Source organism: Pinus tabuliformis, chromosome 2_1, assembly GCF_031772625.1.
Source record: "Pinus tabuliformis cultivar Carrire ecotype Pingquan chromosome 2_1, CPIR1, whole genome shotgun sequence".
NCBI classification, from domain to species: Eukaryota; Viridiplantae; Streptophyta; class Pinopsida; order Pinales; family Pinaceae; genus Pinus; species Pinus tabuliformis.
Window position 1 is genome coordinate 456421684 of NC_142299.1, and position 144179 is coordinate 456565862.

General features: G+C 37.3%; 1 long non-coding RNA gene and 1 pseudogene across 1 annotated transcript; both read right to left on the reverse strand.

The window, feature by feature from the left end:
• Nucleotides 1-59812: 59812 nt before the first annotated feature.
• LOC149200886 (uncharacterized) lies at nt 59813-104164 on the reverse strand. The gene is made up of 2 exons (XR_016253853.1): nt 103697-104164; nt 59813-59943 (listed from the first exon to the last, which is right to left on the reverse strand). It is a non-coding gene; the product is annotated as an uncharacterized LOC149200886 (long non-coding RNA).
• A 21106-nt stretch (nt 104165-125270) lies between these two features.
• LOC149200887 (putative RNA-dependent RNA polymerase 1 pseudogene) lies at nt 125271-125693 on the reverse strand (annotated as a pseudogene).
• Nucleotides 125694-144179: the final 18486 nt, after the last annotated feature.

Here is a 144179-nt window from a genome sequence, read left to right on the forward strand (position 1 = left end):
ATTTTTTTTATTACCACAGTCAAAAACACAAGAACATTTTTAGTTGTATAAACTTACATTTTCTTTTAAGTAAATAGAAATATAATGACAAGGAGGTCATGTTTTATAATGTTAGATTTGGTTATGTCATGGATATGATAAAAAAAAGAAAATGGTTGCTAACCCTAATTGTCCTTTCTTTACCCAACCGTGGAGTGTTCTCCAGGAAAAGGGGGGTGGGGCGCTATGTTGTAGGGACAGACAGCAAGAGAAGGATGGAAAAAAAAATTACCAAGTCTGGTGAGGACTAGATGGTAAGGGTGTAACAAGCCTGTAAACGAAGACGAGGGTCTTCGAGCCAGCTAGGGGGAGACTGGTCTTGTAAGACGATCTCACAGACAGGTTGTTGACTAGTTGTGAAAGGCAGTGGTAACAGTATTCTTCATCAGGGAGCAAGAAAGGTTCAACAGAAGACGTAACAGGGCTCTACAGAAGCAAGCCAGGTATGCAAACTCTGATCTGTATTTGCAAATAAAAAAAGAAATATATAATAAGGTAATGTTCCTGTAAATTTACAGTTTAATATTTAATATTTAACAGGAAGGCGGTAGGCTGGATTCTCTGCTTATCCCAGAAAGACAAAGTAGTTTCTGTAGGCTAGACTACTGAAGAATGTAATGACAAGAAGCTCGGTGTATTTATAAAGTTCCACTGTTTGCTGTCAATACTATTATATAGGGCTATAGTCTAGAAAAAGTTATAGTCTGTGGGTCAGCTGGTTAAAAAAAATGATCAGGGGAAAAGAGGGAAATCAAATAACCCTGTGGTTAGATTTAAAATTCTATTGAGATACTTGTTCTTTTTAAACAAAAAAAAACTGGTAAGCGGATAACGGCCTGAAGAGAGGTCTATTGATAGTTTTTTTTTTTTTTTAAATGGTGAAAATCATGCATGTTATTTAAAAAAAAAAAAAAAACTGAAGACTGTTCCAGCCCTCGTATGCATGGAGAGGGTGGGTAGACACCCGCAGGCCGCACGTAGATAGAACTGACTATATAAAAAAAAAAAAAAAAAAAAACTTAAACCCCAGAAAGATCAGAGCCTATCAGAAAACTTAACAACCCCAAACTACAGAGACTTATTCTGGAGCGTATATATATGGAGTTCTGAGATGGGAGTTAACGATAAAAATGAGCAAAGACATAAAAATTGAAAAAAAAAGTGGGTAAACCCTTGGATGCTGGAGGATTCGATTGACCTTTTTTTAGCAGAGGCCCAGCGACCATGACTCCCTCACCATGCCGGAAGGGAAACCCTTCTAGCCGAGGGAATCCTGAAGCAGGGTACAGGAGCACAAGTTTCTGGGCAACTGGGAAGAGGGTAAGTCCGGAAAACGAGTGAATCTGTAATAAAACGAATGGAGCGGAGAGGGATAGAGACAAGCTGGAGAATTAAATCAACATACGCAACCTAGAAAACCTGAAAAAGGCGGCAAGTTTGCAAAATTCAATTATAGATTCTCTACCTTACATAGCGTAAACTCTTCTCTATAAGTTTGGAAACAAGAAATCTCACAGCATACACATAGGTGAGCAGAAGCTGAATTATATATATATATATATATATATATATATATATATATATATATATATATATATATATATATATATATATATATATATATATATATATATATATATATATATATGTATATATATATATATATATATATATATATATATATGTGTGTATATATATATATATATATATATGTATATATATATATATATATATATATGTCACCATAGAAAAGATTTCTGAACAAAGTTGTGAAACTCAGAGACCAAGTATGGGAATTTCAACTGTATGACAGGGATGAAATAATGAACTATAGCCCGAAACTGTTGTTTTTCGATATCCATATCTCATAACAGAACTAAAATATACCCATTTAGGGGATTCATCCTTGACAGAGAGTTAGTCTATATTTTTTTACATCAATAAACTTTAACTTGGGGAATGCCTGAAAATCGAGAGGCTCCCAGTGTTTTCTAGAAAAAACAAAATAAATTAGCATAAGTTCCATCGAGGCTTCGAACCCGCTAAATAATGCCATTCCTCGTGCAGTCGAAGGATAGACATAAAACTTGGCACAGTCATAACCCTATCTCGACACCTTTCTCGGAACAGAAGCTTACCCGTGGCTGAAAGCAAGCTATTGTGGAGTCGCCGTCTAACCGGGGTTCGAACCAGCTCCAAGAACTCTAGCAACCCTTGATGCAATGTAAAGAAATACAGAACGAAAAACTGATTAGCAAAAATTCTAGATAGGTTAGCATACAATTTCAACAAATAGAAAGAAAAGAAAAAAAAATCCAAAGGATCGAGAGCCTCAGGAAACTATAATTTTACTTGTAAACGTATTGAAATCCCTCTGCCAGAACAATGCAGCTGGTCCCAAGCTGTGCCATCAACCACCACGCTGCATCGCCAGTGTAACAGGTTGCTACAATTCAACTCTGCATAGGGAAAAGTGAAACAACTGAGGTCCTTCCCTATGCATTTGGGGTTTGTGAAAACTCTCGTGAAGTCTCCACTGTCAAATAGCCTTGGAGGGTGCATCACCATGGATCTAGGTGAGGATTCCAAGCCAAGCTGGTGAGACCGGACGGTCCACCAGGTCACACACATGACAGCACAGAGATAGTAATTAATTCACCTTATCTGGTTGGCTCGCCTCGTGGTGGAGGCAACCTCATATCCATAACCTTAGTATAAAGAAAAACTGAGCAGATGTTATAAATCAAATCACTTCCCAGAAAACTTAACTGCGCTTTTAATTATCACCATAATCCGTAGACATAATAAAATCTGGGTGGTACTGTAGTCGGCAAGGTAATGTATAGGTGAATTATAGCAATAAAAAAATTATTATGACGGAGACATTACAGGGTAATATTTTAATTATGATATTAATTTCTTAAATAATAAAATTTAAGGTAATAATTTTTATTATATAAATATATTTATATTTGTTTAGTTAATAATTGGAATTTTATAATTTTGTCATAATTTCATGATAAAATTGCATGGTTTTGTAGGTGGTTATTATATAACGTGATTTTATGATAATGTAATAATGTAAATGTTGATTGAGTTGGATGTTTTGGTTCACGGGGAGGGATTTTGAAACCTCGTTGTTTTTTAGTTTTGTTAAATAATATTTTAACATTTTTTGGTTAAATATAACTTTTTGTATTCTTACATTAAAATAAAGGGAACAGTGTTGATGCAACATAGTTGTTATTGTTTTTTTTTCCTTAAAATTTTTGGCAAACCTGTTATTTAATTGTTTCTTTTTGTTTAAAATTATTTTCGTATATTGATGATATTTTAAGTGTAAATTATGCTTATTTTCATGTTTTTGAATATCTTTTTGTATTTCCATATATGTTCCAAATTAGGCATATGTGCAGAAGTGTGGAAGAACTCTATTGTGCAGAGATCAACATTTTGTCTTACTTGTTCCACAATGCTTGCTCCACACAAAGATGTGTGCACAACTTTTTTTCATTCACGCTATATATGGACATGCAACTCTATTGTGCAAAGAGGTCTGCATTTCGTGCACATTTCTATGTCAACACATTTTTGGTCTTCATAATGATGTCTCCACAACTTCTTCTGTACACGTTATATATGGAGAAAAGCATGCAATTATTATACGAAGTCGTTGCTAATACTTTAATTGTAAATATGTTTTGGATATCTATTTGTTTATGCTCTTATACAAAATTTCTTTTTATGTGGATGTATGCACTTTGGACTAAACACTTTTATTGCTAATATTATTGCTAATACTTTAGTTATATATAATGCATATTAGTACTCAAGTGAGTAAAAAATGTGTGAAATACACATAAAGTTGTGTACAAAACCACATTTCATTAAGTGGAAGCTTTGTTTATAGGACATGCAGAAGTGCAAAAAATGTTCATTGCACGGAAGAAGCTTTCAAGTTTCCACTGTGAGGATAATAGCATTGTTTATATATATATATATATGATAATATTTTAATCATAAATAATGTATACTACTGCTATTAAAGTAAACGCCATCTCATTGAACAAAAACATTGTTTATGGGATGTGTGGAGGAAGCTTCGAGGCTTTCATTGTGTGGATCTTTGCATTTGGCACTGAAGGCTTTCATTGCTAGTATTTTAATATCAAAACAGAATCATATTTGCTATATTAATTATAATATTTTAGTTGTAAATAATGTGCATTATTTCTTTTTAGTTGAGCCTTCGTTGCTAATATTTTAGTATCAAAACATAATCATATTTTCTATATTAATTCTAATGTTTTAGTCGTAAATAATGTGCACTATTTAATTTTAATTGATTCATTGTATAGAGAAAGCATTGAAGCCTTCATTGTGTGGTTGTGCGCACTTCATATTGCATTATTATGCTTCTAATATTGATAATATTTTAATTGTAAATAATGCATATGTTCTTATTTTCAAATATGTTTCAAATTAGCATATATACAGATAATCAAATAAATTCCATTGTGCAGAGGAAGATTTCAATGTGTGAATCATCACACTTCATACTAAAGGCTTTTATAGCTAATATTCTAGTATTAAATAATGCATATTTTTTGTTCCCGCATTTTTTTTCACAATAAAGTTGAAGTAAGCACTTGAATTATACGATTTATCTAATACTTTAGTCATAAATAATGTCTATATCTCTACCTCTATATTTTTGTTTGTAGGATATGCAAAAGTGTGGAAATTGTTCATTTTTTGGAAGAAGCTTCCAAGTTTCCATTGTGCGGATAATAGCATTATTTATGAGCATATTTCTAATGATATATTAATTGTAAAAATGTATACTGTTGTTATTTAAGTAAACGTCATCTCATTGAACAAAAGCATTATTTATGGGATGTGCAGAGGAAGCTTTCAGGCTTTCATTGTGCAGATATTTGCATTTGGCATTGAATGCTTTCATTGCTAATATTTTAGTATAAAAAAATAATCCATATTTTATGTATTAATGATAATATTTTAGTTATAAAAAATGCAGACTATTGCTATTTAATTGATTCATTGTACGAATAAACCGTTGAAGCCTTCATTGCATGGATGTGTGCACTTTGCATTGTAGGCTTATGCTTATGTTATTGAGAATCTTTTAATTGTAAATAATGCATAAGTTCATATTTTTGAATACGTCTCAAATTAGAATATGTGCGGAAGAGGAGAGAAAGACCATTTTACAGAGGAATCTTTCAATCTGTGAATTCTCACACTTGGTACTAAAGGCTTTATTGCTAATATTTTAGCATTAAATAATACATATTTTTTATTCACAATAACACTGAAGAAAGCCCTGGATTTATATGATTGTTGCTAATACTTTAGTCATAAATAATGTTATCTCCCTACATCTATAGAAAATTAAGTGGGGTTTGCACTTCTCCTACATTTCTGCCTCATGTCTGCGCAACTTCCTTCATACATGCTTCCTCCACAGGCGCTCTAAGCTAGACTCCATGAGCATGAGTAACTATGATACATCCTATCCTTTTATTCAGATAGGCTAAAGTGCAAGTGCTCTTATTGTAGGTATTGAAACTGTTTTACAATGACCCCGATTACACAAATTCATTCAATCCATTTCTTTTGCCAAATACATAGTCTATTAATATTATAACAAAATAATATAGTTAATTATTATAGTTAATATAGTTAATATGTATTAATTCTTAATCATTACAAGCAATAAAACCATACATTCATTTATGATTTTCCCTGTAATTATATAATAAAGCATAATGTGATATCTAAAACATTATAAAAATTGAATCATTGTACAGAATATTGATATGCAAAGTTTGACACAAAGAGTTGCATACAATAAACTTCTGCACAATGTCAGTTTGAATATTCAGGACTATGTTTTGTAGGGACCACTAATCAGGATCGAGCTTGGAAATATCGAGTTAAAGTCAAGTTCCTAAATATTTTAATATTTAAGAGATTAAATAAATGATATTGAATAATCCATATTCATTTTTCGCAATATTTTAGTTATAAATTATGAAAACTTCTGTATTTCCAAAGATCACTACCCAATTTAGCAAAGGTCAGATCATTATGGAATGAAAAGAACTTGTAACAAGATGAATGATTAGACATTGGGTAGAAGCTTTGTTTATGGCTATTTTGCTGAAATTTGGCACATGTGTGGAAGAAATCTATTGTAATGAGGAGGCTTTCAAGCTTTCATTGTGCGGATACAAGTATCTCTGGATTTCGCATTGAAAGATTTCATTATTAATATTTTAGTATTAAACAATCCATATTTTCTATTCATAGTAACATCGAGACAATCGATGGAAAAATATGATATTATTGCTAATATTTTAATTATAAGTAATGATTCTTGTTGCTAATATTTTAGTATTAAATATTAAATATTTAGCTTTGCAATATTTTAATTATAAATAATACACATCTTTGTATTGTTAAATATTAATAGTCAATTGAGTAAAGGCTATGCATAGTCCAAATGAAATTGAATCATTGAACACAGGCTTTTATTTAAGGTTAAGTCACTAAAATGAAGTAGATGTGTGGAAGTGTGAAGGTAGTCTATTGTGTGGAGGAAGCTTTCAAGCTTTGGTTTCGCGAAACCACATATTTGGCTTTAAAGGATTTTGTATATTTTTTCTCGGCACTAATGTGTACGTGTTGAGTTTGGCTGTGGAAAAGTTCAAAGCCAATGTGAAGTATTTATTTTCATTTATCAATTTTGATATCACATATTATAGTCATTATTTGTGTAGTGTTTATAACATATTTTATTAGGTGATTACCCTAGATTTTTTATGGGTAGTTGAAAGCGGTAGTGAAACATAAATGTGACACAAACATTGAAATCTGATGTCAAGCTACCTAATTTACTTATTTCGAGAACAAAGTTCATTTAATATTTGCATAATGCAACAAAGGAAAAATTCATTCAAGGGACAAATTGACATTTTTTTGGACATTAGATAAAGCAACGCTCCACGAGTGTTTCACGACATGGACTAACCGCCTCTCCAGGATCCTTATCTTCGGCAATGCGACCATTGACTAACACTTGTGGGTTTTGGTCCAACGACAATCATGATTCCCAACAGGTGGTATGAGAGCATAGGTCATGAGTTCGATACACACACAACTCACGTTGGGGGGGATATTGTTGGACATTCGATAAACCAATGCTCCTCATTTGTTTTGCGACATGGACTACCTACCTCTCGTGGATCCTTATCTCTAGCGATGCGACCGTTGTCTAACACATGGAGATTTTGGTCTAACGACAATTGTGACTCCCAACACATCTAGGTTTTCAAATTACTTTTTCAATGTAAAAGTTGACGGATAACAACGGAAGCCTACATAATAGTTCTATTTCATATGCATTAGTACGATGAATAATGACATATATATATATATATATATATATATGTATATATGTATATATGTATATATATATATATATATATATATATATATATATATATGTATATATATATATATATATATATATATATATATATATATATATATATATATGTATATATATATATATATATATATATATATATATATATATATATATAGATATATATATATACATATATATATAGATAAATATACATATACATATATATATATATATATATATATATATATTATTGAAAAAAGAGCTTTAGTTAATGAAAATAGATTGTGGTTTATGATTTTAATAAAATAGTATTTTGACACTAATTTCTAAAGTGTTTATGTTATGCTCTTAACCTGCAAAGTAATACCCAAACATAGAATTTGCGAAGAAAAGATACCGAGAACACAGAATATGCGAAGAAAATATACCCAGAGCACAGAATAGCAATGATTTTATTATTCAGAGAGAAATGTTCACAGGCCTCTTCGAGGGGGCAACCTCCAATAGAGCAGAGCTCGATTACAAAACAAGACACGATACTCCTCGCAGGGAGTCTCTATCCTTTATATATGACTCATACATGCAATACCACGGGCCAATATCGTGGGTTTTATTAATACCATCTATCTAATACTACCGCCCATTTACCATCTATCTAATACTACCGCCCATTTGCAACTAACTGTGGTTCCGTCATTAATTGCGGGTTAACCACTTACAAATATTAATATGGGCTTTATTGACTCTTGACTATGACGTGATCCCATGACATAAATAAGGGGGTTAGGGTGGGACCCTAACATGCCCTCCCCCTTAAGACTAGCCTTGTCCTCAAGGCTGAAGCTGCGGAAACTGCTGAAGAATAGTGGCTGGTTCCCAAGTTGCATCTTCCGGAGAGGTGTCTTTCCATTTGACGAGGACCTCCTTAATCATGCGGCCGCGCAGGTGCTTGTCTCGTGTGTCTAGAACCTGTTCAGGTTGAAGCCAGATTGACCCTTCTTCGTCCAATTCAGGTAGACTGGTTTGAACTCGGCAATTGTTCCCAATCACTTTCTTGAGGCACGATACATGGAAAACTGGGTGGATTTTTGTTGTAGGTGGCAAAGCCAACTTGTAAGCCACTTCTCCAATGCGCTGAAGTACTTGGTATGGTCCGTAGAATTTTGGAGAGAGCTTTTGACAACCCTTGTCTTTGAGTGATGTTTGCTTATATGGTTGCAGCCTCAAAAAGACCTGATCCCCTTCTTGAAATTGGCGCTCTGAGCGATGTTGGTCAGCCTGTTGCTTCATACGGTTCTGAGCTTGATGAAGATTCTCGCGCAGATGGGCAAGCATGGTTGCGCGGTGTTGTAGGAGTTGATCCACGGCTTGTACTTTGGAGCACCCCGTGAGATAAGAAGTAGGGGAAGGTGGAAGTTGTCCATAGACTGCTTCATAGGGAGTCATTTTGGTGGTGGCATGATAGTTGGTGTTATACCACCACTCCGCCAGAGGTAACCACTGTACCCAAAGGTGTTGCTTTTCTGAAGTGAAACACCTAAGGTAGGTTTCTAGACATTTGTTGACGGCTTCTGTTTGACCATCTGTTTGCGGATGATATGAAGTACTGAGTTTGAGTTGAGTGCCTTGTATTCTGAAGAGCTCCTGCCAAAAATTACTGGTGAAGATTGGGTCGCGGTCGGACACAATAGAAGTGGGCATGCCATGCAATTTGAAGATCTGATCCATGAAAGTTTGAGCAACCAAAGTTGGTGTAAATGGTTGGGGTAGGGCGCAGAAATGAGCATACTTCGACAGTCGGTCCACAACCACCATGATGACTGACTTGTTCCCAGACTTTGGAAGACCTGTAATGAAATCCATGGAGACCTCCGTCCAAATTGACGCCGGAATGGGCAATGGTTGTAATGTGCCTGGTGTGTTGACGGTTTCCCCTTTGTGGCGTTGACAGACGTCACATTCTGCTACGAAAGTAAGGATGTCCTGTTTCATGCCGGCCCAAAAAAATGATCTTCTGGTGCGAGCGTACGTCTTCTGAAAGCCCGAATGTCCTGCAATGGGAGATGAGTGCAATTCTGCCAAAATGCGACTTTTGAGGGTGGATGTTGGCGATATTATGACTCTGTCCTTGTAGCGAAGAATATCATTCTGCCACGAGTAGCCCTTGCTGGAATTAGGATCTACCTGCAATTGAGAAATGAGTTGGGAGAGCCTGGGATGTGAAAACCATTCCCTACGAGCCTCTTCAATCCAGTCGGGAATGGGGAGGGAAATTGCGAGCAGAGTACTTTCCTCCTCAAATTGGCGCAACAATGCATCTGCTACCCTATTGTCTTTCCCTTTCTTGTAAATGATCTCATAATCATATCCCAGCATTTTGGCTAACCATTTATTTTGTTGTGGGGAAGATAGGCGTTGCTCCAAAAAATATTTAAGACTGTGATGATCTGTGCGGATTTGGAAACGTCGCCCCAACAAGTAAGGTCGCCAGGTCTCGACTGCATGTAAGATGGCCATCATTTCCTTCTCGTAGGTAGATTGGCCCAGATTCCTCCCACTTAGTTGTTGGCTGGTGAAGGCCAATGGTCGCCCTTCCTGCATTAAGACCGCTCCAATACCTGTTCCCGAAGCATCACATTCAATGACAAATGATTTGGTGAAGTCTGGTAGTGCTAAGACAGGAGTGGAACACATGGCGGTTTTGAGAGCGGTAAATGCCTGTTGTGCTTCCTCGTTCCAGAAGAAGGAATTTTTCTTTAGGAGTTGCGTTAGGGGCTTCGCTATGCGGCCATAGTTGCGGACAAATTTACGATAATAGCTTGTGAGACCCAAAAATCCTCTCAAGCTTTTCAAGGTCTTAGGTTGAGGCCATTCTTGCATTGCCTGGATCTTTTTGGGGTCCACCTTGACACCTTCACGCCCCACAATGTGGCCCAAATACTCAACTTCTTCCATGCCAAACGAACACTTAGACATCTTGACAAATAATTTATGTGTGCGGAGCAGTTGCAAGAGTAGATCTACATGCTGAAGATGTGTCGCCCAAGTGCCACTATAGATGAGGATGTCATCGAAGAAGACAAGGACAAATTTTCTGAGATATGGTTTGAGGAGGTGATTCATAAGGCTCTGAAAAGTAGAGGGGGCATTACAGAGACCAAATGGCATGACCAGGAACTCATAATGGCCTTCATGAGTTCTGAAAGCTGTCTTGGGAATGTCGACTTCCTTCATGCGAATTTGGTGGTAGCCTGAGCGAAGATCCAACTTAGTGAAGAATTGAGCCCCATTGAGTTCGTCCAGCAAATCGTCAACCACTGGGATGGGAAATTTATCTTTGACTGTTAACTTATTGAGGGCCCTGAAGTCGGGACACATCCGCCACTCCCCATCTTTCTTGAGGACCATGACCACTGGGGATGAATAAGGACTAATGCTGGGACGAATGACACCTGCTTCCAACAATTCCTTGATGATTTTTTCTATTTCATTCTTTTGGGTGAATGGATATCTGTATGGCCGCACATTTGGGGGTTGGGCCCCTGGAACCAATGTGATGCTATGATCATGTTCCCCTCGCGAGGGTGGAAGCTCATGAGGCTTGTCAAAGACTGTCCGATGTTTATTTAAAATCTGTTGCATCTCAGGATGAATTGGCGGAGACATGGTGTCTACTACCTGGATGGCATTGAATTGAGCTACCACTCCATGATGGCCCTTTTTTAACAATTTTTCCATCCTATGCGAGCTGATGATAGAGGGGGCTCCCGCCTGTAGTCCACAGAGGGTATGTGTGGAGTTGTTCTGCTTAAAAATCATATATAACTCCTGGAAATCCATTGTGATTGGCCCAAGAGTGCGGAGCCATTCCGCGCCTAGGACAATGTCGCAACCCCCCATGTGTATTGCAAACATGTGGGTTTTCAATTGATAATCCCCCATTTGAATTTTGACATTTTCACAGCGACCTTCACATTTCATTGTGCCCCCATCTGCAATCTGGACTTGGAAGTTAGAAACTGCCCAGACGAAACAATGTGTTGCTTCAGCGATCTTTTGATGGATGAAATTATGGGTACTTCCACTATCAATCAAGACTACTACTGGGCGATGTTTAAGAAAACCCCTGATTTTGAGAGTTTGAGGGGAAGAAATTCCTGCCAATGCATTTAGCGAAATAATTGGTTCATCAGATACAATTTCCTTTTGGTTATCTTCTTCGATCTCCTCCGGTTCCTCAAGTGGTGGATCTTCCTCGGTGGAGCTGTAGTCAGTGGCATCTATTTGAAAAAACTTGTGCTCTTTGCATTTATGACCCGGGGAATATTTTTCATCACAGTAGTAACATAGTCCTTGCTTCCTTCTTTCGGCCATTTCCGCAGGTGACACCTTTTGAATCTTAAGTGTCTGAGTCGTATTGGGAGCCTGTGAGGGACGACCTTTAGCGGGGAAGTTGGGGCGGCTGGATTGGGCTGTTAATGCACGTTCCACCTTACGGGCTACCTGGCAAGCCTCTGTCCATGTGGGAGGGTGGTGGAGTAGAACCTGAGCTTTGATGGCTTCTTTAAGACCGCTGATAAAGCATTCCATGTAGAACTCATCTGTGAGACCCCTAGTGCGGAAGGCTAAGGCTTCAAAAGCAGTAATATATTCCTCCACTGTACCCGTCTGTCGGAGCTTAGTGAGACGCCCGAAAAAAGATTCTTCCTGTTCAAAGCGACTGCGAAGAGTTTTGGCAAATTGGGCCCAATTCTGTAAATGTCCATTGCAACGCTGATGCCATTCCTTCCATTGCCATCGTTCATTGTCCAAGTACATGGTTCCCACCATAAGCTTAGTCCCCTCATCTATGATATGATTCAATTGGAAATACTGCTCCATTTGTGCTAGCCATGCGGACGTGTGAGAACCGTCAAATTTATGCATATCCAACTTGGGAGGTCGCTGACTAGGTGGTGGATGGGTGTGCCAGACGTGCTGAGAGTGGCTAGACTCACCCTCATGGTATTCATGGCCATTATACGCCTCCTCGTGGGCTGGCTCCTTGCCCTTTGGGGGTGCATCATGTATCTGGTTACTTATTCCTTTAAGCTCAAGTTCGATATTCTTCACCGCAGTTTGGAGGGAGTTCAGATGGTCTTCAATTTTGTCGATCCTTTCATTGGCCATCGCTTGAGCGCGAGTTTCTACCATACACCAACCTGATGAAAAATTGGGACTGCCTAAAAAAATTTTACTAAGAAATTGAATGGTACCACCTTGCTCAGCTCGTCGTCCTGATTCTGATGGGCTAGGTCACCAATAAGTGTCCCGGAAGATCTCAGACTTTTTTTTTTTTTTTTTGGAAAACTCCTAACGGAGTTTTACTCCTTCCTGATCAATGCTGCAGTCGCCAAATCCTCAGAATGTCAATGCCGCCAAAAGTCCTGCGAAAATTATATCCAGGGACAGGAACCCTTCACAACTACTCCGATCTAGTGGATCTGAGAGATCTGAATGGTGGAACAACCGCTGTTGCTGATCTGATGGAGCTGCGGGACTGATGTCGGCTGTTGTTGCACTTGCTGATCTAGAATAGGTGATGTGTGATCCCCCGATAGAAAGGGAACTATGGTCTTGAGGAGTTTCAGGTGCTACAGATCGCAATATACATAAGGGTCTAACAGTAGTACTCGGCCCAATGTTTCAGGGCTCTAACTAAGGAGGATCGACCGTACCCTTAGTCGTACAACCCGACTACCCTATCGTACGGGCGAGTAATCTCTCCGAGTGTTGTTCTCGGTGTACTGTAGCCACAAGATGGCCGAAGGTTTATCTATGGCGAGGTTTCAAGGGAGCTAGGGGGCTTCCTATATACCCAGAGGGTACGTGGAAGACAGTCCGTGCGCGGTTCTGTCTAATGCGCCACTACTCGAAGGGGTACCCACAGGGGTTACAAGGGAGTCCAACAAACGTGACCACCTCTTGTATTTCCTGCGTGCATGCCTCCCCAAATCCGCAGGTTTATGCGCTTAACGACAGATCTCGTGGTTTAAAGACGCCGGAACACGTCTCTAGCCAAAAAAAATTGCTAAAATTTGGAGATCCCACTGAGCCCTGGAAAGTGCTCTGATACCACTTGTTATGCTCTTAACCTGCAAAGTAATACCCAAACATAGAATTTGCGAAGAAAAGATACCGAGAACACAGAATATGCGAAGAAAATATACCCAGAGCACAGAATAGCAATGATTTTATTATTCAGAGAGAAATATTCACAGGCCTCTTCGAGGGGGCAACCTCCAATAGAGCAGAGCTCGATTACAAAACAAGACACGATACTCCTCATAGGGAGTCTCTATCCTTTATATATGACTCATACATGCAATACCACGGGCCAATATCGTGGGTTTTATTAATACCATCTATCTAATACTACCGCCCATTTACCATCTATCTAATACTACCACCCATTTGCAACTAACTGTGGTCCCGTCATTAATTGCGGGTTAACCACTTACAAATATTAATATGGGCTTTATTGACTCTTGACTATGACGTGATCCCATGACATAAATAAGGGGGTTAGGGTGGGACCCTAACAGTTTAAGGTCAACTAATCATGAAACACAATTGTGTCAGTTGCATTATGTCAAATTGGAATTTAAGTAAAATGTAAATGATTTAAAGTAACATATTTTGTGGGAATCTTTTATTATTAAAGATCAGGCAAATTAGTATTATCCACATTGATAACGATTTTTGGTTAGTGGATACCATTGAAATTGATAGTAGCTAAATTCCATTTTAGAACCTAAATGCCGATTTGTGATTTAGATGAATTATTGTCTATTGCGCATTATCTATATATATATATATATATATATATATAGTAAAAGCAATTTGTCAATATTCATTTTGTTCTATACTAGTTAGTAGGTTATAGGAAACTGACTGGCTTCATTTTTCTGAAACGGTTAAGTGTTTTAACGTATTGATTTATAATTTGTCTATTATTTTTTTACATTTGTTACTATTAGTGAAGAAATGGGTCAATGAAAAAATGACAAGGGAACAAAGGAATATGTACAAGCAATGAGAGAAGAGATTTTAATGCTTGGACAAGATATATTAATGCTTAGCGAAGATATTTGAATGCTAATGCATATCATACTCGAACTCCAGCAATTGCCTACACGTATCAAAGATGAAATAGATATTGTAAGAACATTGTGAGAAGATCTATTGTGAATCATGAATAAATGAATCATTTATTAATTTCGATAGCATAATCAGTACAAGAGTTAATTTCTAGAAACAATGATTAATTAGTAGAGAACACACTACCAATTTTTTTTGTTTGCTAAATATATTTTTGTAATTTAGTATATGCTAAAGGTTATGTCTTTTAATTTTCTCAACAAAGTTAATGAAAAGAAACATATCAGAATATTCTGGTTTACAGATTTGTGTATAAATAAAATATGTTTTATAAGTTATATTGGTTTAGAAATTCGTTTCAACTTTGTATGGCACGGAATTATTTAGATAATTGTTTAAATATTATATGGAATATTTGTTTAAATAGAAAAAATATTGAATTTGTAAAGAAAGAAAACTAATACTTTAAAGTAATGTCTTTGAAAATTGCAATGTAACGAAATTAAATTTCCTAAGTAGTTATAGAATTTGGAAATTTTATAAATCAAGAAGGTAATGGAAGAAACACTAAAAACATTAGGAAATAACATAAAACAGGGCAGACTCTTGGAAAAAGAATTATTCATTGGATTAAATTTATGTACAATGTCATAGTAGCATTTGCATTGGTAGAAAAAAATCATCTTGTTGCTTTGATGAGTAGATTGCTAATCTTGTTTACATGAGTGTAGTATATTGATTGATAATGTGAGATCATATTACAAATGTCTAGTAAAATGAAAGAGATATTAGGGTGCCTAGAAATGAAATGAGCAAACACTGTATCATTATCAGATTGCTTCACAATGTAAACAAAGAAACCTGTCATTGTTAATGTACAACTATGTTTTGATGGTCTATCATAAATGTGCCATGTATTTTGAAGTTGCTCAAGATTTCAATAACATTTATTTTGTTGACAGATTATTGGTCGTAGGATATTTTTTGTAGTACAGGTAAAACATTTTCTAGTTCAACACTTCTCTAAATACATTGTTTTTTAGTCTTATCACTTACATGTATAATGAAATTTAGTCGATGAAAATAAAGAAAGAGAGATTCCTACATGTAGTTGCTACAATAAAGCACAATGTCGTTGATGGTTCTAGTAGTTGTAATTTGCGTGTTGTATCTTACACATAAAGTTTTGAGTGGGTTCGTTTATATGCTAGCTTCCAGATATCCTTGAAAATGTTGTAAAGTTAATTGTAAATTCTACGTTGGAATAAGTAAGAATAATAGTGTAGATAATATTATTAGCTCAATTTTGAGTTGTAACGAACCTAGTTCGGGAATCATGAGCCTTCTTGGATAGTCACATCATTCATCTCTAATGTATTTTATTGATTGAGGTAAGGTGTCTAGGGGATCCAATAATAAATCCCTGAGCGGGTCTTTTAGGGGGATAAAGAGACCTAAACTATCCATCTTAATGAGATCAGAAAATAGACGCTTAGTAACATGAAATAAAATGTCTTTCTTAACTTTTCTCTTTATCCATGTCTATTTAAAGACTATGATCTAGCTTATCATGCATATTCTGCATAGTGAGGAAAGCAAGTTTCTTAGACTGTCAACTTTCTTTCCTGTGTTTAATGCACATATGAATGTTGATTGTGGATTGCAATAAACTCTTTCTTATTTTTTTAACTATATTTTTTAGCAAGATCAATGGAAAAACATTTTGTTGCAAATCTCTTTGAATTGAAACACGTGCCAAAATAAATTTATCCTGTACTTGAACTTGTTACATATGTAAAATTTATAGAATGATACATGAAATATGTATAATAGTTGATGAATAAATTTTCCCCCGTGCATTGGGATATAAAAACATACATATACGTAAGTTGTTTTTTATTTCAGTGAAAAATGGGGTTTTTGGTTTAGAGGGGTAGGAAATAAGAAAGTGGACAATAACTTCATAACAATAAAAAATTTCAGATAAAATAAAGCTTATTGTAGACATGCCCTGTTCTCCATTATTGTCTTTGATTTCCAAAACATATTGAATTGTTGTTTGGTTTACCGAAATTGCAATAGCTACAAATGTGCCTACTAGAAAGGCATCATCAATGTGTGACAAATTTGAAATTTTCATGTTTGGAAAAGTTCAGTACTCCACACAAATAAGGCAAATATTTTTATGGCGCTAAAACTATTTAGAAAAATAGTTTTCTCACAATCACCATTAATGTATTTATGCTTTGGAATAATTTTAAATTATTTAATAGAAACATGGACATTTTCAATAAGCTTTGACTTATGTTGTTCAATTAACAATGTTGGCACAAACAATGTTGTTGTTGTCATTTCCACTTTCTTACATGTTATGTTTGCACAAAACATTGCTTTTGACTTATTTGTTTTGTTCAAAATTTTCAATATGTAACCAAGACAACACCATGAAAAATATTTCAAGATATATTGTTACTGATATCTTCCATCAATAATGCCGTAGACTCAGCCTCTTTTTCCATAGTCATGAGCATTGAATTGATTTGTTTTTTTAAGAAATGAGAATAAAGAATAGTAAGATGAAGAAGGGTAAAAAGAAGGGAAAAAATGGAAACTCTGCTACAAAGTCACTACAACATTAATTAACATGTGTAGAAGTGCCTATTTGAATTTATTTATCTTCTAGTTTCTGTTGGTTTTGTTTTGTCTATTGCAATATCTATATTTGTGGTACTCCTCATTCCTGTCTCCATACTGTCATCCATGTATACTATGACATCATTCAAATTTGATAGCTTTTTCTTGTTCATAAATATTGCACAGATAATCACTGCTTAAAAGGACACTATAATAGAAACTAAGTAAGAATTGTTTAATGAAAATAGAATAAGATAAAGAAAGCTAATTATTAGCATACAAAAATGTCTAGATAAATTTTAGTTTTAACAAATATGAAAGTTTTATAGAAATGTTCAAAATACTTTTTTTTTTTATTTCTAATTGTTGTCCTGAATATGAATCTCTACGTGTCATATGTTTCTTGGGAATTAAAAAAATAAAATCTTTTAGTTATAGTATATTAAAAAAATCGACCAAAAGCAATGGGGACAAAAAAAAAAAGTTAGTTGTGTTGTGTAATGAAAATATACAAAGAGTACAATAAATAAAACATAAATGTGTCTCTTAGAAGAACTTAATGGAATTTTTTATGATGATATGAGTTAGATCAAATATATAGAAAGAAGAAAAATACGAGTTTCTAATTCGATGGCATGAAAGTAATTCAAAAATAAGAACTCAATGACAAGAACATATGTTGCACAAACATGTTTAGTATTGTGATGTCATATAGTATTTGAAATTTTGACATCATTGCCAAAAGGACTGCATTGTATATTGTATAAGCAGTGTTAGTACTCGCATATAGAACTAGTATTGCACTATTAATCTATCACTAATGTTGTATTTTTTGCAATTTCATTATAAATGATAGTCCCTCACGATGTGAAACTATCAGAACAACATTGTACAACTGAAATTAGGATTCTATTTGTAACTATGTCCTTCGAAAACTAGTTTGACATGCATTCTTAATGTGTATGCTAAAAATATTGCATGATGAACACTTGGAAAATGTTTCTACAGATGGCATGATCGAAATTAGTAAGTAGTATTATGATGCTAGCATATAAATATTAAACATATTTATTTGACACTTAATATGGTTGGACTGATAGATAATAGAAAAACTAATGGTTGAATTTCAATGTTTACATTTAATGGATTCCTTTAAAAAGAAAAGAAAATAATTAATGCCTGTAGAAATTACGTTGTAGATTTGAAACTGCTCATGAATTTTACTAAATCATAGGACTTGAAGCTATTCTATTGATATGCGGAAGTTAATTCACCATATAGAACACAAATCATAGACATGCAAAAGGAAACATCACACATGCACAAAGATTTATCTAGGGGAAATCAACTCCCCAAAACACCTTCCTATTTGTATTGCATTAATAAGAGAATGGAGATGAAATACATATGTTTTCTCAAGCTTGAGCACAATCATCAAGTGTATAGTCTATCCCCCTACCTGACTAACTAACTCTATCTAACACTTAGCCAATTTTCAAGCCCTACAAGCTCTTATTTCCTTACCTTATGTTGCAAATAATACTAAGAGGGGGTGGGAGGTGGCGGGGGGTTGGGGGGGGGGGGGGGGTGGTGTGAATCATTATTAGCAAGTCAATAATTTTTCATTTCCATACTCAGATTTATATATGCTACTTCGGTTAGTGGAACTCGTGTGTATACACAACTGTGATTGAGGAAACTAGTGTATATACTGGAAACTTAAGATTCAGTTAATTCATCATATTCTGATCTTTAATCAGTGCATCAGAACCATATAAACAGTAACTAGGTGAAGTAAAACAGAGCAGACAGTCACACACATGAACACAAGATATAAGGTGGAAACCAATGTGGGTGAAAACCACCTCAGGTAATCATCTTTATTTTCTTTTTAATAATAAGAAACTTCTTTTTACAATTTTTTTACTGGTGCAGACTTATATCAGTATGCAGGCTTCTACTTGCAGAAGGCTACAACCTTCTCTCGTTCTCCAGCTTCTCCTAGAATGGAGCTACAACCCCCCTAGCTCTTGTACTAACTGATATGTTTACTAGTACATAGGTGCCGGCCTACAGAAATCTACAACCTTCTCTTTTTTTCCACAAACCACGTTTCGTAAATTTTTAGACTAGATCCATCATTCAATCATCAAATATATTTGCATCAACCAATCTCCTTTTCACAACTAAACCAATCAACCACTAAAACAACCCTTCAATCTGATCTTTCATAATGTTGTAACCAGAACCCAAGCCTGAACCCAGAATACTACAACAGCAAATAGAAGTAGCTAAAACATATTTTACAAGGTATGCACAACTTCCTTATGTTGAACCTGCATGCATACACACTTTTCTCAAGGCTAACCTACGTACAGATCTACAAATCAAATTTAAGATGTATACGACGTTTTGATATGCAGAACTAGCGTGTATACGCGCCTTTTCTAAAGTGAACCTGCGTACAGATCTGTAAATGATGATTTAAAACATTACAATAATTCCAGGCTTCAGTTATACCCAGATCATCATATTTACAGACCACAACATGCGTGAGTTATTCAGATAAATGATCAAAACACATAAAGATAATTCACTTCAAGAATTAAGGTCTTGACCCATCATTAGATCTTATCCTTCATCAGGTGCTAAGGTTCATCCTTGGTTCAGATCCAGCTATGCACGATAACCCAACAACCTGTACGCTAGATCTTGCTCATCATCAGATATTCAATGCTTGAGTACATTTGCCTAATGATCTTCTTCCCTTTATATAGTGTTAGGCATTCCTCAATACCATGGTCCAAAACCACTTAGGATAAATACCTTGGACCAAATACCTGGGATCAATACATCGGACCAGATACTTTGGACCAATATCATGTATCAAAATACCATGGGCCAAATACCACGAACCAAAACTTAGATTTCCAACATGTAGGTGACTTTCCTTCCGTGAAACTACGTGTGTACGTTATACACACTTTTTGGTCTATTAACCCACATGTATATGCTACTTTACTGAGGTGAACTTGTGTATACTTCTCTTTCCTCATTCTGTGAAGTCTGATCTGTAACTCTGAGTTGTTAACTTGCTAAACTGTGATCTGTCATCTGAGTGAGTTTCCATCAAGGACAATACCTATGCTAAATCTAAGTCATAATGTCAACAATCTCCCCCTTTGACTTGATGGCAACCCCAAGTCACTCTCCCCCTTTGTCATCAAGGGAAAACGGTCGTGCTTGCCCTGAGTACATGCAGAATTCTCTGATATGCTGAAGTGTGCTGATTGAGCTTCACGAATGAGTCCATGCTCCCCTTGAATATAAGCAAGGTTTCCAAAAAGATGTTCTAAAAGAAGAACATGACTCTATACATAAATCATAAATGACCTTCCTATCATAAATGACTCATACATACATCCATCTCCAAATCAAGTGGGGATATACCATTTGTTTATACATGTCAAAAAAAAAACATTACAACATCCATCCCATGCATATTGGGGTAAAAAAATAGGTCGTTTCAAGAAATTTTCATAAAAAGATACACATGACATATATAACAGAGACCAAGACCATGATAGTCATCAAAAACTATCATCAACAGTATTTATGAATCAGTTTCCAGTCCAGCAACCATGTTCTCCCCCTGAACCTGTTCCACCTGAAACAAAAACAACTGGGTTATTTTGTACCAAGATCTTCTAAGATAGTGTAGACAATGAATTATTAGAAGAATATGATCCCCTTAAACCATATCAGGGTCCTTTCTTCCTGAGTCTGGCCACTTCTTTTCTTCAAACCAAATCCACAGAAATCAGCATATGTATGTGACTACGCTTCATGAAACTCGTGTATAACATTAGGATGATGCATCAACAACTCCCAACTTCTATCTGAGATATTCAAAAGTCTCTCTGGGAAATGTTTTGGTGAATATATCAACAACTTGTTCTTTGGAGGGAACATATTCCAATTTGAACTTTTGTTCAAGCACTTGTTCATGTAGAAAGTGATAATTTATGGGTGTGTGCTTGGTCTTGGAATGCACGATTGGATTCTTTGAAATAATGATGGCACTTGTATTATCACATAGAATGGAGATGGGTGGAGTACATGTGATCTGAATGTCTTGCAATCTTTCCATCATCCAAAGGAGTTGTGTGCAGTAAGATGCAGCAACCACATATTCTGCTTCAGCGGTAGATAATGCAATTGAACTTTGTTTCTTAGTGAAACAAGACACTAATCTGGAACCCATACAGAATGCACCACCACTAGTGCCTTTTTTGTCATCAACACTTCCTACCAAACCTACATTTGTATATGCATGAAGTGTAAGATCTATATCTCTTTGATACCATAAACCAAAATTATGTGTCCCTTGAATATATTTGAAAATCCTTTTGACTGCCTGAAGGTGTGATTCCTTTGGATTTGCTTGGAATCTTCCAACTATTCCTACTGCATGCATGGTGTCTGGTCAGGTACCTGTTAGATAGAGTAGACTGCCAATCATGGATCTGTAAGTTGGTTGATGTACTGCTGCTGAATCCTCATTTGAGCTGAGACTGCATCCTGTTACCATTTGGGTACATACTGGTTTATAATCTTCCATGCCGTATTTTTTCAAGATCTGTTTAAGATATTTGGTTTGTGACAGAAAAATACCATCTTTATTTTGTTGAACTTGTAGACAAAGAAAATATGTAAGCTCACCATGCAGTGACATTTCAAATTCTTGCTGCATTATCAAAGCAAAATTCCAACTCATAGCTTCTTCATTGCTTCCAAAAATGATATCATTAACATACACAAAAGGTATTAGAAATCTATTATTGTCAATCTTTATATATATATTGCTATTAGCTTATCCCTTTGAAAAATCGTGTTGATGGAGATATTTGTCAGGATGGTAATACCAGGCCCTTGGAGCTTGTTTTAGACCATAGAGACCCTTTTTGAGTCTGCACACAAGTTTTGCATCATTTCCCAAAATGAATCCATCTAGTTGCTCAATATAGACTTCCTCTTCTAAGTCTGCATTAAGAAAGGCAGATTTTACATCTAATTGATAAACTTTGAATTTCTCAAAACTAGAAAGAGCAAGGAACATTCTTATGGCTTCAAGTCTAGCAACATGTGCAAAAGTTTCTTCAAAATCTATACCTTCTTGTTGAGCATATCCTTTACAAACAAGTTCGGCCTTATTTCTAATAACTTCTCCATTTTCATTCAGCCTGTTTTTGAATATCCATTTAGTTCCTATGGTATTCTTATTAAGAGGTCTAGGAACTAATTCCCAAGTATTATTCTTTTCAATTTGCTCAAGTTCTTCATTCATGGCCTTTACCCAACATTCATCTTTGCATGCTTCATTTACATTTTGAGGTTCGGTGGAGGATAGCAATGCTAGATAAATTGAAGCTTCTGTAATAGTTCTTCTTGTCTGCACACCTGCCTCTTTCTGTCCCAAAATTTGCATCTCTGGATGATTTTTCTGAACATACCTGGAAAAAGTTTTTTCTTCTACCATTATCTCATCTTCTGGTGCAGCTTCATTGGTTTCTTATTCAGAATTAGTGGGATTTGATGTGGAAGGATAATCCTCATCTTCTTCATAATCTTCGGTTTTTATTTGTTTTTTATTTTAGCATGCTTCATCAACCCCAACATTAATACTTTCAATAATTTTCCCAAATATTTTGTTATAACATTTATATCATTTACTTCGGGAAGAGTAACCAAGGAGAATACCTTCATCTGATGTGGGTTCAAACTTACCAAGTTTTTCATCAGTCCTTTTGATGTAACATTTGGTTCCAAAAACTTTGAAGTATTTTACAGTAGGCGTCTTACCATACCATAGTTCATGAGGAGTTTGAGTGTTATTTACCCGAACATTTTCTTGGTTGAGACTAGTGACGGCAGCGATTGCAACTTCACCTAGAAGGTGGCAGGAGTTCCAAACTCATATAGGATAGCACAAGCAATTTGTTGAATAGATCTGTTCATCCTTTCCACCACTCTATTTTTCTGAGGAGTCCTTGCGGTGGAGAATTTCCTTTTTATTCCATGTTCTTCGCAAAAGTCAAAGAATTCATCTGAAGTAAATTCCCCTCCTCGATCAAATCTGAGGCATTTGATTTTGTGATCTGATTCATTTTCAACCAAAACTTTGAAGGCTTTGAACTTTTCGAATGCTTCATCTTTATGCTTTAGAAGTCCTATCCAACACATTCTGGAAAAATCATCAATGAACAATATAAAGTATTCTTCTCGACGAGGTGAATTTTTCCTTGATGGTCCACATAAATCAGTATGAACAAGTTCAAGAGGCTTACTAATTGATCCTTCCATTTCAGGGAAGTGTGATATGGTTTACTTACCAAATTGACATGATTTGCGTATTGTATTTTCTGGAATGATGATATCAGGAAGATAGTGAATCGCTTGGAATCTACATACTTTTCTTCTTTGAGAAAAACTTAGATGCCCCAATCTTATGTGCCATAGCCAGTGTTCATCGTTTTTTCTTAGATATCATTGGATTTGTGCTCCCTTGAGTATGTATAGGTTGTTTAGAGTTCTTGTCCCTTTAATCATGGTTTCTCCTGTATCAAGCTCGGGAACAACACATCCATTTGATCAAAACACCACTTCATTTCCTTGATCACACATTTGACTCACACTAAACAGATTGTGCTTTAAGTCATCAACATACATAACATTCCTAGCTTTAACTTTTTCTTTCAAGAAAATAGAGCCTTTACCTTTTATGACAGCGGGAGTGTCGTTTCCAAATGACACACTCTTTTCCTTCTCTAAGACATTATATGAGTGTAGTTTTTCTCCATCACCTGTCATGTGTTTTGAGCATCCACTGTCGATGTACCATTGTTTTTCTTGTCCTTCTGCATATAGGGCTATACCACATCTTTCTGTTTGCGATTCTTTCTTTCTCCATATTTTGGGATTTAATGGAGTTTGCTCCTTTTGAGCTATTTGCCGAAATTTACTCCTGCATTCAGATTCTTCATGGCCAAAGTTGTTACAGATTGAGCATTCCATTTCATTTTCAATTATAGGAACTTTTCTTGATCCCTGTCACATTTCTTTGATTTCGTGCTTCTCTAGTCATGATAGTTTTGTAAGCAACACAATGAGCAGCTTTGTGTCCAAAATTATGACATGAGAAACATTGACCATTAAAGAAGTTCCTGCTATTATTGAATCTACTGACCTGATGATTGTAGTTGAAGTTCCTTCTACTGACCTGTTGATTGTTATTCCTTGAAGAAAATTGAGTGTGGTTTACCTGAGGTTGATTGTGGCCTCTGTTCATTCTTGAATTAAATTGAGCCTGATTCACCCCTGGTGATCTGCTTTATGCCTTTGCTGATGATTGCCGAATTGTTCGTTTCTCTTTGCTGCATCATGATAGCTTTCAGTGGAGGTTGACAGCTTCTGTGATTGAGATGTTTCTAGGGTATCCAAGACCTATCTTTATCAGAGGAGAGCACTTCACTTTGATAATTTCATTTAAGGTACCTGTTCCTTTAGCAAATATAAGATTGAGAACTTTTGTTTTCTCAAGATCCTTTCTTAGACCCACAATTTCACGTTCTAGCTTTTCATTGTGTTTTTCCCTTTCAGCAAGTTGGAATGTCAAGGTATCTATAATCATACTCTTTTATTCTAAACAGATTTTTAGTTTAGAGATTTCTTCATAAAGGTCATCTTCATGTAAAGCATCTAAAAAATCATCATCTTCATAAGCCATCAGAAGTCTATAATCATTTCTATTTTCATCTTCATCACTATTTGATAAACCATCACTATCTTCATGAGTATAGTAGCTCTTTTTACTTACATTTTGTTTTATGTTCCATTTTGCATGATTTTTTACCTTTGTCAACCTTATCTTTCTGAGGAAATTTGGCAGCATAATTACTGACTCTTCCACAAGAAAAACATTTGAAAGGTAGTTTACCTCTGAATCTTCCGGAACCCCGTTGAAGGTTCTTGACAAAGTTTGCTTCTTCTTCTCCTTCTGAAATATGTCTTGATTGATTAAGTTCTTCTTTTCCTAAAGCTTTAAATGTGACTTCTCTCATATTTGATGGACCTCCTTTTCTCATCTTGTAAGCAGTTAAGATCCCATGTAGTTGTGTCATAGTAATAGTCTGAAGATGCTACTTTTCTTCTATGTAGATACTTTTGATTCAAACATAGCACACAAGGATCTTAAAATATTTTCAACTAAAGTAATTTCTTTTATCTCTTTACCAAAATTCTTCATGCAATTAACAATCTCATCTATACGTAAGAAGTAACTAGCTATACTTTCATCATTGTGCATTTTGAGAGTTTCATATTGAATTCTGAGAGTTTGTAGTTTTTCACGTTTTACCTGAGTGTCTCCTTCATATCTATAATGATTTTGTCCCATATTTATTTGGCGGATTTGAGCTGCATAACTTTGAGAAATTCTAATTATGACAGACTTCCAAATAATGTATTGACAACCTTGGCATTGGTTTCATATTGCTTTTTACCTGCAGCATCTGTAGGAATTGCTGATGGAAATGTATATCCTCCTTCCACAATTTCCCATACATGTGTTCCAAGAGATTGAAGATAGGTTGTGGTTCTTACCCTCCAATAAACAAAGTTGCTTCCATCAAAGATTGGAGGTCTGATGGATCCCTCTCTTTCTTGTTTACTCATGATGATGGATCTTCCTTCAAGTGATCAAGCTTCTTCTGAAGGCCCTGCTCTAACACCAATTGTTAGAAATAATACTGAGAGGGGGGTGAATCGGTATTAGCAAGTCAATAATTTTTCATTTCCATAATCAGATTTATATACGCTACTTCAATTAGTGGAACTTGTGTGTATACACAATTGTGATTAAGGCAACTAGTGTATATACTGCAAACTTAAGATTCAGTTAATTCATCATATGTTGATCTTTAATCAGTGCATCAGAACCATATAAACAGTAACTAGGTTCAGTAAAACAAAACAGACAATCACACACATGAACATAAGATATAAGGTGGAAACCCACTTTTGGTGAAAACCACTTGTTGCAATCGGCTCTATCTTCTTTTTAATAATAAGAAACTTCTTTTTACAATTTTTGTACTGGTGCAGACTTATAGTAGCACGCAAGCTTCTACCTATAGAAGGCTACAACCTTCTCTCGTTCTCTATCTTCTCTTGGAAGGGAGCTACAACACCCCTAGCTCTTGTACTAGCCGATATGTTTACTAGTACATAGGTGCTAGCCTACAAAAGGCTACAACCTTCTATTTTCTTCCAGGGACCACGTTTCATAAATTTTCAAACTGGATCCATCATTCAATCATTAAATATATCTGCATCAACCAATCTCCTGTTCACAACTGAACCAATCAACCACTTTGACAACCCTTCAATTTGATCTTTTAGAATGTTGTAACCAGAATACAGTAACCAGAACACAAGCTAGAACCTAGAATACTGCAATAGCAAACATAAGTAGCTAAAATATATTTTACAAGCTATACGCTACTTTCTTGTGTCGATCCTGCGTGCATACGCACTTTTCTCAATGCTAACCTGCTTACAGATCTGCAAATCAAATTTAAGATGTATACGTTGTTTTGACATGCAGAACCAACATGTATATGTGCCTTTTCTAAAGTGAACCTGTGTACATATCTATAAATGATGATTTAAAACTTTACAATAATTCCAGACTTTAGTTATACCCAGATCATCATATTTATAGACTACGGCATGCACCAGTTATTCAGATAAATGATCAAACCACATAAAGATACTTCACTTCAAGCCTCAAGGTCTTGACCCATCATTAGATCTTATCCTTCATTAAGCGCTAAGGTTCATCCTTTGTTTATATCCAGCTATGCACCATAACCCAATGACCTATACACTAGATCTTGCTCATCATCATATCTTCAATGCTTGAGTACATTGGCCTAATGATATTCTTCCCTTTATATCGTGTTAGGCCTTTCTCAATACCATGGTCCAAAACCACTTAGGATCAATACCTTGGACCAAATACCTAAGATCAATACTTCAGACCACATACTTTGGACCAATACCATGGATCAAAATACCATGGGCCAAATACCACGGACCAAAACTTAGATTTCCAACATGTACTCACCTTTCCTTCTGTGAAACTACGTGTGTACATTATACACACCTTTTGGTCTATTAACCCTGTGTATACGCTACTTTGTCAAGGTGAACCTACGTATACTTCTCTTTCCTCATCCTGTGAAGTCTGATCTATAACTCTGAGTTGTTAACCTACGGAACTATGATCTGTCATCTGAGTGAGTTTCCATCAAGGACAATACCTGTGCCAAATCTGAGTCATAATGCTAAAACCTTGTTCCTTGAGGAATTAGGCCCCTATTAAATAGGAAATATCTCTAATTCATTGTGCAATTCCCAATTATGGTCTACTGACCTCATGCAACACCTGTACAATCAACTACTTTATAATTGTTGGTTAACTGCCTTATAAACTCCACCACAACTAAGAAACCTGAATTATTTTCATGCATGAGCTAATTATTAGCTGATTGATCAGTTAACTAGATGATCTCTAAGTTAAAATGATGTCCCACTACTTAACTGACCACCAACTAGTTATATTAACAATTATAACTCGTTTAACTGATAACAACTGAAATTAACACAACCTAGGCTCCTAAAATTTAATAATCACTACATACAAGTGAACTTCATGCCCTTAGCTCAAATTAACTGAGCTAGACTCCTATAAAATAGGGATCAACACATGAAAAATGAAATTCAACTCATTATCTTGAATGGGTGTTCTTAACTGAGTGACAAGATCCATGTCAGCTCAGTTAACTCCTCCAAGTTGTCTGCTGATGTGGAATTTCAAATTTCCTTAATTTAGTCAAGGAAAAATCAAATTGAGAATTTATTGTTGCATTTTTCAACACTCCCTCTCATCAAGAAATGGATTATCAACCACCCCTATCCTACACCTATGGAATTTATTTCATGTAACACCTCTCACTGTTGTTGCTACTACTACAATACCTGCAACTTAGAAGAAAAATAAATAAACAAAAAACAATGAATCAATTGTGTCTCCAACTATCTACTAGGGAAAATTGTGTTGTTGTTGACTCTGCTACTGAGCCTCCTTCTCTTCTGTCAACACTCCTTAGTATATGATTAACACTGATCCTCGTGCTACTGAATACTGTAGGCCCCGATAGCAAGGTAATGATCCATGAGGAGGACACCTCATTGGATCCTACCCAAAACAATGCAACTCTTGGACTAATGATCTACATTGCCCCACCTCAATCCTCGAGGTATCGCTGCATGCATAATGAAATCTGATCTACTCATACTTTTATTGCTACTGCTCTATTGTTTTTCCATATTGGTGCTACAACTACTGCAATAATGAGTGTGATATCCCGAGATCCTGAAGTACTATCTTTCATAGGGTTGCACCCTTTGAAGCTAGACTCCCTTTGAGTATCAGTCTACCTATGGGAAATATTGTTGCTCCTTAATCTACCAATATTAATGATCGCAACTCTTTTTTGTGTCACTAAACATTGGCTCACTAATCTACCCACTAGCAGTCTTCTAGCTCTATTAAGAAGTCTGCTCGGTGGGTTCTATGGATATGCCTTGTACTTGGGCTCCATAACTATGCCTCCTAGTAGCTCATTAGTTCTTTAATGATAATTGTACATGAAGACTTTAAGTACTGTTTCTAATGTGAATCTTGCTTTGATGCCATGTATAAATTATGTTGTAGATTTGAAATTGCTCATGGAATTTACTCAATTACAAGAATTGAATCTACTCTACTGATATGCAGAAGTTAATTCACCATATAGAAAATGAATCATAGACATGCAAAAGGAAACATCACACATTCATAAAGATTTATCTAGGAGAAAGAAATTTCTCAAAACCACTTCCTATCTATATTATGTTAATAAGAGAACATAGATGAAATACATATGTTTTCTCAAGCCTGAGCGCACCCTACAAGTGTATAGTCTATCACTCTTCGTCAGTGACTTACTTTGGCCAACACTTAGAAAATTTTCAAGCCCTCCAAGCTCTTATTTCCTTGCATTATTCCTTGATGAATTATGCCCCTATTAAATAGGAAATTCCTCTAATTCATTATGTAATTCCCAAGTATGATCCACTTGACCTCATGCAACACTTGTACACTCAACTATTTTACAACTGCTAGTTAATTGCCTTGGAAACTCCACCAAAACTGGGAAACCAAAATTATTTGCATGCATGAGGTAATTATTACTTGATTGATTAGTTAACTAGATGATCTCTGAGTTAGACTGATGTCCAACTACTTAAATGGCCACAGACTAGTTCTATTAATAATTAGAACTAGTTTAACTGATTAAAACTAAAATTTACTCAACCTAGGCTCCTAAAATTTAGAAATCACAACATAAAACTAAACTTCATGCCCTTAACTCAGATTAATTCAGCTAGAATCCTTTAAAATAGGAATCAACACACTCAAATTGAACTTCAACTCACTATCTCGAATTGAGTGTTCTTAACTAAGTGACAAGAGTCATGTCACCTCAATTAACACTTGCAAGTTATCTGTAGATGTGGAATTTCAAATTTATTCAATTTAATCAAGGAAAAATCAAATTGAGAATTTCTTGCTGCATTTTTCAACAATGTCGTGTGTTCCTAGGTGTTTACTTTTTTCACATGTTTTAAAATAAATGATATTGAGGATATGTAGTAATTTACATAGCTATTTTATTTTGTCTTTTTTCTTCTTTTCCACGTTAAGAAAACATATCATTTTAGAATAGCTTCTATAGCCCAATTGTCAACAATGTTAATGGTGTTTTTAAATTTTGAACATTAGAAGTAGAAATTTTTGCTCAATTGAAATATAAGAATTAATTTCCATGCATGACATGTATCTGTATTACTATATTTAATTCATTTCCTATACTGTATGTCAAAGTAAATAATTAGTGATTTTCCTTTGTGATAAATGTAAACATTTATTTAACAAATTGACATACATACTTCATCTTCTACATAGTCAAAACTTGGCACAATGAAAAAAAATAACAAATTAACATTGATAATTTAACATTAATTTCCGTGTACACCTCACGTTTTTCTGAAAATATGGTGTCCTAATTTCATCCCTATGAAATAAAGTTTCCAATATAAAATATCAAGATAGTAAAATCTCTGGACAATGAAATGTCCAACACATATGCTATTAAGAGGAATAACACACTCTCAAAGTAGTCATGAAAACACCTGTTATCCCACACATAACTGATTTTCTACATTTTTTATCATCAAAAGAAAACAAATATGCTTCGAATATAACACAAAAGCATATGTACCTCAGTTCCAAATCATAGGGGATTCACTGGGGGAGCAATATTATACCACGTGCGTTCATATTGGGGGATATTTATTGAGGAAAAAATGACATAATATATTGGGGGATATATAGGGGGTAAAGGGTTTTTATATTGGAAAATATAAAAAATGGAGCTTAAAATTAATGAAAAAATATAAAGGGGTATAAAAAATGTTAATGAAAAATGGATACCTAAAATACCTAGTGAAAGTAGGGGTTTTATAAATTGGGAAGTTGTAATGGGTTCATATTGGTAGGGGGTTAAATAATGTAATTTTTAGATGGATTTTGCAATATGTAGTCAAATTAAGGGTATTGTTTAATATGCCACGAACACACGTGATATGTCAGAGGCTCACTAAGTCAATCCCTTGTGCTCCAAATATCTTTTCATATTTTCAAATATGTTTCAAATTAGGCATATGCGCAGAAGTGTTGAAGAACTTTATTATGTGGAGGAAGATTTGAATGTGAAAATTTCCGCACTTAGCACAAAAGGATTTTATTGCTAACATTTTAGTACTAAATAATGCATATTTTTTCAACAACATTGTCTATGGTTAGATTATTGAAAATATTTTAGTTTCAAATAATGCACAAGATTGTTATTTAATTGATTATATATTTTAGTATTAAAAATGCATACTTTATGTTTATATTGTTAATAATATTTTAATTGTAAATAATGCAATTTTTTGTATTTTTGAATGTGTTTCAAATCAAGAATATGTGTGGAAGTGCAGAGAATCTTTCAATGTGTGGTTCAACACACTTGGAACTAAAGGAATTTATTGCCAATATTTCAATATTAAATAATGCATATTTGTTGTTCGCAATAATACCAACATTAGTGGGGTCTGTATCTTATCCACATGTTTGTTTGAGAACATGCTTGTTTTGCACTGCTTAATCTGCACAACGATGTCTACATAGCTTCTTCCACATACACTATATCAGGGCATGCTTTCTCAACTACTCGCCCACACATAGTCTGTACTCTACACAATAAAATATTTGTACAACAAAACATAACAATATTTCTCATTCTCTAGCACATGCCCCATAGTCCATAAACATTCATATAATATATGATCTAGAAATTTGCAAAAGTATCTTTGCACAACGAAATATTAAGTGGAGATGTGTTTAGGAAATCGACAAACAAACACCATCTTTCGCACAGTCAAGGCTCTCAAGAATGAAAACAATAATAATACCAGATTAACATTAATTTCCCTATACACCCCTCGTTCTTCAAAAAATACCTTGTCCTAATCTTATCCCCGTTGAATAAATTTTCCAATATAAAAGCTCAACAAAGTAAAAACTATGCTCCACTCCACACAATGGAAATTAACAATGTTAATCATTATTTTCTCCCACACATACCTAGTCTTCCACAAAGATTCATATATTTAAAATACAATCTCTACACAATTAATTTTTTCACACATACTAATTACTCCACACAACAAAAGCTCCACTCAATGAAAAATGACAATATTCCTCGTTTTCTTGTACATACCTGGTTTTCCATAACCATTCATATGATATAGAATATATGATATGAAAATTTTTAAAATTATCTCTACACAATGGCTTGTGTATCACCCCTCCCACCAATGCATTTTTTCTCTACATAGTTTGTGGACACGTACAACCACCTTTGCACAATTACTTCCATACTCAATAATGATCTTTGATCATTAATTGTCTATTAATATACGTGTCCTAACTACACACTTGATTTATTAATCACTTACTAAGGATGTATGTAATGCTACATTTCTACTTCCATACATCCATCACTATCACATGATGCTTGCTCATTGTCATTTCACAGAACAAATGCTCTATAATCTTCTTTTACCCCTTAAGAAAACTTGAAAATTACAATAAAGGTACTTAAATTATATTTTTTTATTCTAAAACGGGAAATTACATTTACACTTTCAATAATGTTTCAATGGTAACTTATTCAATATAACAAAAAAGTGGTTATCACTGTGGGGCTACGCAAGTCATTGTGTAGAGATACTTTTACAAATTTTCAGGTCATATATCATATGAATGTTTATGGAGGAAAGGGTAAGTGTGGGAGAATGAGAAATAATATTATGTTTCATTGTGTGGAGATTTTACTGTGTGGAGTACGAAGTACATGCCGGAGAGAAGTTGCGTAGATATTTTGATTTTAGAGCTATGATTCTTTGCGAAATGATTAATATTTTTAATTTCAATTATGTAGAGTGGGTCATAGGTCATTCTTAAATATTAATTTTAGTATGTGATATTTTACACGAAGTGGATGTGTTGTGAAATTGTGTGATATTGAGAGCATATATGTTTTCTATTGACGTAAAAAAATCTAGAAAACAGGGTAAGTGTGGGAGAATGGAGGTTTTCACGAGTGCTATGATAGTGTGTTATTTCTCTAAGCATTAGTGTTAGAATTAAATCTTTATCCAGGAGGGGGTATGTGCAAGAGATTTTATTATAAGGAGCTTTTATTAGGACGTAGTATTTTCGAGAGAATAGGGGTGCATGTGGAAATTAATGTTAAACTATTAATGTTAATATGTTGTTATTAGTGTTATTATTATGTTTCATTGTGCAGAGATTTGATTGTGCAAAATATGGGGTATTTTTGTCGATTTGTTGAACAAATCTAATACTTTTATGCATTTCCTGATCATATATCGTATATATGTTTACGGAGGATGGGGTATGTGCAGGAAGGTGTAGAATATTATTATGTTTCACTGTGCTTATATTTTACTATGCGTAGTATGAAATATATGCGTGGGAGAAATTTCGTAGAGCTTTGATTTTAGAACTATGAGTGTTTGCAAAAGATGGGGTATGTGTGGGAGAACATAATAATTAAAATTATTAATTTTATTTGCGCAGGGTTTTTACTATGGGTTTGTGTGGGAGGATAGTTGGTGCATTGAAATATTAATATTAACATGTATTCTAAAGATTAATACAAAATATAAATATTTGAAGTGTTTGTTACAATTTTCAAAGCATTAAAATATTAATATTAACATATACATTGTTACTAGTTGACTTAATTGACAGAATGAGAAGTTTGATTCAATTTTGGAACTGCAACACATCTAATTTTCATATTTTTTTGCTAATAGCCTATTGTAAATTGATTCTAGTACAGGGTGCAGAGGTACAATCCAAAGTTTTATTGTATGAAGCACTCTTGTGGATTTTCTTATTCCACATATCGCTTTTATGTGAAAATGCAGAGGCTTATATATCTTGCAACTAAACAACCCTTGAGCATAAGCACAAATTCTAGTGAACACCTTTCACATACTGATTATGGTTTTTGCACTTCAGCAAATCACCTTCTTTTTCATAGAAACACTTTGCTAATAAACTAATTAAAGGTTGTGATTTTCACAGAGTCAAAACCTTGTTTATAGTTATGTTTTTGTAAACATGCATATGTGTGGAACTACAGATTAAGTCCACTATATCAAGGAAGATTTAAATCTTTCATTGTTCAAACCTCTATATTCCGCACAATGAAATCTTCCAGTACAAGGAAAGTTTCCTGTAAAAAGCTCCACCCCTAATTAATTCGTTAAAGGTTACATAGTGCAACACAAGACTAATCAAAATTAGAAACGTGTAAAATTGATATATCACTTTCATTTCAAAGTACAACAAAAAAATTTTGTTATGCACAATAGAAAGATATGAGAAAATGCAATAAAATCCATTTTCTCAAGTACCATGCCTAGGAAAAATTTAAAAATTTGATGACAATGAACATTATTTATGTTTCATAGAAAAACAAATTATTCTCATGTTTTATGTTATTGGAATTCAGGGGAAATTTTAACCCCCGTAAATTTATATGTAAAACAATTAGGTGAATCCCCATGATACATACAAAAATCTGAAGGAAATTTATCAATAATATAATGTGTATATATTTTTTTTGGTCAATCTCTCATGAGATTATATTATCTTATAAAATCATGGCGAATATTTCACCGAATAGTACAAAATTTATAAAGGGCTAAAAAAGTTCATAATGAGTGTTTATTGTAATGACTATGAACCTTCCTGTCTAATAAATCCCTTGGGGACTAAAATATGTATATTCCTCATATGGAATATAAATATTTTTCTCATTTATTAAAAAAGTTAGGGTATCAAATGAATGATATAATTACAAAGCCATGTGATGGTGTACTTAGCATTGAATAGTCACAATGGTTGAGCGGTTAGTCATGTACTTTAGTTAGGATGTGTCAATTCATTTATTTTTTTAATTGCTATATTATAATTATTGTGTGTTTATTACAAATTAGTACCAACACACATAATTTTTTTAAGACAATGTGTGGGATAGTCCAAGTTAGAGTGTTTGTCATGATGATGACCTAGGCTCAAATCTTCGTGGGTAGCCTCTAGTAAAAATAACTCCAACAAAGAAAAATGTAATTTCCTTAGGTATCATGAAACATCTAAAATGTGGATTTAAAAGATGTGCTTTTATGGACCTTATTACAAGCTTTCTTAATGATTGATATACTAAGACTGCCATATTAATAAAATAGAAGTTTTTTCATAACTAGGAATGCGATTCACAAATACAAATATATTTCATTAATAGAAAGCTAGATGAGGTATAAAACTAAACAAAAAAATAATATTCAAGAGGACCTTAGTGGTGAACTTCCAAATCCTAATCTATTTCATGTGCTGATTATTTTTCTTGTATTTATTGTCCCAAAAATTTTGGATTGGTTAACAATCACAAGTTAAGCTACACAAGAGATAAGACAATAATTTGTAAAGTTAATCATCCCATCATATATTTGACTTCCAAGGAAAAGGAAATTCTAGTACAATTTCTTTTTTTATTATTTGAGGAATTCACCCCATCAAATGCCACACTTAGAATCACAGTCTAATGTATAAATTTGAGAAAGTTATGTTGTACCATAATTAAAATGAGAATATAATATCTCTATATGTCCTAGATAAGTCAACAATTTTAATAATCTTGAAACATAAGAAATAGATCAAAACACATTGTCTTCAATTGAATCACTCAATTGAAGTCTGAATACAAATGTAATATGGTATAGTGCACATTGAACGCTTTTTTTTTTCCTTTCCAATATAAAATCTCAACTCATATATCACTAAAAAATAACCTTGATCTCTTGGGCATACATCTGAGTGTGTGTGTTTTTGTATATACATATATGCACATGTCCATATACAAAAAATGTTCCATATGATACACGTCCATATACAAAATATAGTATAGCGGTACATTTCTTTCCATTAGACTTAGTAGAGAAAGAAGTTATAAGCTCATAATGAAGCTTGCAATAGGTGTACAAGTTCTTTACATTGGCTTAATTTCTAATTCTCAATTTTCAAATTACTCAAACAATTATCTTGAATGGGATTTAAAGAAGTCTACCATGGAATCATACAAATCTAATTTCCTTGTACACTAAGAATAAATTCAAGGTGAGCATAAGAGTCCAAATATACCAACACTCGCTTACTATTCAACTAGGAGAGTGTGTGCTTTACATCCACCAAATCTCCCAAAGCATATTTCCCTCTATATGTCATCCATAAAAGAAGTTATTATGGGACCTGAGAGAGATCATAATCCATCGGATTTAAGCTTCCATACTACTTCAAATCCCCCCACAGTCCAAATTTAAACTTTGCAAATGTTGCCTTTCAAATCACAACGAAGTTACACCAAACAAAAAAAATCAGGGGTCATCTAAAATGTGCTCTGGAGACTAAAATTCAAACTATATAATGCGAACCTACAATTATTATGTAACTAAGCAAGCTCGAGTATTAAAAATAATAGAGTGCCGCACTCTTTAGATCTCTCACTCTCTATACAAGTTGCAATATATTAAATCTTATTAAAAAGCACTAGAAATAAACATGTGCATAAGCCACAAAACATAACTTTTTAAACATATTTATTATATTATACAGAAAAATAAAGATACAAAGAGAAACTCAATTACCTCACCACAAATGTGCCAAAAAACCATATAAATCCATAGCCTTGACATACTACTAGAGACCAATATAATGGCTCAAAATTAATGTCCTACACTCTGAGAAGGTCAACTTTCGAATGGATAATTCCTTATTTCAGCTGACTAAATATTTCATTGATACTCTTTCCATGAAATTTAATTAAAGAGCACTCTAACACTCCCAAATTAGATGCTTAACTACCTCTAGTATCCTATACTAAGGGAACATACCCTATGTAAGTCCTGATTTTGCTAATTTGAGCTCGGTGCATCAACCTTGATAAATTACCAACCATGTGAAAAGTATGTGAAATCTGTGATTAAGAAAAACTTGGAATTTCACCCAAAAACTTCAAATTGCCAAATATATTTAAAAATGTAATTAGGACAAAATGGGTATTTAAAAACAAATTGAATGAAAATGGAGAAGTAATCAAGAATAAAGAAAGACTTATATGTAAAGGTTATGCTGAATAGGAAGGAATAAACTTTGAAGGGACATTTTCTCATGTCACTAGACTTGAAGCCATAAGAATGTTCCTTGCATTTGCCAGCTTTCATAACTTCAAAGTATATCAAATGGATGTTAAATTTGCATTTCTAAATGGGGATCTAGAAGAAAAAAATTATATTGAATAACCTGAAAGATTCATACTTGGCAATGATAAAAATCTTGTTTACAAACTTAAGAAGGCATAATATGAGTTAAAACAGGGTCCTCGTGCATGGTATTATCGTCTTGACATGTATCTTCAATAACAGGGATTCAAGAAAGGATTACAAATAACAATCTATATATCAAATTTGACAAGACAAACTTTTAGTAGTAGTGGTTTATGCTGATGACATCATATTTGGAAGCAATGTTGAATTTATAAGTCAAGAATTTGCTTCAGCCATGCAACATGAATTTGAAATTTCTTTACTTGGTGACTTAAACATTTTTTTTGGTCCTCGGGTTCATCAAACTAAGGATGGTATCTTACTTTCCCAAACTAAATATCTCAAGCAAATCTTGAAGAAATATGGATTAGAATACCACAAACCGGCATGCACACCCATGGTAACAGATGCAATCTCAGCCAAGATGATGACTCTCCTACAACTAATCAACCTGAATACAGATCTATGATTGGCAACTTGCTTTATCTTACCAGTACAAAACTAGACATTATGCATGTAGTTGGCATAGTTGGGCAATTCCAAGCAAATCCTAAGGAAACACATCTCAAAGTAGTCGAGGATATTCAAGTGTCTGCAAGGCACTCAAGATCTTGGACTATGGTATCCCAAAAACGCAAATTTTGCACTTCATGCTTACACATATGTAGACTGGGTTGGTAGTGTTGATGATCACAAAAATACTATCGGAGGAGCATTTCTCTTTGGGACCATGCTTAGTCTCTTGGTTTAGTAAGAAACAAAGCTCTATTGATTTATCAATTGTTGAAGCAAACGTAGAATAGGTTGTTGTTGTTATTTGTTGTACTCAACTTCTATGGATGACTCAAACAGTACAAGACACTCAAGTATCTTGCCGTCAACCTATACCTGTTCTTTGTCGCAATACAAGTTCCATAAGTAGTTCTAAAATATTGTCATGCACTCAAAAACCAAACACATCCCAATCAAATACCATTTTCTTAGAGAACAAGCTTTTGAACAAAAAATCAAGTTGGAATATATTTCTTCAAAGGAACAAGTTGCAGATCTATTCTCCAAACCTCTCCCACATGATCCCTTTGAGCATTTATGACACAAGTTAGGAATGATTATTGCTTCTTCAGCCTCCTAATTGTTCAAACATAACAGGATATATGAACTCAGAGGAAGCAGTGGTTAAGAAAAATATGTATTTTACATTTTGTACGTGTTTTTCATGAAGTAGTGTATGAGCGTGGTTCTTGACTTAGACAGTCGCGTATGGTTTTTCTGTGATGATAAAGGAGTGGAATAAATTCAAGGGGAGCTCCTCATATATTTCCATCAGTTCATTATTGGCATTCTAGCTCTAAAATTGGTTTGTTGCAATATACGAATATTACCTTTATGCAAGCTTCAGAATATATGAAAGAGTATTGGTACTTGATGAGTGATGCATTGTTACAAAGTCATTTGTCTCTTTGCTATTGGTAAGGAGGACATAATATAATCAAATTTGACGATGAAGAGTTGGCATAAGTTCAAGGGGAGCATCTTCTATGCTTCTAATAGTTCATTGTTGGCATTATGGACAGTTCATTGTTGGCGATCTGGATATATGGTTATTGTTGTCACTACTGAGAAAATAAAAATGTGGTGTTGTCACTTTGTTATAAGTTATTTGTTGCTTATTTGGCCACATGATATTGCTACATTGTCTTATCTACTTGATTGCTTCTCGAGGATGAGGATGTTCTTGTTGCTATTATGTCATTTTTGTTGTTGTTGTCAATGATTATGTTGCAATTGTCTATATGGCGCATTGTGTTTGTTGTTGATTATCACAGTTTTGCTACAAAGATATTTCATTGTTGAGATGACATGTATATCTCTTGATGTAAAGGTTATGAAAATACTAATTTTGTAATCATTGTAAAATTCAATCACATATGGGTTATCGAAATCAAGCCATGTCCAATATGTAACCCCTTAATGTTGGGTGATTGATCATAGAGTCATTGATTATAGGAGAAGTTATGTGCTTTTGGATAGCCATGTACTTGAGTCATAAAGTATTATATTTTTTTGCATATGTTTAAAAGGTTCAACATATGCTCAAGGGAAGCATGGTCATTATGTTGTCTTCATAGTTCATATTTGCAGATCAATCTTACGATAATGAGTGCTACAAGGGAAAGTATTTCATTCAACCTAGTTCAACCCTTTGCCCTTATTGTCAAAGGGGGAGAGAAGACTTGGTGTTTGCAGGTGGTTTCTAAACACCAACGTGGTTGTCATCAAGTCTAAAGGGGGGGATTGTTAACATTATGGCTAATGTGTTGTCCTTGACAGCAACCTGCATTTCAAATAAGTCTGTGATGTCAACCTAGTTAAAATATGATGATTATGGAACTAATGCAAATGGCAGGAATATTGGTACAGGTATTGCAGAAATGAGATAGTGCATTGGCAACCTTGTTACAGGTTTCACTTGAAGAAAAGATGAAAGTGTGAATTTTGAAAAGTATATGCAATTTCTGTGAAGAATAATCGCGTACATACACAGGTTCTGTGAACAAAAGTCGCATACATAATCTGAACCATGGAAAACAAGAAACCAAGAGCTATTACCATGGTAATTGCCCATACTATTGTGCCAACAATGTCTATTTCATCATGTCAAATGAATACCAACAACGTTACCCAGGGATTTGCCTATTTGCAAGGAAAAAAAACTATACAAGGAGGAGGAGATCAAGGAACTCTGAGTGCAATGTAATGAATTATTCATGTGTGATCTAATTTGGAACAAGTGTGCACTAGGGAACAAGGATTAAGATCAAATCTGAAAGATCTAAAGATATGTTGAAATATATGCTTGATTGATTTGCTTATTGCAAATTGTTTAAGTGGCTAACAATGCAGGATTTGTGATTATGGTGGAACTATGATCTGAATGTATGTTTACAGTATGTGCACAGAAATATGGGTTTGACATGTGTTGTGATTTGCAACGAAGTTTTGATTCAGTGATTTAAGATCCATACACAGGATTGCTTCTGGAATGTCGCGTACATACATGAATTTGCTTCAATATAGTCTCATATACTTACCGGTTAATACGTTTTTTATTACTGTCCGATCTGGATTTTTTTAACAAATGTTTGGATGTCGATTGATTTGATGAAGTCTGTATTATTTGTTGTTGTTGGTCAATGATGTCCTGAAAAAATGATTTGTATTTGACAGTGTGGAATAGATGGATTTGGTTGTGGCTTGATATATTGATCAGTGATGATGATGCAGAATTGTGATTGTGTATTCAATGATTCTGTAATGATATATTTGTGATTAGTTATTGTTGTGATTCAATATTTCAGTGGTTCAGTGGTCGATTTAATGATTCATTTAATAGTATTTCAGTATTCAGTGAATTGAGATAGTACGTAGGTTTTAAGCACAGGGAGCGCCCATATACACGGATATTCTTCAAAACAATCGTGTATATATTCTAAGGTTAATTTGATCAACGTTTGTAATGACTGCATATTAGTTTTGTATTGATGACAATGTGCTTGGTTGATAGTATCATTGGTTGGTAGATTGGTACCTTGGATTGAGCATAATATCGGGTGTGGTCCAGTTTGAAAATATGATAAAAGGTAGCCTGCGTGTTTTAAAGTGTATTTGAGACAGGTGGATCCAGTATAAAATATTGTGAAATGCGGTGCACAAAGTGTTGAGAGTTGTAGCATTCACCAAGGGGGTAGGATCTCCCTTTCGGTAGGAGCCGGTAAACGAGATTTGGGGGTTGTAACTCCCTTCTAGTTAGTGTTGGAGAATGAATGGAGGTTGTAGCCTCGTGCAAGTGAGTGCTTGCATGCTAGTAAGAGTTTGCACCAAATACAAGGTCATGATGTAATGAATGATTTTTATTATAATAAGATATGAAAATAAAGACGACAACAATAGTGGTTTTCTCCCACATTGGGTTTCCACCTAAAATCTTGGTGTCCATATGTGTTGATATGTGCATTATGATTTATTTTCTCTTTACTGCTTTGCATAATGCATGTCTAATGAAATAATGATGCAATGATTAAGTTTAACAACTGATGGTAATTGTAAAATATTGATAATTTTCATATATGTGGTTTGTATTCATTGAAGGTGCGTACACACGCAATTTGCCTAAATAACAATTGCGTACAAAATTATGGATTTGAAAATAAAGATTAAATGTATTAAAACATTGATTTGCCACCCACGCCAATCCGCACCTTTGCCCGCCCCCAATATTTTTGTTAACACATATTATAAACCCGCCCCCCCCCTTCCCACCTCCCAATATTTTTCTTAACACATATTATAAAGTTAGTTCCCTTAACTCTCCACTAATCATCATAGAAGATGCTTGTTTCTCTGATATAGAGTTGCCCATGAACCAAATCACAAAAAGTTATGGCTTCTCAATTCAATGGCCAACCTTCAAAGTCATTCAATACTAAAGGTGAGTTCAACAATTTCATGGAGCAACATGGTCTATATACTTAACAAACCATTCCCAAAGAGATGTTCTCATAATTGTGTGTCTAAAAAGTGAAATTTAGACTCTTATGTGACTCAAAAGTTTCATTATGTTTCCAATGATAGGAATTTAAACTCTTATGTGACACAAAAATTTCATTAAGAAAGAAATGAGGCACAAGCATATACTTATGTGACTCAAAAATTTCAATACGTTTCCAATGAGAGGAATGTAACTCAAAAATTTCAATGTTTCCAATGAGAGGAACTTAGACTCTTATGGGACTCAAAAATTTCATTAAAAAAGAAAAAAGACACATGCATATACCTAATTCAAACAAAAGGTGACAAGCCTTCTGCATCAATTATGTGCTACTATTACAATTGTAGAGGTTAGTGATTCATAGCAAAATGACAAAGGTTACAATTGTGTGAATGGGTGGTTCATAGCAAAATGACAACTTTCAAGTGGTGGGTTATCCATAAAATGGAGTATCTTGGGTGACGATGCTTTGTATCACCAACCATCATTAAAGAACTCATGATTACTTTACAAGAGAATCTTTCAAAAGTGGACCAACAACAATGCAATAGTTTATGACTCTAAATATCAATTTTGAATTTGTAGTAGTCATTAATATTTACCTTTACTTGAATAAATAAATATGTATAGGTTTTAAATGCCATATTGGCTACATTGACTTACTCGTTCAAAAAGTTGAAAGTTGATGCATCAGATAGAAATATATAATTTTTTCATAAGAAAATATGTTGCTCGATTAATTTGAGGAAAAACTACAATTTGTTAAAACGTTGAATATATATATATATATATATATATATATTTTGTTGAAATGCTAAAAAGCATAGGCTTACGCTACAACCCTTATATATTACATATGTATATAATCTAAGGATTACTTGAGAGATGATGTCAAATTCAATTACCATAATACAACTTACATTCTATGATTCAATCCAGACCCCACCCAATTCTTAATTTTGTGTGGCTATGTTAGCCCGTAAATTTAAAAACACGACACGAAAAAACTCAGAGTCTATATGCTCGTTGAATTTAATCACACGACACTACCAACAAACTCAGAGTCTATAATGGACTTTTTGGGAGCGATGGAGCGCAGGGGCATCGATGACGATGGATATGGCTAGCTAGGGTTTGACATTTTCTGCAGGTTTCTGAGCCTGCGAGATATCCCTGACCCGCCACCAACTGGACGCATCTGCCCTTACTTCTGGTGGACGATCTCGTCCTGTAACTACAGTCCCCTGACACCTACTCTCTGCTCTACTGTCACTGGAACCTGTTGTTCTCATGGGAGATTATGAAGCTGTAGATTACACTGCCGACCCTCTGGAAGGCGTACCTATCTGGCGTACCCCAAATGCTTTACGAGGTATGTATAACCAGGCTTCTTTTTCTAATGGGGATCCATCGCTCTCTCGTCCGGCAGCTCATCCGATCCTTACACCTTCCCGGCATGACCTCTTTTCTCCGGCGACCCTCGGATCTGAGGGGGAATGCGCTCCCCCTTTCCCTCACCCCCCTTCCTTCTCTACTTCAGTCCCGGATCTCGCTCATACTGAACCACCTCCCATCACTTTCTCTGTTTCACTGTCTTCAGATCCCCTCCATGGAGGTCACCCTAGTCAACCTTCTCCCTCTGATCCGATTTTCTCTTCCGGTGGCCTCGCTATCCCCACATCCTCCTCTGTCCCTCCTTCTGTCTCAGGAGCCCCCTCGCCACCGCATCGAGCGTGGAGTTCACCTCTGGATCCAAAACCAAAAAGGAATAACAGATGTTTTAAATCCAAAGCAGAGGAAGTATTTCTCAGACTTGAGGAGGATGTCCAGTGGGGTGAGATAATGGATCATTCCGACAAAGTCTTGGTGGGCCGAATAAGGGGTCGGAAATACTCGGTTTCTCGATTGAAGGCCTGGATATCTGATATTTGGGGACACCATCTAAGGGATCCCCCCTTAGTACAGATATTAGCTAGAGGATGGTTTGCAATAAAATTTGTCCTTGCCGAACACACAGACTGGGTCTTATCTGCTCATTGGCATTTTCAACATGCCCCAGTCCTCCTTAAACGTTGGACTCCCATGTTTGACCCCGAATCGGAGCTGATCGGCACTGGGCCTATATGGATTCGGCTCCCAGGCCTCCCTATACAGTATTGGTCTGAAGACATCTTCAGAAGAATTGGGAATGCATTGGGCTCTTACTTGGATTATGATCGATCCTTCCTCCATACAGGTGTGATGACTTATGCTCGTCTTCTCATCAATCTGGACACCAGGGGTGGCCTTCAAGAACACATTACTATTCACTGGCGGGACTTGGCACGTAAACAGATTATTGATTACGAAGGGATCCCGTATAGATGTCGCCGATGTCACCAAGTTGGACATCTATACCGGGACTGCCCTCTCCTTCACAAGGGTAAGCAGCGACCACAGGATGAGGCTACTGAACTTCCCCCTCACTTCCCTGATCTGCAAGGATCGGAGGCGCCTTCATCGGAGCATAACCAGGCTACTGATGGTACACATGACCCTCCAGGCTGCGCTATTGATCCCACTTCTTGTCCATTGCCTGACCAAGCGCAAGAGTTTCCTCAGCAGATGGGTGATAGTTCATCGATCCCTCATCCCTCCTCCCCTCCGGTTCATACATCTCCCTCTGTAGATACTGCTCCGCATCTGAACCCTTGCCCTCATGGATCTAACCCTCTTTCGGGGGTTCCCCCTCCCTCCCTCCATTGCCCCATTCCGCCTCTGGCTCCCGCTTTTCCCCCAAGTTCGCCCTCCTTGATCACTCCATCCATATCCGCCTCCCTTGCTCCATCCCCCCCAATTTCCCCTCGATATGCCCTCAGATCCAGATCTAAAGACAGAGGCGGTGATGCTTTCGGCCTTGACATTATATCAGCTCCTTTTAAGCAATCTCGTGGTCGACCATCGCGTATTTCTAAAGCCAGACACACTGTCGACGCTGAAGTTGCCATTGGGCGACAACAAACCATCCCCTGGGCCCTTAGAGCAAAGCATGGCCCTGTCCCTCTTCCCTCATGAAGGTACTCTCTTTCAACTGCAGGGGGTTTGCTAGTTCCCCCAAAAAATTAGCGCTCAGGAGATTGCTCTCCATATCTCAACCAGATATCATACTACTACAAGAGACCCTCTGTCCTGCAGACACTCTCATCCAGTCCTTCAAATCTTGGATGCCATACTGGACATTTCATGCTATTGACGCATCAGGGAGATCGGGCGGATTAGCTATTGGGATCCTCAACAAAGCCATCAAGATCTGTAACATTTGGGGCGGCAGGGGCTTCATAGGCCTGGACATCTATGTTCTCTCCATGGAAATGAACCTGCGTATTGTCAACGTTTATGGTCCATGTTCTAGCAGGGCTCCCTTCTGGAGTGCGCTACTTGAATCTGACCTATTGAAGGAGGACAATATTATGCTTGGTGGCGACTTAAACTTCACAATGGGTCAGTGTGAGTCATGGGGTCACTCTGCCCTGACAGACCCTTTCTCGGACACCATATCCAACCTGTTGGAGGAGCATCACTGGGTAGACATACCCTCTGCCAGACTACAGCACACCTGGACGAATAACAGAAGTGGGAATCAGAGCTTGGCTAGAAGATTAGACAGGTTCCTGCTTAAAGAAACCCTCTATAACCATCTCCCGCGCACTAGGCAGTGGGTCGGCTCCGGCGGCATCTCCGATCATCGCCCTATCTTACTAGAGACAGCTGACTCCTATGACAAAATCAAGAGCCCTTTTAAATTCAATTCTACTTGGTTAAAGGATCCCTCCTATATACACTTGGTCACCGAATATTGGCAGAACAATCCAATTCGTGATCAGGAGGAGCTCTCGGCCGGATTTGTGAGGAAACTAACTGAATTAAAGCGCTTATCCAAGCAATGGGCACACCAGAAGCGGGTCCGGGACGATCACACTTTAAAAGAAGCTGAAAAAGCCATTGCAGCATATGAGATCTCTACTGATGGCATCTACACTACTACAGGAAGCAAAGAACAGTTCAATTCCCTCATTACCGAGCGCACACAGATTCTGAAATGCAGAGAGGAAAGTTGGCGGCTGCGCAGCAGGGCCATTTGGCTTAACGAGGGAGATGCTAACACCACTTTCTATCACAAGTTCGCCAATGGTCGAAAAGCTATCAATTCTATTTGGGAGCTCAAGGATGAACAAAATCAGTCAATTACATCTCAGAGGAACCTGGCCAGCTTAGCGATCAATCACTTTAAAGGCATTTATAAGGCCCCCAGAGTGGCAAACATCCTGGAGATCATGCGAGTGGCAGAGCATTTTCCCAGATATGTCCTTCAAGATGATACAGAGGAGCTCACTAAGGCAGTCACCATGGAGGAGCTAGAATCCACCATTAAGTGGTTCAAGAAGGATAGAAGCCCCGGTCCTGATGGCTGGACCATCGAATTCTACATTGCATTCCTTGATCTGCTGGGCAATGATCTCCTCAATATTATTGAGCAAAGTAGAAGATCTGGCAGGATTTCATCAGCTATTAAATCCACCTTCATCGCTCTCATCCCGAAAGCCAATCTCCCTTCATCCTACAACGACTTCCGCCCCATCTCCCTCTGCAACTGCCTATACAAAATCATCGCTAAGATCATCGCCAATCGTCTTAAGCCCATTTTATCTCGCCACATATCCCCTGAACAGTTTGCATTCCTCCATCATCGGCAGATTCATGAGGCCATCGCCACCGCACAAGAGCTCCTACATACTCTCCATACAAAAAAACAAAAGGGCCTGATTTTAAAGGTTGACCTGTCAAAAGCATTCGATAGAGCCAACTGGCTCTTCATCAGGCTTCTCCTGACTCATCTCGGCTTTCCCTATAGCTACACAAAATGGATAATGGGTTGCATCTCTGATGTGCCCTACAGCATTCTTCTTAATGGTGAAGCCACATCCTTCTTTACCTCTGAACGAGGGCTCAGGCAAGGATGCCCATTATCACCGCTTCTTTTCCTCCTCATCATGGAAGGTTTGAGTCGGCTTATCATATCTGCTCGAGACAGGAATCAACTCAATGGCATCAACATCTCAGAGTATTTTCATCTTACGCACCTCTTGTTTGTCGATGACATACTCATCTTTCTTAATGGTTGCACAGGTGACACCACAACTCTCCAGAACATTTTTGCTCTCTTTCAACAGGCCACAGGCATGCAGATCAATGAGACCAAATCCACAATTACGGTGGTTGGCTGCTCACAACATGAATATACCTTTGCTCTTCAGCGCTTCCCCTTCATCTCTTTATCATTATCTGAAGGCATCAAATACCTGGGGTACAGATTAAAACCTGTTGGCTATCGGATTGCAGATTGGTCGTGGTTAATAGCGAAGGTGGAGAAAAGATTACAGGTTTGGTATCACCGATATCTTTCCAGAGCAGGTAGATTGACTCTTATCAAAGCAGTCATTGAGGCCACCCCTGTATACTGGATGACCTTGGCATGGATACCTCGGGGCATCCTGAACAGATTACAAACCATATGTGCAAAAATTTTATGGAATGGGCATCATACAGGGAAGCATTTTGCCTGGGTGAATTGGGCTACCATAGCAAAACCCAAGCGCTGGGGAGGCTGGGGCATTAAAAACCTCGATTACTTTGCAAAGGCGTTGGCTGCCAAACTTGGGTGGTGCCTCTTGACCACAGACAGCCTATGGGCTCGAGTCGCTCAGGCAAAATACATTAAACCAATGCACCTCATGGACTGGTTACGTCTACAACACATCCCGGGCAGAAATACTTCAAATATCTGGAAAGCAGTCCTCCATTCGTTGCCGCTGTTGAGGGATGGAATCACCTGGCGCATCAAAGAGGGTAACAGTGTCAGGATCGGAGTGGATCCGTGGGTCGGGTGCGGTAATTCGCACAGGTTACCAAACGAGCTATTAGCGCACCTCCATGCCAATGGCATCTCACATATCAGGCAAATTGGGGACAGGGCGAACACCACCCTCCTGCATCAAGCGTGGGCTTCTCCCCGTTCATTAGAATTACCTGATCAATGGCATCTAGTATGGCGGGACTATACCGATGCTCTGTCGCAGGCCCATATTCGACTAACTGAAGGCCACGACGAATTGATCTGGGCAATCGCACCCCATGGCACCTATTCGCCCAAGCTGGGATATATTACTCTAATGGAGCCATATAAGCCCACGATTATTCTCCCTGTTTGGAAAGCGCTCTGGAAATTGGACGCGGCTCCCCGTACTCGCCTCCTTATGTGGAACATCCTTGCTGATAAAATACCAACTGGTACCAACCTCATGAAGCGTGCATTCCACGGGCCGTTCAGATGTCATTTGTGCCGTTCAGGTGAGGAAAGCACTGCACATTTGTTCCTCTTTTGTCAGGCCACATTAGCATTCTGGCAGAGCATCGTTACACATTATCCATCCCTCAAGACCTGGCAGGGACAGAATCTCATGGATACATGGAGCGATTGGTGTCGATCCCACACAGGCAAATCCGTCAACATGCCCTTACTTGTTTGCTGGGCTATATGGATTGCCCGAAACCAGGTTATTTTTCAAAACAGGGAGCCACAGTGGCCTGTCATTCTGAGACACACTATAGCAGATTTTGATTTACTTCCCACAGCTGTACCAAAAAATACCACGCGTACCTTCAGACAAATCAACCTGGATAAATCGAAGCCCTGGGCTTTTTTCGACGGCTCTGCACAAGAAATAGGCTGTGGTGGAGGAGCGCTCCTTTATCTCAGCGATACCCATTTCTATAAAATTCAGATAAATCTGGGTCGTGGTACCAACAACTTTGCTGAATTATGTACAGCAAAGCATATCATCCACTTTGCCATACAGAAACATTGCAGCCATCTTCAGTTATTCGGAGATTCACAAATTGTCTGCAATTGGTTGAACGATACAGCACACTGCCATACATACTCTCTGAGCCACATTCTCCTAGAGACAAAAAGGCTGATAGCATCATTTGAATCCTTCAACTGCAGCCACATATACAGGGAACAGAACACTGAGGCGGACCAGCTTTCCAAAGCAGCAACTCAAATTCAAAGGGACGGCTGGCTAATTCAAGAGGACATTGATGGATCATCCCATCAATACTACCACAGACCATTTCACGATATACCATAGGTCTGGGTTTGGTCCCACACATAATCTATGTTATTTTGTAGCTTACATGATCAGCTGTTATATTTTTTTTGTACAACATTTTTGTAGCTGTACCAGAAACTGCTGGGCTCTCTGCGCAGAGCCGGAATGTGAAAGTCCTATACAGGCATATTACAGCATTAGCTGTTAGGACTCCATACCAGACGGTAACCGTTCCACAATCTTGAATGCAACTGCATCTGTAAAATGTAATTTCTCCATTAATAGAAGTTACGATATTTTCCTTATGGGAAAAAAAAAAAAAAACTCAGAGTCTATATGCTCGTTGAATTTAATCACACGACACTACCAACACAAGCTCTAAATGCTCATTGGATTTAATCACACAACACTACCAACACAAGCTTTATATGCTCATTGTCTGTATATGGCAATATGCAATTCATGAGGACATTTGCTTTACTACTCATCTAGGTGGATGTTGGTGGCCACCCACCTATCCCACTTGGACCCCCACAACTGTCTCTTTCAGTTTTTTAGTTTCCTTAATTGTAGCACAATTTACTATTTTTAGCAGTTTTTCGGGTCCTGAACTTCTGGAGCCATTTTAAGGCCCTAAACGACGTTATTTTGGGAAAACCGTGAGCAATAGGTCATTGATCAATATCATTTTTCCCAATGTTATAGTCCTCGAATAAATCTTTCTAACGAGCTATTGTGTGCGTCAAACGGAGATCGTATGCCAAAGTTACGACCCCAGGAAGTTGATGTACCAATTTCTGCAAACAGAGCCCACAGTTTGGTGTTTCATCTTCTAGGGTTAGGTTTTTGGATGTTTAGGGTTTTTCATTGCTTCTCAACAATAAATGGGCCTTCGAGCCTCATTGTAACACAGTTTAGAGGCATGTAGCCGCCACATTTCTTCTCAAAGATAAGCTACCGTCGCCCTAGCTAGTTTGTTTCCATTTCTATTTGTAAGCATATTTCAGTATATATTAATGAAATGAAGTATTATTTCGTTGCATATCTATGTTTATGGTTATCTCTGTAATTTGTTGCGTTCTTGTTTAAATCCGAATCAGTGGTATCGGAGTGGTCTACTTTTTCTCTGTTTTTCTTTGCATGTCCCCAACAAGGTCTAGATATAAGGAGTTAGGGCTTGAACTGGTCAAACCTTTGCAAGACCAGCGTCGCAAATCCCGATGGTCTCCCATGGCAAATGAAAAGAAAGACGAGGGGGCAGGAGATCCTATCAAAATCTTGCTCGAAGAAACCCTCGAGCAGCAAAGGAATGTGATGATGGACAGCTTTGCCCAAATCCTTCAGCGGCTACCCAGAGGCGACGCATCAGCTTCCAACAGCTACTCTGGAAACGTCACACCCTTTAAGGTACAAGTTAATTTTTAAATCCCCATATTCGAGGGTCAGATAAACGCAGATGTCGTAGATAAATGGTTAAATCTGCTAGAAGGGTATTTTTCTGTTCATGATTTTTCCAGTCGAGAAAAGATTATATTTGCTATTCTCAAAGCAACCCCCCACGTCAAGGACAGGTGGGAAACCTACTGCAAGCAGAAGGATGAAAGTACAGGCTCACTATTTTCAGTCGCACCCACTTGGAATTCATTTCGGGATGCCATCAAGGAGCAGTACTACACTGTCAAAATGTACGAGGACAAATACATAAAGTGGACCACGTTGTAGCAGAGACAAGACCAAGATGTGTTGGAGTTCACAAACATTTTTCATACCCTTCGCACACAGTTGGGTATCAAGGATTCCAAGCTGCATTTGGTACTCAAATATCGTGGTTGCCTACATAGATACATCCAGGACGAGATGGAGTCCCTGAACATCTCCTCGCTCGGCATAGCGTACCAATACGCTGTCAAAATCGAGCAGAAGCTTAAACAGAAGAAGCGATACTTTGGATCTGCGAATCCGAAGACCAAAGGACAAAGCCAAGGCAGTGTGACCCAAGGCAACCCGTCGAAGCCACGGGAAAAGAACAACACCACGAAGTTGAAGAATGACACACGAAAGTGGTGTGAGTTCCACAAGAGTCCCACTCATAACACAAGCGAGTGTCGAACCAAGCAATCGTTGGTGGTCGAGTTGAAGGCTTCAGAATCAGATACATGTTCCGACCCTGAGTCAGAACCCGACAAGGGGAATGGCAAAGGGAAGCAGATCATTAACGCGGAGCCCAGCGCCACTGTAGCCACCACCAAGATCCAGAAGAATGAGCCCGAAGATCCAGAGGAGGGGGACCGTCTTTTCCACTCACAAATGTGGGTGAAGGGTTTGCCGCTACAATTCATTGTCGACAGTGGCAGCCAAAAGAACCTCATTTCAGCAGAGGTCGTGAAGCAGTTGGGCCTACCAACTACACCACACCCGCAGCTGTACAGTATCGGGTGGCTTCACCAAGGACGAGATCTCTGATTTCGCCAGCAATGTCGCCTTCCCTACAGCATCAAACCCTTCAGAGACGAGGTATTGTGTGATGTTGCACCTCTTGATGTTTGCGAAGTATTATCAGGCCAGCCATACTTGTGGAGACGACATGATGTGTATGTGTAAGGCCTCGCACTATTATTATTACTTTGGGTAATTCACAATAATAATTCATGCAATTAATTGTCTAGTTTTTGTGCCCTTGCATTTATATATGGTCATATTTATTATTCATCAATAATAAGACTCAACATCTCTTCACATTTTTCATGCTTCCATATAATTCATGCAATTAATTGTGTCTAGTTTTTGTGCCCTTGCATTTATATATAGTCATATTTATTATTCATCAATAATAAGACTCCACATCTCTTCACATTTTTCATGCTTCCATATTTGTGTTGAGGATTGTTGTCCCTAACCACTTTGCATTGGTGGCTTCAAATCGTTGATCAACATTGGATTTGCATTTATATATAGTCATATTTATTATTCATCAGTAATAAGACTAGACGTATCTTCACATCACTTAATGTTCACACTCCCATATTTGTGTTGAGGATTGTTGTCGCTAACCACTTTGAATTGGCGCTTTCTACTCGATGAACAACATTGGATTCATCAATTGTTGACTAACCAAATCTTCATCATCAATATCTTATTGATGCAATAGTCCATCATGCTCACATGTATCCAACTTGTTGGCGTAGAACTCTCCCACTAGGTACATGCACAAAATGCCCTTGGCATAAAACTCTCCCAGTAGGTACATGCACAAAATGCCCTATGCTCCATGGAATTTTTCAAAATTCTTAATATAATGAACTTACCTTCACAAGAATGCCAACATCTTACTTTCAACGTTTCAACAAGCATGACTCTAAGCTATGCCTTATAAATTATGGTGCTATGAAGCTTGATCCACTACAACTCCTTTTGACTTGGACCTCTTCCAACATCTTAGAGATAGTAATTTCAACCTTTGAATGAGGATGATTTTATGCTATGCTTAGAAATTATAATCATGTAAAGCTTGATCCACTACAGCACCCCACCACCACCCCATCCTTTTGGTATATTTCTAATTTGAGGCCACTGGCTGGGTACACAAAAAAGTTTAGTTGTTTAACATCTCTATCCATATAGCTACGAGTATTATCTAAATGTACAAGTATCATTAAGTTTGTATGTTTCACAAACTCCTATGAGCTTTAGTGTCTTAAGTTGTGATTTCCTCGACACCATCTCTTTGCATCGGTTTGCATAACTTCTCCATTTCAAGTCTAGGTATTTTTCCTCCCAAATTCTACCATAAGTTGTATTCTTGAGCTTACTCTAACATGTTGTTCACTCCCTCCCATTACTCTTTTCTCCCTTGCTCTGAACCCTCCTAACGAATATAAGGGATCACCCATACAAGTAAACCATATCAATCAACCACCTCCACGAAAAAAATTGGAGTGCTAAGAGGATACAAAGATGCTCAGGGACAATCCTTTCATCATATGTTGATGAGATAATAACAACCATGCATGAAGTTAGACACAAGGTTACACAAGGTTTTACTGGCTATTGTTACTCAATATACAAGGATAGATGGTCCATTGGTTTGGTAAAGTGAGCATGTTTCATGTCCCCACTAAGTTGCAAATACCCTAGAGACAATATCTCGCAATTGCTAGTGGATTGTTTCATGCAACTAGGATCCAAGGCAAGTCATGGGCCAAATTTGGTGGAACATCATATAACCCTACCCATGACATCTTAGCCAACATGCCAACATGACATTTTCGAGTGTTCTAAGGTGGCTACCCATGAAATCTTAGCCACCCTAACTTTTCCAAGTACCCATGACATCTTAGCCAATGTGATTTTTTCAAGTGTTCTAAAGTGGCTACATACAACTTAGCCAACATGATTTTTTAAAGTGTTCTAAAGTGGCTACATACAATTTAGCCAATGTGATTTTTTAAAGTGTTCTAAAGTAGCTACATACCACTGTAATACTTCCATAATGGGCAAAGAGATGCTTGTTGCGGTAATGATAATCAGAGGCACAAACAAACAGGTTACTCCAACTATAAGTCAAAGAAAAATGATAACAACAAAAAAAGGAAGTTTAAGAAGCTAAAGGCATCTTTAATCCACATGCTATGATAATCAGAGGCACAAACAAACAGGGTACTCCAACTATAAGTCAAAGAAAAATGATAACAACAAAAAAAGGAAGATTACGAAGCTAAAGGCATCTTTAATCGACACATTGGAAACCGCCCATGTAATTCTAGAACTAGTTCACATAATGCGTGTACAGAGTTCATGATAGACTTGAATAACGAAAGTAATGCTAAAACATAATTCTTATAACCTCTATTACAATGTTATAATTTTAGTGAATAGAATTTGGAATCAACTGAACAAGTCGTTCTCGAGCAGTAGTTGAAACAATACAACTAGCATAAATCTATCTTAAGTGCACAGATAACATAAGCCAAGAAGGATCAAATATGTTCACGTGCGTGCATTCTTTATATAGTGTAAAATACAATGTGTTATTTATCATTGTTTAAATTGTATTTTTGAATGCTAAATAAAGTATATATATGACCAAATAAAAGTTCTAACTATAAAAATTTAAATTTTCATGATATATACATCATTTTTTTTATTTTTTTAAATGATATATAATATATATGCAATTGACATTAAAATATTTTACATAACATGTACATCAAGAAATTTTATGACACAAATTAAAATAATTTTATATTATTCACATGTTTTTAAATATATGTCAACATTAATTCGTATTAAAATATTTTATCAATAACCAAATTATAAGATTTAAACATCTTAGTTAAACATTTTTTTAACTTCTAATTTCTTTATAACATGATCATTTTTTCATTATAGCCAATATTATTTTTCTATTTATAACATAATTTTTTACTTTTCTTTTTATTTTAAGGGGTAAAGGATGGACGGACACACTTACATATCCCCTCACACTGAGATGTAGAATGAACCTCTCCGCTCAAAAAATTCAATGCAAGTGTGGTTCAACGATACTCCCATATTACAATAAGAAGCAATATTGGAAACAAAAAAATAATTGTAACAAAAGAATAATTACTTTTAGAAAGCAAAAAAAAATTGTAACAAAAGAATAATTACTTTTAGAAAGCCCCAAAGCTTATGATGTTGCAAACATATTTTAAATTTTTGGTAGAGCATAGACCTATTAACATAATAAAGGGTCCTCTTGAAAAAATTTCCCAGTGCTAAGTTTCCAAAATTTTGAAGTTGAGGAAAAAATTAGACCTATGGGAATAGTCGAGGCCATATAGGTTTTGTAAATAATTAAAAGAGATCTTATCTGTTTTTGTAATATAATATGTTTTTGTCATATAAGAACACCTTAGTAATCCTATGTTGATTGTAGTACCAACCAACTTTACTTGGATCTATGTCTACCTGTACGGCTTCGGGCATTCTTTCAAGATCTTTGTCAAGTCTCCATGGTAAGGCATTCAAACTATGACTCTATCAACCTATGGCAACCTCTACAGAATTTGAAAGTCTACAGCTTGTTGGTCTCCAAGAGGTTGTCACACAGTAACACTTTGACAAGTGACAACTCCAACATAGCTTGTTGGTCTCCAAGAGGTTGTCACACAGTAACACTTTGACAAGTGACAACTCCAACATGGCCACACTGTGGAAATAATCAACTCGAACAAAGATGAAAATTGACAAATTTGATGGCATGCATATCTTGGCAAATCTAACCATTAATGACATCATTTACCTCATGGGATAGTCATTTGTTAGAATATACCAACAAAATATACCAACAAAACTATTTCAAGTCACATGACCCCTCCCTCAGGGTCTCATGTCCCATATTTCACATGTAGGACACGAAAACCGCCCTAAAACATGTCGAAAACGTTTTTCTTCTTGTCCTCCAATCGAGACACGTATTTCGAACTTGTTAAAAACATGCCTTAACATTTTTGGTTCTTAGGACACATGTCCCATGAAAAGTGACATTTAAAACCTACAACAGGGTTTAATTTTGGAGTTTTTTTGTCATTATTCGCCACCGAAGTTGAGTTTGCTCATCGCTAAAATCCAATTTGTTGTGCAATGTGAGGAATTCAATCAGATTCGAGCGCAATGCTCACAACTTCACATCAACCTGGCCCTGGAGATGTAGGAGACGAGCTTCACATCAACCTGGACCTGGAGATGTAGGAGACGAGCGTTCGCATGCTTTGCTGAGAGTTTGGAGCACTTAAATTTCTTGTAAGTTGTGTTATTGCCTACGGAACTGAATTATACACAAGTGACCACGTATAGATTGTGTGTTGAAATAAAAATCCCAACTCCCTGTCATGTGCTCATTGCTCACTACACCTTCGAGGTCTAAAGGGAGGGAAAGCTCGATTAACGCTCTGGTCAACAATGAAGTTTGAACACATATAAATTTACATAAACTACCTTATGTGAAGTTTGAACATGAACAAAATGGTTTGAAATTAATAACAAAAATTATAACATGAACAATGAACATTGAACTGTGAACATCATTGATGTAGTAAATTAATAAATTAACTAGTAAATCACTAAATACTAAATAGATATCATCATAATTCATATCTATATGGATCAAGCACTATATTTCAATATTTTTCAATATATATATATATATAAAAAGTGTCCCTTGTGTCCTGTTTCCAGGGTCACTGCATCTCGTGTCGAATACTCATATTTACGTGTCCTTTGTGTCTCGTGTCCTTTGTGTCTCGTGTCCTCGTGTCATGTGAGTTAGCAACAAAATAAGGTTGAAGAGAATCAAAACACAACCGCAATGCCCATAATAAAGATAGCAATAGAAATAAATCAACGAAGAACTCTACTATTAAGTGCCTTGATAAAAAGGCAAGGCTTCTTTAGGAACTAATTTTACTTTAATCTCATAAAACATTCAAATTGCCAAAAACAAAGAGAATAAGCATAATGAACAAAAACAAAAACAAAAAAAAAATCTATGGTTTATTTGAAGATAAATTTCAAATTGCAATGAAATTCCTTGTATTTTGTTATCTTCGAAAGTTATACTTAACATATGACAAAAATATGAGAAACATCACTTAACGGCTCAGACCAAGAAACTCAAAACCTAGAAGAGGCTTTACCATATCATTCTATGATCATGATAACCAAATTGCTAACATGCAAAAGTTGAAAAGACAGAAGGAAGCTTCTAAATGTTGCTCAGCGATGGATTGATAGTGGTTGCAATTTATTTGGCCCCAACGAATTTGTGCTTCTGCACCTCTTTGGGCCAACAATTACACCATTACTAGTAGAAACTTTAGAGTATCACTCCTTGGTGTAAAGCCTAATTAGTTGTGTACGTCTTCACTCCAATATGTTGTTAGGAATCACTTAGGAGGGCTAGATAATGAACCGACCTGCAATCTCCATCCTCTATCCATGCTTCCAATACAATTTTCAATTTCAACAAAGATCTCGATGCTTTGAAGTTTGAAATAGTTAATTCTCTTATCGATGCATTGCCGATCATTGACTCCATGCCATCCTTAACTAAAGAGATTCTATAGAAACTATTTATTTTTCTCCTCTCTGTGTATATAGAAATAACAAGTTTCTTGGCAAGTCAACCATTGACCTATTTATTTTTCTCCTCTCTCTCTATATAGAAATAACAAGTTTCTTGGCAAGTCAACCATTGACCTCTTTTGCATCTGTAAATTTGCTCCCTTCTACCATAAAGCCTTTCATTTCATTGCTCTTCCCAAATCTAGTTCTCATTATCTATAGATTGTGCAAACCTTCTACCATAAAACCTTGCATTTCATTGCTCTTCCCAAATCTAGTTTTCATTATCTATAGTTTGTGCAAACCTATGTTGAACTGGTTTTTGGGACAGGGGAACAGCAAGGATGGGGACGCATCCTGGGTATGGCTAAAGCACACCCCCAAATTTTTCAGGGGACGGCAGTTTAGGGACAGGAATTATATATATAATTATAATAAAATATCGAAAAAAAATTCATTGTAAACATTCGTAGTTGCTTCAAGCTTGTAACAAGCTATACTATATAGTATTATGCATAGCCCTTACACTTGCCAATCCTGAAAAAGATTGAGCAATTGACAAAAGGGTTGCCTGACATTTCATTATCGGCATGTTAAACCTGAGCAAACTGCAATTTAGATTTAGGAAACTTATGTGTAACTGTTTACAATTTGCAATAAGGTCCATGAAGGGTTTACAAGACAAGGGTTGCGTAGCATTCCATTATTGGCCTTTAAACATGAGTAAACTGCAATTTAGATTTAGGAAACTTAAGTGTAACGATTTACAATTTGCAATAAAGTCCATGAAGGGTTTATGAGACAGAGAACTGTCTTTATAGCAGCTTTCGTCATATTTCTTGTTAATGATGATTATGTTAAAGCCTAAAAGGCATTCCTTTCTCAATAATGATTATGTTAAAACATAAAAGACACTATCTTCTCAATAGGATTTGCATATTTTAACAACTTATCTTGAAAACCACTATAAAACAATTTGGTTAAATAAAGAGATTAGATTCATTTTTCAGATCAAGAAGGGGATTGAATAAGAATTTATTCAAACATGTAGTACCTGATCAAAGTGACTACAATGCTTGAAGTAGGGATGGTACAATCGCTAGACTTGAATGACTCCTGGAAAGCTATGTACAATATGTAAATGAGAAGATCAAGACCAATAACGAAAAGGATCAGCCCCTTGGAATGTTGAATTTCAATTTTTATTTACATAAAGACTTTGCTTGTTGTAATCTTGTTGTTGAAAATACAATATTTAAATCACCATAAACCCAAATGAAAACCCCTGCAACTTGTACAACAGATTTAGATTCAATACAATACAAAAATTAAAAATAGATTAGAAAAATGATCACATTGTTCAATTATCAATGTCCTGATTGTCACAACTGAAGATATATGCCAGAACATTCCTGAAATCTACCCAGAACATCCCTGAAACCAGTCCACACTGTCTTGGGGACGGCCAGCAAGTTCCTGAATCCCCATTGAAGTCCCCTGCAGTTTGGAGACGTTTCCTAAGGGCTCATAAGTCCCCAGATGTGGGAATGGAAGGAAAGCAAGAATAAAGATATGACTATATTTGATCTTTCCAGAATTTGTAAAGCATCCCCGTCTAAATCCCCAACCACCTAATTAAAAGGAGTCCATGATTTGGGAAAATATCTCAGAAGACCAACCTTTAGGTTAAATATACATACAAAAAATAATAAACGGGAAGCAAAATACTCAGCGTACTAGCCTTAGGTACAAAACGCGACTCCACTTGCCATCGGAAGACAAAAGTGACACTGCATGTACTTTGAAATGCCAAGTTTTTATAAAGATTGATTGTGTCCGATCAAACATAAATTAATATCAAAACCAAATTTAAAAAATGAAGTCATATAAAGGAACATAAAAGATAGAGACAAAAGGGTATACTAAATATATATGTGTCTTACCTATCCAGTATCATGCAAAGTCTTCATCACTCAAATAAACTCTAATATACTTCAACAGAATCAGAAAGAGAACAGCTACAAGTAAATCTCAATCCCCTTTCTCGAGGAAAATTTTATAACTTCTTATTTTTTGTACAGATGAGCTATTATACAAAAAAAAAAGGTTACTAGACACAATACACGAGTTAAAATCAGCAGTGCATAAGTTGCAGATAATCTTGTGATAACTTGATTACCACTCTAGGTGGCCCAAACTTACCTGAATAGTACAGGATACACAAAAACCCGATTATTTGACAAGAAAACCATAAGACACAGAACACTAGATTTGTCAAATTCAAGACAGCTTATTGCTGCAGCATATCATCCTAGTAGTTTAACCTCAAGGATCAAAATAGGCTCATGACCAACTAGTACCTCATAGCAAAGCCCACTTTTCGCCAGCTTCATTGCATTCATTAGTGGTTTGGTTGGTCTATAATCTACTTTCTTGATTGCAAGCCAAACGTTGGTTTTTAGTATTTACAACAAGAACATCAGTGAAATTCTTTTTTGTCCGCATTATAATGAGCTGGAATTGCTAGGTTTTACAATTTTACTGTATGCGATGTTGCATTCGAACGACTTGAAGCCACCGCAAAAGAGACCGCCGAACATGCATGGGCATTGGTGCCACATGTACCAGACGTGAAACCAATCCAGACATTATATATGCGAAATCCTCCATCAGACGTACAAGCACTGCTACCAAAATCATGATTATACAGAGGTATCAACACCAGTGATCAAGTTGAAGCAGATGTCTAAATTTGTCTGCAAGACAGACTGTAGTATGTCTTAGTACAACACATCAAATTCCTAAATAGATTCGTGAGCAAATCTAGATTTTGCAAGACCAATGTTGCTGTTTACACAAAATAAACATGACTCGAACATTTCTAATTATTAGGACGTAACATTTCATACTGTTAAAACTTAAAGACATCTACTTCACAAGCAAACATGCTACAGAAATGAAAATTGTTAGCATGTTCTATAAATTATTTCTGTTTGATCTGATCAGATTTAAAACCACGAACTTTTCATTAGCCAAGGATTCTGCTATCCATCAAATGAAATGATATTCAGAAGTTTTGGAATTAAGAGATTTCACATTGAGAATTAAATACTTATACTTGACTTTTACTCCCATGTTCCACCAAGTTTCCGAGATGGGGAAGCGTGAGATGAGGTGGGAGCGAAGAGACAAGCCAGGGGGACATGGGGGAGCACCACCAAATTTTAGGAAAATCCAAGGGGGACAAAGGGACGTCAGGTTCCGTAGAATAGGGGTCCCCGTCTCTAAAATTAAGAAACATATAAATAATAGTGATAGAACCCCAACAATAGCAATTCATCCCATGCAAGTTCATCAGAGTGCAAGTTCATCAGAGTGCAATCTACTGGAAAACCTATAATCCTGAAAACTACTAAGTCTGCTGAATTTTGAATGGGATATGAAATTCTACTTTCTCTTAATGAAGTTGGAACCACTCTCAGACATCCTGAAACAATTAATGGTAATGTTAAAAATTAAGAGATAGAACTTTGAGAAGTCTCCTTTATTTTACTAGCCAAATTGGTATGTCAAATAGGATTCGGTGATGAACTGGTAGAAAAAACCGGTTTAAGGGCCACTTTGGTACCTTGCTGGTACAAACCTTGAGGGGCAGTTTGGTACCTAGCCGGTACAATCCAACCCTAACTGGCCAGTTTTGACCCTAACCAACCGGTCAGATTTCATGTGTGTGAGGGGAGTTCAGAGCCCCTATTGCAATTTTTTAGGTGGTTTTGGAGGATAACCAGGGTCCGTTTCCCTCCCAAAATAGCCACCCTTGGCTATAAAACCAACCCTCCCCGCCTAAACCCTAAACCTAGACAAAAAAACCTAACTCAATCATAGGAATGCTAGCAATCAATGGAAATGTTAAATTCTTGAAGTAAAAGGATAAAAAGGAAAGATAGAGTGGTTCCAATATTGAACTTCATATGGAGAAAGTAGAGTCTCATATCCCACTCAAAATTCAGTAGACTTCAACAATTTTCAGGATTGCTAGGAATGCAACATTTTCATTGAATTCTATTATATATGAGGGCATGGGATTGGCATTTAATCAACAGCACAAAGCCCTTTATGTAACTTGATGTTGGTGGTATTGATTGTTGAACTCATTTGACATTGGTGGTATTGATTGTTGAACTCCTCTGACATGGACTTAACAAAAATGTACCCTCTCATTCCAACCAAAATAATTGCTTAAGCATGTTAAATTTTTTCAATATCTACTATATTACAAGATTGAGGAATCCAAATCAGAAGACTTTGAGCCAGATGATGTTTATGTAGCTCTTGTTGATGATCCCATTTCTAGTAGTCGTGAATCAGTAATGAGTTTGACGAGTGATCATGTTGATCAGTTATTTGTAGAAAGCCACTGGCCCAGTGGCTTGTAGCATTGTTTTTGGATCCTAGAGGCCACTTAAAGCCTCATTGATTACGTATTTTGTTGTTGATATGTATTGCAATTGGTGCCATTTTGATATATTCAGTCTTACAAGGTATATACTATATACATGCGCAAAATTTGCATAGTTTGTCTCTAATGGTTTGGAATCATGGTCTGAAATCTTATAAATATTATTTTCATTAAAAAATAATGATATTTATGTATTTTTTTCAAATCCAGTTCACTGAATCTGGTTGGAACCCAGATAGATAGGCAGACTGATTCAAAACCGCATTCTGATTTTTAACTCTGGTTGTTAGACAAAAAATTTGGTGGGGAGTGCCCAAGCATCCCACTTTTGGGGATGGGGGGACTCAGACATCCCCCTTTTCGGGAAACACATCTCCTACACTAGAGAAAGTCTAATTTGGTGGAGAGTGCCCAAGCATCCCACTTTTGGGGATGGGGGGACTCAGACGTCCCCCTTATCGAAACACATCTCCTACACTAGGGAAACGTTTCCGTGTTGTATGAGTGAATACACAATCTGCTATTTTTTGGTCCCAACCCCATCAGACCACCTAATTTGGTAGCCACAGCTGCACTTTGTTATTAATGTTTTTGGTCATTTCCAGTCTTGTGGAAGTTTCAAACCTGTACTTGAAAATTGATGAACTTTGTTTTAGCAGTTTTAAAGGTCAAAAAGTACTAGCTTAAGAAAATGAGTTGAGTTCCTTTGAACTTGTATGTCCCTTCATTTCATTCTAGTTAGCTTTGAAATTTTAGCTCAGTATGAGCAATAGACATTTTAGCAACTCCATTACAGACACGAGGGAATCAGCTGGAAGAAGATTGATATTGTTAAAATTTAAAAATGGAGCTAATTGGCATACCCTACATTAAAAATGTAGACTATTGAAAACACCATTTACCATATGTGACAAAGTTATAAACAGATATGCATCAATCTACAAACAATACAAGCTTGAGGGCGATAAGCACATACTCCTACAATGTCCAAATACAAGTAGCAGACAGAAAGTAGTTAAAGAAGAATGTATTAACTAGCATAGACCCATCTTGGTAGTGGTTCTATTAAGCACTGACAGCAATCAAAAAGCTCTAGGTCCAAATCCCTCCTCCATAAATCCAGGGTTAAGAAAATCTGTGCCAGCACATACAAACATAAACACACACATATGGGCTCTACCCAAAGCTCACTGGATAACATTGGCTTCCTCTAGTACTTATGACCCCAGGAGGTCATGCTGTCACTGGAGGTCTGGTTAGCTGTATTGTGACAGTGTTATAAATTCCAGGTTGAGTGAGGGGTACAAGTGTAATGCACCCCCACTTTTCCCTCCCTGCCCCCTGGCTATCAGCAGGTCATCTATGCCAGCCCTGGGGATGTAGACCAAACCAATTGAGAAGATACACACACACACACAGCAACCTATGTATGCTGCCTTTTTCTAAGCATCACACACACATGAAGATGGACACAAATAACTATTTCCACATGAGTTGTAGAGCACCTCGCTTCTCTGTGTGCACAAATATTTTCAATCAAACAGAATCACTATCTAAAAACTAATTTTTACCGTGGTTTAATAGAACAATGGTGGGCAGTAAAGAAAGGGAAGAAAACATCATTATTAAGCAAAGAAATCAGAAAACGTATTGTCTTATGTTTAAATGAAATAAACAAATTAAAACATCAATATCTCAAAACACTCTTCTCAAACAAAATGATAATACCTATTCAATCATAATAACATAAAAATATAACCATTTCTCATTTACATGACAACAAAACATCAAACCACATTCAGCCAAAAGAAAAATAAGAACATGGGCACGATTAAGCATGACCTTTGCTAGAACTCTCAAAGCATTCCAGTCTAGATGCCCAGTTGCCTAACAAAGATTGGGTAACCTAGTGAACTTTGGTGTAAGGAATAACAATTCAATCGTGGGGAAAATGGTAAGATGGACATGATTATACGCGGAATTTGCTAGAATTCAATAAGCATCCCAATGCAATGGAAACCCATGATTTAGCAAAATTTCTGCCCGGGAGAGTAATCTTTAGGTAACAAATATTTACCAAGAGAATATAACCATGTGCCAACATTTTTCAGCTAGTGCAACATTCCCATGGTGAACTTTAAGGAATAACAATTCACTCATTATGGACATGCATTTGCTAGAATTCAATAAGGTGCAATGGAGATTTAGCAAAATTTCTGCCCAGGAGAGTAATCATTAGGTAACAAATATTTACCAAGAGAATATAACCATGTGCCAACATTTTTCTGCTAGAGCAACATTCTTTCCAAGGTAATCCTCATTGACGCACTTATACACCAAGTCACCAGGTTCGTGTTCGAGTTTGAGTTCGGCGACCATGAAATTCGAATAAAGTTCGGCAACTAAAATTTTGTTGATAAAGTTCGACATAAATTCAACATATAGAAATTCGAAAAAAAATGTATATATATATAAAAATCAATTTAAAGTCAAATTCAAATAAATTTTTGGCTTAGCAAGAGAACAGAGGCTAGAAAATTTATTAAATTTTATAAATTATGTGTGATCAATTTTGGTCATTTTCAAGCCTTTTAATGTTAATCTTTATTGTAATTATCCTCCAAATTATATGCTTCAGACTCTACAGGTGAATATATTGGCAATGCTTTCCAATAATTTCTCATAGCTCAAGGCATATCTTGCTAAAGAACTATTCCTTACACTCCACAGTAAAATGTAGTAACAGCACGGAAGAATAGGGCTATCATGGAGATGGTTGGTGACTTGCTTCACTCCAAGAAAATGAAACTTCCATTTTGGGAATAGATTGCTGTTTCCACAATCCATGTCATCAATAGAACATATACTCGTCCTCTCACAAATATGACTCCATATGAGAAATGGTATGGCAGCAAACATCCTATTTCACATTTCAAAATTTCTGGATCTGCTGCATGGCCTTATGCTCCTAATGATAGACAAAACCCATCAGCATCTCTAGCCTCCTAGTACACTTTATATGGTGAAAACGAAACTTTTCAGGGATACTGCCTTTAAGATCCCACCACTCATAGAGTGGTTGAATATAGAGAGGCTATTTTAAGAAGGGTTTCTACTCATGAACAACCAAGATCTCTCTCGCCATCACTAAATTTGAAAACAAAAAAGAGGAGCTCTGTTGATTTTTAGCTTTGTCAATCACTGAATTTATGATAAAACAATTTACAAATGTACATGATGCAAAATCAAATGGAAAATACAATGACTGTCAAAAAGTAATTCTCTTTCAATTACATGGAAAATATGGCAATCCATCACATCAAACTTGGGGCTGGAATGTCTGTCTCTCATGAAGCCATGGAGTTGTGAATTTAAGAGTAATTTGGGATAGAAATAGATTTTAACACCAAAATAAATTCAAAATATAACTTATTCAAAACCAGAGAAGTGCAATCAGACAATATTTCTTATATTAAAATCGAACAAAATTAATACACAGTAGAGTAGACTAGTAACATGTCCCACCAATGGAAAACGCAAAAATGTTACTGAGTTCCTCCGCTTGCTAAGAAAAGAAGTTTACATAGGTGTAACAAAATTATATTTGACAATAAATTGAGATCATATGATAAGCACAGTGTCTGGTTACAGCAAATTAGGCGTTTAAAAATTTTGTTGAGTGCAAAAAATCTGACATTTTCCCCAGTGGAAGAGGGACTGTCAATAACAATGAGTTTACAAAATTTAAAACTTGACTGCAAAAATATTGAGTTTTCACTGCAACAATATCAAAAATATGTTAATAGAAAGACAAAACAATCATGATACACTTACTCATGCAGAGGAACTCCCTTATATGGTGATCTGCTGCCATTTGGAGAAACCTCTCTATTGCTCAATGGACGTCCGTAAGGTGACCCAGTCTTTCGGGGTGACAAAGACCTTACAGGTGAACCATTCCTCCTTGAAGGTGAAGAAGATTTTAAGGGTGAGCTACCCACAAATCTATCAGGTGAATTGCCCTTGTAGCTATTATATCTGTCAAGGCTCCGACTACAACTACGGCTGCGGCTGCGGCTTCTGCTATATTTTCTTACCCTACTTCTGCTTGGGCTTCTGCTATAGCTTCGGCCTCTATCCCAATCACTTCTATAATCATCACGCCCTCTGTCTCTGTCATCCACATATCTATCAGTACGACCTCTATCATGCCTCTCCACGTCAAAACCATCACGTCCACCATCGTATCTATCACGTGTATCCCGTTCAAACCTTCCGCGACCTCCTCCAAATCCACCAAATCCTCTTTCACCTCTATCAAACCTCCCTCCTGGAGCTCCCCATCCTCCTCTTCCACCAAATGAATCCACACGGCCACCACCGAAACCACGACCTGCATCCCTTCCACCACGGCCTCCAAAATCCCATCTACCACCACGGCCTTTGCTAAAGCTTCCTGCACGAGAAGCCATATCCCTCACCTCTTGAGGAACTCTTTGATTTGCACGATCTAGAACCTTAAATTTGAACAATGAAACCCGACGAACAACGAAACTCGCGGGTTGTAGGCAAATTTGCTAAAACGCGCGAAAAAAACGAATTTAAACGAACTCTTTTGAACCGGAAACGAATTTCATCGAACCCTAAATGAATTTATTCGGCAAAAAATTCGAATTTGCGATGAAATTCGAGTTCGCCATTAAATTTGGCAAACTCGAACGAATAAATTCGTTTTCGATTAAAATTCGCCGAATTTCGAATTTGTTCATTGAAATTCGCCGAATCTGGTGACTTAGCTTATACATAGAATACAGGTGCCTTTGGAAGCATTTCATGATGCCAAATAGTAGGATTTATTGTGCCAAATCAAACATAGATTTAAGTCAAAATTGAATTGCAAAATTTAGAAAAAAGTGTTGGTTGATGTAGCTCGGACAGGTGTTCTAGTCTCAGGTGGTGTTAGTGAGGCTAGGAACACGAGAGCAGAAAATATCTCCAAGCCCAGGTTATTATTTTGAATGGAAATGTCTTAATTAAATTAATTAATCAATTTCTAATTATTTTCCTAAGTTTTAACCAAGGAAGATAGATTAATTAATTTGTAATAACTAAGACATGGCCGATTTTCCTCTAGAGACTTCTATGAAAAGTTTCCAAGTGCTCTTAGCCATCAATTAGATCATTTCAGATCTAGATCTTGGTCGTTGATTTCTCAACGAGAGATTATAAATGAAATTGATGGGCAGCCTTGGAGATCGATGATCATTGTGATTGGGGTTTGACACTTGCAAGGGTTCCAACAACAGTTGAACAGTGAATATTTTACAGGGTTTTCTTTCATCAGTATTCTTCTAGTTTCCAAGATCTTGAGGAGGAATTCTTCCAGAATTTTCTGGAGACAAGGAGGCTAATTTATTGAGGCCATGAGGGTTCCAGTTATCCGTAAACTGTCGTGAATATTCCACTGGACAATTCATCATAACAGATCTGATAAAATTATATTTGAAATCTGAAATTATACACTATTATAGTTTTATTAGATTTCTAGATCTATAGATTTACTGTTAATAGTAAATACATGTGAATTAAAATTATGCAAAAAATAGAGAATGGCAAAATAAAAAGCTCACACACACATTTGACACAAGATATGCTCAAGGAAACCCTTTCAAGAGAAAAAGGCAGCTAAAAGGTGAAGTCGTTCCACTCTCTTTCTCTGAATGGAAATATGGTTGTGAACTTGCGAGTACAAAGAAGTCTAACCTATGGCCCATGGGCTACTACAGTGCACAAATCCTCTCTGTGTGCTAAATGCTCTACCACCTATCCCTCTTGGCTATTTTTGCTTTAGCTATAAAACAAATGCACTCGAAAGAATTGAATCTATTTCCCTCCTAGTGGCCTAGTTATAACACAACCCGATAGCCTACTAGTGGTTAGGTTTGAATACCTCAACTCCTAACCAAAGTTACAATATACACTCTTCTAGAGTCTTCTACATCATAATCACGTGGCTAGCCCATTTTCCATGAGTAATGGGAGCTTGTGTGGCATCCTCACGAACTATGGTGGTGAAAACAAGAAGGTCAATAGCAAAGTTTTACCCACAAAAAAACGCCATTTGATGCCTCAAAACGCTCCCGAAAAGTTTTAGGCCCTGTTTTGCCAAACTGGGTCCCACTGATAAAAACAGTCACATGAGCTTATTCCTCCACATTTTCCACTCTGAAGCATCAAGATGGATGACAAACAATATAATGATACAATCTAGATCATCCAAGAGCGCCTTGTTTTCTTTGAGAGTGGCCAAGATTCCTCGGGGAGGTCGTATTTGCCAGGAAGAGGTCATACGAGATTGCCAAGAGGGTCGTATGAGTTGCCAAAAGCGCCGAGAGGTTGATCCGATCTAAGTCATGAACATCAAAGAGTCCAAGAGCTGCATGTGTGCGGTCGTATAGGTCGTATTTGCCACTGTGAGGTTGTGACAGGTTGCAAAGGGAGGTCGTGAGCCTTCCAAGGGTAGATCAACTTGCAGAGGTGAAAAAATATTTTGTCAAAGCTTTTCCAGGGTTTGGCATGCAGTATTGTAATATTTATCAATTGCAGAATTTGTTGAAGATAAAAATAAAACCCTAAGATCTGAAGAATTGGTTTTCCCTTCAGGGTTTTTCCAAGGACATTTTGTCCAAAAACATTGGTGTCCATCTTGTGATTGGTTTTTCTCAAGTTTTCCACAGTATTTTTGGTGAATATTGTAATCATGCTTTTATTCAGTTTTTGCAGTAAAATAATTTTGCTCAAAATTAAATACATTTGATAATTACCAGTGGATTGCAATAAGAAATATTTTTATCGATTTTTCACGAAAGGGAGAAACACAAAAACACATATCTAAGACAATGGCCTTACAAATCGAGTATCAATAGTTTCCATTGCATAATCGAAATCAGAAAAGTGTATAGCTATTCTTTTCTAAATTTGAAAAAGGATTACAAGCTTAGTAGTTTATTATTTCTTCATAGATGGGGTATAGCAAAGGAAACTCACTATTTAATATTTATAAATTGAAAGTCATTATCTCATAAGTTGTACTTGCAAATAGTCTCGCGATCACTTAGAGGCTACAGAATAATCCTAATTCTTTTAAGATAACCATGCAAACAAGATATGATAGAGAATACTAGAAATGCCATACTACCTTTATCAGTAGGTTACTACAATAGCATATATTTCTTGTTGGTTAACCTTAGGCTCAAAGTAGGACCTTAATCAATTGCTAATCCTTAATAGCAAAGTCCATCTTTCACCAACTTCATTGTGCTTATGAGGGAATGAGTTGGTCTATAATATACATTCTCATATTGCAGCCAATGGATCAATTTCAGAGAAAAAATCTCAAATGTATGCGAATGGATGGAGTTTACGACAAATGGATTAGCAAAATACCTTTAATACCTGTTACAATGCTCTGGAATTGTTAAGCTCTAACAAGTTATCACACAGGATGTTGCATGCGGATGAACCGAATCCAATGCGAAAATGACTATTGAACATGCCTAGGAATTTATACTGTAATGTATGGTTTTTGCACTTTGTATCAACCATATACAATCAAATATTGATATGGGGGATATTTCACAATTTCATTTGCCATACAAGACCCAGGCTAGGACAAATATGGGGTACTCCTATCCATCCCCGTGATGGCTAATAGTGTGCTAAAGTCCCTCCTTTTAAGCCCTTTACCTTGGTCTACGTGTGTGATTGAGGTTTCCCATTTGATGTCTAGTACCATTGTAGGGTACCCCCTTTGTTTTTGTTGTTTCTTGGTCACATGCTTGGATATGGTAGGTGCTTTGGCCATGCCTGTTTTCTATTGTTCACAAATTTCTGCAAAATAGGGCATGGAATTTTCAGAAAATACCAGACGTTTTCCTCATCTTCTTGTAGTACAATGTCTTAAAAGTATTGGTTTAACTTTTATGAAAAATCCACCTTCCCAACAATTAGTGAAACAGTTGGCAACGATATTCAAGCCTTCCTAACCTATTTATTTTACTCCATAGCTCACGGTTAAAGGACCAGAATCTTATTGTCTCATATGCCCAAACTCGATTGAATTGTTAGCTCTCTCACAATCTTCTTCCATGCTCTTGGGGCTAAAATATTACTCTTATATGACAAAACACCATTGGATTGCTAGCTTTCAAGTGATCTGTTGACCTCCTTCCACCTTGCATGCTCCAAGGTTAGCTAGGATTTTTTGTCTTCCTAAATCCCCCACTAGTTTGGAGGCTACTAAAGTTGTCACTTCCCTTTCCATTTGGCTTAAATCTTCCCTTGTTGCTTTGGTTGGTTTGATTGAAGTGTCTAGTTCCATCATTGTTCGCACTTGGTAGTCCAATCAGTCCTCCTCTAGGGAAGCTTCAACACAAGTGTGGGTGAGTGGTAATCTTCTCAACCAAGGTGATCCAAATGGAAAATGGTATCCACCCATGGTATTGAATGATGTAACTCAATGAGGCACCAAAATACTATAAATAATGGGCCTCACCTTTACTGAGGAGATGGAGGATTTCACAATGTAGATGTAAAATGTTCTCCCATTACATTAATAAAGAGTTGGGTGTTATCTTGTTCTTTATATTTTATTTTCTATGTGGTGATATTTAGCCTCCTCTCACGATCTGAACCAGTGGTATCAGAGAAAGTCATTCCTATCACTTGTATCACCTTGTGAGTGTGCATCATGGTTATCATCTATTTCATGAGATCGGGCATGACGAGGTGCAACATTTCTCCTCCCACAATCGTATGTTCAAGTTGAAAAGTTGTGTTCATGAAGACCAAGCCCCTTGCAGGGAGGATGTCGCTATCTTTCCCATAATGAAATCAAAGCTAGTGTCTTTCCCACCACAGATAATGTGATGGGTCTAGTTAGTGGTTTCTACTAGTGATGGAGTAGAGAGAGAGGAGATGAAGAAATCGATTGATGTTTGACAAAGAAAGTGCAACTACAATTGTTTTTGTCTTGCACCTTGTGAGAATCTGAAGGATTTCTTGGTCGTCTATGTGGTCTGCTTCCTTAACAAGTAAGAAGTAGAATTAGTCGACACCAAATTACAGAGCTAAGAATTTTGCAAAAATTGAATAAATATTGTTAGTTTCTTTAGTCGCGTGTTGATATTTCTATAGCGAGAAGACGAAGGAGCACTGTAGTGAATTGCTTGTGCATATTTGCAATAAAATCTCAAATGATAGCTTTATAGATTAACTATCTCATAATATGCTTCCAAAACTGCATAAAGGTGTTAACATGGCTCTGACTAAGGGTTTTAGTTTAGAAATCCGAAGTGAAATGGTACAAAAATCATACTTTTTTGAGGAAGCCGATTGTTACACTGTGGCAAAGCAGACAGAAGAGATTTTTCACTTCTCTGAAAGTTCATGGTTGGCTGATGTTGAGATCAGAAAGGACAAAGAATTGTTACTAGCCAAGCAGGTAAAAGCTAAGGGACAATCGGTGCCCCAAAATGGCCAAGGTTCTACAGATAAGTGTCATCAAGAATCTTGTAACAATATTACTAATAGGATTTCTCGGCCTCCTTCACTTCTTATTCCTCATCATGAGGATAGAAAGCAACCTAACAATGGATTATGCTTCCCAATCACTTTAATGCCTCCTCCCTTTAAACCCTTGGATCCTAATGCTCCTAAATTCACACCATCTTCATGCTAGAGTCCCAGTTTGTCAATCTGTATGTCCCTGTTGGGATTCCTCAAGTGTTACTTTGTAGGATCAAGGATTGAAATCCTTCCCAGCCAATCCTCCCTATGGTCGCCTATGCCTTCTACCCCACAATCCTATGGATACACTAGTCCTCGTTCATGCCCCTCTAGCCTAGCCCCACAAACACCCACTGATCAAGTCTCTCGCTCTTTGCTTTTGAGCAAGGTAGCTATTGAGTTGGATGACAAGACCTTGAAGGAGGAGTTTTCAATGTGGGACCACATTCATTGTATGGAATTTGGGAGTTCGAAAGGGATTGTCATAGTACACTACTATGATATCAAAACTTCCAGGGAAGCTTTCAATGATATGATGTACCAAAACAAAAATCACATTTGTGCAAGAAATCCACCACCCCTACAGAAGATCTAATAGGTGACAATCTGTTTACATTCAATATATTCATTGCTTGGAATATAATAAGGGAACTTTGTTGGTGAACAATTTGGATGTTGACATCTCTCTTGAACATCTGCATACAATATTTGGGAGATATGGTTCCATGAAAGAGGTGAGAGGCTCATCGCCTAGATCACAAGAGTTTGTTGAATTTTATGATACGAGTGATGAAAAGAAAGCAATGGTAGCGTTGGGTGGTAAAGAACTATATGGTAAGCATGCAAGGATAGAATATTAGCTGGCTCAAAAGGGTCACTCCATTTCTATTCAAAATGAATGAATTACAGGTGGAGCTAGATTCAACGCAAGGACATGGAGTCCGCATGAGCATCAGCAAGGGCCACCATCCACATTCGATTTGGGCATGGGTACTCATTCCTATGGATAAATTGATCAACTTAACTCAAAGGGGTTGCAATCTTTGTATGGAATCTAACGACAAGATTTCACATCCATATCTTCCCATGAGTCCCAGCAAGGAATTCCACAGTGCTAATGGTTTCTCTAATGTGGAAAGCAGCCATCATAGTATCAATTCCAGGATATGTGCCCATTACATCTTTAACAAAAAAGAAGTGGAAGTGAATCGAGGCATGCCCTGCACCACTTTAATGGGGCAACCTATGGTATGATTTTGTCAATTTCACTAGTGTTGACGCTACTTTAAGATTCTACAAAGACCACCATATAAAATGTGAGAAAGGTTCAACTCAAACAAGGTTTGTGAGATAAGCTACATACACTTTCAAGGATTGGCAATCTTGAAAGAACATTTTCAGAACTTAGTATTCATATGTAGCACTAAGAAATTTTTGCTAGCCATATACGAACCACCTCGCCACGACGTTCAATGCACGCCTCCCACTTTGATGCAAGCGAACTATCTCGAAGTCCATTTGCTTGGCCATACATTGTAAGTATCACAATTGGCCCACAAGCATTACGAGGTGATTCCTTCCTCAAACCTTCGTTCACCATGGTTATGGGTCAACCACACAAAACCCTTCTTCATTGGAACTTGATGCATTTTAATCATCATGGTTATGGGTAAACCACACAAAACCCTTCTCGAAGCTTGTCATCACCAACTTGGTTTTGGGTTATCCACAAACCCATGGTTATGGGTCATTCACAAACCACAATTATGGTTTAACCGCACAAAACCCTTATCTTCAATGGCACTTGGTTATGGGTCATCTGTAAACCCAGGTTATGGGTTAACCACACAAAAACCTTCTCTTCATTGGCTCATATCTTCTTCATCAAGGTAACTAAATCACCAAGAGCAACATTCAACCAAAGCTTCTCATGAGGGAACTTGATGAAATGGGGATCATTGCTTCCTAAGGGAGGAGGATTAATCCCAATGGAAAGTGGTATCCACCTGTTGTCGTTGCTACAACACCCCCTCCAAAGATTTCACTACATTCGAACTTTGGAGCCTACTATAACCGTCACATCTAATGTGTCGCCTTGATCATCGAATGTCGTCTCATGCTATTCTATATGTTTCAAGTGTTTTGAGTGGTCTCAAGTGTTGTTGCATTGATTAGAACATCTTTAAGTGCATTTCATGGTCATAACATCTTTGTTGTTGTAAAACAACACTTTTGGATCACAGTCGCACACACTTCACTCGTGGTACTTGTGGAATGCGTGCAAAGTGGTGTTTTGATGTATAACTATCATTGTTAAAGCTTGTCTATGTTTTCTCGATGAGTTGGTATATGTCGCACATGGTTTTATGTCTAAAACTCATCATAATCACCCCTTTTGCTATATCCTAGACATAGACAAATATTTGGTTTAAAGCAAACCCATTGAGGCCAAGAGCGCATGGGCGCACTTTGTAGCCTTGATCGGGGATCCTTCGTTGTTCGAAAGTGCACCATGCGCCCTCAAAGAACACAAAGCACACTCCTTAATCCATCTTTCCCCTTCCTTGTTCTAAATTGCGCCATCCAAAAACCAATCCTTCCTTTGAACGCACTCCTTCGACCTGAAGGAATGTGCCCTCCTTGAGAGCACTCCTTCGACTAGAAGGAATGCGCCCTCCTTGAGCACACTCCTTTGACCTGCAGGAATGCGCCCTCCTTGAGCACACTCCTTCAACCTGAAGGAATGCACCCTCCTTGAGTAGACTCCTTCAACCTGAAGGAATGCGCCCTCCTTGAGCAGACTCCTTTGCCCTTCAAGAATGCGCCCTCCTTGAGCGGATTCCTTCGACCTGAAGGAATGCACCCTCCTTGAGCAGACTCCTTCACCCTGAAGGAATGTTGTCCTTGAGTGCATGAGTGCACTCTAAAGGCACGAAGCTTCCTCCTTCAGTCTTCGGACTTGTGCCATGCGCCCTCCTTGGTCTCTTGAACACACTTAGGAAGCCCAAAGCCTTCCCCTTCATCCTTCGGACTTGCACCATGTGCCCTGCCTTGATTGCCTCCCTCCCTTAAGCGCATGAGTGCATGCCGAAGTCCTGAAGCCTCCTCCTCTCAGCCCTTCAGCCTTTCAAAATGCGCCTATGCCCCCAAAAGCTCCTTTTGCCCCTTTTGAGCGCATTGAAAAGGCGTGAACAGAAAACTTGCATTAAACATGGTAAAATAGAATATTTTCAGGATTGTCACAAGTGATTGCAGTTACAATATTTCAGAAACACCATGGCAAGCATGCACGAGGAAGATCAGGAAAAGAGAACAAACAAAGGAAGCATGGAAAGAACAAAGAACACACTTGAATCTTGATGATCAAAGCACCCCGAAGACTCCATCCGATCAAAGACACTTTGGAGGGTAGACACTGGAGACATCAACAATCGAAGCTACTTGAGGAACAAAGATACAAGTGGCAACCATGTCACTACTAGAAAAATTCCATGTCATCGGTCACTACTAGTCCTAGTCATCAAAGATAATGGCATTCTCATCACACAATGATGTGGAATTCATGATGTATTGTTATAATCATTGTAAAGACAAATAAGTAGAAGACCAAGAGTCATGTATGAACTAAAGATTCATGGTATTGCAAAGGACATGTAATACCAAAAGTCATATATAATGACTAGAAGTTGGAAAGTTAAAGAGTCATGAGGACATGAAAGGTCATGCCTCAAGTTATAAATAGATCCTCATTTCTCATATAAAGGACTTTTAACCTTGGCTTCTCCCACAAGGGATCAAAGAGACAAAGTTAATACTTTCGGGGAGCAAATAGTGGATCTAATGCTCCACTATTGGAGCTAGTGGTGTTCATTGTATTTATGTATCTTGTCACTCTTGCTTAATATTGAAGCCTTCTAGGCCAACACATCCTGCTTATCTATGTCATAATAACTTATCCATTACTATTGATGGTCAGGATCAAGTACAGAACTTAACCATTCCGCCACAAACTTTGCTTTTGGTTCAGAATGATCAATATGTGGAATCGGAACAGCTTATTGCCGAGGTTCGTGCTAGAACATCTTCCTTCAAGGAAAAAGTTTGCAAAAATATATATTCTGACTTAGAAGGAGAAATGCACTAGAGTACCAATGTCTGTCATGCACCTGAATATGTACAGGGTAATGTTCATCCTATACTCAGGACGGGTTATCTATGGATATTATCGAGAGGTATATACGGATCCCGTGTAGTACCCTTTCCATTTCATAAGTATCAGGATCAAGTATATGTTCAACCTTTTGTTGCCAAACATCAATCACTTTCCGATTCTTACGTGGATCAAGTAGAACATAGATCAGGTGACTCAAATTGCTATGAGAAGGAAGAACAAATCTTCAGTTATTCAAAAACTGAAATTGATCGGACCATATCCAACAAGCATCGAGACTCTATTTATGTCTTTTACCCTAATAATTACAATATTAAGGGGAAAAAGCAAATGAATCGATTCATCGTCTCATTGCAGTGTGATAAAGAATGGGAAAAAAGAATAATACCTTGTCCTGATGCGATTCTTAGAATACCCAAAAGTGGTATTCTACAGAGAAATTCCATTTTTTGATATTCTAACGTAGAACATGGAATACCTGATGGGTCGAATATGACAACACCGTTTTCCCTAGATTTACCGAGGGAAGGGGACAACTTGCAGATTCAAATTAGCTATTCTATTTCGTATGAAGATGGTGAACGAATCCAAGTAATGAGTGATATAAGTATTCCATTGGTTCGAACTTGTATAGGATTTGATTGGGAACAAATAAATTCTATAGAATCTGAGGCTTATGTTTCTCTTATTTTAGTAAGAACAAATAAGATCGTTAACAATATGGTTCAAATTAGCTTGATGAAATACCCCCCTTTTTTCATGGGGACAAGGGACAATAAAACAAGTCCAAATTTGATGTTCCATAACAATTTGGACCACACTAATCTTTTATCTTCCAATGGGGCGAGTCAATTAATTAGTAAGCATCAAGGAACTATTTGTTCATTATCTAATGGGGAAGAGGACATTATCTAATGGGGAAGAAGACAGTGGATCTTTTATGGTTCTATCACCATCCGACTATTTTCAAATCGTTCTATTCAATGATTCTAAATGTTATGATACGGGAAATCAATCAAATAGAAAGGATCCTATGAGAAAAATCATTGAATTTTCAGGTCTCTTGGGTAATTTACATAGTATAACCAACCGTTTTCCATCCTCTCATTTTCTAACTTATAAAAAAGTATTATCAAAGAAACATTCCATTTTCCACAATTCTTTCAATACTTTCCAAGTACCTAAATATTATTTCATGGACGAAAATATGATAATTTATCATTTCGATCCGTGCAGGAACATCATTTCCAATCTATTGGGTCCAAATTGGTGCTCTTCCTCATCCGAATCCGAATTCTGCGAAAAAACATTTCCAGTAGTTAGTCTTGGACAATTGATTCCTGAAAGTGTATGGATATCCGAGGATGAACCACTCCCCGAATCTGGTCAAATTATAGCAGTTGATGAGGAATCTTTAGTCATTAGATCAGCTAAACCTTATTTGGCTACTCGAAAAGCGACTGTCCATAGTCATTATGGAGAAATTATTGACAAAGGAGATACATTGATAACATTGATATATGAAAGGTTCAAATCCAGTGATATAATTCAAGGTCTTCCTAAAGTTGAACAATTGTCAGAAGCCCGTTTGAATAATTCAATATTGATGAATCTGAAAGAAAGTTTTGAAAATTGGACCGGAGATATGACAAGATTTCTTGGAAGTCTTTGGGGGTTATTCATAAGCGCTAGGATAACTATGGAACAAAGTCAGATTCATTTGGTCAATCAGATTTAAAAAGTTTATCAATCCCAAGGGGTACGAATTGTTGATAAGCATATAGAGGTTATTGTACGCCAAATGACGTCGAAAGTCTTAATTTCAGAAGATGGAACGGCTAATGTTTTTTCACCGAGGGAACTCATTGTATTATCACGAGCACAGAGAATGGATCGTGCCCTGGAAGAGGCAATCTACTATCAAACCATGTTATTAGGAATAACAAGGGCATCTCTGAATACTCAAAGTTTTATATCCGAAGCAAGTTTCCAAGAAACTGCTCGGGTCTTAGCTAAAGCTGCTCTACAAGGTCGCATCGATTGGTTGAAAGGCTTGAAGGAAAATGTTATTCTCGGGGGGGTGATACCTGCCGGTACTGGGCAACATATTCACCGTTCAGGGAAACGAAACGGAATAGATCCAAGAATAGGGAATAGGAATCTATTTAGCAACAAAGTGAAGGACATTTTATTTCATCATGACAAAGTAGATTTTTTTCCTTTCAAGACAATTCTCACAAATATCACAATATATTAAAACAGCAATTAAAATAGTCTTGAGAAATAGATTTCTTGTTATGTTCATGAATATCTCTTCTATAATAGGAAGAATATCAAATATTCTATGAGTGAGAACGTTTCTATCACGTACTAGACAGACAGGCAATCTTTGAGATGTAATTGATTCCATTGGAATAAATAGATATTACGATACATTTTATTTTGCTATTTTGGGGAGGAAAGCGAACGAGAATGAGCAAAAGATATTGGAACATTGATTTGGAAGAGATGATGGAAGCAAGAGTTCATTTAGGGCATAAAACTAGGAAATGGAACCCTAAGATGGCACCTTACATTTTTACAGAGCATAAAGATACTCATATTATAAATCTGGCTAAAACTGCTCGTTTTTTATCAGAAGCTTGTGATTTTCTGTTTGATATAGCAGGTAGAGGAAAACAATTCCTGATAGTCGGTACGAAATATCAAGCAACTGATTTAGTAGCATCAGCTGCTACAAAAGCTCGATGTCATTATGTAAATAGAAAATGGCTTGGTGGTATTGTAACTAATTGACCTACTACAGAGACGAGACTTCAGAAGTTCAAGGATTTAAAAAAAGAACAAGATAAGGGACGATTCAATCAACTTCCAAAAAAGAAGCAGCTATGCTCAAGAGACAATTAGACCAATTGCAGAAATATCTAGGTTGGATTAGATATATGACAAGCTTACCCGATATTGCTATAATTACCAATCAACGAGAAGAATCCATTGCTCTTGGGGAATGTAGAACTTTGGGTATTCCGACAATTTGCTTGGTTGATACAGATTGTGATCCAAATCTCGTGGATATCCCAATTCCAGCCAATGATGATGGTATAGCTTCAATCCAATTGATCCTGAACAGATTAACGTCAGCAATTTGCGAAGGAAGGGCATTAAGGTCATTATAGCTATATGAAGGGCTAATAGAAAGTAATAAAAAAAAATGAGGACCATTTATTGGCTGCTATTCCATCCAAGATCTCGTAAGAGGGAATTTCATTTATTGATTTGTTTGGCTGCTCCAAATTGAAAAATATTCTTAATGGAATACCCTTTTTATTATCTCGTGACATCAAAAATTCTGATGAGAGTGAAATAATTGAGGAATCTCTCATTTGACAAAAATAATTTATTTTCTTCTTTAAGTTCATCTTTACAAGGGGGTAATATGGATATGGATATCGTACAATCTCCTATTAGCACACTGAATCATATCTATGAGATATCCGGTGTGGAGGTGGGTCAACATTTTTATTGGCAAATAGGGGGGTTTCAAGTTCATGGACAGGTACTTATAACTTCTTGGGTTGTAATTGTTGTCTTATTAGGTTCAGCTACCATAGTTGTTCGAGATCCACAAACCATTCCTACCGGTGGTCAAAATTTTGTTGAATATATTCTCGAATTTTTTCGGGACTTGACCAGAACTCAGATTGGGGAGGAAGAATATGGTCCCTGGGTTCCCTTTATTGGAACTATGTTTCTATTTATCTTTGTTTCTAACTGGTCAGGTGCTCTTCTTCCTTCGGGAATTCTAAAATTACCTCAGAGGGAGTTAGCCGCACCTACAAATGATATTAATACTACGGTTGCTCTAGCTTTACTTACGTCAGTAGCATATTTCTATGCAGGTCTTACAAAGAAGGGGTTAGGTTATTTTGGTAAATATATTCAACCAACCCCAATACTTTTACCAATTAACATCTTAGAAGATTTTACAAAACCTTTATCACTTAGTTTTCGACTTTTTGGAAATATATTAGCTGACGAATTGGTAGTTGTTGTTATTGTTTCTTCGGTACCTTTAATAGTTCCTATACCTGTAATGTTCCTGGGATTATTTACGAGCGGTATTCAAGCTCTGATCTTTGCAACTCTAGTTGCAGCTTATATAGGTGAATCCATGGAGGGTCATCATTAAATCACTGTCCAATCAAACAGAATATTTTCTAAGTATCGTACCAATGCATGACTTGATATGTATGGTAGAAGCAAATCAGATTTCTTAGTAAAAAGAGCTTGGTAACAAGATTTAAGATCAGTTAACTACTTCTGTCCATTAGATCTCTAGATGGAGTGGATCCGATTGGTCCATTTGTATAGAAATATGATAATAGGATCGAACAGGTTCACTAATCGGAGTTGTTTGAGTAAAGAATGTACCGGCGCAGAACGATTAAATTTTTGTTCCCATTAAGGGGAGGATTTTTTCGAACGTGTTTACTTTGTATATAGTTCGTTTCATATATTAATCCATTTATATTGATTATAAGCCTTATAGATTATATGGATTAATATCACATCTACAGATGTGATATATAATGACTTATAGGCTCTTACGCAGTCTATTCTCTCTCCGTGATAAGAATTCATATGCCCAATAAAATGGAATCTTTATTTTGAATATTATGAAGAATATATCTTTTTATGATGAAATATTTGCATAAGGGATACCCTATTCGTTGATATTATCACTTTGATATCATCAATAAATATTTTTGTTCTTAGTTGTTCGGAAGAAATCGTTCCATAATTTTACCATTGGTGAACACTCAATAGATGAAACTGTCGTATTATCAACTATTTCCCAACCTTAGTAAGAGGAGATTACCATGGATCCCTTAATTTCTGTTGCTTCCGTTATTGTTGCTGGATTATCTGTAGGGCTTGCTTCCATTGGACTTGGCGTTGGCCAGGGCACTGCTGCGGGCCAAGCTGTAGAAGGTATTGCGAGACAACCAGAAGCAGAAGGTAAAATACGAGGTACCTTACTGCTAAGTTTAGCTTTTATGGAAGCTTTAACTATTTATGGACTAGTTGTGGCCCTATCACTTCTATTTGTGAATCCCTTTGTTTAATCCTGAAAAAAAAAAGATCCCTACACCTCGTCATTACATTAGTATTTCTCCAATAATTTACTTGTTATACTGCAGGAGAGGCTGATCTGAATAATTAGCAAATGAATTATTCTTCCTATAACTATCCTTCGGTCGGAAAGATTCATGACGTGTGCAGCAGGGAAGGGAGTGGATAGGGCAAGCAAATTCTTTTTATCCTTATAAAAGACCTAGGACTAAGTTAAGTATCCCAAATATTATTATCCAGAACTAGATAGGATCAAATAAGAAAATAACAAAATTTTGTAGAACATATCCTTATCTATGAGGGGAGAGCGTATGAAAAATGTAATTGATCCTTTCATTTCCTTGAGTTATTGGCCTTCCGCTGGGGGTTTCGGATCAAATACCAATATTTTAGAAACAAATATAATAAATTCAAGTGTGGTGCTTAGTGTACTAATCTATTTTGGAAAGGGAGTGTGTGCGAGTTGTATATTCGAATAATATGGCTGGGCCCAACCAGCTGCACTTTGGAGATAGAAAAGTGCATAATCTCAACGAATTACTTCCGAATGGGGAATAGCGAAGAACTATAGCATTTCGTAATTGATTGGGAAATGAACTCTTAGTTTATAACAACCAATGAGGGAGGACCACTAGAATGGTTAAAGCTGAACTGTTTGAAGTCTAAGCACAACTAACTGGGTATTCTTTCCACCGCTGTGTCAAGATGAGATGGATTCAAAGGCATAGTTGGAGATTGATTCGATATATAACAATCATATCAATGGAATAATTTGATCTATTTACTGAAAAATAGTCCCAATCTCCCATCCAATTTTAGTTCCAATGTTGAACTGACAACCTAAACAGAAGGGAATTTATTCGATAGAACAAAAAGGAGGAGGCACAAATTAATTGATTGAATGGAACGATTCAATTTTCATAAGGGAAGAAGAGGAGAGAAAAGGGGAAACAAAAACAACATAAAACTTTCTTGATAATTGCAAATCCCTTTTGCTGGAAGAGCCCTTCGGAGATCTCGGTCTTTTATAAATTGATTCTAATCTTCCGTAAACGAAACGGAAAGGGCAAGCTTGGTGTGAAGGGAACGTATACGTTCCTGGGGAATAAAAAAGAACTGAGCAAGAGAGCCGTATTCTTTGAATGTTTATGGTTCATGTTTGTTTTCATCAGTACTAAGTAATTGAACTATTTCAGTGACTTCAGTGATTCTTGTTGGAAATGTGTTGTTATGTTTATAATGATCATCGCATCCTCGTGAACAATTTCGCTTGATGTTAGACGAGCCTTTCTCTTTTGCGTGTGGCTCTATTAGGGTAGTACTATTACTTCTCTATTAGAGGCTCACTTTATTTCCCCCCCTTTGCGGTAAAAGAACCTTGATACATTTGCAATCGAACATTCACAAGGCACATTCATTGGCTCATTCAAAAGCACATGCACACTTCTCTCTCATGCTAACAACTAAAGCCGAGGCATATCTTTAAGAAAACGGCAGTCGGGTCATATTCTGGATGGGGCTCATACTCCAAACAATGTGAGGTCTAATTGGGACTTCACATCGAGGAGATCCTCTTGGTTGGCGGATTTCCAGCACCGTCAACAGTTGGTGCTAGGAGGGCCAAATGACAAGTTGTGTCTATTGAGTATGTTTGAATCTCTTATCTTAAATGGCTCTTTCCCAAATCATAATCCCAGAGTGTTTTTCTAACCTACCTCCTCGTAAACTGTCAATCTTCACGGACAATATCTCAAGGGGGTTATACTCCCTAATCCATCTTTCTCCTTCCTTGTTCCGAATTGCACCCATCAAAAACCAAGCATTCCTTTGAGCGCACTCCATCGACCTGAAGGAATGCGCCCTCCTTGAGCGCACTCCTTTGACTTGAAGGAATGTGCCCTCCTTGAGAGCACTCCTTCAACCCAAAGGAATGCGCCCTCCTTGAGTGCATGGGTGCACTCTGAAGGCATGAAGCTTCCTCCTTCAACCTTCGAACTTGTGCCATGTGCCCTCCTTAGTCTCTTGAGTGCATGAGCGCACTTGGGAAGCCCCCTTCGTACTTCGAACTTGCGTCATGTGCCCTGCCTTGATTGCCTCCCTCCCTTAAGCGCATGTCAAAGCCCTAAAGCTGCCTCCTCTCAGCCCTTCAGCCTTTCAAAGTGCGCCTATGCGCCCGGAAGCTCCTTTTGCCCCTTTTGAGCACACTAAAAAGGCATGAACAAAATTCTGCATTAAACATGGTAGAAAAGGAGATTTTCAGGCCGATAATTGCTTGTCATGAGTGATTGTTGGTACAGGTATTCCAGAAACAGCATGGCAAGCATGCACGAGGAAGATTGGGGGAAAGAGAACAAACAAAGGAAGCATGGAAAGAACGAAGAACACACTTGAATCTTAATGATCAAAGCACCCTAAAGACTCCATTTGATCAAAGACCGCTTGTTGAACAAAGATACAAGTGGAAACCATGTCACCACTAGAAAAAGTCCATTTCATCAAAACGTGACATGTCACAGTCTCATCACACAATGATGTGGAAGTCATGATGTATTGTCGTAATCATTGTAAAGACATATAAGTAGAAGACCAAGAGTAATATATGAACTAAAGAGTCATGGAAGTCCAAAGGACTTGTAATACTAAAAGCCATATGTAATTCCAAAAGTCATTTGGAATTCCAAAGGTTGTAGAAGTCCAAAGGTCACTAGAAGTTGGAAAGTCAAGAGTCATGAGTATGTGAAAGGTCCTCAAGTTATAAATCGATCCTCATTTTTCATGTAAAAGACTTTTAGCCTTGGCTTCTCCCACAAGGCATCAAAGAGACAAAGTTAGTACTTTTGGGGAGAAAATAGTGGCTCTAACGCTCCACTATTGGAGTTTGTGGTGTTCATTGTATTTATATATCTTAGGACTTTTGCTTAATATTGAAGCCTTCCAAGCTAGCACGTTTTCACACATGGATTGTGAATGTTTCTAAGACTATTCTTTGAATGTTTATGGTTCATGTTTTCTTTCATCAATACTAGAGTAATTGAACTATTTTGGTGACTTCGGTGCTTCTTATTGGAAATGTGTTGTTATGTTTATAATGGTCGTCGCATCCTTGATAACCATTTCTCTTGATGTTAAAGGAGCCTTTCTCTTTTGTGTGTCTCCATTAGGGTAGTACTATTACTTCTCTCTTAGAGGTTCACTTTATTTTCCCCCATTGCGATAAAAGAACCTTGATACATTTGCAATCAAACATTCACAAGGCACACTCGCTGGCTTATTCAAAAGCACATGTGCGCTTCTCTCTCGTACTAATAGCTAAATCCAAGGCATATCTTTAAGAAAATGGCAATTGGGTTGTATTCCAGATGGGGCTCCTACTCCAAACAATGTGAGGTCTAATTTGGACTTCACATCGGGGAGACCCCCTTGGTTGACAGATTTCCAGCACTGTCAACACCACCCATGGTATTTTCCTATGGTATTGAATGATGTAACTCAAGGAGGTACCAAAAATACAATAAATAATGGGCCTCACCTTTACTAAGGAGATGCAAGATTTTACAATGTAGATGTAAAATGTCTTCTCATTCCATTAATAAAGAGTAGGGTGTTATCTTTTTCTTTGTATTTTATTTTCTATGTGGTGATATTTAACCTCCCTCCTCTCATAATCCATATCTCAATTTGCTTCCATAGGAGGAAGAATGCTACATAGGTAAGTAGATTATGTTCCAACCCCTTTATTGCTTGTACTTTGTCTCTCTTCCTCTAAGCCCTTATAGTGTGTTCAAAATTAGAATTAACTTAAATCAAATCCTACTTAAGCACTTACCCACCTAGGAGGTGAAGTAAACTCTAGGTTTCTTCCCAATTTGCTTGGACATCAAGAGGATTTAGTGAATCTATTTAATACTTGTTGTCTAGTATTTGCATTTTAGGGTGGGAAAAGGGGCTAAGTAGGGTTGCATTCTTTGATTTCCAATTCTCTTTCATTTCACACAAGTAATTAATTAGCACACCAAGGTGAAAGAGGTTGATTAATCCCAGTTAGTTTCCTTTTCTTTATTAATTTATTGGTTAATGCACACATAAACCCTAATCAACTATAGGAAGACAAGACAAGATAATGCACACATAAACCATGACTAGCTATATGATCACACAACAAGATTATCTCTTCATATAATTAGCGGTATACCATTTTCCCTATCTTCATTTTCCTAGTTTTTACTTAAAACAGGGTGGTGACTCCACTTCCCTTCCAAGCACTCAAACTTGGATTGTCCTTTTGGTGGTAGTGTTGTCAACTATCATCCTACATTTAGCAACTCCACTAGTTCACACCAACCCTTCCCTTTCTAAAGTAAGGGCTTCTTGTAACTTTCCTTCCTCATAGAAAGGTCCTTTCTCTCTTTCCTTTGTACATAAGTGGGAAGGCTTCTCTTTCATCTCCTCGACCTTACCCAAAGCGAAAATCCTAATGTAATTCCCTCTCTTGGTGTTTACCTCTCCAAGATGGAAGCATTGAGTGAGCATTGTAGGAATGACCTGTTGGGTCACTATCCGTGCTAACCGTAATGCCCAACAATCAACATGCCTTCAAGGTATTAAGCCTAAGTTTTCTCAAGGCCCCAACCTGTCATGAGTTCCTTATCTCCATCTTCTTGCCTAAACCATAGTTTCAAGAACCGCCCCTGCTCTGAACCCCAAAACCTTGCTCCAAGCGAGAGTGCTATAGGAGTGCCCCTCAAAGCACACCCCCCCCAAAAAAAAGAATAGCACTTCATCCTTGATTCAAATGCTTCTTGGAAATTTGGAACCATCATACTCCCAAGTGCCAAACCGCAATTCCATACACGCTCTTGTCACACTTCCTGGAAGCCCCCTAGGTGTTTGCCTAGACCCTCCCTAGATGCTCCCTAGACGCTTCCTGGATGCTCTCTAATGGTAATGTTAAATACTTATAAAGTAAAAGTTTTTGAATTTTTAACATTAATATTAATTGTTTCGTGACGTTTGAGAGTGATTCCAACTTCATCAAACTTCATATTGAGAAAGTAAAATTTCATATCCCATTCAAAATTCAACAAACTTAATAGTTTTCAAGATTTAGGACCAATGGTATTGTGGCATTTTATTAAATTCTGTCACATACTAGGGGATGTGGATGGAATTTAATCAAGAGCACCAAGCCCTATATGTACCCCAATGTCAGTGGCATTGATTGTTGAACTCCTTTGTCATGGCCTTAGAAAAATGTACCCTTCACTCAAACCAAAATCATTGATATCATTGATTAGGCATGTTAATGATCCGAATTTATGAAGGGAACAAAATGAGATACAAATTTATAACCAAAACACAAAGATACAATGAAACTTGACTTCTATTAATAAATGGAAAGTGTTGAAATTGTATAAATGCAGACTGAGAATGATGGTAGCTTATCTCTAAGAAGAGATGTGACAGCTACACGCCATCGTCGAACTATCTTACAATGAGGCTCAAAAGCCTTTTTTATCATAAAGAAGCAATAAGAAACCCTAAACATCTAAAAACCCAACCCTAGGAGATGAAGCCAATGGGGCAAGTTGAAACGTCAACTTCTCAGGGTCATAACTTTGGCACACGATCTTCGATTGCCGCACACGATAGCGCATTGGAAATGTCTATCCCAAAAGTACACTTTTTGACTGAATTTGGCCCATTTCCGCAAAAAACATTGTTTAAGGCCTCAAAATGGCTCTGGAATTTTAGGACCTAAAAACTATGGAAAAAAGATCCTAAGGGACCCAATCCTCAAAGGAAGAAAGATATGTCTCAAATTCAGTGCTTTCGTTGCAACAAATTTTGTCACTTCAAAGCCCAATTTCCTAAAAGGTTCAATGATAAGAAGAGAGGAAATCAACATGCTACCATGGCAAAATTTGATGAGCAGACCAAGAGATCCAAAGTTGAAGGAGATAACGGTCACTTCTATTATTCCGCACTTGCAAGATCTCTTGCAGATGACAACAATATATGGTTGATTGATAGTGGAGCTTCAAGACTGTTAAAATTGGCAACTAGGGCCAAACTCCATGTGAGTCATCTTATTAATGGAAGCTGATATTTTTCTTGAATCCCTCTCATCGAGACGTGTAGGATTGATCTAAAGATCATTCGATTCCGATAAGTATTCATGGAGATATGACTTTATTTGCGTTATGGGACAATTCGTCAAGGTCGGCCAGCAACCAAATAAGCCCCACTTGTGCTCAACGTTTTAGTATAAATAGAGGTGGCCTTCAAGTCATTTCAACACACTTGGGATCTCTTCCTCTCTACTTGTCTTTGGGTTTTAGTAGGAGGAGGGATCCTAAGGGATAACACTTCCCTAATCCAAAGGGTAGAAGCCAGAACTGTCGAGAATAGCCGAAATAGTCGGAACTGTCGGAACTGCTGGGAACAGCCAGAACTGCAGGAACTGTCGGAAAAGTCGGAACTGTCGAGAATAGTCGGAACTACCGGGAAAAGCTGGAATTGCCGGAACTATCGGGAATAGCCGGAATTGTTGGAACTGCTAGGAATTGTCGGAATTGCCGAAACTGTCGGGACTGCTGGGAACTGCCGAGAACTGCCAGGAAAAGCCAGAACTGCCAGAACTACTGGGAATAGCCGGAATTGCCGGAATTGTCGGAACTACTGGGAAAAGTCGGAATAGACGGGAATAGCCGGAACTGTCTAGAAGTGTTGGAACAGCAGGGAAAGCTGACGCAAAAGGCAGAAGCCGAAACTGTCGGGAATTGCCGAAATTGCCGGAACTATCGAGAATAGTCGGAACTATCGAGAAGTGTCAGAACAGCCAGGAAAGCTGACGCAGAGGGCAGAAGTCGAAACTGTCGGGAACAGCCGAAACAACCAAAATTGTCGGGAACTACCGGTACAGGCGGGAAAGCTAACGCAAAGGGCAGAAGCCAAACTGCCAGGAGCAGCTGGAATTGCCGTAACTGCCAGGAACAGCCGAAACTGTCGAAACTGCTGGAATTGCCGGAACAGCCAAAGCATTTGTCTCCGAAGGAGAGAAACATGCAAGGGACAAATAACTAACATTGGGACAATTGTATGGTACTTAGCAACAAATACACCAAGCATGCAATGTTACAGCTAGCATGAAAGGGACAGCTAGCATGCTAGGGACAACAAGCAAGCAAGATGTAGCCAACACATAGGTCAGTGTGGCAACATGGTGCAACAATGGCACATAATGCAATACAGTGATGGGTACAATCATGATTAATGATGCGTGATGAGATGCAGCATAGTGATGATGGGTGCAGCCTGGTGCAGCGCAGTGAGGTGCAGCATGATGACGAAATGTAGCACAACGATAGGTGAAGGAGTCACCTTGGAGAATCAATTGAAGCAGCATGTCTTCAACTGATCTCATGTATCATCTTCTTAGAGATGATCTATGCTCTTCTCTAGATAAGTCAGACTGTTGATTTTTGTTGTAAATGTACTATCTCTCTCTCTGTTGAACTATTGAAGAACATATAAGAAGAATTGATCAAGGGTTTCCCCACATTGGGGTTTTACATCTCGTGTCCTCTTGTCTTGGCTTGTCTTCTGCGATTTATGTTTATGTTCTATCTGCAGTTTACTTTAATGCTAATGTGATTGCTAATCTGGAAAAGATATTGAGCTAAGTGTGAAAATTGAAATAAATTGCTCTAAGCATAGAACATACCTAAAAATTAACAAAGATATATGACAAGAGAGCATGATCATCTTACAAGTTTGATGGAAAGAAGATTGGCACAAAAGGTAGAGCTTGGAGACAACAACAACTATGCAGTCAAAGGAATTGGTACAACATACGTTGAGCTAGAAACAGATGAAAACATTCACTTGAGCAACATACTTTATGTGCCCACTGCCAGGTTTGAAAAAGAAGTTGGTTTCAATTTCATGTATAGAAGATAGAGGAGATAGAGTGGCCTTCATTGATGGGAAAGTCCTTGTGTGGGACAAGGATACCAGTGTAAACTTTGATAGGTTATTGTGAAAGAAGGTTGTATAGATTCCTAGGGCAATCTTCCAAAGCTTTTGTACATAATAATATTAACCTTAGTCAACTATGGCATAGAAGATACGCACCTCTTCATTCTAGAGCCTTGCCAGCTTTGAAGCTATTTGTTTCAGGTGTTAATAGATTTGCAGATAGATCATAAAGTTGTGTGTAAGGGATGTGCTCTTAGAAAGAATGTTAAGGAACCCTTTCCAAGCAGTGAACATAGGTGCAAAGAAATTTTGGATCTAGTCCACTCCAATGTGTGTGGTCCCATGTCGATAAAATCTCTTGGAGGTAATCTATACTATGTATCCTTTATCGATGACTTCTCCCACAAGACGTGTATCTATCTGATGAAGTCAAAACATGAAGTTTTCAAAATATTCCGAGAATTCAAAGTTGAAGTGGAGAACCAGACAAGAAATAGAATCAAGATCCTGAGATCAGATAATGGAGGAGAATACACCTCCAAGGAACTCATTTCCTTCTGTAAGGAAGTTGGGATTAAGAGGGAGTTGATAGTTTCCTATAATCCTCAACAAAATGGAGTAACTGAAAGAAAGAACAAATCTATTGAAGAGTCCATAAAGGCAATGACATATGGTCAAGATGTAACAATCTTCTTGTGGGGAGAAGCTGCCAAGACAACTATCTACATCCTAACTAGAAGTCCTCATAGGCTTCTGAAAGATAAGACTCTCGCAGAAGCATTCACAGGTTAGAACCACAGGTTGATCATATGAGAATCATTGGTTGTCTAGTGTTCATACATGTACCCAAGGATAAGAGAAACAAGTTAGAGCCTTCTAATAAGAAGGGATTATTTGTTGGGTACAATGAATCATCAAAAGCCTATAGGATATATGTTCCAAGCCACCGACAGATGGAAGTAAGTAGAGAGGTGACTTTTGATGAAGATGCAGGTTATTGGAAATCCAAAGAAGAGAACTAAGACATTGGAGATGAAGAGAAGCAACATGTGGCTCCTAAAGAAGAAGTTACAGGTCCTCCCTCATCCTCCAATCATCCTAAATATCATGAAGATATGCCAAAATGACATTGTGAACCGTTGGATAGTGTGGTTGTTCCCGAAATAGAAAAAGGCCAACTTGGCTAAAATCTACTTTGCAATATGCAAAAGGACATGCGGCTCCACAAGGCACCCTCAAAGAATCTAAGAGACCTAAGGGGTATTCTAGTTATGCAACTTTAGTGACTAAGTTGATTAACTCTAAACCTTCCAACTATGAGGAAACAACTACTTCACATGTGCGAAAGTATGCAATGATTGAGGAATACCAATCTATTATGAAGAACGATGTTTGGGAAATTTTTCCAAGCCCTGAAGGAAAGTTTGTGGCAACCCAGAAGTGGATTTACAAGATCAAGCATGCAACAAATGGGAGCATTGACAAATACAAGGCAAGATTCGTGGCTAGAGGAATCTCCGAGAAGAGGGAGAAAACTATGATGAGGTCTTTGCACCAGTTGTCAGATTAAAGAAGGCCTTGTATGGACTCAAACAAACTCTGAGAGCTTGGTGTTCTAGAATTGATGGATATCTAACGAGACTTGGTTTCTCTAAAAGTGTTACTAATCCAAATCTTTATATCAAAGTTGTAAAAGGTGAGTCGGTGATACTACTACTATATGTTGATGATTTGTTCCTGATCGGTGTAGAGCATCTTATTGCTCAGTATAAAAAGGAGTTGGCCTTTGAATTTGACATGAAGGATCTTGGCTTGATGCATTACTATTTGGGGCTGGAAGTCTAGAAAACCTAGTGAAATTCTTCTTGAAAAAGGAAAATATGTCATCAAGATCCTTCAGAAGTTTGGCATGATGGAGTACAAGTCTATGGCAACTCCTATGGTTATGAACCTGACAAAACTAAGAGATTCTGAGTCTGACCTGGTGGATCTCTCCATGTGCCGGAAGTTGATTGGATCATTGATGTATTTGGTAAATGCAAGGCTAGATATTTGTTGTGTATTAAACACCTTGAGCCAATTTCAGATGGAACCGAGAAATGAGCACTGGATTGCAATAGAGCATATATTGATATATTTGCATGGTACTGTTGAGAATTGTTTGAGATATGCTTCAAATGGTAAGATACAATTGCAGAGATATACGGACTCTAACTGGGCAAGGAGCGCAGATGACAAGAAGAGTACATCCAGTGTATGTTTTAGTTTGGGTTTTGTTATGGGATCCTATATGAGCAAGAAGCAAACCTTTGTCGCACTCAGTACTGCAAAAGTAGGGTATATTGCAACTTGTTTGGCATGTTGAGAGAGAGTATGGCTTCAAAAACTACTCTTTGGATTATTCGACCAAGTGTTGGAATCGACAATGTTGTTCTATGATAATCAAAGTGGTGTGAAGCTCATAGACAATCCAATATTTCATGATAAGACAAAGCATATTGAGATCAAATAATACCATATTCGTGATACAAGACAAAAGGGAGTGGAGAGACTCCTATATATCTCTACTAATGAGCAGAAAACTGACATTATCACAAAGCCTCTATCTCAAGAAAATTTTGTATACTTCAAAGACAAGCTTAGACTAGAGGAGAACTCCTCTATCAGTGAGATGGAGCATTGATGTGACATCAACAGGGGTGTTGGATAATTTAATTGTCCTTAAGTTACTTCATTAATTGTCAACCAAGGTTCGTGTACGTATGAGGTGTGTATGCACCATATATGCTAGGAATTTATCTTTAAATGAAATTGATCTAAGTATGAATAAATGTTAAATGAAATTAAAGAGTCGGCACGCACATGTTCTTTCCATTAAAGCTACATCAAAACTAAATGCCAAACTGAATTGAAAATTAATCTAAAACTTGAAATCTCAATTTATTCTAATTGCAAAAAGGAAATATTAATGTTAGGTTGCAGAAAAGGGATCTTAATACTAATTGTAGAATTGAAAGTTTAACACTACTTTGCAAAAGGAAATCTTTACTACTTGCAGAAAAGGAAACTTAACTCTAAATTTCAAAAAAGGAGATTCTAACTCTAAATTGCAGAAAGAAATACTAATGCTAATTACTTGCAAAAGAAAATAAATCAAATGAGAACTTGTAACTTCAAGTGATTACTAATATGCGATAATAGTTTTGAAAAACCATATATTCATCGTCCACCAAATTCAACTGAATTAAAGAACTAGATTATTGAAGCGAAATGCATTCTAGAAATAAATCTTTTTGATAATTTCTTTTTCTGAACGCTTTGGAAATAAACAACAAGTGATTAGAAAAATGATTGAAATGTAACTATTCCAATTGACAGAGATAAGATAAGATAATTTTATTAATGTCCAACGAATGACCACAAAGTAGGTCAAAGGGACTGTCGGTTACATAAGGGGGTCGTGCCCAGTAGGAGAACCAAACGGTCTCCTCAGAAAGACAAATGCTGAAAGGAAGATAGAAACTAAAAACTAAAAACGAGGCGGGTTGGGAAGAGCGAATGGAGCTCCGATCCCGGCCACGCCTGTTGATCTCTAGACTGCGTCGTAGTCTCACTGGTGAAGAAGACCCTGGGGACTCGGATGTGGGAGTCTGCTACTCCTAGCATCCGAGGCCGAGAGAAAAGAGTTGTGGGTAGTTCAGCAAGGTTTGCTGATTTGAAGCGGTGGGCGCTGGTTGTCTCCCATTGTGTTGTCTCTGTGATCTAATGATCCTGGACCGCCTCTCGGGAAGATGCCTGGAACGGTTCTGCTGCTGGGCCCTCGCAAGTAAGGGGCCTCTCCTCTTAACGGAACGAGGGTCTGTCGATCTGCGTGAGCCGGACTGATCGGTACTCGGACTGGTTGATCTCTTGACTCCTCGGGCTGAGGGGAGTATGTTGAAGAAAGAGGTGATCTGACGAGTAGTGTTGGGTCGGATGGGAGGCTGGAGGATATGCTCCCGATGCTTTAGAGTCTCCTGGATATAAAGTGCGACACATCTCTGGTCCGTGTAGTTGAAGAAGCTGGATAGGTTCTGCGGTCCTCTGAACAAACAGTGGTAGCGACCTCTGATCTCATAATATATCGGACAACCGAAGATGAAGTGCCATTCGGTTTCCACCTCCTGTGTATGACATAGCCGGCAAGTCCTGTCAACTCTCTCTATCTGGTGGTCTGTCTCTACCCGAAGCCTATGTGATCCAACTCTGAACTGCCCGAGGGGGATCCGAAGAGCATGCATCCAATGTCGAAGCGTGTACTGGGGGCGAACTATAAGCCCGTCTCTGATACTCAAGAAGTGCTCTGCATAGAACGCCATCTTTGGGCGCAAGCCCCCCGGGGGGTTAATCCATGTGACCTGGATATACTGCCTGTAGATGTCTTCCTTGATGATCTTGTTTAGTTCCTGCCTGGGGGGGAGTCCTCTAGGGGCATTCAAGGAATACCGAAAGGGGGGGAGATGGTCTATATGGAGTCCCACTGCCTCGAGGAACTTTGAGACCCCTGTGTACCAACACTTGGCTTTTCCTGGTTGGGTGCGGTCGATGGCTTCAGAAGAGCAGTAGGCTAGATAAGGGTACCTTTCGTGTCCTTTCAATGTATCTGCGAAGCTCCGGACTCGGTTAAGAAAAGGGTACCTTTCGTGAATTGAATGCAAACTATATAAAATTATGAATTGAATGCAAACTATCTATCAATGTAAAAAAAACTAACAACCCTTACACGTCTCCAGGGAGCCCTCGTGTGAGTGTAAATATGTTACTGATCAAACGATTGCTCAACCACGCATTGGAAAAGAAGACAGAGTATTATATTAATTTGCAAAAGTTATTAAACAAAGGTTGCAAATATTGAAATAAAACAAGGACTAACTATGTTTTTGGTTTTGCCTTACGAATTTTATACAATTCTTAGTCGAGTTGTTCCAAGAGTCTTATGTTGATAGGCAATTAAACTAATCTGCCATCTAAGAAGTAAAGTAAAATTAAGAGTCTATCTCCTCATGATTTGCTACTGGAAGAGCAAACCATGAGGGATTCTTCTCGAACATGTCTCCACGATGGAACAAGTCTTCTCCACGCTCGCTTGATCTCGATTGATCTTCTGCCAAATTGCGCTTGACTGCTGAAACATTATAACTGATGTTTGACTTTTGATTTGACCTCTAGATCTTTCGATCTTTGTATCCTGCCAGATCATGACGATAGGTGGACATCTATGTGAGGAACATTTGCCATCTACAAGTACATTTCATTTCCTCATCGGCGCATTGAAACCTGTCTAACCATGGAAATCGCTGCAGAATCCAAAATTGGTTGCGAAGTGAGCAAGATTCTGGAGATGTTTAAATTATTTTTCACAAAAAAACAATAGATTCTAAAACATGGATGATCATTACCTTTTATATACTTGAGTAAGTCTAAGATGACCTTGATTAGGCTAAAACTGCAACAAGATGGTCACAAAAAGATAAAGGAGAGGGAAAAAGGATAGTCAAAAAGATATCAATTTCGGACTTCAACCAGGGGCATGGATCAGACTATTGGTAACAACAGGGGCTTGGCTCAGAGTGTTGATGGGTGGACAACAAGGGTATGGCTCGGAAAGTTGGTGACAACAAGAGCATGACCCGGACTATTGGTGAGATTGCATGAGGGACAGACATTCTTGATAGGAATGGTCTTTGAGGCCTTAACACTCTTGAAGTGGGTACCTCTCACACACATTGTGATATCTACTTTCTTTTCATGGTTATTAGTTGAATTTCTGAAGTATGATTACTTGAGGAAGATAAAAGAGCTATAATATATATTCACAAGTACTTACCATAATTCAGAAATAAAGTACTTGTATCAATTGTACTGAAAAATCAACTTAGGACCTGATACAAGCAACAATGGAACACTGTTCTTTGAGTGGTGGAACATGCACAACAGTGCTACCCCACAGCTACAACATTTGACAACATGGGTGATTTCACAACTGATGAGCACTTATTTTGTAGAGAAGTGTTTAGCAACTAGCTCAGTTTATCCCCACACACACACTTTCGGGACACTTTGCTTCCAAGTATTTTTGGGCAATGCCACACCCGACGATTTGCTACTCAAAAATGCTTTTGATTTGTTCAACCTTGGTCCAAACCGAAGCTCAAAGCAAGCCCAACCTTTTTACTCTTTTCCAGTGTCCCTCCACAAATGGAGGGCAGCCTCTCAACCCAAACCAATGGCCATTGCCCTTTTATCAAGCCAACATTGGTCTCCTTCCATGGGGTTACCACCTCCCCCTTATCTTTTCCCTTCTTCTCCAACCTCACAAGAGGTTGTGCTTCCTTTTCAGCCTAATCCCATGACTTGCCAAGATACCACAATGTAAGTATGTTGTCGTAGCCTGCCTTGCTTCAATGTCATCCTCAAGTTGGCCCTTCCACATGTACCTCACAACCTTTGTCTCTTCCCTTCTTCTCCAACAGTGTTGCAGGGGAGCGCCCCCCCTCGAACCCGCTCCCGAAGCGCGCTCCCAAAATCGCTCCCGGACGGGAGCGATTTTCGGGAGCGCGCTCCCTTAAAAAAATTTGCGCTCCCTGGTCTGTTAGGGAGCGATCGCTCCGGCGCTCCCGGAGCGATTTTTAATGCCCGGGAGCGATCGGGGAGCGATCGCTCCCTGATTGCTCCCGGACATTAAAAATCGCTCCGGGAGCGATTCGAGCCGGGCCGGGAGCGGTTCGGCGGAAAAAAATCCGCCAGACCCAAAAAAAAAAATATAAATAAAAAATAAATTAAAAAAATAAAATAAAAAATAAATAAATACATATAAATAAATATATAAATAAAAAAAAAAAATAAAAATAAAAAAAAATTTTGTTTTAAGCCCAATGGGCCAAAAAAAATTTCATTATAACTTCATTGAGCTTGAGTTTGGAGCTGGAGCAAGAGCAAAGGAGCGAAGAGCAAGTGCTGAGGAGCGAGGAGCAAGTGCCAAGGAGCGAGGAGCAAGCCTGTAGAGGTAAGTAACTTAGTAATTTAGTTAGTTTAGCTGGTTAGGTAGTTAATTTAGTTAATTTAATTTAGTTGTTTGAGTTTAAAGATCATGTATTTAAATTAAATTAATAAATTAAATTAATTAATCCCAATAAATTAAATTAATTTGCAGATTCAAGAATCAAAACCCTACAAACATCAAACACCATGGACCTGGCGATATTTATTGGCATTTTCCTCTTCCTGGTCCCTTTTATGGTTATTATGGTGCTGGAGAGTAGGAAACGGAGGGGGCCCCAAACTGAAGAGGGGGATGAAGAAGCCAGAGAAAGTTAAATGGGTGAAAACCCCAATGAGGAGGAGGTGGAGGAGGGTGAACATGACCCTCAAAAAACTAAACAAGACCAAACTCCATTGTGGAAATATGTTCACAGGGCTGAAACAGGGAGAGGGGGTGGAACCACTAAATTTCATTACCCCATTGCAACACTGATTACACAGGTTCATACACCCGTGCTAGCAGACACTTCTGCGGGAAAAGGCCATGGGATGGAGAGAAACAAATAGGAATCAAAACTTGTGCAGCGGTGTCAACAGCAGATAGAGCCAAATACATAAGGGAAGAGGAGGAAGCCCAATACAGAACAAAAAAATCAAGGGGTTTCTTTGAACCAAGCTCACAATCACAAATAACTCCTTCAGCATCCTCCCAAGGCAGTGGATATGGACATGGAGGCACAGGGTCATCATCTTTAAGGCGTAGAACCATATCAGATTTCCTTGATGAGGGGTGTAGGAATGATGTGGATTCAAAAGTTTACAAGTTTTTCTATGCATGTGGGATACCATTCAATGTTCTACGCTCACCTTATTGGCACGAAATGGTTTCTGCCATAAATGATGCCCCTAAAGGATACAAGAGCCCTGGGTATGACAAGGCAAGAACTGTTGGCCTTGATCATGAAAAAGAAAAAATATCACATTCTTTGAATAAAATGACAAGTTCTTGGACTGACAATGGGGTGTCCATTGTATCTGATGGATGGACAAATGTAAAAGGCAAGCCATTGATAAGTGTTCTTGTTGTGTCTGTTAGTGGTCCCATCTTTCTAGCTGCACATGATTACTCAGACAAGTTCAAGACCGCCATCAACATTGCAGAAGCATTACTTGAAACAATTGAGCGTATTGGCCCATACAATGTCATCCAAGTCATCACTGATAATGCTCCTAATTGTAAGGCAGCGGGAGCAATTATTGAGGATAAATACCCAAACATATTTTGGTCTGGATGTTTGGTTCACACATTGAACCTTCTGTTGCATGATATTGTCAAAAACAAAAATGAACAATACCAATGGATTGGTAATTTGTACAAGAAAGGAAAAAAAATGATAAAATTTATTACAAATCATAGCAATACCCATGGCCTTTTCCGCAATCACTCGAGATTGGAGTTGCTGAAGATTGCGAGGACTAGATTTGGTAGCTATTACCTCACCTTCAGGCGCCTTTTGAAGGTAAGAGAGGCATTAGCTAGCATGGTATCAAGTCCACATTGGCAGGTGTTAAAGGAAAGGGCTACAAATGTAGCTGACATGGCAGGGTTTGAAATGGTGGAGGAGGCCGCTCTTGATGGGCAGTTTTGGACAACTGTGAGGCAGGTATTGGATTTCACCAAGCCAATTTATCACATGATTCGGTTTGCAGATACAGACAAACCAGTGATTGGCGAGGTGTATGAGCAAATGGATACCATGTTGGGGGAAATAAAAGACATTGTTCATAATAGAGATCCCATCTTGTACAAACTGATTCATGATTGTGTGTGTGAACGGTGGAATAGGCTTAACCTTCCACTACATTGCTTGGCGTATATCCTTACGCCAAAATACTACTCTACATCTTGGTTGGGCCAACCTGCAGCAGGGGGTGGTGTTAGGACCAAACCCCATTTAGATCAAGAGGTAACTAAAGGATATCTGGAAGCATTAGAAAAGTTGGTACCTGACAGGGAGGAATGTGCAGCTGTGCACCTTGAAATAGGCAGATACTTCAGTGGCACTGGTTTGTATGGTAACTTCCATGCAATGGACGACAAAGATAAATTTGATCCTCTCACATGGTGGGAAACATATGGCGGCCACGGACTTTTGCCAAAATTGGCAAAAAAAGTTCTTTCACAGGTTGTAAATTCTTCTTCTGCAGAGAGGTGTTGGAGCACCTACAGTTATATACATAATGTGAAAAGAAACAGACTCAATGAAAACCGAGCAGAAAGCTTGGTTTATGTGCACTACAACTTGAGGTTGTTGAGTCATTACTGTGATCGGGCTAATGAGGATCCCACATATAAAATTTGGGACAATCACCCAGAGGATGACAATTTGGAGGATGGCATTGTACATATTGAAGAACTAGAAGAGGAACTTGTAAGGGATGAAAATGAAGCAGCAACCATGCCATCTCCACCTCCACCTCCACCATCCAGTAGCAGTGCTCGAGGTCCGAGTCTTGTTCCTTTGCTGTCGCCACCTCCATCTACACCCTCGCGTGGAGGTTCTAGTTCTGGTCGTCAGTCTGCGCGGGAGACTCCTAGAAGACCACCACGACCTGCTTATACTCCTGGAGACTCTCGTGGCAAGGGCCACATGTAGATTTACAGTTTACTTGTCTTTTTTAGTTTCTATTAAACTTTAGTTTTCATAACTGTTGAGTTTTGAGTCCTTGACTCTTGACTCTTGACTCTTTCATATCATTATGATATTTTTTGTAAACATTATATCACTGTGACAATGAAAATTTGAAGTTTGAAGTTGGGCCTTGGCAATTATACTCATTGGTAATGATTGTGAATTATGAATATGATGCTTTGTGAAAGACTAAAGTTGTTTCATTTCATCTCATTATTCATGTTTCATTTTATAAATTTTTAACATTTCATATCATGTTAACTGTTAGAAGTTAGGACTTAGAAATATCTTCGATATTACTTCTTGTAATGGTTAAACTTAGCTTACAAGTACAACTTTGGTGATCAATGATGATAAATGTTATTGAATTTTCAATTCTGAAAGCTTGAAGTTGAAACTTTAATATTGAATTTGATGAATCATGATTTATAAGACTCAATATGTTGCAGTTGTAATATGTATTTTACTAACTTGTGGACATGGTTGATGACGATTATAATTTCTAGATGATTGATGTGATATGGTTCAATGATCAATCTATGTTTTTTTATGTTTTTTATGTCTAATTCATCATTCTACATGTTTTTGTTGACATATATGTATCAAAAATTAAAAAATATAAAAAATATATATATTTTTAAAAAATCGCTCCCGGATTCGCTCCCAAACCGGGAGCTTCTGAAAATGGTCGCTCCCGCTCCCGCTCCCAAGTAACATGGTTCTCCAACCTCACAAGAGGTTGTGCTTCCTTTTCAGCGAATCCCATGACTTGCCAAGATACCATAATGTAAGTATGTTGTCGTAGCCTGCCTTGCTTCAATGTCATCCTCAAGTTGGCCCTTCCACATGTACCTCACAACCTTTGTCTACTAGCCATAGTGCAATTGAGTATTGAATCCAACCTTTGTCTACTAGCCATAGTCCAACTGAGGTTTGAATCCAACCTTTGTCTACTAGCCATAATCCAATTGAGTTTTGAATCCATCCCTCTGCATTCCCGATGACCTAAGCCTTTGTTCCTTGAGCTTAAGAGTTTCTATGAAGGTTTCCACAAACTTTTAAACACAAACTGTACTTCAACAAGTTCCTCATCCCAACTAAACTAAGTATCTAAGTTGCAGGAAACGCAGGTACAGGGTCCGTTTCCGTACGGAAACGAAACGGAAACGCGTTTCCGCGTACCGTACGGCCTGGAAACGCGTTTCCGGCCGTACGGGCACGTTTGCGTTTCCAGGCCGTACGGGCCCCATTTCCCCAAAAAATTACTTGTTTTTTTAAATTTTTTTTTTTCTAATTAGTTTTTAAATTTTTTTAGAGTTTCTAAGCTGTTCTAGAAGAGAGAGAATATGAAAATTTAAAAACCCTAATTCAAAATTTCATCCATATTCATTAATGCTTTATGATTGCACATATATATATTAATAGTTTTTAAATGTTTTTAATATATATATATATATATATTATTATATATATTCGCGTTTCCCCGTTTCCAAAATTTGGGGAGGTCGCGTTTCGTTTCGCTTCCGCGTTTCGTTTCGCTTCCCCGTTTCCCCGTTTCGTGCAACTTAGCTAAGTATTTAAGATTGAGATTATCCCACAAAAATATAACTCACTTGTAACCAATTATCAGCATGAACATTAAAGGTTGGAAGATTTAATCCTTTCAGTTTTTTCTAAAAACACAACTTTTATTATCTAGTTGTTCCAAGTGAAGAAGGCCTCAGCTGTACCCAGAAAGCTAGATTACAAGATTTGTCTGGGGATGTGCATTTGACAGTATCACTACAAATTATATTGGGCATCTTAACTTTCTGTACTAAGTAGTAGTCAGCTTTAACTTTAAATACACAGAAGTCCAAATTCCTATCATTGGAGGCCACTACAATAACAGATCTTTTAGAACATTAAAAATTTGAACACAAGAAGTCAGGTCATGACAAATTGATAGTCCCTGAACCCAGTGAATGGTTTCTACACTGCAAGCTGGCAGGCAAGTCATTGGGTCAAGAGTGGTAGCGGCAAAAAAGTATGGTGGTTAAGGGCACCCTTGAAAACAACACTGTTCTTTTGCATGGTAATCTCAGACAAGACTCTAACGTGGGAAGTACTGCAGAGAAGGGCATGGCAGGTACCAGATATATGCTATAACAGATTATAAAAGTTTTGTTTCTGTTAAAAAGAAAAGGATGATGTCATTTGAGATCAATCTCCTTTTCTTTACTTTTCTTTGTCATTAAAGTTACAAGAAAATACACTACTTCTGTGCAAAAAAGACAGGAGGACGCATATACATAGAAGTTGGTCTATAGCATATAATAAACTTTTGACTGAGAAGACCAAGCAGAATAAAGACATACATTAAATAAAAGATACTGGAAAACGAAAGAATTTAGGAGCAACAAACAAACAACAGAAAAATCAGGACCTATGAATAGAACATTATCAAATAACTAGCACTCTTAACATGCTTAATAGCAGTATATCGAACCAGATGACTGATTATACACAGATAAACCATGGTCTGCAAGATTTGGGAAATTCCCAGAAACTGAAGTGCTAAAGAATCTAAAATAGTGACATGGTTGATCTGAGCAAGATTTGCCCTAATGCTTAGCTGAAAAGACCAAGCAAAACAATGACATTCATTAAACACAAGGTACTGGCAAACAAAAGAATTTAGAAGCAACAAATAAAAAACAGAAAATTCAAAACTTATGAATAGAGCATTGTCAAATGCCTAGCACTCTTAACATGCTCAGATGGTAGCATATCAAGCCAGAAGGCTATAAACAGATTGCCCATGGTCCGCAAGATTTGGGAAAATATCAAAGCATTAACAAAAGAATTTAGAAGCAACAAACAAGCAACAGAAAAATCAGGACCTATGAAAAGAACATTATCAAATAACCAGCACTCTTAACATGCTTAGATAGTAGTATATCAAGCCAGATGACTGATTATAAACAGATAAACCATGGTCTGCAAGATTTGGGAAATTCCCAGAAACTGCAAAGTGTTAAAGAATCTAAAATAGTGACATGGTTGATCTGAGAAACATTTGCCCTAATGATTAGCTGAGAAGACCAAGCAAAACAAAGACATTCATTAAACACAAAGTACTGGCAAACGAAAGAATTTAGAAGCAACAAATAAAAAACGGAAAATCCAAAACATATTAATAGAACATTATCAAATACCTAGCACTCTTAACATGCTTAGTTAGTAGCATATCCAGCCAGAAGACTATAAGCAAATTGACTATGCTCTGCAAGATTTGGGAAAATATCAAAGCATTAACGAAAGAATTTAGAAGCAACAAACAAACAACAGAAAATTCAGGACCTATAAATAGAACATTATCAAACAATTAGCACTGTTAACATGCTTAGATAGTAGTATATCAAGAGAGATGACTGATTATACACAGATAAACCATGCTCTGCAAGATTTAGGAAAATTTCCAGAAACTACCAAGTGTCAAAGAATCTAAAATAGTGACATGGTTGATCTGAGAAAGATTTGCCCTAATGCTTATAGCTGAGAAGACCAAGCAAAACAAAGATATTCATTACACAGAAGGTACTGGCAAACGAAAGAAGTTAGAAGAAACATATAAAAAACGGAAAATTCAAAACTTATGAATAGAACATTCTCAAATACCAAACACTCTTAACATGCTTAGATAGTAGCATATCAAGCCAGAAGACTATAAACAGATTGACCATGCTCTGCAAGATTTGGGAAAGTATCAAAGCATTAACGCAAACCATTCTCAGATTAACAATGTTATGCAAAGCAAGTTAAAGTCCAGATACATGCGAATCAATATAGGCAGATAGCATGGACTTCCCTGAGAACGGATTTTGAACCTATACAAAAAAAGAGAAACAGCCACAACTTATTAGGACCTTCATTCAATAAAAGAATGCGAGATAAATTTCTAAGGGACCACCTCTAAAATAGAAAAGTGCCAAATTCTATTAACCAGGAGACATCAAATAGGTAAGAAAATTCATAAAATATAATTTGAAGAGCAGATCATCATTGATTAAAAAGGATAGTAAAGTAGCAAAAGAATTCTGTCAGAGCCCAAGGTGTTAGCTCAACCAATTCTCACCAATGTTGTTGGGCATTGGGCATTTGGCTAGTTCTGTACTAGCAAGTGCCAGGACTGAATTCACTTTGCTTAGGCACACTAGTCTATCCTAACGGGTTTCCTATGCCTGTCATCATCCCTTGGGATTCCCATGGAAGTTTTCCCAGGAAAAATCAAAATTAGCCAGTTTCATACTTTCACAAGACCAATGGTAATTAGGTACATATTTGTTCAGTAGAAGGTGTGCCAAATATCTCCGTAGCACACAATACTAGCAGAATCTATTAGTGTTTCCAGGGATGCAGATACTTTAGTAATCAAATATTGGGAAACTTATATCAAGTGCAGTCCAAATTACCAGTATTTAATTCCAACAAAAGTCAGAAGAACGTATTTCTGACCAATATGATGGAAAATAAAAATAAAATAAAATAAAAAGAAATGGCATGTGAACAGTACAGACTGGAGGTTATTAGGATCTCCTTAAATGAAAAATACAAAAGAAGCATTACGACAAGAAACTGCATGTCGCTTTTTCTCCGTTTTTACACGAAATTGCCAAAAGAGGCAACAAAATTATATCATGTTCGTCGATAATTGTTCCTTGGAAAGTTTAGTTAACAGATGAATAGAAAGAACACTGTAATGTCTCAGATTTGATGCCAAATGGACCAGCTCACAGTGAACACAACCAATGAAATCGTAAACAGATAAAACTCTGATAATTGAAACTCGTAAGCGGCCAATGCAGATCTGTAAAGATCCAGTAAGAACACGAATTCCTAATAAGCACGGAGTTCTGTTTAGGCCGGGAGCTTCGCCACATCAAAATCCAATTGGATACAAAGCAGAATACAAAAAGATTCCAAATAACTCAAATCACTACCTTAGTCAGAATGCCTTGAAGTGTTTCAATTCTAAAAAAAACTAACAAACTATTACATATTGTAAGCAGTACGCTATATCTTTCAGTTAAGCTGTCTCAATTCATACACAGCAGTTCACTACAGAACCCCTGCGGCCCGATTCAAACAAGCAAAGACATAGAGAACCCACAAAATCACAGATATCAAAGAACCAGTTGACTCTGACAGACCAAATGCCAAAATTGCCCTGTGGGGTCATTTTCCTTTTATAATTATTTTCACAGAGTGATTTATACAAGCAATTTTTCGTGGAATGTATGCTAATGTTCCTCAAACATCTAAACAAAGCCATGCAAATTGAAACCCTTATGGACTGCACAGTTCAACATAGATTTTCCCCTTCCATAAACAATGTTAAACCCCAAGAAATGTCACGAAAACCCACTAGCACATACCTGTCAAACAGTGCAGCAAATTCTGGAAATTGTCGAAAAGTGGACTTCAAAGATTATAACAGTTGACAATTCATTGCTCTGGTACCCTAATTATAAACAAGATGCCGCTGAAAAACAATTCATTGCTCTGGAACTCTAATATATAAACAAGATTGACGCTGACAAAGAAGGCCAGACATGCATAGGAACAAGCGGTTCATAGCAAAATCCCAGGACAGATGTACACAGACAGTGGAATTATGTTTATCTGATTCCTCATTAGAAAACAATAATTATGGAAACAAATAATGCGGGGTGGGGTCGAATCCATCAACACGTAACTTTGCTTTCGGAAAACAGGTAACCAGATGAAAGTTGTTTCTGGAAAACGGGTGTCGACAACAGATAGGAATTTTTGTCGAAGTCTATCCACACCACCCTGTTATATATCTTATATCTGGCAAGGTTGGATTTAGTGTCTGCAGTGAATGTTTCTAGAAAACACAAATCTGTATTTTTCTAGAATTAAATTATTAATAAAAGTGAATAGGGTTATTAAAATTTATTAGAATTAAATTATTAATGAAAGTGAATAGGGTTATTATTAGTTATTATTTTATTATTATTCTTTTTAATAATAGAATTTTGGAAAAACACATAATTTCGAATAATTAATTATTATTATTAATATATAATAATAGAGGGGTAACCACATAAATTTGGAAATAAGTTACTATTATTATACACTAATGGAATCGGAAATAAGTTACTATTTTTTTTTTTTTTTCAAAGGTGGAAAAACCTATCAAACTCAGTTTTGTCAAACCAACAGTGAGGACAGCCATCTCTGGCTGCTATCCGCGAATGTCAATTGACACAAGAAATAAGTTACTATTATTATACACTAATGGAATCGTTACATCATATTAGAAATTTGAAAACAAATTGTTAACCAAATCAAATTATTAGAATTAAAAAATTTTGATAAAATATTTTTTATTATTGTAAAAGAAAAATTACATTGTTTGATTTTAGACTTTTGTGATCCATATTGATTTTGATAAAGTGTTTTTTATTAATCACATCATAAATTGTTGGTAGACATTTAGAATCATTTATTATGATTCATCCTAGACAAAAAAATGATCCATCTAATAATTTATTTAAAATAAATTATCAATTAAAAACTTTTATACCTACTTTATTATTGGTATAGTATCAATAATATTTATAAAAAAACTAATATTCCTTACTATTTTGAAATGAGGGTGGGTGAGTCCCTCTAGAAGATGTTGTATTAACCCGAAGATGTTGTATTAACCCGAGATTCACAATTTACATATATTTATAGAAGCGAGATTGAATTCGCAATGTACATATTTACAGAAGCATGATTTGCACAATATATATGCTATGCTGCAGGAGTAGCGGAGCAACATTGAGGGTAAATGCCCAAGTGCCATATTCCTTACCATTATTATAATATTATTTTCAATAAAATTATATATTTTTAATATTTAAATTAAATATTATTTTTAATAATATTTTTTTAAAATATATTTATTTATACTTGTATACGTTGGATTATTAATTTAAAGTATGATAATATGTTATATATATATATATATATATATATATTATTTTTTATTAAATGAATTTATTTTGGATGGTTAGGAAGAATGATCTCGATCTTTCTAAATTCAATATCTGCAATTTACACAATGATATTTTATGTTAATAGGTTCAAACCTTATTCTTGAGAAAATAATCACTCCAAAATCAGATATATTCTTAATATGGAATATAAAAGTAATTTCTAGATAAAAAGATAAATTGAAAAGAAAAAAGAAAAAATACTATTATTCCTTATAAATATCATTAATATCATTTACAAAAAAAATATACACTTTAATATTAAAATTAAATATTTTTTTTTAAATATTTTTCAAAATTAAATATTGTTTTATTTAAAAATGTATTTTATAATTTAGTAAAATTAGATTCATTCTTTTATATTAATTGATTAAAAATTATATCTCGGAAAATTTAATCATTTAAAAATTTAGATTTAAAACCAATTTTAACATGTTAAAGCTGAAATATAAATAAATTCAAATTAATTTTGTTTATTATAAATAAAATAAAATATAAAAATATATATATATATATAAAACAAATAAATTAAATATGCATTTTTCCTTTATTTTTATAACTAATTCATAATAAAAAATAAATCTTTGATATTGTTATTATCATTCTTTTAGAAAAATTAATATTGTTTTTAGTTTTTAGTTTAAATTTAAGGCATAAATTAAAATTTACTAAGTCAATTTGTATTTTTTATCTAGATGACGTGACTTACTAGGAGTAAGGGTAGTGGGGTTGTTGCCATCCCACTTGGTCAATGCACCGTGGTAGCACACCCCCAAGAATGTCTTAATGCTCATGAACTACGACATGAGAATGGCCAATTAAGGCTTGTTATTCCAAGCAAAGGTGGGTAATGGAGTCAAGTTGTTCAAATTTGTTGGGGGTAATTATCAGTGGCTCGCGCATGTGGAGGTGATGGGAATTAAGGTTTTAACTATAGTAATCGATGTGCATTACTCAATGGTATTGGTTCTGGAGGAGAGAGAACTACAAGAAAGCGTCAGGGATAAGGTAGATTCTCTAAGGGGGAGTATCCAACCACACCGAAATGTGGTGCTCATAGCTAGAACTTCGATAGCTAGGTGAGAATTCCATCATTTCGGTGATGCTATTTTAATTCTCATGTGACAATGTTGTCTCGAAGCTGGTAATGAATTATTACTCTCTATAAGTTCTCATATGTTGTGGTTTAAGCATCTATGCAGGTCATGTGTTACAGGGCTTGTTCTTTGTGGTTTTCTTTCGGCCTCTCTATGTTCCTCCTCCTTCCTTGGGCCTTCCCCTCTTGTCCCTTATCCCCTGGCCTTAATTGTTTTTTATTGTATGCCTCAACCTCCTGCCACAATGGTTTTGGTTGGGTCATCTCTTCATGATTAGTGTTCCTCCTCTCTCCATTTCTTTTTGGCTTTTCCTACTTCTAGTCTTGGTTTTACTGTTAGTTAGCTCTAAATTTCCCTATTTTACTTTTGGATGACCATCTTATCCGAATGGCTACATTCTTATCCTCCTTCCCCTAAGTGGCATTGTTTCCTTTTCCTTTTCCTTTTCCTTTTTGAATGTGAAAATGACGATGTCTCTACCAAGCTTATCCCTTGCTTGACATGGCTTATCCCTTGTTCTCTTTTCTTTCTCTGTCGTCCATGGTTGTTGCATGTATTCTTGTGTTCCTTTGTCTTAACCACCATGCCTCGTTAGGAGGCACGAGTTCAAAGGAGCACCGCTTACTACAAGGAGCAGGCCCACTGGAGCAACAACCGTATGCACCACTGGCTAGAGGACTTTGTTTTGTGCTATCATGAACTCATGCTAGGTCATATCCATGAGGAACTCACACGTGCAGAAGGAGAAGCTTCAATGTAGAGACAACCCTTCTTTGACACGAAGGTCCTCACCAAATGGGCTACTTGGATTCTGAACATCGGGCACACGAAAGGTTGTTAACCAATACATGCAAACAATGGATCTTTATTGGTAGATGAAATTCCTTGAGGCCACGCCCTCTTGGAAAAACATGAGCACCGAACTGATCTTCACTCCCTGTAGCACCTCCACCGGCATTTGAGGGACTTGGATCAGAGAATGGAAAGAATTGAACAACATCTTGGCACTCCCCCTTCAACTGGGAAAACATTTGAGAACTCTAAGGAGCCCATCCGTTTTCAGGTTTTGATTCAGAGCACTCTGTCTAGTATTGATTATGTCTATGTGTTTTGTTCCTCATGTTGTAGACTCTACTCCACATAGATGTTTTGGACAATGTATTTTTTTTGTTATGTTTACTTCGGCTCACCTTGTACTGAAACGACTCTCTCCTCTTTCTGGAGAGTTAATTTTGGGTTTGGTTAGGTCTCCCTAGTGAGAAATTGATCTAAGTTGTATACTCTTGTTTCCAAAGGCTTTAAAATTTTCATCCACAATAAAAAGTCAACTTATATTTTTTATTTTTATTTTCCACCACCAACTTACAATAAAAAAAAAAAAAAATCTCATTTTAGTGTTATTTCATGTAATGAAATTATTTAGTTTTTATCTTATTTGTAATTTTAATTTAAAAATACAAATATGAATTTACTTTTAAATTAATTTTTTTTTTTAATATAATATTTTTTATTAGTTTTATTATAATATTAATTTAATAGCTTTTTTCCATATTAAATTATAAAGTACCCACACGAGAAGAGGCACCATGGTCTGGAAAGCACTCATGGACGCTTTTCATGCTCTCTACAAATCGTTGGTGTGGAAAGTGGGAGATGGAAAGCAAGTCATCATTGGCAAGGATCCCTTCTGCAACAGCCACATATTAAAAGTTCATGTAATAAAGTTAATAAAGGAAAAATAAGACCATGATCATGGGATACATGTTCCAAGCTTAATGTTGGGCAAAACGTCCTAGTAGGTGTTCATTTGGTTTATTATGGCTAAGGAAATTGGCAAAGGCATTAAAAAGGCAAAGAGGCATTAATTGGCATTTTATTTATGAAAATAATGGAAAATAGGAGAAAAGGAAGGTGAAAGGTCACAAATTGCATGTGGGGTAAATTGAAGGAGAATTAGTGGAAATTGAAGAAAATAGAGGCTCATTGATAAAAAGGCTTCTGAGGATCAATTCATGGCTTTTGTCAATTGAGACTTTTGTTGGTTCAGTTTTGGAGCTCTCTCTATTCTCTCTCATACTCTTGCACACTTAGAGTATTCTTGGACCACTCTAGTATTGGAAAAAGGAAGGCAAAGGAAGGACTAGAAAGAAAAGGGAAGCAAAGATCAAGAAAGGAAGAGTTGGATCAAGCAGGTACAACATGATTACTTTATAGGTATTGAGTTGCATGTATGATCTCTTGCTAGTATTGGCATGCATGGTACATGCATGTGTGTATTTGGTTCTCTTGTTGTCATTAGCATGGGTTTTGCCAGGTGTGATAGTTGTTTCAACTTTGCCTTGTCATTTCCAGATAGCCATGGTATGATGGGGTTCTTTCATTTGGTTGAGCTTGGATTGCCAAATGGTATTGGAACCAAGTGAGGTGGTCTCAGTAAAATTCCCAAGGGCATAGAAATCCCTTAACTGATAATGGCAGGATACACGGTAAAGCCTAAGGGTGGAGATGGGAAAATTCCTCAAGGTATTGGTCAAGAAATCCTTAGGCATCCACACTTGTTTAGAGCCTAGTGATCCCTTGACTTGTTTTGGCTGGATTGTGGTAAAGCCTTGTAGTGTATGTTTCTTTGTTTGGGCCTAAGAATCACTTGACTGGTAATGGCGAGATTGCGGTAAAGCCTAGCTGGGTAAGTGCTTGCTTCAGCCTAGAAATCCCTTGACTAGTAATGGTAGGATATGTGATAAAGCTTAAGGAAGCCCTAATTGTTTTGTTGTGAGTCCCACATTCATGCTTAGAATATGGCACGGGGGTGATTGGCTAAAATAAATATTTGGTTCAGCCCAATCTATGGTCGAGTGGTACATGGAAGTCCCTCACTTGGTTGGCTTTTACATATGTTAATAAGAGCTCTTTTCCTCTTGTATTTCAAGAGTATTTATACTTGTTATTATGTGGCTTTGATGGTTGTTCTATCATTGTTATTTTTCTGGTTATATGCAGGTTATAAGCATGATTTTATGACAGAATTTAGTTATGGCTCTCATCATGTTTTGATTGGTAAATGAATAATTTTTGAATGCATGACCTAATAGATGTTATTGCAGCTGAGAGGGAATTAGACCTTGTTGATGATTCTCAAATAAGTATCAAACATATATGTTCAGATATGCATTCATGACCTATAGATTACATGTTCTCAATATGTTTTACGAAATGCTTGTCATGGTTAGGCTTGGTTAGGTCAAGTCCTTGATCAATTTTTGTGTTAGAGGCTTTGTCTTTGTGTCATTTATTATTTTGGAAAGTTTCATTAAGTTTTGGGTAGTGATCTGGAGTCTAGTGTTGAAAAGGTGGCACAAATCTCACAGTTGCAGACATAGAATTGGGAATTTGGGATTGCAGTCGCTGGCTTGCAAGCTTATGTATGCGATTGGAGGCCTACAATCACATGGATGTAGGTATATGCATGCGACTGGGAGTCTTGGTCAGTGAAAAAGAAAGGTGGCTTAGGATTTGGGCACCTGGAGTGGTTGTTTAGCTCTTGGGGGTCTTATGGCTCTTGAGGAAGTTAACTAAAGTTTCAGTTTATTGATTCCACTTCCTTAACTGTACTTAGGAGGTTAATTTATATCATAGTAGCCCTCATCTCATGTTTACCCCAACAGGGCGGTGAAATTAGGTAGATATGGGAAGGGTGGTTACAGATTGGTATCAGAGCAGGTTTCCATTCTCTTTGGGTGATATTTGATACCACAGGTTGGTATGAGAGCATGGTGGAAACACTTGGACTAGATATGGTTATGGTTGTCATGAATGAGTTCATTGTATGTAGTTTATGTCATCGTGATGTTAATGTGTTGGTTGATATAGAACAGGAGATGCATATCATTAGAGCGAGGTTGTAGCACTAGACTTCGGGGTAAGAACAGATTGTCATACAAGTTTGTATGTTGGCATGCAGGTATGTTGGTTAATGGTTGTTATATGCATTGTGGCTATATACATGTCTGTCATTATATTGTTATAGTGGTTACATGCATGATAGATGCTAGTTGTTTAATGTGGTAATATGTATATGTGTTGGTTATTCATGCTTGGTAGTTAACTTATTGTATATGCATTGCAGTCATACACATGATGATTATGGTCATTGCATTTAAGATCTTGATGTTACATGTATTGTGCTAATCTAGATTGGCCTATGCAGATAGTTATGGTTATGATATTCAAGTATGAGTCAATATATATGTGATATTGTGTCATACTAATCTAGAATGACTTGTGCAGATTTGATAGCCTCCCCTGAGATACATTGAGGTATGAGTTTGATTACGTTATCTATTTGGTTTATCTAACATGGTGTGTTTACAGGTCGTTTGAATGTTTGAATGATTGCATAATATGAGTGTGTGTCTATAAGATTGCATGAAGGAATGATCTTGTTCTAAGATAGTTGTACTAACACAATATGTGATGAGATACCTGATATGTACTTGAGTGTAAGTGGATGCTAGTTGTAGTATTATGACTATGATTGTGAGTTGATTATTGGTTATGACATGGTGGTTAGTCTTGGTAAAGGTTGATTTCAATTAATAGATATAATGTATTTCTCTTTAGAACATGTGGTTGACACGTGTGAACAAATGCAGGGCAACATGCTTCGTATTAGCATTACAAGGTAACAATTGATTTGTTTATATAGCTAATAGCTAGGTGTTGAGACGGGACATAATAAGACTCAATTGTAACAAGGTAAAAGGTAAAAGAAAGGAATTGGGTGAGAATTCCTTAGGCTATGTTTGGAAATCACAATTCCAAATAAATGAGTACTTTGCATAAGTACAAGAAATCTTCGTAACCTTGATTTTGTCTGACATTATTTGGCTATGTGCTAGATTCATGAACATGTATTGGATAGGTATAACAATTGGTTTCCAATTATGGCTAGATTCGTCAAGGAATTATAGTCCTTTGAGAGATGATACATGTATGTGTTCAGTTATAGGTTAGCATGTTAGGTGCAACAAGGTAAGGTAACTATTATATTATTACATTTATTTATGCACTAACAATTTTGTGTTTATGGCAGTATGATGCAGGGATTGCATGGCAAAAAAGATTGCCATGAAATCTAGAAGAAGGCTTAGGTTGAGCTTTCCTTGGAAGCATTAGGAATCCATGGGGATTGATTCATTGTGTTTGTTGCTAGTTTTGCGTTGTTGGTGCTTTGTGAATTGATTGTGCTTGATTTGTAGCTTTGTTTATGTCTAGTGTATGGCCATACCGCTTTGTTGTGGTGTTGTATTGCTATTGGTTTTCCATGGTTTTGTTCTTGTTTTCTTTCTTGTTCTTGTCTTTTATGATTTGAGGGTCTTGGGAATTGGTTTGGGAAAATAAAAGTTAATGGAGCTTGGGGAGAGCTAAATGAAGCCCGACAGGTAATGCAAGACCTGGATGAAGCTCAGTGCATGTATAAGGGCAGTTGAAGGCAAGAATATGATAGCTAGTTGGATTGGTTGGGTCCCTTGGGGTAAATGGACAATGGAAAAATGATCATGAGAAAGGTAACATGAAAAGTAAAGTAAATGGGCTTAAGGTAACAAATGCCTTGGCTATGTTGGGAATCATTGTTCTCAATGTTGTCTATGTTGTGCAGGGATAAAGGAAGTTCTCTTAACCTAGACCTTATCATATCTAGTAATTATGTTGTGATCATGAGTATGTTGATGTCCATATATGTATACATGTATGTATGATGTTATTTGACAGGGTCTTCGGGGATCGTGACTGCTTTATGCTAATGTTTATATGTATATATGCATGTATGTATGTCATTGTTTGACAAGGTCGTGAGGGGTCATGCTTGTGGAGGAATGATTGTTTGTGAAGGTGAATGACATGAAGAGGTCCATGGTTTATGAGGAATCAAGTGGGAAGAGTAGCCCTTACAAATCTCTAAGGCCAGTATCACATGGATATGAATTGATATTATGAGATTATACTATGTCTATGTTTATGTTATGGACAAGTAATGCTGAGGGATACTTCAGCGAAATGAAAGCATTGTGATCTACAACATGTTGGGACAAGCATGGATAATGGAAAGACACTAGAAGCAAGGTTGCCTAATAGAGACATTGTGGTTTCTAGATGTGCAGTACTAATGTTGTGTATATGTTATACATGTCATACATGTTGTATCTATGATGTTGTGTACATAAGGTATTGTGTACATCTTGTATATGCGGTTTTGTGTATATATAGTGTTATTTGCATGTTGTATGTGTAGTGTTGTTTACATATGGTGTTGTGTGAATGTTGTATGTTCAGTGTTGTGTACATATGGTGTTGGTTACATGTTGTATATGCGGTGTTGTGTACGTATGGTGTGGTGTGCATGTTGTACATGTGTTGTTGTGTGCATGTGGTGCTATGTACATGTGGTACATGCGGTGTTGTGTGGATGTGGTGTTGTGTAAATGTTGTGCAGGAGGTGTTGTGTACATGTGGTGTCGTGTACACGTCGTGCAGGTGGTGTTGTGTACACGTTGTGTAGGTGGTGTTGTGTACATCTAGTGTTGTGTACACATCATGTAGGTGGTGTTGTGTACATGTGGTGTTGTGCAGGTGGTGTTGTGTACATGTTGCGCAGGTGGTGCTATGTACATGTGGTGTTGGGTACATGTGGTATTGGATACATGTTATGCAGGTGGTGTTGTGTACATTGTTGTACATGTGGCACTGTTGTACATGTGGTATTGTGTGCAGGTCATACATGTTGTGTTGTGTACATGTGGTAATGTGTATGTGCATTATGTAGTCATGGTATCGTGACATGTGTATACATTATGTTGTACTCTGTGTACGTATATGTATTGTGTTGTACACTGGGTGTAGTGTATGTATTTGCATCGTGTGGTACACTGGGTGTAGGTGTATGTATTGTGTGGTGTTGTACACAGTGTGTAGGTGTATGTGTTGTGTTGTGTTGTATTTCGGGTGTAGGCGTATGTGCTGTATGTCGAGTGTAGGTGTATGTGTTGTATGTCGAGTGTAGGTGCATGTATTGTGTGGTGTTGTATGTTATGTATGGTTGTATGCGCATGGGGTACACTATGTGTATGTGTATGTGATTGAAGAGAAGCGAAGGCACTAGGTGTTTGCTGGGTGTGGCAACTGATCCAGTGTATGTATGGAAAGAACAAAGGCAGAAGCGAAGAACCGATTGAAGGATGAGCATAAGTATTTTATTTCAGCTTTAACTGTGCACGTGATCTATGATTTTGATATATGATGGTTGCATTTTGAGCTAACTGGATGTGATATGTTGATACACAATGATTTGATCGAAGAGTTAGTTTGACTTGTTGTGGCAGGAAGTAAATAGAGTTGCAGGGGTACCTTATTGACGAGCTACCAATGAGGTATGATTTGAATTTATTTCAATTCGTTTTGAATCTAATAACAATTATGTGCTTGGTATAGGAAGCATGGAAAATGCTTGGTTTGGGTGGTTGAAATTAACTACAAGAATTAGCAACAACAACAAAAAGGAATTGGAATGGGCAACAATGTGTTGATAAAGCATTCAGGAGTAGGGCCATTGTATGACACTAGTACCCAATAGTTTCCATTTATTGCCATGAGCATGCTATGACCAATATGATAGTTTTGAGGCAGGGATATGCCTTGGTTTTTGGACCTTCTAATGTGAGGAAACCTTGCCAAGGGATGGATTGCCTGGGAAAGGGGATGTCAGGGAACTTGGAAGGTGATTGAATGCACGGAAGGGGATTATTGGATTGCCTGAGGGATTATGTAGAAGAGAAGGGAAGGTTGGGGGATGGATATTTTTTAGTCATTAGCATTGCCAGATGGAATCATATGCACATTGGGAGTGTGCCCTGGAACAATGAGTCGCTAACGGTTCACTGAGGGAACATGTAGCACAAGGATCGTAGCACTAGATATTGGATGCAGACCTTGACTTTGGCAGTGGATTATGGACTTCCTGGGAAGGAGGTGAATCCTAGTATTACTTTTGAGGGTGGAGGTGTGAGCCCCTGGATGCCCTTGTTGCTAATGTGGCCTATGTATCCTTCATTGTCTGTCGGTTGAGGCAAAGGATTTTTGGTATATGTACATATTTATGCCTGGTTTCTGTTGTAAATATTGCAACGAGTTGTGTTATAAAGCTCCAATAAGCGGTATGGTTGTCATGTTTGTTATGTTGGTTTTGTTTTTCAACAAATTGTTCATTGTCAATACTGCATTGAGCTAAGTTAAGAAGCTCCAGGGGAAGTATGTTTTAATTTTCAAGGGCCTTATTGGTTGTAGGTGTCATAAAACACCGAGGACAGTGTTCCCCTAAGGGGGTGGGGTCAGTAATAGCCTCGGGTTAAAAGTTCGTATAATAAAGTTAATCAAGACAAAATAAGACAAAGGTCACGGGACACATATTCCAAGCTAAATGTTGGGAAAAACATCCTAGTGGGTGTTCATTTGGTTTATTATGACTAAGTAAATTGGCAAAGACAATGGTAAAGGAATTGAAAAGGTAATGAGGCATTAATTAGCATTTTATTTATGAAAATAATGGAAAATAGGAGAAAAGGAAGGTGAAAAGTCATAGGTTGCATGTGAGGAGGAAATTGAAGGAAAATTAGTGGGAATTGAAGAAAATAGAGGTCTAATTGATAAAGAGGCTTCTGAAGATCAGTTCATGGCTTTTTGAATTGAGACTTTTGTCAGTTTAGTTTTGGAGTTCTCTCTCTATTCTCTCTCTTATACTCTTGCACACTTAAGAGTATTCTTGGAGCACTATAGTATTGGGGAAATGAAGGCAAAGGAAGGACAAGAAAGCAAAGGGAAACAAAGATCAAGCAAGGAAGAGTTGGATCAAGTGGCTACAGTGGGATTACTCTGCAGGTATCGAGTTGCATGTATGATTCCCTTGCTAGTATTGGCGTGCATGGTACATGCATGTATGTATTTGTCTCTCTTGATGTCATTGGCATGGGTTTTTACAGGTGTGAAATTGGTTTTAGCTTTGCCTTTCCATTTTCAGATAGCCATGGTGTGATGGGGTTCTTTCATTTGGTTGAGCTTGGATTGCTAGATGGTTTTGGAACTGGGTGAGGTGGTCTCAAGAAAACTCCCAAGGGTCTAGAAATCCCTTGACCAGTAATGGCGGGATACATGGTAAAGCCTGAGGGTGGAGACGGGAAAATTCCTAAAGGTATTGGTGAAGACATCTGGACGCATCCATGCTTGTTTAGGACCTACTGATCCCTTGACCGGTTTTGGCGGGATTATGTAAAGCCTAAGGAATCTCTGGTTGTTTTGTTATGAGTCCCACATTCATGCTTGGAATATGGCACGGGGATGATTGGCTAAAATAAATATTTGGTTCAACCCAATTTATGGTTAGGTGATACATGGAAGTCCCTGACTTGGTTGGATTTTGCATATGTTAATAAGAGCTCTTTTCGTCTTCTATTTCAGGAGTATTTATACTTGTTATTATGTGGCTTTGATGGTTGTTCTATCTATGTTATTATTATGGTTATATGCTAGTTATAAGCATGGTTTTATGACAAACTTTAGTTATGGCTCTCATCATGTTTTGATTGATAAATAAATGGTTATTGAATGCGTGACCTAATAAATGTTATTGCAACTATTATGAGAGGACATTAGACCTTCGTGATGATTCTTAGATAAGTATCAAACCCCTATGTTAAGATATTCATTCATGACCTGTAGATTACATGTTCTCAATATGTTTGACGAAATGTCTATCATGGTTAGGTCAAGTCCTTGACCAAGATTTTTGTTAGAGGCTTTGTCTTTGTGTCATTTATTGTTTTGGAAATTTTCATCAAGTTATGGGCAGTGATATGGAGTATGACACTAAAAAGATGGCACAAATCTCATAGTTGCAGGTACATAACTAGGAATTTGGGACTGCGATCACTAGCTTGCAGGCTTATGCATGTGAATGGAGGCCTACAATTGCATGGATGCAAGCTTATGAATGCGAATAGGAGTCTAGGTCAGTGAAAAAGCAAGATGGCTCAAGATTTGGGCACCTGGAGTGATTGTTTAGCTCTTAGGGGTCTCGTAGCTCCTAAGGAAATTAAGTAAAGTTTCAGTTTGTTGATTCCACTTCCTTAACTGTACTTAGGAGGTTTATCCATATCATAGTAGCCCTCATCTCATGTTTACCTTGGCAGGCCGGTGAAACTAGGTAGATATGGGAGGGGTGGTTACACCATCATAGGTGGGGGAAGAGTCTATAAGTTGTCCTTTGAACTAAGACACTGTTTATATTCGGAATTTCCTTTTGATCTGCACAATATTAGGAAAGAAGTTCCTTCCTAGTCTCCAACAACTACCGGTTATCCTCAATGGAGCTTGGACAGCCTAAAACTTGTGCTAAGGAATGGATTTCCTTCACTACAAAGTTAAATTTCAATGGGGTGAGACTTCTTAATTCCAGTGATTCTCTTGTCTTGAGTTTGGATTTCTCAACAGGGAAGATCAAAGCCAGTTCAACCTATGAAGCAATATTCCATTCCGAGATAACAAAAAATGAAAATTGGTGGAATAAGCTCATCTAAAAATGACATATCCCCAACAAATTAAATGCTTTGTTTGGTTGGTCCTACATAATTTTTTTTTTAACTTGGGACAACCTTCAAAAGGGGGGCTTTGTGGGTCCAAATGGATTTGTGTTATGTAGACAACAAGAAGAAACAATTGACCATTTACTTTTAAACTTCCTGGCTGCCCAGAATGTCTAAAAGAATGCCTTTAAGATCTTGAGCATCAAAAAAGACCTGAACTTGTCCATGTTTCAAGATTTGCTATTTTTTTGGGTGAAACAATACAAATAGCTTCGAGCTCTACCCATCTTTACAGTGTGGGGAATATAGCTTCTAAGAAATAAGGTCATATTTAATAATGAAAGGAGATGTACTCTCCTATAAGCCACAAAGATCATCTCCCTCTTCATGAATTTTCTTCCATAATAGAAATCGAAAACTCAGAGAAGAGACCTTTTTCCCAACACTTGGCAGGAGCTTCACATTGGATTCTTCGATGGAGCAACTCAAGGGAATGCCTGCGGTGGAGGGGGAATAATCAAAATAAATGTAAAAAGAAATGCCCTCTTTAGAATAGGCGTAGGTGTCGGAACGAACACAAAAGCAGAGCTGATTTTTGTGTGGGCCCTTATGATGCTCGCTAAGATTTACAACATAAAAAAGATAGAAATTCTCGTAGATTCAAAATGCGTCGTAGATTATTTGGCAGGCAGGGAACATGTGGAGGTCTTGAACCTTGAGGCATGGAAAACTAGAATTTAAGAAACAAAATCCTTCTTTCAGGTCCTCGGATTTCAATACATTTACAGGGAGTATAATAGAATAGTAGATAAGCTATCAAAAGGCACATTATTCTTGGACCCCGACATCATTATATATGGAGAATACTTAGACAACAAATTACAGAGCAACCAATCCATTCCCGTAGCATATATGAATTAATTTGAGTTATAGTGCCACCAATGTCAACCAATAAGCACTACATAATACTCCTTTGAAGCTTCAATTTTGATTATTCAGATTTTCTTGTTAGCAGTTTTTTCCTCAAACTTATAGACTGTTGTTGTTGGTATCAAGCAGTTGTTGTAGCACAACGACTGTCTTTTTATTTCTATTTATGGAAATCGAGTTTTTTACCAAAATCACGTACTTAGCTGTTTTTTTTTGTATGTGTCAGACAATAGGAACAGTTATAATGTTGTACTTTTTAGCAGTTTGTAAAAATCAGCTGTTGATATGCACACTATAGCAACAGCCAGGTCAAACATCTACGAAAACTATATTTATTTGATATCTCTTCTTTTTCATTTGTAAAAAAGTTGTTCCAATTCCTATCTCTTTATTTTTTTATTCCTAGAAATAACAAAAAAAAGTATCGAAGCAATGAAAAAAATTACCCCACATATATATTTTCTATATTTATTTTTACTAAAAATAAATCTCTTTGTATATTAATTTATAATTTTTTATTAAAAAGAAACATTAATTTATTTACAATTTGATTATGTAAATTTTATTTTTATTTTATTTTTTAAAATAGTATTTGAAAATTATTAATTCACTTATGTTTTAGAGTAAGTGTGTATCATATTTGTATGTGCATGAAGGTAAAGTGTGCATTTTGTTCCTATTATAAAGATAGAAACCAAAATTAATGTTCCTCTTAAAAAGATTCAATATAATATTCAATTTTGACTTTCTTTCTTTGAATATTTGTTAATTATAAATTTAGAAGAAATTTCAACATTGCATCTTTTTTATCTTTATTTTTTGGAAATAAGTTTTTAATTTTTTTTTACAGATTTAAAGAATACGAAGATAAGCTTTGGTATATGTACTTATCCATGATAAGAAAGCATCCTCTCTCGTAGTTTATTCTAAACTCTTTAGATAGAATTTTGTTAAGTTTCAAGAACATAGAGATAGGCTTTAGTCTATATATATGTTTGTAATGTTTTGTGTATCTCACATATGGAAATCACCTTTAGGACTTCCTTACCCTTCGAGGTACAAACTAGCAATTGCATCAAATGTTGCAAAGGAAACACTGTAAGGCATAAATTTGAGAAGCATCATGATATATAAAAAATCATTGAAGATAAAAACTAGTAAACAAAATGTTATCCAACTATCTTAAATCATAAGAAGTAGTTTCATGTGAGCTATTACATCCTTGAAATGTCCATTGTTAGTGACATATCTCTGAAATGACAATTCATTCAACAGTGGAGAAACTTCAGCTTTAACTAAGAAATAACATAAACCAAAAAATGCATATTGCTGAAGATTAACCATACCTTTATTATCCTACAACGAACTATTAAGACTAGTTATTACCCATAGAGTATAAATGTACATAGGCCATGGATCAAAATATTGTGAAATTAACATATTCCCTTCATCAACTCTTCCCATATCCTAAATGATGCATGTTGTTTCGGCTCAAAGAATTTTCTAATTTGGGTGTTTAGCAAGAATTTTCTAGTTTAGGTTTTTGTCAACACATCCCTTTAGCCTTGAAGTATAAGCATCCACCCTCGTCTGAATAATAAATGACCTTTCATATATGATGATATTAATCCCAACGGTTAATTGTCCTTATGTAATTATCATGTTATTATCATGCTAGCTACAAAGAAATAGGATTAAATTTCTACAATTTGCATAGAACCAAAATCAATAAATTGGGTTTGCATCAGGTAGCACTTTGAAGAATGCATGCCTGTTGCTCTTTTCCATGAGTTTGTTTGAAGGTTGTATGCATATTTGATGGTCAATACCTTATCTCTTAATAATGATTAACATATTCTTTATACCTCCAACTATGAAATGAATGTTGTTTTTGTTTTACAGTTCCATATTGTATCCACGTGAAGGTTGGAATTTGGATTGAAATAAAATGTGGGTGTTGATGTAGGGATCGCTCGTGTAGATGGTGAGACAGAGCATCATAATTTATCTTCTATGAAAAGAGATTGGGGTGCTATGAACACTGTCATTGGATGTGGCTTCGATCTTGAAAACATAAGAATTTATTATACATTAAATGGCAAGCAAGTTTACTCTCTAACGTGAAAATTAGATGAGTTTAGTAATCCTCTGTATCCAATAATTGCAACCAACTATGATGTGACTATGTTGGTAAATTTGAGCCAGAGTGCATTTGAGTATGCTTTGGCAAATGATCAAAGGGTGGTTGATCCATGCTTCAAGAGGCCACTTTTTCCTAGTCCTCAAAAGCCTTTTTCCTAGTCCTAAAAAAGCATTAGGTGTCTTATATGAAGACAATGGTGATATTTTCTCGATGGGTAAACTTGATTCACAATGGCTAGGAAATGTTGACTCTTCAAAGTTCAAATACACATTACGTGCAGCTGAAATGCCCGCCTTCTGAGGGTGATTCTGAGTTCTTTGAGATTGCCCTCGATGCAAATATGTAAATACAGAACTTGTCCATATATGGGATTCTTTGCCAAATGCATCATAGAAGAGTTGTATTTTTGTCTCATTATACTTCTTTGGTTCATCTCTTGGTTTTTGAGAATGGTAAGGATATCCAATTTTGAAGCCCAGACCCTCCCCTGTTATCTCTTCTATCTGGAAAATATTATATAGGTATGCGTGTGTGTTTCACTGGAAGGTAATGTCTTATATATAGTACTCCTGATTATACTTGCAACTGGCTTGGTTTCAATTTTCATCTCAAATCGATCATGGGACAAGAATGGAATCGAAGAATTGTGATTGGTCATTTAAACAACTAGGCGATGTTCATTTCTTTTTTGGAATAACATCCAAAATATTAAATGCACACTACAAATTGGTGACACGATTCACAAGGATCGTAACATGTTCTCTCTTTTATACATTCAAAAATGAAATTCCAACAATAAAAGGTTGCAAATTCACCAACAATTACATAGTCGGATTCTAGTAATAGTTGTAATTACAAATCCCAAAAATGGCATGTTTAAACTTATCTCTTTAAAATTTTGATTTCAAAGCATGTACTGCAGTGCTCTGTATCTGTTAGATAATGGAAAATGATAATTCATAGAAACAAAACTAAGTCTCCATCTTCAGTCATCATGAAACATATTCATAATGATCCTGAATGAAAATATGTCTAACATACTAATCTACTGCTTCTTCCAATAAAATGACAAGCACCCTAAGCTTTGGTTATTCTTTTACATAGACAATCATTTGATGTAGTTGCTTCAACATAGAAAAATGCATAGTGATCTTTATTTTTGGAAGAACATATATATCATAGAGCCAAAGGACAATCACAAAAGATTCCCTACACTTTTAAGCAAGGAGAGCTAGCATATCCACTGTGACTCTGATCTTAAGAAGAGTAGTGATTTTTATAAACATTTACATATACTTCCATTCACTTTGAATCTAACCCACAGAAAATGCTAGTTCATCCAGGAAAGCTGAAATGAACAACATCAAATTCAAGTAGTGTAACAATTATTTTCGGTAGATTTGTACCTTTATAACGATGTGGTACAAAGATAAGGAGAAACCTGTTCTTCGTATTCTTTGGGATTACCCTCCAGATTCCGAAGAAAACGTTAAATTGAAAGACACTGTACGGGCACCGCATGATCTTCTCCGGTGAGAGCAAGATCAACCATTATCTGTCCTATGAAAGGACCCATCTTGAACCCATGCCCAAAGAATCCAGAGGCAATTAAAATAGCGGAATTGGATGTTGTTGACATCTCAGTCTTTGCCAATGGCAAGAAATTCACATCTTCTTCTAATAAAGAATAAGACGTTGGTCGGCCGACCAACCCATCCATTTGATGAGGTGAGATGTTTTCCTCCTCTGTTAGTGAATGGAAGGAAAAGCCTCCAGCAACTTACCTTAATAACCCTTCCCGAAATGACCAGATACATTTTCATTATTATAATAAAAAACATAATAAAGAATAAGACAATGGCTAGCCGACCAATCCATCCATCTGATGAGGAGAGATGTTTGTCCTCCTATGTTAGTGAATAGAAGCAAAATCCTCCAACAACTTACGTTAATAACCCTTCCTGAAATGACCAGATGAGCGAGCTTCAAGTTTGAAAGGTTTAGGAATATTCTTTTCTTTGGAAAGGAGAGACCAAGCTCTAGCTAGAGAAAGATTCTTTTTTATTCCAAGGAAGAAGTGTAAGGGGCCCATATCCGTCATGGAAAACTGTCATGTAAAGCAATTTTGAGTACAGAAATGACTGAGGCTGAACTATGTATTATTAGTAGAGCATTATGATCAACAGAGAGTCAAATGTTTTCAACATATAAACACTACGGTCATATTTGCAACCTATTATTAGTAGAGCATCTACATAGAGCATTATGATCACAATAGAGTCAAATGTTTTCAACATATAAACACTATGGTCATATTTGCATCAAATGAAACTTTGAGACAATAAATAAGAATCCATTTTTGCATACCAAGTTGTAGGTGTCTATTTGAGGCCATTGAGTGGATTTCCAAAGTCTTCATGCAAGATATGGATTCTATGCAGGTCCAGGTTTTACTATTTGAAAGCTGTGAAAGGAAGAAACCCCTCTTATTATTGATCACCTTAGTTGGAAACATGGAAATAGGTCTCTCTTATATATTTTGAGACAACAAATATTTCCAAATATCCTCTTGAGTGGAAGTGAAGAATTCAAAATCCTCGCTCAATGGATGCAACAAAATGGTTTTTATCAAATTAAAGGACATATAAAAATGGGATATCAAAGGGGTATGGAAGGGTTGGATCAACCTAGAGCTGCCGATTCATTTAAAGCTGGTTTGGGATAATTAGACTTTAGTGATAAATGGTTGTTTATAGGAGCTGCCTAAACCTGTAGCAGACTTCCCTCCCTTGCCGAAGTCTGATGTACAATTCAGTCAAAGTGTTGATTGATCTGGAACTCTCACTGTTTTGGATGATCTGGTTTAATTTAAAATTGGGCAAAACAAACCAATGGAATCATTCCAACATAGAGAATTTTCACCGTGGCTTAAATTCCTGTTGGATTCTTGTCAAATTTGTGGTTGGAAAGAGGGTTTGTTTGCTATACAGTTAATGTACTCTATTGTTCATGAGTAGCATGGTTTTTATACCCCAATGAGCTTGTCAAATATTTATGAAATGGAACAGGTCAATCCTCACAATCATCAGCTAAAGTTATGTGATTTTGGAAGTGCCAAAAGCTCTGGTGAGTTGTTGGTGAAGTGTAACTAGTAGATTCTTGAATTGGTTTAAATTATTTGATGGCAGCGTTTAATGTTTTATGAAATGTGTAATGTTTAGAATACTAGATTTTGTTCAAAGGACTTGGGATTTAAGGTTTGATTCATGAGTCTATTTAATGTAGAACTTCATTTCTCTGTATGTATATATGTATATGCTGATGCTCTTCTTATAAGGTAAAAGGTGAACCAAATATATCATACATTTTCTCCAGTTATTATAGAGCTCCTGAGCTTATATTTGGAGCCACTAAGTATACTTCTACTATTGATATCTGGTCCATGGGTTGTGTCTTGGTTGAGCTACTTCTTGGTCAGGGAAGTGGGTTTTCAGTTTCAGAGTACAGTCTTACCTCTGTAGATCCTGCATCAATACCGAATTTGTAGTTTGTAATATTCCCAATGACATCATGCTTACATATACTTGAGGAAATTTTACCAAATTTGTACCAAAAGATAGTGTAGCATGCTGATCATTCTCACTGTGTAGAAATCCTGCAATCGTGTTTCTGTATTATATCAAGTAAGGTATTCTAGGCACACAGATTTCTGATTTTCGTTGCTCTTTATAGGCTATCTTAGGTTCCCACTGGGATCATATTTCATCCCCAGCTATCACTACCCAATTTGTGGGGTGGACCAAAAGGTCTTTTGATCATTAGTGTGAAAGCTACATACAGTTTGAAAAAGATATGTAAATTACTGTTATCAAACTCTGGAAATTTAGGATTTTATTTTTTATGCAGTTGGAAAATTTTAAGGCTAAACAGTAAGGTTTCTTTGAGTAAGTTCAATAATATGGTTAAACTGCTAATAATCATACTTCAAAAATTCACTTTTGAATGGTCCAAGTAGTGTCCTGCTAAGTCAGAAAATAGAAGGTCCAATTCAGCTTTAATTCAACATCAATGCATGAATAACTACGGTGTTGCAGTAAGTTATGTAAGCCCAATTGTTTTGAATAATGGAGGTGTTTAGTAGGTTTGAGAATACCCTTTACTAGCCTTGGGTATGATATTCAAAGCATCAAAATCACTCTCTGTTTCTAGGCCATACTGCCTTGAGCATTAACCCTAATTAAGAGGCATACAGTTGGAAAATATATTTGGATTTTGTATCATTGTATTGTGATATAAGCATCCAATTGAATTATCATTGTCCTTTTTTCACCTTAAACATTGCAAATATGCCTCTTTTCACCTTAAGCTATTTGACAAAAATGGATTTACCATTTACACTCATATCCTATCAAACTCTGCTCGGAAATATACAAATCACTGTTGATTATATTCAAAGATTAATTAAATTTATACTCTAGGTAGAGGAATCATGGCAGAGCATGGCGCCTTTTTCCAATGTAACCAACCATGTATAATTTGCTCGTCACCTAGAAAAATAATTCACCATATCTGTCAGTAATATAGTGAAACAGAATTTAAACCCTGAAACGTAAACACAAGTAACCATATTAGCTGTCTTGGAGACCACCCACTTCACATCTCACAGTGAAACAATGCATTTTATAGGCACGGTTTTATGATTCTCGAGCTGAATAGAGATGACTTCCAAGGGCTCCATCCCTTTGAGGTTTCTTGAAACAATATAATCAACTTGCCCACATGATTAAATGGCACAATTTATTAACTGTAGCCTCTTATTTCGTGTTAATAACACGAGTAAGCCTCTTGCGTTTGATGCTAAGTAGTTTGTCATATATCACCCACGCAAAACTTATAAAATGGGGATCGCTAGTACCAGATCCTTTCAAATTTGCACGGCCCCAATAATTTGGGTGATATGTTACATGATACCAAGTTGATGCCCTGGCACTTTGCTTGTCAGCAGAGCTAGTTGCAGTGTTCTGGTAATCATCATAGCCGTTTTCAAACCACCCCCTGCAGTGTTCTGAGAGACCTTACTGCATACATGATGGTTTCCTTTAGATCTCTATGCTTCCTATTACCATGGAATATTGACAAAGTTACGATGTTTCCACTGATAATCTCTGCAACCCATAATAATCCATCAATGATGCCAACTTACAGCCATACCATTTTTTGTGCACTAGAGCTTCACTGAGGTAGATTTCAAATCCCTCCACCTCCAAATTATTGTCATATGCCTTCCGAACAACTTCCTCTGTGAATGAGCTTATACAAAGAGTCTGTGATGCTTGTACACATTTTGATTCATATGTTGGTTTATCCTCTTTCTCCATGAAATCAAGAAATTCTTTTTGGTGTAAATTGGCAGGAACCTGCGCAGGAATACTAGTTTTCGGAAAATCAACTGCTTTTGAAAATAACTCGGCTAACTGTAGACAACTTGCACTCTGAGCCATACTCGGCTCTTGGTCAGAAAATGCAGTATGAGAATTGGCTATCATTCCCAAGCTGTCATTCATCATATAATTCACAAAATACTCTTGAACCTACTGCATCATCAAACAAAATCATATAAGATAATGCACGGAGCAGTGCTAGTGTTTAAGCTTAAACAAGTATAAGAAAGCAATATAGGTAATTTGTCTCCAATGAAGGCCCACAAATTCTTTTCATATAAACATTGGTTTAATTAAAGTGAACGTGAATAAAGAAAAAGATCATAATCACAAAGTTAGTAGGTTAATATTCCAGAAAAGTATGCAAGTATTCTCCTTTGAACAGTTCAGAACATGAAGCCAACCAATGTACAAACAGTGCAAGGATTCATATATTTTAATGAGATGGGGTCAATGGGGTTAGTAGCAGACTGTTTGGTAATATCTTAGTGAAAAGTGCCTAAAGTATCCTGAATTCTAGTAAAAAGAGAATAATAAAACCTAAGGGGATGCTTGCAAGACAAAATTCAACAGGGAATATTATTGGTAAATGTTTGAAAAGCAGTGTAGTAAGCATTCTTATTTTTAATTTTTTCTGGGAACATTGTTCTGGTCAGTTTTCTCAACCTGTCTCCCACAACCGAAAGCATCAAAAGAAAACAAAAATATACAATGGTCATGAAGTTCACAAGCACTCACATGGACTTTCAGTGTTTTCTTCTTCGACTTCCCCATGGCTTCTGAAGAAGAAATACCCAACAACAAATCCCAGAATCACAGCTATAAAAACCCCCATTGAAAGACATCGCCGCGAACATAAGCAAATATCCCAACCCTGCATTCAGACAAAAAAGGGCCGATTCCATGACCCTAAATCCAAGTGCTCTAGGGTTTCTTCCAATCAGAGAAGCATTGAGGTCTGAGGCAACTTTACCACTCAAAATCCCCTTGAAACGAGACTATAGATTGACAATATACTCATGAAAAAAATAAGCAAAAAAAAAAAAACAAACAAACAGCAACAAGGGTAAGCAAGTAACCAAACCATGATTGAGTCTTCTAGCCGTCGAATAGTAAGGTCACGTCTCCCGCAACCGAAAGCATCAAAAGAAAACAACAATATATCATCTGTCTCCCGCAATAAAACATCATGTGCATCATCTTGGAGGTCTTGAGTTCGAATCTGGATGAAACCCTTTTCCACAATTTCGCTGGAAATGCCCCTAACAAATCTGATTCAGGGCCTGGTCCTCAATATTGAAATACATACAAAGAAGACCATTCCGATGGGGTATATTCTTCTCCAACTCGTCCAAGACTGCCCTCCCTTTAACATGTATACAGAAACGCTCAAATGCAAGCTTGAAATAAGGAATTTACGACTTGATATTCATCTTCAAAAGTTTTCTTCCCACACCAAAAACTGCTGCTGACCCAAATCAGACAAAAAGACAGAGATACGAAAAGAAGACAGAAATACGAAAATGTGAGAACTCGAATTAGAAAACAGGAAGAAAAATACAAAAATTTGCGAACTAGGGATTGGGCTCAAAAAATATGAGAATCCAAACCAAAAATGGTATGAATACTGCCACCCACTTCGATATACCCATAAAATTTCCCTATGTCGCTTCAGACCTCATGGTGAGCGACTCTGTTGCAGTGTTTCTTGGGCGAGCGACTCTGTTGCAGAGTGTTAGATGGTGCTACTCATAAAAGACAGGCTTATCATGTGCTCAAAATCAGAGATTAATGGCACAACTGTCTCAAAGTCGGGGAGGCACAGGCCAAAAAACGTCATGAACGCAGTCTCCAGATCCTTCCAAGTGCAATATTCTCAACTGCCTATCTTCACAAATGATCACCTGCTCGCCTGGTACCTTCCAAGCGCAATTTTCTAATGTTCTTCACTAATGATCTAATGGCTGAAGATTATTTAATCATCTAACAATCCATTTAACGGCGTAGGTCGAGACACAATGGCATGGAAGGGAGTTCTTTTCAGAAGATAATGCCTTACACCGTAAAAATAAATATATCATTTCTCAAACATTAAGTCACACATTATACCAACTAGATGGTTTGATCTCAAATGCCCCACCACAACGAAAAAAAGGTAGCAAACATTAAATGTACATGAAAGTTGGTGTTCAAAGGAGTAAATATTAAATATTCATAAAAAGTTGTCGTTGATGCACTTATATGTGAACATAAATAACGCTATATGTATTTTACATGTTCAGGTTCAAATCCCATGTCTATTTTAAAATACCAATTAAAACAATTATATTTAAATAATTTAGTGTGTCTTTCTAATATAAAATAGTTGGGTGATCATTTTAATAGTGAAAGGCTTGATTTAGAATAAAAGTGAACTACTCATTTAATTATTTAAATTTAAAATAAATAAATAAATATATATATATATATATATATATATTCATTTTTTTAATATAATTTTAGTGACATTATAATTTTTCAATTTTTGAATACATAAAATAAATTTAATAATTTTAAAAAGTAAGATAATAAAATTATATAAAGATTATAGTTTAATTTATAAATAAAATGATTTTTTATAAAATATTTTTCTAATTAATTTTAATTTAAAATTTGATATAAATATTTAAAAATTTGAGTTCAAATTCTGTCTCATTTTTTTTCTCTGCGCGCGCGGCCGGCTCCTCTGCTCTCAAGCTAGGGTTCTGCGACCTACAGCGCCACCCAGGCTGTTGCGCCCCTGCGCACAGCCTCGCCCTCCACTCTGCAGCCGGATGGAGACTCCTGAGAGCTCTGCCCCCCCAGCGGATCCGCCCCCTGAAGTCGCAGCGTTCAGAAATTTGATTGCAAATGGGACAAATCGCCCTCCTTCTACATCACAACAGAAATTTATCAAAAGAATGGAGAAGATACCCTCTGTTGCCCTGCCAGAGGAGGACACCTGCAAAGCGGCTCTGAATTTGGCAGAAAGAGGCCTCATAGGCCAGTTTACAGGCCTATGGCCCTCCCCCAAATTCGTGGAGGAATGGACCCAGAGAAACTGGAAACCTCTGATAAAAGATGGAGTGAAGAGTTATTTTGTTGGCAAAGGGTACTTCGTTTTTGTTTTCGAAAACAACGAAGACAGAAGTTTAATATTCAGAAACGGTCCCTACTTCATGGGGCCGCAGGGACTGTATTTAAATCAATGGAACCCAGACTTTGATCCCTCTCAAGACGTCCCATCTGCTGTGCCGGTGTGGGTAAGGCTCCCCCATCTTCCCCTTCATTGCTGGAATCAAAAATCGTTTCAGACCATTGGGAACGCACTAGGTAAATACATAGATCAGGCTGTTAGAAGAGACCAATATTCCTGTGCGCGTATCTGCGTCGAAGTGGACCTTGAAGAAGGATTGCCTGAAGCGATCAAGCTCTCGGTGGCAGGGTGGACGCACATCCAAGAGCTCGACTATGAACAGCTCCCCTTTAAATGCAGACATTGTCATGGCTACGGTCACTTTGCCAAGCACTGCAAGAAGAAAGCGGAGGAACAGCCTGAAAAACAGAATGGAGATCAATGGACCTTAGTCCAGAGAACAACCCAAGCAAAGAAAGATGCAGGAAAAAGCGCAGCATCAGGGGACAAAAACAACAACATCCCATCTCAGGAAGAGGGAGAAAACGCAAAAGGAACTGAGGAGTCACAACCTGATCCACCGAACAAAGAACAGGAAAAAGAGAACCATGAGGAAACCCCTCCTGCAAGCAAAGAGGGAGGGGGAGACATCCAAGGCAGTCCCTCTAACCCCACCTATGCAGAAATCATAAAGAAAAAGCTAGTCGAAAGCTCTGAGTCCTCAGAGGAAGAGCTCTTTGAGAGACCATTAAAACGACCCGGAAGGAAATCCCGCAAGGAAAAAAGAGAAGAAGAAGCAGAACGGTTCAAAACCCAAGGGAGCCAATCCACGATAGAAATGACAATCGGAAGAAGCAGCAGGCCCAGGTCATCCAAGGGTGGCTCCACCCCTAACATAGGTAAATAATGAAGCTAGTCTCTTGGAATTGCAGAGGATTAGGGAACCCCACAAAAATAGAAGCAGTAAAGGACCTTTTAAAGTCGGAACCTACTGACATCCTCATGCTCCAAGAGACTAAGATAGCAGGCCAAGCCCTGCTAGAAACCAGCAAATTAAAATGGAAGAAAAATTCAGGCATAGCTGTCAGCGCTCGGGGCTCCTCGGGAGGTCTGGCAACTCTCTGGAACGAAGATCAATTTCAGCTGATCAACTCTCACGAGACCCTGCATTGGATATGCACAGAAATAACTCACATTTCAAGTAAGTTACCTTTCTCTCTAGTCAATCTATATGTACCTGTCAATTACTCCGAAAAAAGAGACTGTTGGAATTCTCTGGCAGAGTTTCTTGAGCAGGAATCCCCCACCAATATCATTCTCGCTGGGGATCTCAACATAGTTTTGAAAGCCAAAGAAAAAAGAGGAGGTACCAACTCTAAGGACCCGATGGTGGGAGTAGTGGAGGAGCTTGCCCAACACTGGGATCTGCAAGATTTTAACCCAATCCAAGGCTTATTCACCTGGTCAAACAACAGAACAGGAACAGATCATATCTCTGCTCGACTGGACCGATTTCTCGTGCAAACCTCCCTCCTCATGAACAAGAAAATCATAACAACAAAAATTCTGCCCAAGTTGTCCTCTGACCACAAGCCAATCCAGCTATGTTTAGAAGATGAGGAGGATTTGGGCCCCATTCCATTTTGTTTTTCTCCTCAATGGATCGAAAGGGAAGGCTTTTTGGAGACTGTGAAAGCAGCTTGGGACACCTCCATTTCAGGCTCTCCAAGCTTCGTTTGGGAGCAAAAACTGAAGCTTACCAAAAAAGCATTGAAGGAGTGGATCAAGAAACCAGCTCCCAACCCCATCTCTCTTAGAGTCGCAGCAGTCCAGGCTTTGCACTCACTACAAAATGACATGGAAAGCAAAAATATTAATGAAGAACTCTTGGACAAGGAAACAAAAGCGCAGAGAGCAGCCTACCAATCTTTTAGAAAAGAGGAAGAATATTGGAGATTAAAGTCTAGGAGCCTGTGGCTAAAAGCCGGGGATCGTAATACCTCTTTCTTCCACCGACAGTACAGGGCTAGACTGTCAAGGAATCATATAGCAGAAATAAAGACTTCGACGGGCCAAATCTGCAAGGGCTTTCAACAAGTCAAAGAAGCAGCAGAATTACACTTCCAAAACCTCTACAACCCGGATGCTCAAGGTGAAGAAGCGGACGAAGCAGATTTCCTCAATCACATCCCCTCCTTAATCTCACCGGAGGACAACTCAGAACTATGCAAGCCTGTTTCAGAGGAGGAAATAATCAAAGTTATCTGGTCTATGGATTCCGACAAGGCCCCTGGGCCGGACGGATTCACCATTCATTTCTACAAAGTATGCTGGGATATCATAAAATATGATCTGCAAAAGATGATAAAGGGATTCATGACAAAAGCTAAAGTAGGTGGTAGCACCAACTCAACCTACTTAGCTCTGATTCCCAAAGACTCTAACCCGGAAACCTTTGCCAGATTCAGGACAATTTCGTTATGCAATGCCTCCTATAAGATTTTGGCAAAGTTGTTAGCCAGCAGAATAAAGCCTCTGCTTCCCAGAATTATCTCTAATTCCCAAGGAGGCTTTGTGGAAGGTAGACACATTCTGGACAATGTCATTCAAGTGCAGGAGACTATACATTCAAGCAAGCAGAGGAAAGAGAAAGGTATGCTCATAAAGCTAGATATGGCGAATGCGTTTGACAGAGTCAACAGAGCATTCCTCACCAAAGTTTTGCTCTCCTTTGGTTTTTCCACTCAGTTTGTTAACCTCTTAAAAGCATGCATGAATAATCCATGGATTGCTCCCCTCATAAATGGCAGGCCTGCCAATTTCTTTAAAGCCAAGAGAGGCATCAGGCAGGGATGCCCGCTCTCCCCCTATCTTTACATAATATTGGCTGAAGCATTAAGTCGAAAACTTGAAGCTGAAAGACTGTCAGGATCCATTCCGGGCCTCAAACCCTCCAACAGAGTAAGACCCCTGAATCACGCATTATTCGCAGATGACTCAATCCTGTTGGGGGGTGCCTCAATTAGAATAGCAAAGGCCTTCGACACGGTCATCAGGAACTATTGCAAAGTCTCAAGAGCCTTGGTAAATGAAAGAAAAAGCGAAGTCTACAGCTGGAATACAGATCAACAGGAGCTCAATAATATAGCTAACACTCTTGGATTCAAAGGGCATTCCCAATGGGATAGAATCAGATATCTTGGGCTCCCCATAATCTCAGGGGTGAATAAGAGATCGTTATGGAGTGACATAATTTGCAAATTTAAAACCAAGATCTCGAAATGGGGAGGATACTGGTTGACAAAAGGAGGCAAGGTCATTTTAATTAAATCTCAGCTCTCTTCCTTAATTATTTACCAAGCAGCCTTTCTGCTTGCTCCCAGAAATGTCATGGATCAAATCTCCTCTTTCCTCAGAGATTTCCTTTGGCAAGGAGGCAGGGGCAATGATAAGAAACAACATCTTGTAAACTGGGAAACTGTCAAGAAGCCCATCGCTGAAGGAGGACTGCAAATTCGAGATCCTTCTCTGGTCAACCTCGCCTTAGGCAGCAAAATTCTGTGGAAAATGATCAAAGAACCAGGACATCCTGTAAGTGCCATATTGCGGTCAAAGTATACAAATAAAATTGATTTGAGAAATCTCCAATTGAGTTACACAGCTAACAGCACGCTGTTGTGGAAGCTTTGTTATAAGAGCTGCAATTTTTTCAAAAGAAATGTCTACAGAATACCAGGAAATGGTAAACAAACTCGTCTTTGGCAGGATCGGATAATGGGACAAAATCCGCTAAGCGAAAATGAGGAAATCGCTGACTTAAGGGAATGGCTCATTTCTGTTGGGAAGCAAAGTTTATTTGATATCTCCTCATGGGATCAGAGAGACGATTGGGCCGGCTGGGCAATCCCCGTGCCTCCTGCCCACCTGCAACTGCAAATGAATACATTCCTGAAACTGATCGAAGACGCTTCACCGATACATCGTTCACTGCAAGATCGGTGGGGCTGGGGTCAATCTGGAGAATATACAGCAACAGAAGGATACAAAGCACTTCAGACTTCGGGAAACAATAAGTACAGTGCCGAGTTCTGGAAAAACGTTTGTGAGCCTTTAGCTCTCCCGAAAGTAATTTTTTTTTTCTGGACCCTGATTCACAACAAGATCTTAACTGGAGACAACCTTGCAAAAAGAAACTTCGCTGGCCCTCATTGGTGCATTCTTTGCAGAAGCAACGCCGAGACTGCCCAACATCTCTTCATCGACTGCCAGTTTGCAAAGGAAGTATGGGAATTAACTCTCCAGGATTTAAATATAAGCTCCCCCGCTCAGATATCTGTCCCAGATCTCTTCGCAGATTGGAGCCATCGCTATTCTCAGTATATTCCTCAAAAATCGATTTGGTACAAAATCTGGAACGCCCTGCCCAAATTTGTCTGTTGGAAGATATGGCTGGCCCGTAACCAGAAGATATTTAAAGACCTCCATCTCACTCCCTTGAAAGTAGCAGCTAAGGCCATATCTCTTCTCCTAGAAGCGGCACAACATCAAAACTACAAAGAGGATGCATCACTCCAGCAGGTAGAGAAAAGGTGGCTTGGAAAGTTTGAATTTCAAAACAGAAAAAATCTCCCTTCTCCACAAGCAGAGCCCCCAAACTGGAAAAAGAGAGACACAGATTAAACATTCTAGCACTGGTGGAGAGCTCAAAACTCCCACACAATCTTCTTTGATGGGGCTTCCAAAGGAAACCCCGGCCCCTCGGGCGCTAGTGGGATCATCTATTCCCCTGAAGGGCTCTCCCGAGATTCTTTCTGTTTGGGTCTTGGCCTAAAGACTAAAAATCAAGCAGAGCTGCTCAGTCTCCTCAAAGCATGTCAAATTGCCAGAGAAAAAGGGATCAGAGACATTCAGGTTTTGGAGATTCAGAGATTCTTATAAAGAAGCTGAATGCTGGAGAACTATTCAGAAATGCAGGCCTTAATAGATCTCTGGAAAGATTGAAAAGAGTGCTCTCCTCCTTTGCCTCCTACAAATTCTTCCATATACTTAGAAGCTCAAATAGCGAAGCGGATTTGATGGCCAACAAAGGGGCTGCTCTGGATAAATGGTTGTTGTTCATAAATGAGGACAGATATGTAGAAACTCCCTACTAAATGCTTAGATAGATCAGCTGATTTAGAAGTACAAGCATGATGTAAACAGGGCTGCTTTGGCAAAGGCCCACTCTTTTCCTACTATAAATAATAAAAAAAAAACATATCCGTTATAAGTATGGGGGATTTACGCAGTGCATTATATTAGATATCATTTTTGGGATTCAACTGCGTTAAGTAAGTCATTCAAACGTATGACCATTTCCATGAGAGGTAGTCGTAACTGACTAATTTCTCATGATTTTTGAATAGTTCACTTAGCACTCATTGCATCGGGTGATGCTCACAGGGGTGAAGAAGTGGGATTGAAACTAGTGAAATGTGGAGAACGAATCACATAGCATCAATCATCACTTCCGGGGCTTGCACCCGGTAACCAGGACTTCCCAGGAGGAGGTCACCCATCCCAGAACTCCTCTGGCTCAAGCGCGCTTAACTGTGGAGTTTTTCCCCACAATCAAGCCCACTTAGCTTGCTACCCCATTTGCAAAACCTTAGCAAGTATTGTGCCTCATGAACCATTCAAGTAGAGATCCCTTGACTCTTTTTGAATTTAAGTATGGGGATTTACGCAGTGCATTATATTAGATATCATTTTTGGGATTCAACTGCGTTAAGTAAGTCATTCAAACGTATGACCATTTCCATGAGAGGTAGTCGTAACTGACTAATTTCTCATGATTTTTGAATAGTTCACTTAGCACTCATTGCATCGGGTGATGCTCACAGGGGTGAAGAAGTGGGATTGAAACTAGTGAAATGTGGAGAACGAATCACATAGCATCAATCATCACTTCCGGGGCTTGCACCCGGTAACCAGGACTTCCCAGGAGGTCACCCATCCCAGAACTCCTCTGGCTCAAGCGCGCTTAACTGTGGAGTTTTTCCCCACAATCAAGCCCACTTAGCTTGCTACCCCATTTGCAAAACCTTAGCAAGTATTGTGCCTCATGAACCATTCAAGTAGAGATCCATTGACTCTTTTTGAATTTAAGTATGAGGGATTTACGCAGTGCATTATATTAGATATCATTTTTGGGATTCAACTGCGTTAAGTAAGTCATTCAAACGTATGACCATTTCCATGAGAGGTAGTCGTAACTGACTAATTTCTCATGATTTTTGAATAGTTCACTTAGCACTCATTGCATCGGGTGATGCTCACAGGGGTGAAGAAGTGGGATTGAAACTAGTGAAATGTGGAGAACGAATCACATAGCATCAATCATCACTTCCGGGGCTTGCACCCGGTAACCAGGACTTCCCAGGAGGTCACCCATCCCAGAACTCCTCTGGCTCAAGCGCGCTTAACTGTGGAGTTTTTCCCCACAATCAAGCCCACTTAGCTTGCTACCCCATTTGCAAAACCTTAGCAAGTATTGTGCCTCATGAACCATTCAAGTAGAGATCCCTTGACTCTTTTTGAATTTAAGTATGGGGGATTTACGCAGTGCATTATATTAGATATCATTTTTGGGATTCAACTGCGTTAAGTAAGTCATTCAAACGTATGACCATTTCCATGAGAGGTAGTCGTAACTGACTAATTTCTCATGATTTTTGAATAGTTCACTTAGCACTCATTGCATCGGGTGATGCTCACAGGGGTGAAGAAGTGGGATTGAAACTAGTGAAATGTGGAGAACGAATCACATAGCATCAATCATCACTTCCGGGGCTTGCACCCGGTAACCAGGACTTCCCAGGAGGTCACCCATCCCAGAACTCCTCTGGCTCAAGCGCGCTTAACTGTGGAGTTTTTCCCCACAATCAAGCCCACTTAGCTTGCTACCCCATTTGCAAAACCTTAGCAAGTATTGTGCCTCATGAACCATTCAAGTAGAGATCCCTTGACTCTTTTTGAATTTAAGTATGGGGGATTTACGCAGTGCATTATATTAGATATCATTTTTGGGATTCAACTGCGTTAAGTAAGTCATTCAAACGTATGACCATTTCCATGAGAGGTAGTCGTAACTGACTAATTTCTCATGATTTTTGAATAGTTCACTTAGCACTCATTGCATCGGGTGATGCTCACAGGGGTGAAGAAGTGGGATTGAAACTAGTGAAATGTGGAGAACGAATCACATAGCATCAATCATCACTTCCGGGGCTTGCACCCGGTAACCAGGACTTCCCAGGAGGTCACCCATCCCAGAACTCCTCTGGCTCAAGCGCGCTTAAGAGCATCACCCGATGCAATGAGTGCTAAGTGAACTATTCAAAAATCATGAGAAATTAGTCAGTTACAACTACCTCTCATGGAAATGGTCATACGTTTGAATATCCGTTATAGTTAAAAAAAAAAAATTGAGTTCAAATTATTTAATCTTTTTTTTTTTTTTTTTTTTTTTTTTTTTTTTTTTTTTTTTTTTTTTTTCAGAAAGAAAATCATGATATTATATTAAGGATATATATACAAGATATTCAGATAGTTCTGTATGAGATTGGAAACTCATAAATACTACCGATAAGCAACATAGCACATCATGTAAAACAGATTACCATCATGCTGTATGTTCATATGATCAAATCCCAAAATCAGAAAGGACAAAAACCATTGCATCATTCAGCTGATTGGAAGATAAAGAGCAGAGATGGAAGAGAGAACATATTTGGCAAAGATAGAAGAATCCTAAATTTTTTTTAGGTTCCTCCACTTCCAAAGAGACCATAAGGTGATGGGAAGAATAGGCCGAAGAGTGTTTTGTCGTCCCCACCAGGCAAACGCTGCATCAACAGAGATGAAGTTAAGATGCTGAAAAGAAAAAAACTGTGCAAGTTCATACCAGATTTGTTGTGAGACAGAGCATTTGAAGAAAAGGTGGAAGTTTGTCTCCTCCTCCATTTTGCAGAGAACACATCTACTGGGACCGTGCCATGATCGCCTCCTCAAGGAATCCCAAGACAATTTTTTGTTGAAAAGCACCAGCCAGGAGAATAAGGTCACTTTGAGGGGACATCCAAGCTTCCACCAGAAGACTGGAAAGCGCTGTCTGTTCGATTTGATTGAATTCGAAATGAGGTCGAAATATATATCTTTTACAATTGCATGAGAGGAAGAGTAGGGGAGGGACCAGATTAGATGATCATCATTTGTAGAGCGCAGGACTCCTCCCAGCTGGAGAGAGGAAATAAGATTGGTCCAAAGTGGGAGCAGGTCCCGTGGAAGACCTATGTCATCAACATCTCGAAGCATGGGTGAAAGTCCACACCATTCCTTTATGATGCGGTCCCATGTGAAGTAGCCAGATCTGCGAAGGAAAAAAAGAAGAGGAGGAACCTGTAGCATGCCCCTGAATCCAGCAAAGGAGTCCAGGCCAATAAAAATCTATACAATTTTGGTTTTTAAGATATTAAATTAATTTATACATTCAAAAATATATTTTAAACAATAACAAAAAATTACAATTTTATTTCAAATTAAACTATGTCTTATATAAATTATACAACTTAAAATAATAATTTTAATAAATAATACTAAATTTTAAATAAAATTATCTTAAAAATGTAATTTAAAAAATCAATTAATATATATATAGCTATAAAATTTAATATATATATATATATATAAAATTTAAGTAAAGCTTTTATTTTTCACTTAATATTAGACTTAGACTTGAATATCCCTATCATAATGACCCTCTCACCTTAAAAACTTTCGCTATACCCAAGTGGCATTTTTCACTTAATATTAGACTTGAGTTCCTATCATAATCACCCTGTCACCTTAAAACCTTTCGCTATACTCAAGTGGCATTTCTATCATGTTATTAAATCAATTTTTTTTCATTAAAAAGTAATGTGTTAAATTCCTATCAAATCATCACCCTATACTAAGTGGCATTTATATCACATTAATGAAGAAGAAGACAAGAACGAGAATATTCGTACACGACTTTCTCGATCTTAAAATGGCATTGGTGTAAATGAAAATATATAATTTGTATTCGATATAAAAGCTAAAATAATGATATTTTAGTGTAAATCATACAAATAAAAATTTTATTATATAAGTTTTAATCATTATATTTGTTTTTAGTTATTATGTATGGGATATTTGTTGATTGTGTATTAATTTAATTAAATATGAGAATTTTTTTCACTTTAACAAAGCTTAATTTTTTTTATTTTTTTTACCATTTATTTTATTGCATTTATTTTTGGTGGGATTGATTGTCAATTTGCACATGTTATTACCTAATACTTCAAATAATAAGTCAATAGTACATGAATCACATCAAATTTTATTTTGGTTTTTATTACATTGCATAATTATTTAAGTCAAGAGTACATGGGTAGATCAAATTTTGTTTTGGTTTTATTGCATTTCATAATTAAGTGACTGAGACATCACATGATTAGATTACTTGATACATTTATTTGTTAAAAGGTTGTAATTTTTTTTTATTAAATAAAAATTTTACTCTTATAATTAACATGAAAAATGTCTAATAATTTTATAAATTAATTTTGTAATCTCCATAATAAATAATTTCTTTATATTTTTAAATTTATATGTTTATCATCACTAAGTATGTTTACCATTTTATATTTACTTAATATAATTATAATATTTAATATTTCAAAGAACATCCAAAACAAACTATATATTATAAGTAGTTATTTATAAATAACGCATTGTATTATTCTTAATTTTTAAAGTTAAAATGTATATTAAATGATAATTTGCAACATCCTTGAATAGATTAAAACCAATCCAACCCCAAAAATACATTTTACAACTATATTTACAAAGCTTAGTTGCTAATTATTTTAATATATCACAATAATCAGATAGTCTCACTATTTTTTTACAAAAGGGCAGGTATAAGCTACTATGTAGTACTTGTTAATTTAGTAAGAGTTGAGAGACATCAAATCTCTTGAAGTGCAATTTTTTTTTAAATGCAAAACTTAATAAAAAATCTACAACATATATGATCCCTATGGAAATTTAATAGATCTGTAATTACTAGCAATTGCCCAGAGAGGTGCAAATGAACGCCAAAGGAATATAAGATTCAAAAATATTTTATAATTTTTTGTCGTGTTGATGGGGCAATGGTAATTGTAAACTGAAATGCAATTCCTACGCCTCATTTGTATTGACTATGCTAGTTAATTGCCCCTAATATTTTATGTATGACTTTGTTAATTAATCAACGCTAATATTTATGTATGGCTTCACTAATTAATCTTTTCCTTGGAGTCACAAGAAGCAACACAAGTAACACGTTCCCACAACTGGGAGAGTATTGAAATATGTATGTGTTCACTAATAAATCGCTTATCTTGCGGGTTCAATGTGTGTCACGTGCTCGCTAGTGGAACAATGCAAAGTGGTCCCATGACAAGCGAAACATTGTTTTTCAATTAATTTGATCAAAGTGCGGTATATTGTTGCATTGTTTTGTTTTCGATTTGGAGGGACTTTAGGATTCCATAATATTTTTTTTGGTGTGTTACAGTGTTTTCTTTTGGAAAGAGCATGTGTTAATATTTTACAATACTTCTTCTGCCTGGCAGGTTTGAATTTATATTCTTTATCAGTGTGTAATGAATTCAAAATTCAACGCTGAATCTATATAGTATCAACACGAAGTCAGAATCCAAAGGTGAATTTATATAAATAAATGAATAAGCCCAAACCATTCGCATTTCGTTGAGAGCAGTAGAAGATGGAGATTTGTAACATTCCATCACTTTTATGGACATTGCTTTTACTCGTTTATTTTTCCATTCTCTGTCTCAATCCCTCCCCATTTTCTTCCACCCTTCAATTATCACACTGTTGGCATCCTCGTCTCGGAAATGCTTATGATGAAGAGGCTCTCCTTGGACTTCTGTCTGCAATCACCTATGATCCATCTCAATCGTTAACCACTTCGTGGAAAACCAACATTTCGTTCTACGAGTTGAGAGGTGTCATATGTAGTCGGCGCAGACAGAGAGTGGTTTCACACAATGTTTCATCCAAGGAATTGCAAGGTACAATCTCTCCTCTTCTCAACAATCTCTCATTTCATAGAATGGTTGACCTTGCCAATAACAATTTTCATGGTCACATTCCCTCTCAATTCAGAAATTTGTTTTGCTTAGAGATGCTTTAATTGTATATGAATCAACTCCACAGTTCTATTCTGCCCATTCTTGGTCGTTGTCGTAGTTTACGAGTCATCTCTATGCACTCTAATGAGTTCATAGGAAACATGTAGTGGACAACACTTCATTGCCCTGTGAAGAAAAATCTGAGCATCCTCCTCATTTTCCAACTCCACCATATCTTTCCAAAGGCTCACAAAGTCAAGAATATGCTCCTACCCCTTCCTCAGCACTCGACTCTTATTCGATCTTTGGATCTTACATACACAACTTCACAAAATTGGGGATCACCTTACACCACGTGCAATGACAACTTTGGCTTCATCTGGACTCACCAATTTGCAAGCCTCCAACCATACATCTTCATTCTTTGGGCATTCTTCACAACCTTTTAATCAAATGTTGTGCATCATGTATTTTCCCTACAACCTCCTCTATCCTCGCTGCCACAATCCAACTAGGAGGATGCTTCGGGTTAGTTTGAGCAACTGACTTGAGCAATAATATGACCTTTTAACTTCCAAAATCTCTGCATCGTTGGTAATCTTCATACTCTTGAGATCAATCAGATACCCATTAAGATCTGTTGAAAATGCAACAAGATGATGGAGCTTAGTGAAAAGAAGTCGCCTTCACTAAGTGGGCCCGCAGGCTATTTTTGGTGCAAAGTCTATTTTTAGACATATGGATCATGGTATATGAGTTGCAGGATGCTATTTGTGGATGATTGGTCATGTTGGTAAAAATAGATGGACTTCTATTTTTAGACATATGGGCGGAGTCTATTTTTATACTGCCAGGCTAAAAATATAACAGTCGAATATTATTAGCTCTTCATAATTTTTGGACTATAAACATTATCTTATCCTCTTGGAGCACTTCAGTTCAAGCTGCATATGTGGCACATGCAACTGCCAGAAGGAAATACACTTTTCTTATGGGTTAGTTGAGCTATTGCATGAGGGACTTCAGTTAGAACTCAAGTGATTGAGTTTGGTGGAGTTGATTGAGGAGTTGATGGAGCTGTGTTCAGTTTGACTTGTTTGAACTAGTTGTATTTAGTCTAACTGCAGAATACACTAGTGATGAGTGATGTGAATTAATTATTAATTAATTCACTAATTATTAACTCATAAAGCAACTAAAGAAGACATCAGTTAACTCAGTGCATGGACAGTTCAGTGGAGACAAGTGTTAGAGGTGGGTGAAAGAGTGAGACTGCTATCAGTTGTGACTATAGCTGTGAATGAGATTTGCACAATCAATGGATTGAGAATTTCCAATGAGGATTGCGTGGTTCAGCCAAGGGAAATACAAGTTTGGATCAGCCATTCTCATCTATTCTCATGCAGGATTGCGTAGTGGAGGCAGGGCAAGCAGCGGAGGAGATTTGAACCTGTGATTGATTCAGATCTGAGCTAGTTTGTGTGTAGCAGGTGGAGATAGTACTGAGAACTTGTGAGGAGTATTGTACTATGTATTGTTACATGTTCTCATTCAATATAATATATAGATAGTTGGGGGTTTTCAGCTGTATGCTTTCCCCGTGATACATTGTGTTGATATGTGTGATTGATGATTCAATGTGCGCATGTGATTGTTTTTTATTCCGCAAATTGATGATCAACGTAGAGGAGGTTATGTATTATGCATTCATTCCGCAAATAGTGTATAATCAAGATAATCACTGTGAATAAGTGTTATATTATTCAAAATTTCTACATGGTATCAGAGCAGAGTTGATCATCATATCTATTATTCAGAAAGTGATTACATTTTATTCCTTTAGGCAGAGTCTGTAATCAGGCCAGGTAGCCTCTGGATTCATCCTTCTTTTGGAAGGTGAGATATCCGGTAAAAGCCCATACAGTCAATTTCTGTATGAGAAATACTTTGTTCTCACGGATTTTAGATCAGAAGCGGTTGAGTTTTGAGCTGGTGGAATTTGAATTTGCAACAATGTTTTCTTGGTGTCGAAGTTGAAATGTCTTTCAACGGATTGCGATTGGAGTATGCTCTTGAAGGCAGCTCGAATTATATTGCATGAAAAGACAAGATGGACGCGATGTTAGATGACAATGGGCTGAAGGAGTTCATAGAGGCTGAGGTCCCAAAGCCTACTGATGCTGCTCACGTTGAGGTTTGGCAAAAGAAGACAACAAAGTGTCGAAGGATTCTGTTGGAGGGCGTGAAGGAAGGATTCTGTTGGAGGGCATGAAGGATCACATTGTATCCAGCCTGCATGGAAAGGCTTCTCCACACTTGATGTGGAAAGTGTTGACAAATCCATTCCAAAGCAAGAGCGACCAGAGGAAGTTGGCGCTCAAGGATAAACTCAGAAACATTAAGTGTGAGAAAGGAGACAGTATGCTCAAGTACCTCACGAAGTTCACTCAATACAGGGATGAGCTGGGAAGTGTGGGGGTGACTGTCGATGATGAGGACTTGGTGAGCTTGGCTCTACTTGGTCTTCCGAAGAGTTGGCATTCCTATCATGACTCTGTCAATGTTCGGGAGAAATTGCCAGGATGGGAAAGACTTTGGTCGGATCTTGTGCAAGAGGAGATCAGGCGGAATACTAGGGACGGATCTTCATCAAAGGCATCTGATGAAGAAAATTGCGCTTTGGTTGCCAAAGCAAAGAAGAGGAAGGAGAAGGGTTCTCTTTCCGAATCCAGTTCTTCCAATGATGGGAAGAAGGTTGAAAAATCAAAAGTGCGATGCTTTCGTTGTCATGAGGTGGGCCATTATGCTACAAATTGTCCACGGAGGAAATCCAAGAAGGGATCTTGGGAAGGATCTGAAGGTGAGGCACTTGCTTCACAGTTTGAGTTGGATTTCACACTCTTCGCATGCATGGTTTCATCCATGGTGGGAAGTGGTTGGTTTCTTGATAATGGAGCTTCTTTCCACATGACCAGTGACAAGAGTTTGTTCAATACTTTGGAGGAGAAAGATCTCCAGATACTCATAGAGATGGGTAATGATGAGAAGTATAGTGTCTCAGGTGTAGGCACGGTTATTTTTCAGAGGGAGCATGGAGCTCGCCTTACCTTGACCGATGTCAAGTATGTACCAGGACTGAAGAGAAACTTGGTGTCGATCGCGATGCTGGAAGATAGAGGCTATGATGTAGTCTTCAGTAAGGGAAAGGTTTTCCTTAGACACATCATCACTAGACAGGTGAAGCAGATTGGTTCACGGGTCAAGAGCCTGTATGCTCTTGAGGTTCAAGATGCATGCAAAGCCTTGAGCAGTGAGGCAACTGATGGAGACTTGGTGGTTGAGAGGGAGCGTATATTACCTCTCAACATGCAAAGCCAGAAGAAGTCTCAGATGATTGTGGAGGAGCCACAATTGGTGCAACAACTTTAGGAGGTTGTGGAGCAGCCACAACAAGGGAAGTTGAGAGGAGATCGAGTAAAGACATCTACTCATGCAGAGACCTCCAATAGGGGGAAACTTCGAGCCAGGTGGGCTGAGGGATCACATGCAACCATACCTCCAGGTAGGAGGTGGGGCGACATAGAGTTATCGTCCCAAGGAGGAGGGGCAGGATCCTTGAGGTACCCAACCTCTTGGATGAGACCTTGCTACGGGAGCCCCGATGTGGAGTAGCAGGAACTGACTGATTGGGTAGAGACAGATGCGGATGGAGTGGCAGAGAGAGCGATAATGTAGGGAATCCCAGGACAGCGCATAGCTAGCAAGCTGCAGCAATGTGAGAGGCACAAGTGTTTTGCACAGTGTTAGGTGGCACAGAGAAGTGTGCAATGGTGCGAGATGCATGGAGATGTTGCAGTAGCGCAGATTTCAGAGAGGGAGCACTTGTCAGCAGCAGGTAGAGCTTCAACATTAGAGTATGTTCCTAGCCCAACAGAGTGGTCAGTTGGGAGTGTTTTTGTTCCAAGTGTTGTTGGAGCAAGTGGACCGGGCAAATGTGTTGCATGCAGAACATTCCAGAGTTGCAGGATAGGGGTTGCAGATAATCCATATCTTGTTGAGAGGGAGTGTTGAAAATTCAACAAGATGATGGAGCTTAGTGAAAAGAAGTCACCTTCACTAAGTGGGCCCGCAGGCTATTTTTGGTGCAAAGTCTATTTTTAGACATATGGATCATGGTCTATGAGTTGCAGGATGCTATTTGTGGATGATTGGTCATGTTGGTAAAAATAGATGGACTTCTATTTTTAG